Here is a 144,179-nt window from a genome sequence, read left to right as displayed (position 1 = left end):
CGGGCCGGATCCGGCCCGTTTGAAATGAATAAAACTATTGAAAAAAAAGACCGTACCCTTTTATGTAATGATGTTTACTTTGAATTTAGATTAGTTCACACAAACACTCCATCCATGCTTTTGTTCCGGCCCTCCGGTCCAGTTTAAGAGCCCAATGTGGCCCTCGAGTCAAAAAGTTTGCCCACCCCTGGTCTAGTTACTTGTTCAGTAACCTTGCAGAAGTCACCTAACTTCTCAAGGTCTCCTCCTCATACAGACCGTTAAGAATCTATATATATAAAAGCCTAAGTGGCTGAATGACTGAATGACCAAATGATCAGTCAACTGTTAGCTATGACGCGCACTGACCACCAGGGGCAAATGCTCAATGCAGGAGCTGCCCCCTGGTGGTCAGTGCGCTCCCCCAGCAGGAGCGCTGCTCAGCCAGAAGCTGGGCTCAAGGCTAGCGAGTGCAGCTGCAGCAGCACGAGAGGCTGCAGGGTCGGGATGAGTGAGAGCAGGCCCTGGCTCGGGCTCCTCTCCAGCCACCTGTGGCTTTGCACACTGCTACATCCCCCGAGGGGTCCCAGACTGTGAGAGGGCGCAGGCCAGGCTGAGGGACCCCACCACAGATCCACGCACCAGGCCTCTAGTAATGTCATAAGGATTACTGGAGTGCGAGTGCCAGGAAGGCAGGGACTGACTGTCCTATTCACCCCTGGGTCCCAGTGCCTACAAAGGTGCCTGGTACAGTGTAGCCACTTAATCTAAAATGACAGGATGACTGACACTTATTAAGCAGTACAATGTGCAAGGCTCAGTGCCCAGCCATTTGCACATATTATCTCCTCTCATCCTCCAGCATCCTCCTGGCTGATGGGTAATAAGTCCACATGTACACAGTGTTGAGATAATGTGTCAGCATAAGGCCTGGCACCAGTATTTGCTCAATAAGTTCTGTGACAGTGCACGCTGCTCCTGCCACCACCCCTTCTGTGCTACACAAATACATTGTTTTGACTCCAGATAATATGGACTCTGAAGCATTAGGGCCTTATTGGTAAATTTCTGCAGGATAGGATGTATCCGATGACCTCTCCACAGGGCACTACATTTACAGCCCAGAACACCATCAAGGCATGGAGCTAGGAAGTCTCACACCTCCGAATGTCACTCCTCCCTTACCTTCACCCCACCTTTTGGCTCCACTTCCAAAACCACAGAAACTAAACGTAGATGGAGTCAACTCAGCGAGAGTTTCTGGGGGGCCTTCCCTGCACCAGGCCCTTGGCTCGGAGCTCTCAGGCATTGTTTCCCTGAGCCTCCACTCCTCATTTAGAATCACAAAAACAAACTCAGAGCGCACGGCTGTTGCTCCAGATTGCACAGTCGGTCAGGAACTGGGCAGGCACAAATCCAGTCTCTTGACCTCCAGGACAGACCCTGGTACAGTCCTTCTGGCTTCAACACCGACCTGCTGTGTCACCCTCTCCCAACCTCACTCTTCTCACCTTTAAAGTGGGAGCAGTCATGCCATCCTCGGAGGCTGTTTAAAGGATTTGCTGGAGAATGATGTGAGACAGGTGCCTGGACCTCATTCTCGATCTTAATGGAAACTGTCATGCTATCACATGGAGAACGGTGCCTTCCGCTCCACAGTTTACAGGGGCATCTCAGCCACGGTGTCAGTTCTGTCCCATGACAATGACAGATGGGAACTGGGAGGTAGGGGCCCACTTAAGTGGTATCCCATGCACTCATCCCACGAACCTCTGCTGTAGGCCCTTTACCTTTTCTGAGTGTTTCTCTTTAGTGACGTGGTGATTTAATGCCTACCATCACCACTGTGGTTCCCGTCCACAGCCTGATGTGAAATACACTACAAGGAAGCCCGTTGCCAGAATGCCCTTGTGGTGGGCAGGCGTGGACAGGAGGAACCAACCAGTTGCTGGCACTAGGGGTGAGGACAAAGTTAGATATGTCACCTCTAGAGAATATGCAAGGGAGTCAGGTGAGAGGGGTCACAGGTACACAGGAAGTCTGTTTGCCCAAAATAAAACTACCTTCAGAGGGGCCCAGCCAGGGGAGCGTGCACTTGTACGTCTGTGCTTCCAAAGCACAGGTGAGCTCAGATACATGAACCTCCTCATGAATTGATGCATGCGTGTAATGCCAGGGAAACACCGTTGCCACACAAACATGCAGCCACTGTCTCATAGGAATATAGACAAATGTTATAGAATACATGGTTTTGCATGTAGACTCATATGTTCATTCTGTAAAACTGTTCCCTTCCTTACACAGGCATCATAAGTATTTGCATACATGCACACCCATGCATTCCTTGACATGTGTAAATGGTTAATATATGTACATACACACAATCATACATGGACACTTTGATGATGCAGCAGCCCTCAGACATGCACACAGTCAGTGTGTTCACCTAGTTCAGCCCATTTGCACACTGCCAGGCATGCTCCATCCTGCATGTTCAAGCTCACATGCATGTATGTGCACTGGTGTCTTCACACATAGGTGGCTGCACTCCTGAGCAGAAATCCACATGTGCTCAGACATGCCCATGCCCACAGATTCAGGTACATTTAGCCTAAGGACATACCTAAGCTCCCATGTATGTCCTCACATACACAGGCCACAATTGACCCAGGAAATGTCCCTCCGTGACCCAGGCACGTGTCTGAATCTGTCCTCCCAGAGGCCTGAGTTTAGGCTCAAGGAGGAAGACCTAATCCTCTCCCACAGTCTCTGCTATCTCTGCTTCTGAGCTATGACTGACAGGCCATCGCGGAGCAGGGGCGAGCAGAAGTCTCTGTTCCAGGACTGTCCATCCACTTAATCCTTCCTGACTGTGTTGGGGGCCGGGGGGAGTTCCACCCATCTGCTATGTCATCCTCTTGCCTGATGTCCTTGAAAGAGACAGACTGACACAGGCTGAAAGAGGCCCACCGAGGACGCCAGCCTCAGGCCGTCCTGGTGACCTTGCCATGGGGCTTCCACTAGCCAGTGCTTTGCCGGAAGCCTGGTAGGAAAGCCTAAGCCGGTGCCCTGGGCATGGAGCAGCCAAATCCCTGAAGCAGAAATAATGCATTAAACTCTTCACTCTCCTCTTACAGCCACACACTATGCTCAGCACCGCCACACACTGCAATGCCTGCCATCATCAGAACATTCTCCAGGGAGCTGTACGCTGGCCCATTCTCCAGAGAAAGAAACAGGGACACCCAGAGGAGAAGCCCCACGCCTGAGGGGCTTCTGTGGTTACTGAGGGGCAGGCGTGGAGAGCTGAAGGCAGGTCGGCTTGCCCCAAAGCACTTCCTAAACTCAGGTGACTCTGGAAGGAAGCTGGCCAGCCAGGTGTCACTGCCTGGTTTCTGGAATGTTCCTCATTTCAAAAGCATTTTTACGTGTTTCAGTCCAGAGATGACTACCCAGGGCAGAGGCATCTTCCCAGCCTGACCCAAAAGCAGGGGACTGGAGAAGGAGAAAAGGAAGGAGAGAATGTCTAGGTGAAAAAAGGAGGGAATGAGTAAAGGAGGAGAATGAAACAACGGTGGGAAGACGGAGAAGATAAAGAAGGAGATAGTTTTAAGATGCAGTAGAGCTCACCTTCCTTTTCTCTGAATAACATGCTCTGATCCCCTTCTCTGTGCTGTGCCTGGGAAGAGATGCTGACGGTGCTAAGGGGACAGGGCAGGGCTCCCATCAGGGAACTCCTAGACTCACGGGACTGATGTCTGTTTCATAGAGCACGTTAAATCTTGACCAGGTGCTTTTAAAGTGTTTGCACAATTAATTTCCAAATCAATGAGGAAAGATAGATGCAAAAATGACCTCCCACTTCCCCTGCCCCTGCTGCCAATAATGAGCATTAATGATCCAGCGAGCCTGTGGCACACATTTCCTCACATAATTCTCACCACTACCTTTCAAGACAGTTATCGTATCCTGTTATTTATTCATATACAGGTGTGTGCATGTATACATATGCACACACATACATACCTTCCTATTTGGCTCAGAGACATTAAGACACTAAGTGAAAATCACACAGGATTCCAGCAGCAGGGGCAGCATTCAGACCCATCCAGCCTAACTTAGGTCCCTGCCCTAAGGCATTCTTCTTACTGCCCCTCCTGCAGCTGCACCTCCTTCCTGTGGTGGCCCATTTCCCACAACAATGGTGATTTAGCACAGGATAGATAGCACAGCCGGAGGAGCCCTAAGAGATAATCCAGAGACAGCAGAAAGGAGGTTGGGAGAGGCTTGGCCAAGGTCACTGTACAATAAACGTCTGGGCTGAGACGAGGACCTGCCCTTGGGACCCCAAGCCTGACACTCTTTTGAGGGTGCTTTTCGGCCGGTTCTGGGTTTTCAAGAAGTCACTGACCTAGAAAGCAGGAGAGCAAGGCCATGCCTCAGAGCTCTCCTCGCCTAAGCTAAGAGGGCGAACTGCTGTCAGGAAGACAAGCCTTCCATCCCTGGGACCTCAGCGTCAGAACCTTTGTTTTATAGATGAGCCCACGGAAGCCTGGAGAGAGGAAGGGATTTACCTAAGAAAAAAACAGAGCAGCAGCCTTTTCAAACAAAATCCGGGCTCCTCTCCCAGGGACTCTTCCTCTGAAAACACCCACAGCCACCGAGTATCACGGATAAAAAGACGAGGCGAGACAGGCAGACCCATGGCTCCGGAGGGGCCATCAGCAGCTCTGAGATCTTGGACTGGGGCAGTGTCATGGGTGCGTGACTCTCGAAGTCACACAGGGACTCACATTTAGAAGGTCCTCGTGCTTACTTTAAGGCTCTGAAAATCTTAATATTTTTAACAAGAGGCCTCACATGTTCATTTTGCACTGGGCCCGGCCAGTTTTGTAGCCGGTGCTGTGTTTGACACTTCCCCTTTCTGAGCCTTCGTTCCCCCAAACTGAATGGGGTTCCTAATGGTTCTAACTCGGCACGGTGTGCAGCTGACCCTGCTGTGCTTTGCCCCCATCCTCCGTGGCACTCACCTTTCCACACAGGTCAACAGAGCGTCCTCCTGTGGATACCGGCACTCTGCCCAGGGCCGTCCTAACCCTCATTCAGGGCAGGCCAGAAAGAGCAGGGAGTTTCCCCCAACCCTCAGCCTAGAGTAACTCTCAGACAATGCCAGATGGGAGGTGAGGTGTAGGCTCCCTTCCCTGTCCCATCTCACTTGTCCTACTGGTGTTTCCTGGGACCACCTCCCAAATCAATTACTTGCACACATCTCCTCACCGCTGGGTCTGCTTCCGCAGAACCCAATTTCGGACAGAGATGCTACGAGCTCCATTGAGATAATGCATGCAAAGTGCCCAGTACGGCATCAGGCACAGAGGCGAGCCCTCAGTAAGTGGTAGGCTCATCCAAAAAAAAAAAGTCACTTTCCGAGAAGACAGGAGGAAGACAACAGAACGCTTCTAATTGATTTCTAAATTTACCCTCCTAATGAAATCATCCCTGGCAGACCCTGCTCATGACCATCAGAAATGATTTTCAGGGCCCCACTTCCCACCAGAGGCAGGTGCCAGTCATTCTGGCTTCCGAAACCCAGTCCAAGTGAAAAGCTCATGTGATCATCCTTCACAGCCTTCCCGGCCTCAGCAGCAAAAGGACGCACGAACCGGCCCTGCATCTCAGAGCCAGGAGAGCGGACATCTCATCTACCCCTTGGTCTCACAGATGCCAAAACTGAGGCACAGAAATATGCCCAGAGAAACTAACGTGTACAGAAGAATCAATCTGGTGGCACACCACTTAGTCTCCAAATGGATGACTTACCAATTTACTCTTTTTAATTGTCATGCACGCACATACATACTAGAAAGTAAGCTCCCAAGATGCAAGACATTTGCCTATTTTATTCAATGCGGTATCCCCCAGGAGCCTAGCACAGTGCCTGGCACAGAGTGTTCATTAATATTTATTAGGCGAACAAACGCTCACTTCATGAAGCTCTTCCTTGCCTACCTCCAGGAGAACAACAAATCCAAAGAGTCTCGGAGCCCCACCCCCATCATGATCAGAACAGCATGGTCAAGAAGGGGGGCTCTGGAGCCAGGCCACCAACGTAGAACTCAGCTCTCCCAACGAGTTCCTGTGGTCCCTAGGAGACCCTCAGTCTCCCCATCTTTAAACCAGGGCAGCTGCCAGTATGTATCAAAGGAGGTACAGTATGTAAAACAGCAACCCCTGGATAAGCACTCCTCCAGATGAGCCATGATTAATGGAAAAAGAAAAGCCCTCTGCCCCTGAGGCTTCTCTCTTGCTGCTAATACATTAGGGGAGAGTTCCCAACGTGGGAGCGAATGCGCTAATGCTGGTGCGGGCGTGATTGCACGCGGTCCGTGTTCATCAAACTAATGAGCAGAGACTCTCCATGGGAGAAAGTCACATCCTCTCCTGCCTCTTCCAGCCCTTGTGCTGACCTCAGGAGGAAGTGTCGCTGAGATGCTGCACCGCCTAAGGACCCCGAGGGGGCAGGCCCCAGGCTCCCAGCCCCTGGTGGCTCACACCAGCTGGCTAGAAGGGATAGCACTATTTGCTTTCATTGTATTTATTTTTACCGTGGCCTTCTAATTTTAGTAAGTGAAGCTGCTTTCCTATTTATCATTATGATGTTAAAGCTCCCATTTACAATACGTCCGTGGATTTAGAAAGAAGAAAAATAGGAAGTAAAAAAGAGAACACAGATGTCCGTCTACAGAATATCCAATAATCAGAAGGCGTCCTGCGATGACTGAGGTTCGGAATTCTGACCCCGTCTTGGCTTACGGAGCCCCTTAGGTCAGGGGCAGGGGGTCCACGGCCCCTACCAGCCCTGCCATTGACTTACCCTTTGACTTTAACAAGCCTGTCTTCCTCCCTGGGCCTCTGTCCTTCAATTTTTTAAAATGAAGGGATCAGAAGCCCAAGGCCTTTGAACATTTTTTAAATGCGTTGAGTCCTTTCAAGATTCCAGTAAGAACCACAACACACCACTGGAGAATGCATCAAGGCCCTGTGATCACCCTGCCTGTCTCCTTGACCGCTCACTCCCATACGGCAGCTTGCAAACTCCAGAGACTTGTTGGAACCCTTTCGTTGGTTAACACGGATTTGCTTTTTATGTCACTTCTCTCTCCCTGCCTAACTCCTGACTCAGGAAACAAAGCCAGCACTTACTAATCCATGTTTAGAACCTCACCCATTACAGCACCCGGCGCTCACGCACACATATAGCATCGTGTCCCTTTCAATCCTCTGCCCGCCCCCTTGTCAGCACGGATCTCCCCTGTGTGGTGTGTGACAGAAAAAGCCTTGGGGAGGGCACCTGTGTGGTTACATCAGGCGCTCAGGACAGTGGACACCTGGGCTTTGGTTCTGACGTGGCTGCTGTGTTCAGATTATTGCTTATTTACTGAGCTGCAGCTCCAAGGCAACCTGAGATAACAGGATGCTCGAGAGACAGGGAGGAATCAGACCAGGTCTCCCTCTGCCTCAGGGAGGCCTCAGATTTGGGGGGGCGCGGGGGGACACGACTCTCAGCTCATCAAATGCACCGGAATGCTGCTTGAGACGTGCAGCTCGGAAGCACGCACGGGCAGAGCCAAGCACCGAGGACACAGTGACTTAACTCTGCCTTAAGGGGCACACAGGAAGTTGTTGGGACAGATGATGTCTGCGTGCAGTCATGAAGGGAGGACAGATGTCTGCCAGATGAAGGCGGGGAAAGATTTCTGGGCACAAAAATGCAAAATCCTGTGTTGAAGATACACAAGTCCTGGGGTGCCCCTGGCTCACACAGCTGAGCCACTGTCTCCTGGGTGACCTTGCCAAATTGCCACACATGAGCATCAGTACTGCTCAGTCCCAGCAGGCACTGGACACTGGGGAGGGACTTGCGTGTGGACATGTAACCCACCTGTGAACAAAAGGGGCGCGGGCCCTAGCCGGTTTGGCTCAGTGGATAGAGCATCAGCTTGAGGACTGAAGGGTTAGTCCCAGGTTCGATCCTGGTCAAGGGCACAAGCCTGGATTGTGGGCTTGATCCCCACTAGGGGATGTGCAGGAGGCAGCCAATTAATGATTCTCTCTCATCACTGATGTTTCTATCTCTCTTTCCCTCTCCCCTCCTCTCTGAAATCAATAAAAGTATATCTTAAAAAAGGTGGGGGGGGGGGGAGGCTCGGGATACAGTGGTGGGTGAGCAGTGAGGGCCAGGACCTGCGTCGCCAGAACTTGGAAAAGGTCTGTATGGAGAGCCTGACAGCCAGACCCATGAGACCTACCTCCATCTTCTAAACTCCCTCTCAACATCTTCTCTCCTTTGTGATTTCATACTTCTGTCCTAGCTTCCAAGTTCTCCTCCCACCACTCCCTTCCTGCAAATCCCCTCCTTTTCAGGACAACACACACACACTGAGCATCACTTCCCTAGCAGCAGGCAGAGGCTTTTAGCAGGTTTTAATGCACCGCTAGACAACGCCTGAAGGCTTGGATCCCCAAGCACACCTCCCTGAAAAGGAGAGAATCCCTAGTCACTGGGGCCTCGGATTTTATTGGTTTCATAAAACACTGCTAACAATTGTCTGTTTCACTCACTGGGAGAGGCACACAGTCAGTCTACCCACCCGCACCCTAAATGTGTAAGTGGGGTGATACACGGATGGACACACAGCTTCCTAGGAGCACCAGGTCTGCACTGGCCGTGACCATAAAGGGTTCAGATGATGTGTCAGCAGCCAAACTAAAGGTCGCTTCCATGTCCCAAAACCTCATTGGGACCTGCATTTTCTCAACGTATCTCTATTTGCCCTAACCTGAGTAGGGTTATTTAATGACACATTCTCTCAGATCTTTTCTCTACTGGGCTCCAAAACCTGCCATTCCTGTGTCTTACCCTGTAACCTTTTTTCAGGTGATGATTCCCATTCCTAGTGATTAAAAACGTACTCAAGACTGTTTCCGGAGGCCATCTGTGTCAGCAACGAAAACTCTTGGGAAGTGTTCCCTGAAGGAAAGAACTCGGAATGATCTGAAGTTGAGATATGGTAACAACAGGTGGACCAGAATGCTCTCCTTGCTCAGACGGCCTCTGACTGACAGCTTCACCACCCTCCCCGCCCCCTGGGATCTATGCTCCTGTCCCCACAGAATGGCTGGACTCCGGCTCCCTAAAATCCGAACACTGCTGGGCCCCCTACTTTCAGGTGTCCTTGTGGGTGCCATGGAGAGAATAAACCACAAGCCAGACACACAGCTGGTAGAAACCTGGTACAAAGCGGACTCGGGCCTGGAGATGCTGTCCTGGGCCAGAGGCTGGCACAGAGTCCCTGAGGGTGGAGCGGAGCTGAGTGGGGGTCAGCAGGAGGCACCCTTTGGGTACCAGGGGCCCCAGGAGCACAAAAGGAGAGGCCCCTGGCTCTGTCAATTTTCTCTTCTCAACTCCCTTTAGTTACTTCTTTTTCTCCCTCTTCCTTCCCCTTTTCATTTCCCTCCCCTATCTGTCCCCCCATTCCTCCCTACATACACAGATTCTCTTCTTCCTCAGAATGCTGAAATGAGACAAATTTAGAGCCTTTTGTGCTATCGAGATAGCCTTGACCCTCTAGAGGAGATACTGGCCCCGTGTTCCAGTGGAGAAACTGAGGTACCAAGAGTGCTGAGACTCCAGCCCTGGGTCACATAGCAAGTTCATAGGAGAAACAAGATTCTAACTCACATCTCCTGACGACGGGCTCACTTACTCCCCGCACTACCAGGAGGGGGGCCCCAGGCCTGTTGGGGGAGGCACTGAAAGCAGCCTTGTGAGCTCCCCATTCTCCATCCACTGCCTCATGAGCCCCGCGGCAGGGACCTGCTTCTCAGCCGCCCTGGCTTGGGAAAACTGATGTCGGGATTCCCCAGAGCTGGGCCCTGGGGAGAGAAGCAGCACACGCCGGCCCCAGCCCTGGCAGGCCCCCTGACACGCCGAGAAGGCAGGCCACGAGCCAGCCCTTATCTATCCACTCCAGACCTGGGCTGTGAGCCAGGGCGGAGAGCTGGCAGGACTGAGTGTGGCTATGGTGGTCAAACCCCTGGTCAGAGGTGCTGGGCGCTCAGCAAGATGCCAGGTCCAAAGTGGCCGAGAATATCTCCCCTTTTCTTTGGGGCCCTGCTGGAGCCACAGGAGAATGTCAAGGGGTTATGACACTCATTGGCGAGGCAGCGTTGGCTCAGAAGTAAGGGTGTGGTCTCTCTCTGGGGCCACCCTGACTGGGTTCGAATCCCACCCCTGCTACTCCCTGGTTTGTATGCCTTTGAAAAGTCGCCCATGGTCTCGAGGCCTCGGTTTTCTCATCTGTAAAATGGGGATACTAATGGTGCCTCCATCTCTGAATTTTGTGAGGATCAGACACATTTGGAGCCTTTTGTGCTGTTGAAATCCTCTTGAACCCCTAGGTGAGATTTCAGAACCTGGGGAAGACTCCCTATGTCTATAATTAGATGCAGCACACTTTGCAATGTGCCTGGAAGGAGAATGCATATTTTATAAATGTTAGTTATTATCATTGTGCATCTGAACAACACAGCCATAGCAGTCTTACAGGTGAGTGACTCCAAACTCCCAGGTCTCCACTCCAGGCTCGGTCTACCTTAGACGTTCCTTCTCCCTGGCTGGCGGGGAAGGCGCCTGGGAGAGTCACCAGACTCGGAAGAGCCTGTGGGACAAGGAGGGCCAGCAGCCAATGTCTGGGCTACTTCAGCCTCCTGCCCTCTGGGGAATGAGTCACCCTTTTCAGTTTACCCAGCTTGGGGCTCTCTCAGTCAGGTTCCAGGCGTGAAGGAAGCTGCACGGCCTCTGGACATGATGCTGGTGGGGGAGAGGGAGGCTCTAGCACAGTGGTTCTCAACCTTCTGGCCCTTTAAATGCAGTTCCTCATGTTGTGCCCCAACCATAAAATTATTTTCATTGCTACCTCATAACTGTAATGTTGCTACTGGTATGAATCGTAATGTAAATACAGTGGGGCCTTGACTTACTGAGTGTCCCGACTAAGGAGTATTTCGAGATACGAGCCGTCTCTCGGCTGAATTTTTGCTTTTAGTTGCGAGCTAAAATTCGGGTTACGAGCCAGCTTCGGATACCCCACAGCTAGTGGGCGCAGCGAACGTCACAGTGAACGCCACAACAGCAGCCCAGCATCATGTGTCATTGTAATGGTGAAAATTGATTTGACATACGAGTAATTTAAGTTACGAGCTCCGTCACGGAACGAATTAAACTCGTAAGTCAAGGCCCCACTGTATCTGACATGCAGGATGGTCTTAGGCGACCCCTGTGAAAGGGTCGTTTGACTGCCAAAGGGGTCGCGACCCACAGGTTGAGAACCGCTGCTCTAGCACCAATGCATCCTGTGCCCTCGTTCTGCGAAGGAAAAGTGAGGCCCCCAGTGAGGAAGGCCCGTGTCTGTGCCCCCAGCGGTACCCACACCGGGTTATCACCTAAGTCCTGTGTGTCTCGGCCATGGGCGCTGCCCCTCCCCAAGGCCTCACTGTCACAACGCACTTGAGGGACTGAAGGACTCCAGGAGGACCTGGTCTGGCACCAGCTCTGCTGATCCTCTGTGGGGAGGGGACCCCACTCGTCACTATGGGAGGCAAACGAGGCCCATTTGTTTTATTCAGGGCACCACTTAGAAAACTGCTCCTCCCAAGGACTCATGGGAGAAATTCCCTCTCTTCCAAGGGAAGAGCCATTTGCTCCAAGAGAACCATTTCTTCTGATAAGATCCAAGTAGCGACGCAGGGTCGTGCGACCGTCTAGACATACGTGTTTGTTAAGTGTGGGGCAAGGCCCCGTCATGGGTGCTCTATGCAGATGTAGAGTCGCACCGTCCCTGGGAAAGTCTAACCTCCATCAGCTTCCACCCGTGGGTTAGTCCAATGCCTTCTCTCGGCAGGCATTTAGTACAGCGTGAAAACAACAAAAAACCTGGATTCTACCACTTCATAGCTGCTCGGCCTCAGACAAGTTACCTCACTGCGCTGTACAATGGGAATGCCGAACCTGGCCCGCTCTCGTGCGGGATGCTACCACGAGTGAACAAGGGGTCTGGATTCACTCTCTGTCAGCGGCCGCCCTTCACACATCAAGAAACTGAAATCAGCAGATCGGGACACGGAGACAGTGATGCCCAAGGCCCACGAGACCAGCAGTGGGAGAGAGACCCAGCTGCCCACCTCCCAGCCCCATCGCTTCTGGACGACACGGTGGGGCTGGGCTAGGAACACTGCCTCGATGCACTGGCAGCTGATTCAAACGTCGGCGTTGTTTTATTCGGGCCTGGACGATGCTCCCCTGCGGGGTTCCACTGTGCACTGTAGGGCACTGAGCAGCATCCCTGGCCATCTACCTACTAGTCAGTGATGGCGAACCTATGGCACATGTGTCAGAGGTGACACGCGAACTCATTTCCTTGGTTGATTTTTCTTTGTTAAATGGCATTTAACTATATAAAATAAATATCAAAAATATGTCTTTGTTTTTACTATGGTTGCAAATATCAAAAAAATTCTATATGTGACACGGCACCAGAGTTAAGTTAGGGTTTTTCAAAATGCTGACACGCCGAGCTCAAAAGGTTCGCCATCACTGTCCTAGATACTAGTAGCATCTACCCATCCACCCATCGTGACAACCCAAAACCTCCCCAAACATGGCCAAATGTCCCCTACCCGACGGAGGCACAACTGCTTCCCAGTGAGAATTATTTCTTTAGGGGAAAAATAATAAACAGAAATTGTTAATCTCATAATACAGAACTAATCCCATATCCTTCAACAGGCGCTGGTACCTCTTACCACCCATTCCTGCACATTCTGTTCCTCCATCTGGAATCTTTCCCCCTGCCCCATTCCCACCTCACCACCTGGCAAACCTCTACTGGTCTTCAACTCAGGGGTCACTTCCTCTGCAAAACCGCCCAGGGTCCCCTAAAACTGGGGTGGCAGAGAGACACTTCCCTTGTTTGAAAGCAAGCTGTGGTCCTCTCTCTCTATCACACTGTGGTTAGTTCTCTGTGCCCTTGAACTAAATGTGCATTCAGAATAAGGGTCTCTGCCTTATTCTGAGTTATACTCCTAGCTCCCAACACCATGGCCTAGGATTGCATAAGTAGATGCATGAGCAGCATGCTAACACTTAATCATCACGCCTCCCATCTCAGCCGGTCCTCACACGGATATGTCGATGCCCGCGTCACAGGCCATTATTACCATGTGTTTCTGGAGGGTAATTAACTCCCAGAGAGTAGCGATAACTCAGCCAGTGTCACGCAGCCCACAGATGCACCTCTGGACTTGGGAATGCCACTGGGAGGCCCCCACTCGGCCAGTCTGACCTTCTGTCCTACACCTCTGCTGCCTTGTGTCCTGCAGAAGCCCCCTGCAGAGCCCTCTGCCTCCGGTCCTGGGTCCTGAGAGCACCCGCCCCTGCCTCTCGCCAGAGCCCAGCACTGCTGGCTCAGGGCAGCAGAGCGGCAGTGGGTGGGTGTGAGTGATGATGTATGTGCCCACCTCTAGCACAGGCACATGTGGGCTCCGGCCATGCAGCCGGCTTCTCCCTGCAGCAGCAGGGACTAAACAAGGAGTGTGGGCATTTTCAACATACTTTCCTGTCTCCGGGGGTGTTATTACACTCCTTCCACCTACCCGGTAATGGGGACCTCCGGGGCTGGAATGGAAACAATGATTTTTTTTTCCCCTTCTTCTAGAGTCAAGGCCAGAATTTAATAAAGGTAGAAAAAATACTAAGGTATTCCAATTCCCCCTCTCTGCAGATTGTTTTTTAATGTAGTTTTAGCCATGATGTTAGATTGACAGTCCTGAGGGCTGAAGTTGATCCATTCCCATAACAGGTCTAGTGCAGACGTGGAGTGAGCCATGTTTATGTGTGTGTGTGCTCACACATACGCCCTGAACAAAGCAATTTATTTTACCAAAACAAAAGTCGTCTGCATTAAACTGCAGGGTCACAGTCTGTCTGCCCCACCTCTGACCCCTGACGCCACATCCTCAAATGTAACCTGACATTCCAGGCCAGGGGTGGGCAAACTTTTTGACTCGAGGGCCACAATGGGTTCTTAAACTGGACCAGAGGGCCGGAACAAAAGCATGGATGGAGTGTTTGTGTGAACTAATATAAATTCAAAGTAAGCATCATTACATAAAAGGGTACGGTCTTTTTTTGTTTTTTAGTTTTATTCATTTCAAACGGGCCGGATCCGGCCCGCGGGCCATAGTTTGCCCACAGCTGTTCCAGGCAGTCATTTCTCTGGCAGAACCCACCGCCATTGGACCCTATGTGTTTCTGCTCGGTGTCTGGGATCGATCTCGGCTTAGCTCTTCCCAGACAGAATCTCTTTGGTGGGCATGGCCCTCCACTTCCACGCTGTTTTATGACTTTTTCAACCTTGGGACCCCCCCCCCCCCAAACATCACCATCCCCCACCCGACTGGAAAGCATCTCACCCCCTTTCCTCCTAAATCACCAGCACTGGATTCATCAAAGAGGCTGAGAGGGCGGGGGAGGATGCAGCGACCATGGAGAAACCTTCAGCCTTGGAAGTCAGGCTCTCAGTGAGAACTACTTCTAGGACTGACTCATCCCCATATTAGTTATTTCCCTCGTAAGGAAGCATGTGGCAGGTGCTCTGTGCTTCTGACTTCACGCGCGTTTTTACTTTCTGTCCCCGGTGTAGGCGGTGGATATTACGGCACACACTTCGGACATGAGGAAATAACGACTCAGAGTTAAACTGAACAGACTCTACTTATAATTAAATCGATGCATGCAATCAATCAACAAACTGCCTGTCAGCTGATCCCCACGCTCGACTCGGGAGACACCAAGAGAAACTAGACAGACGTGGCCGTGTGCCCGCCTAACTGGGGAGAGACATGCACCAATCAGCCCATATAGTGCCCAGAGCCAAGCAGGAAGGACCTGATGGGGAGCAGGATGCCGCTATGGGAGCCAAGAGGAAGGACGGGCCCCAGCGGGGTCGTGCAGGCCTCCAGGATGACGTGGCATCTGCAGTGACAGCTACAGGGCAAGTAGGGTTTTCAAGGGGAAGAGGAAGAACAAATGTGCTCCGCCCAGAGGGAGCAGATGTGAACACCCAGGAAGAAACACTGAATATGGATCCTTCTAAAAACTGGGGGGAAAAGTCAGCATGGCTGGTACGTGGGCTTGAGGAAGCAGGGACAGGCCACAGCAAGCGATGAGGCTGGAGAGGTGGGCTGGGCTGGATCGTGCCAGGCCTCGCAGGCCATGCTCAGGATTTGGAGTTTTTCCTGACATCCAAGGGGAAGCACTGCAGCAATGTAAGCAGCTTAAGAAGAAACAGGCACGTACAGGCTGGCTCTCTGCTACTCTTCCTCCAAAAGGAAGAGATGGGCCCTGGAGGCCGCTGGAGGGAGGGGGGGACGGGACTTACGATAGAAGGCAGGACTCGGCCTGGGTGACCCTATGGCTGGAGAGGCAGGAATGGAGTGGGCCTCCAAGAAACAAGGCGTCTAAGAGACTCCATGCTGCGCTTCGGGAGCATTAAACTTGGGAAGACAGGAGTTAGATGCTGCGGAGCAGCCGGCTGGCCAGACTGTGGCATCATCCATGTAGCTTATTTAATAATAAAGCAGGCAGACAAGAGACGCCATCCAATGTGGAGATGCTTGGCCCTGGTCCCCGTGGGAGAGGCCGATGACAGGCCAGACTCCTGCAGGTCCAGACAGCACCAGACCATCCCAGATGAGCCACATGAGGATGTCGCGGCCCAAACCAGACACAGACAGCCAGTCCCTGCCCCCATCTCCTCCGCCGCCATGGGCTCTGCAGGCCCCCTCGCTGATGGTCATGAGAGCAGCCAGCTCAGGCAGACCTGAGTCTCAGCTGGGCCCACCCAGACTGACCATGTGACTGAGGAGCAGGGTACATGGGCCCAGAACCCCCTCTCCTTCCTGGAGCCGGAGTCTCCTGTCCCTGTCTCCCATTACCACCACCGACTCCTTAAGGATGAAGAGCATCTCATCCATTCTGCTGCTAATTACCTCTGCATGTCCTCATGCCCACTGATAAGAAAGCAATTAGGGGGACATGCAGGGAGTGCGGGGAGGGAATATGTTCCATTGTCAAGATAACGCCACTTTCCCACCAGCCCTTCCCTGACAGATGACTGAGCAGGGCTGGGGGATTTTGAAGAGACGGAAAAAGGAAAGGGGGCGTGAGAGAAATTGAGTGCGAGAAGGGGGTGGAACGGCACACGTGGGAGCTGCAGCAGCCCTTACCCATCCTCTGACTCAGGAGTTCCATCCTGACAGCCCGCCCTCCGACACCAGGCAGGAGTTAAGTGAATGGAGGCGAATGGATAGCAGAAAATCCGCAGCACGTGCATGATGATAAATGACAAGTGGCACTGGAGTCACCTACCATGGGGAGGGAGGGAGGGAGGGAGGGAGGGAGGGAGGGAGGGAGGGAGGGACGAGGAGGGCACACCTCTTTCAGAAGAGACAGCCAACTGCCCCCTCAGCACTGCCATGCAGGAAACAAGACCGGTTTTGGCCTCTCTCCCAATTTTTCCAGAGAAGCTGGAAATCCAGCTGACATGTGAAATTTCTCTCTTTATTTATTTTTATTTTTTTTTTCATTTTGGAAGCCTCTCCACTTCTTTAAAAACAAACTATTTTACGAGCCAAGCAAAACGGTATCTGCGTGCCAGATGTGGCCTGTGGGCAGGCGGTGTGCAGTGGCTAAATTTAGTCCAGCGCCAGCTTTACAGACATGGGAACTGAACGTGTGTAGCTACAGGGAGCCTGGTCCAAGGTCGCAGAGCAAGGAGATAGTGGAGCCAGGACTCAAGCTTTTTGCTTCCCAACCTCCCTCCTCTTACAATACTAAAACCTGGAGGCTGATCACAGATCACAGGCATGCAAATAATACGAAGGAGTGCAAATAGAATCATCCAATCGCACAAAGAAAAGTCTGCTGCGAGCAAGGAAGAGGTCGCTTCCAGGGGCACCTCTGGGGGGCGGAGGAAGGGCTGACGAAAAGCTTCACCCAGAAGGGGCTGAGCCATGTATTGCTTCAGTACCTGTAAGATCACCTTGGAGCATTAGGCGATTGGAGCTCGGGATATAGGCACAATCCCAACCCATCACGCAACTAGAAAACTAGAATATAGGGCGAGAAAGTGCTGCAAATGCCAAGAACGGGGATCGTCAGGAAATGGGGCTGATCCAAAGAGCATCAGTGCAGAATCCATGTGCAGCGATGGTGGCAAGCAGGTCCTCCAGGACAAGATGGCACGTGAGATAAAGTATGAGGGGTGAGCATTCTACCAGTGTATAGTTCGGGGCGGGGGCTATAAGACAGATCCTCAACGATATTAAGGACCTTGTGGATTCCAGACAGTGGGAACAGACGAGCCACAGGCCAGATGTGGAAATGCACAGGAGTGTATGTAATTGGGAAATGCAGGTCATTTTAGCTACAGTGCGGGTTCGAGAAGGGAGTCGTGCATGGAGGAAAGTGGAGGCCACATCTGACAAGGCCGAGTGTGCCCAGCAAAGAAGTAGGTACCTATTAAGTAGCAAACAGGCAGCTGCTAAAAGTCTGTGAGCAAAGAGCAGAGGTGGTGCCCCCTCACTGTTGTGTCTGGGTGAGGCTCCTCTGGCAGCATACAGGGAACTGTGGAAGCCCTCAGGAGGTGGCTAGCAGCTCACACATCCTCCCTCAATAAATATGTGCTGAACGACTACCAAGCTCCAGGCGCTGTGCTTGCAGCTGGGGATGCCATGAGGAATACTGCAGTCATTCAATAGTTATCGCACCCCTAGTGTGTACCACGCACCCTGTGAGAGCAGGGTTTCCGTCAGTCATTTGAGAGCCAAGCACCGAGCTTCCCACACACTCAGTGCTCGGTACCTGTTGGCTCCGTGTGGAGCGGGATGAAAGGGAAAGTTGAAGGAAGAGCTGGAGTCATCCCCGCAGGGCTCAGAGGCAGGGATGAGAGAGGAGACGCGTGGTGGATTAAAGACCTCTGGTTCTGCGATCAGGCTTCTGGGTTTGTCTTGAGTCTTTGCAATTGTTATATAAGCCTGAACAATTCCCGTCCCCAGCCTAGGGGTCAGTTTCCACGTCTGCAAAACCGAGGAGCTTCGGCCAGTTCTATGTCCCGAAGGTCATACATGAAACTGAAAGCATGATAAAATGGGGTAGACTGGGATGGAGGAAGGTAGTATGGAATATGCAGAATCTCTGAAGGGGCGCTGGGGGCGGGGGGGTGGTGGGGGGAATAGTGCCAAGAAGAAGAAGGGGAGGAAAGCCAGATTTGGGAACCTTGGGAGCTACTCAAGAGCCATGAAGCCGGATATCTGCCAACATCTGAAATCACCTCTCTACCTTGACCAGCCCCTGGAAAGACCTCAGGCTAAATGGCCACTGCGGCTTCCCGTCACTCGCATTACTATAATTACTGAGTTCCCTGGTGTTCTCCAGGCATTCTGTACGGGGTGGAAAACACTTTCCTGATGACTGTTAATTAATCTTGCGCCAGCCCGGCGCATGGCAGGGACTGCTAAGCAGCCTCATTTTTATTCCAGGGAAATGGGCACAGAAAGGGCTGAAGGTCACTGGGGCGAGGGCTGGCTCAGGACTGGAACTTGGTGTCTCTGCCCAGGCACTCATCACCTGCCTGGAGGCTGCCCGGCTAGAGGGCACAGAGAGAAAGAGCTAAGCAAGGAACTGCTTCTCCAAGATGCCTTGCTCCGGGGAAGGGGGAGTGGTAAGGAGGGGGAGACAGCAGACTTAGGGAGAAAACAGTAAGAGTGGATGCCCTCTGGAGACTAAAAGGGAATGGAGGGTAAATGGAAGGTTTGGGTGGCATCCGAAGAAGGCTGGACTCTATAGGAAAGGTCTAGATGTTTACTGGAGTCAGAGAAGGGAAAGGGGACAATCTGCTGTAGGAGCAGAGGAAGGTGAGCTCTGGTCACTGAAGGGTCAGGAAAGGGTGACCACAGGCAGGAAGAGCAGAGCAAGGTAACCCTCCACCTCAAGGACCCGAGAAGGGTGATTTCCAGCTGGAGGGGCAGGGATGGTGGCCTTCTACAGGAGGGCTGGTGAGACTTACAGGGCTGACTGCCCTTAAAGAAATGCAGATGAAAAAAGAAAAATAACAGCAGACATACCAAGCTGCTGTCAGGCTCTCAGCAAGAGGCCGCTGCCCTGCCTTCTTCAGACTAAGCTGTTAATTTGTCCACGCACTGGTTTTCTGGTTCCATTCAAGGTCCCGGTCACTGGTGGGCTAGGATGATTTAAGATTGGGTTTCGAAGGAAGGCAGAGAGAAAGAGAACCATCAAGAAAGGGGGAGAAGAAGCCCTGCTGGAAAGTGAAATAAGCCAGTCAGAGAAAGATGGGTATCACGTGACCTCACTCATACGTGGAATCTAATGAACAAAATAACCTGACAAATAAAACAGAACCAGAGGCATGGGAGCATGGAACAGACTGTGGAATCTCAGAGGGAAGGGGGATGGGGGGCGGGAAGAGATCAACCATAGATCTTACATGCATACATGCATAACCCATGGACACAGACAATAGTGTGGTCAGCCTGGGGAGTGGGGTGCGGGATGGAGGGGGTCAGTGGGAGAAAAAAGGGGGACATCTGTAATACTTTCAACAATAAAGATAAATTTAAAAAATAATAAAAGACAAAGCATGGAGGACAGGCGAAAAGAGGGGCTTTATACATTCACTTCCTTCACCAGGATCACATGGCAAAGGCACCAGCTCTCAAGATTCCATGTAGAGTGGCCTGCTCAGTTGCTGCTGGGGCCATGAATGAAAGCCCCTGTAGCTCAGTGGGTTGGAGCATCATCCTGATACACCAAGGCTGCGGGTTCGATCCCAGGTCAGGGCACACACCGGAAGCAACCAATGAAAGCAACCAATGACAAAGTGGAACAACAAATCGATGTTTCACTCTCTTTCTCTCTCTTAAATCAATCAATAACTTTAAATAATTAAATAAAATAAATGCATGGCCTGGAAAAGCCAGAAGCTTGTAATGCTGGCGCCACCATTTATTGGCGTTCCAGGAATTGGGCTCCAAACTAAAATATGAATGGGCCTGCCAAGCATGTTTAAGCACACACTGTCCTAGGAGCCTGTGCTTGGCACTTCCAATGCACCACCACTGTTCACTCTTAAACTGCCCTACGAGGTGTGAACTGCTACCGTTCTTATTTCTAAGTGAAGAAACTGGGACTCAGGATTAAGTACTTTCACCAAAATCACCAGTAACTGGCAGAGTATAGACTCAAGCTGAGGTCTGTGTGACTCCACAGCCCTTGCTCTTTTTATTTTATTTTATTTTTTATTTTTATTGATTTCAGAGAGGAAGGGCGAGAGAGAGAGAGAGAGAGAGAGAGAGAGAGAGAGAGAGAGACAGAAACATTGATGGTGAGAGAGAATCATTGATCAGTGCCTCCTGCAGGGTCAGGGATCAAGCCCCCAACCCGGGCATATGCCCCTACCGGGAATTGAACCTTGACCTCCTGGTTCATAGGTTGACGCTCAACCACTGAGCCAACGCTGCCTTGCACTTAACCACTGTGCATCCATGTGAGGACTCATTCTCTGTACCTACAGCTTTGCCACCACCAAGGGTATAAGCTGATGTGGCTGTAGGGTCCCTGAAGGAGAGACTGTCCAGGCGAGCCTGCCTGTTCCCATCGCGCATTCCCATGTAGTCACTCCAGCCAGTTCCCAAGAAGGGAGGATTCGGAGACGGAAGGGTGGTAAAGAATGCCTGTTGGTTGTGCACGCTCTGCCTAAGGCTGCAGGAAACCCAGCTGATGTGGTGAGAAATGTGCCCGGCCAACACACAGAGACAGGGAGCTTAGTCAAATGTCAGGGAGGAATGGAAACCCAGGGCAGAGCTTGGCACCCTGAGTCCCTCTCCCAATCCCTCTTGGTCGGTTCCGGGGGATTTCCTGAGGTTCGGGCAGTGATTTCCGCTGCAGAGAATGGAAGGGAAGAGGGGAAGGCAGGAAGCTTTGGACTCCGGGCTTGAACTCAGCCAAGAGCTCAGGTTCCCCCATGCTGACTTCAAACCTTCAGCTTGGCCTCTGGTGCAAGACCCTGCCTCCAGCCCACATGACCTTTTCTCTGCCCATTCCTCACAGCCTGCCCCTTCTCTGAGTCAGCCTCCTCGAATACAAGTAGAGAGAGCACATGGCAGAGAGGGCTCATGCCCCACCCCACCCCAGCAAAGACACCATCTTCCCCTTCAGCAGTAACAGGACCACCTACGTCTAGCTGGGCCATGGCCACCTTCCCCGGGAGCTAGCTGTGACTAAAAGCTGAGGCCTGGATACAGGGGATGTAAATGGAACTTAGCTGAACTTGCAGAAAATTCCCGAAGTGAGGGTACATGCCCTTCTCCCACACTTTTCTCCTTCGCATAGCTAGACTTTGGACACAACGGGTTTTGCTGGGGCAGTCAGGTTGGTCTGTGAGGTGAGTTGGGGAATGCAGGCCACGTACAACAGATATGCACATCACAGCAACAGGACGAAAGAACCCCAGGACCCCAATCAGTGTCCTACAGCATGAAACGCCTATGAGAGAAACAAGCATCTGTCTTGGGTGAGGCCCTGGAATGTTGGACTTTCTGTCACTCGTGAACAAATCAATACTAACACAGGGAGAAGGAATTAGATAGTGTGGACTGTAGGTGTCTTGGTAGCAGAATCACATTTCTGATGCCTTGTTTACCACCAAATAGTGTGGTTTAACAGAAAAAGGGGGGGTGGGCTTTGGAGACAAACAAGGAGTCCAATAGGGTTCTACCATTTACTAGACAGCTTAAACTTACTGAGTCTCCGTGTTCTCATCCATTAAGTGGGGCTGTGAGGATTAAGTGAGATAAGCAAGTGAGATACCCTCATGCAGGAAGGGGATGTGTGCAGACTGGCCTATCTACCCAGCAACATTAGCAAAAATTAATTTACACATAGGAAAATGCTTGGTAAGGAACTGGTGGATAATGAATAGTGTACGCTAAGCACATGGCCTATTGTGGGTGCACCTGGAACATTATTAATTACCAACACATTCCTGATCTGCCTTCCCCATTCGAACTTTTGAAGATTAAACCAAAAGCCTTTCAAAGAAGTAGGGGGGGTTGGGGGGGGGACACCTAGGTCTGTGAGGTAAAAGTCTGGGGTTTCTGCAAAAAACCACATAGGGTCTCCCTGCCCTTTTAAAGTTGAAAAGCAAAAAGATAATTACCTTCTTTCTACCGCCCTCCTAGTCCCTCTCTCCTTCACAGCCCTCTGTTCATGCTCCATTTAATTTTCACACATATTCTAAGATGCTAATTTCCTTTCAGACTTCACTGGGCAGGCTCCTCAGCTTCTATCTGAAACAGACCGAACCTCAAAAGCTGGGAAATATAAGGGCCATTAGGGGGGAGCAGCTCCCTGCCACCAAGGAGCCTCTAGATTTAACACAAAAAAGGGGAAGAAGAGGAAAGAGTGACTCTTTTTGTTTGTTTGTTTGTTTATTTGTTTGCTTTCCGGAACCTGCTTTGTCTCATGATAATAGCAAACAACTGCTTATCCGATATCTATTCCATGTCAGGCTCTATGCTGGATGCTTTACCATGTGTTTCCTTATAAACCTCACAGCTCAGCCTATTTCATAGATGGGGAAATAAGAGGTTCAGAGAGCTTAAGCCATTTGCCTAAGACAGAGCTGCTGCCTGCCTACACACAAACCTATACAGTGTACAATGCTTATAACAGCATCATCTGCAATAGCCAACAGGCTACCATACAAGAGAATTATCAGATGGTCTTAAAAAGGAATGAAGTTCTGGCACATGCTACAACATGGATGAACTTTGAAAACACGCTAAGTGAAAGAAGTCAGGGGTAAAATACTACACAGTATATGATTCTGTTCATATGACATGTCCAAGGAGCAGACTGGTGGTTGCTTAGGGAGGTGTTAGCTACAGGCATAGGGTTTCCTTTTGAGATGATGGAATGTTCTAAGACTGACGGGTGATGGCCGCACACATCTGTGAATACAATGGAATCCACTGAATTATACACTCTAAATGGGTGAATTACAGAGTCTGTGAATTACATCTCAATACAGCTGTTTTTTTTAAAAAAACAAAAATGTGTTGCCAGGACCCACGTGTGGAAAGCTCCCAACTCCTGTTTCTTCCATCTCATCACCTGGCCCTTGGCACATGCGCCTCACTGAGCTCTCGGGTGGTGCCAGGAGGGGCAGATGACTGTTCTTATTTCACAAGTGAGGCGACGGAGAGCCAGAGAGGAAATTTAATGTGTCCTCTTTCCAAAGAAGAATTTAATTTGCAGAGATGAAAACCGATTTTCTCAACATCTCTATGTATGAGCTACCCATCCAGAAAACGTGAGAGCCGGGGCAGACCCTAAAATGGCCTGATCTCATCATTTTCACAGTGCCCTCAAAGTGTCATACCCTGAGGATGCCCCCTGAGGATGCCCGTGAGGTGCTCAGGGGCCATTGCAGGGATCTTGGGAGGTTCAATGAGAGCATTTTAAAATTCTATTTTAGATACGGGGCGTCCACATAAGACTTGAATTGAAAATACTGCAAAGTTAGCTTGGAAGGCACCGATCTTGTCCAACCTTCCCACTATAAACATAAGATAATGTAAGAGAAGAAAAGGTCCCGTGCTGAGTGAGCATCAGTGCTGGGCAGGGAGCCGTTTTTCTTCCCTCTCCGTATCACCCGTGCCTCTTCGTCCAGATTAACGGCCTGATGCAAGATGGTGAGGTGGGGGGACTTGGTTCTGGTCACCAACTCACGCTCCACACCAGAGGTCAGCACACTTTTCCGTAAAGGGCCAGGTGGTCAACACTTCTGGCTTTGCAGGCCATATGGCCTCTTTGGCAATGAACTTGGCCACTGTGGTGGGATAGTAGCCACAGACAATACAGTAAAAAGGGGTATGGCCGCGTTCTAATAAAACGGGCGGGGCGCCATAGTTTGCTGTCTCCTGCCCCAAACAGATCCCTTACTGTCGCTCATTCCTCTCCCCAGGGATGAAAGGGGCAGGATGTGATGAGGAACGGGTGGTTGGTGGAAAGCACTCGGCGTCGGGCAGATCCGCTTCCAGGTTTGAGCTTCTACCCGTTTACCTCTGAGTCCAGGCACCGTGAGAAGTCCCTTCATTTGAAACATGGACAACACTCACACTTGGGGATACTGCGAGGATTACAAGAGAACTGTGTGCCAGGCTTCCGCTGACACTGGGGAGAACAATGATAATACACAACGCCAGCTCCACTCTCCACCCTCACTTCCCATCATTCTGCTTTTACCCACCTGACTCCCTTTACTCACCCAGCTCCGGCCACAGGGGCCTCCTTGCTGAAAGTCTCACACACGCCACGCTGGCCCCAACCTCGGTGGCTTCGCACTCACCACTGCCCCTCCTTGAGCTGTCTTCTCCCCAGACCTCCCCATGGCTCATTCTTCGCCTGCTTCCAGTCCCCACAGGGCCACTTCCTGGCAGATTTCCTGACCACACCGCCTAACAGCAACCCCCACCCTGCACTCCCGGCACTCTATCACACTGTCCTGCCGTATGTTCCTCATGGCCCTGCCTGCTATCTTAAGTGTCAATGCTGATGTATTCGCTTGCTTGTTTACTGTGTGTCTTTCTATGCTCCACAAGTATCCGACTGGCTCTTTCTGGCTTCCTAGAATCAAGAATGGTGGCTGAAATAGTAGGCACTCAGGAAATGTTTGTTGGAAGAAAAATAAGGGAATGATGATCTCCCGAATTGCTATACTTCTTTGAATTACCTTCTCCGCTTCAAGCCCCTGTGCTTGGGAAGTACTAGGCTTGAACACAACACAAACTCCCCCATGTTGGGGAGGAAAATCTAATGATATACCCCTCAGGTAGGTACAGATTTACCTAGAACATAGAAAGCCTGTGTCTGGAATGATCTGGGTCTCTACTGGCATTGACTGCCAAGAGCTGGCATTGCACCCAGACTGTAGGAAGGCCATCTCATTCACTTCCATCCTAAATTAGACCCGAAAGGGTCCCTTAGCCATCCCTGTGTAGGTTCTGCTGATGGGGAAATTGAGGCTCAAACAGGAGAATGGATGTTCTCATTCTCTTGTTCTTCATTGAATGAAGAAGCCTTTAAAGTTTAAACCAATCTTTGTAAAAAGCTAGAGCCATAGGTTTTTAAAAACATCACCCCATCTGATAATACAGACAAAGAATGCAGAGCAGTCGAGGAAAATGGCCTTGCCCGCGATCACACCACATGCTGGTGTCAGGAGGAAGACCGGAACCCATGTCTGCCTGTACCGCTCCCCCTCTGTGCTGCTCTTTGGACAGAAACAGAAAAGGAAGGAAAGGACAAGAAACTATTCCACGCACACATTTAGCAATGCTCATAAATCCTGACAATATTAACACACGACAGCTCCGTTGAACAAATTGGCAGCCAGTGTAGGCAGACAGCTTAAAGAGGCAGGAGGTCTTGAAAGGAATTAAAAAAAAAACAAAAAAAACAAAAAAAAAAAACACCAGGCACATAGAAATCTTCCCTGTCTACTCTTTTCCAAGTCGTTCCATAAGCCACGGGCTCAGACAGGAGATGCTGGGGTAGGGCAAGAGTTTGGAGAAGGTGCATACACGGCCTGTGAGAGTGTGTGTGTGTACACCTGTGCGTGTGTGTATTCATACAAAGCTCCCAAGAGACTGCATGGGGAATAATCCATCTGTAAGATGTCACTCACCTTTTATACAAATTAACCTCCACCCCCTCCTGCCTAGATTAATTTGCTCTTTGTTTCCTTGACACTCAGCTGGGGAGATCCCAGAAGAATGAAAGCAAGTTCTTCAAAAGGTGAAAAGGGGAGTCAGGGCTTCGGGGGCCGCAACCTGGGCAACCAGCACCTGCTTCTCCTCTTCCCCACGGGGACAAGGAGGAAGCCCGCCTTGGTCCTTATCTCCTCCTCTCACAGGGCAACCATCTCAGCCTCCAGATCCAGTCAATAGTATCTCCTATTGACTCTGTGCCTGGTCTGTGCTGAGTGCTGTGCGAGCATCATACCAACTCCCACCACCTCACTGCCAATCAGGTCCCAGCCAGCTTTTCACAACATTCCCGACCTCACCTCAGATGTTTGATTCCTACAGCAGGGAAACTCCAGCCCATTACTCTTCCCACTTTCAAGATGGCCTCTGTTCTCTACTCAGAAGTTACAGGACCATGCGGGTCTGTGCCCTGATGGGGCCACGTCATGTCACCTGCCACGAGCGCAAGCTCAGCCACTGTGACAGTTCTGCCATAAAGCGTGAGCATAAAGAGAAGTGCAAGACTCCATTCCACACAGACCTAACAGTAGGCACCTTGTGTTTCTCCCCTTCGCTGTGTATGGTGTTAGCCGTCACATTCTGCATGAATAAATAAGCCATCTAACATTATTTTTGGAAAGCGGAGCAATATAAAGAAAGAAACACATCAAATATGAATAAACAATGCTAATATCAAGTTAATGAAACTACGGTTTTAAAAATACATATATGCAAATCACATTTAATGTGAAGGATCCAAGAAATCAACATATCCCCAAGGCACCACTGCTGGACTCAACCAATTACCATGAAATGGGTAGTTTCCCTGCACAGATGGGTCCACAGAGGCCAATGGATGAACGGCAGCCATAAGCACAATGGCTTAGTCAAGGAATTGAAATTATTTAGTAGCAGGGCAATGACCTTGACTTCTGGGTTCAAGAGATCCAAATTCCTGCACCTTAGGTGCATCCTAACATTCTAACAGTGAGAAGTTTGAACAAAGAGCAGTGAAAAGAGAGGTCATTTTCATTTCTTTATCGTGTACCATATGTTGTCCAAGACCACAGGCTTGATCTTGCCTGAGACTAGATTAGGTGGTTTGTGAGAATTATTTCATTCAATTTTCTTAACAACCCCTGAATTAAAAGCAGTGCTCCCATTTTTCAGATGAGGGTATTGAAGAGAGAGAGAGAGGGGGAGAGAGAGAGAGAGAGAGAGAGAGAGAGAGAGAGAGAGAGAGAGAGAGAGGAAGAGAGAGAGAGAGAGAGAGAGAGAGAGAGAGAGAGAGAGACTGAGACTCTTTCTGGAAGTGGAACAGCTTATAGATGTAGTCTGACGTGAAACTTTCCTCTTAAGGACATGATATATAAGGTAAGGAGGCATCACAGGGAATAAAAGGCAGGAAACATCTCTGAAAATCTATAATAATAAAAACATAATATGCTAATTAGACCAGATAGCCAAACAACCTTCTGAATGTATTCCAGACATCCTTCCAGACAAAGCCACAGTGGCAAGGGCTGAGGCAGAGGTGGTTATGGGCAATCAAGCAGGCAGGCGTGTCGTTAGGGGCAATCAGGCAGGCAGGCGAGTGTTTAGGGGTGATCAGGCAGGCAGACAAGTGGTTAGGGGCAATCAGACAGGCAGGCAGAGTGGTTAGGGGTGATCAGGCAGGCAGGCAGGCCAGTGGTTAGGAGCCAGCGTGTCCCGGATTGTGAGAGGGTGCAGGCCAGGCTGAGGGAACCCCCCCACTTTGTGCACGAATTCTGTGCACTGGGCCTCTAGAATCCAATAAGTAGAGACACTGTTTTGAGTGACAAGGTGTAGGGCTCAGACTGAGCTCACAGTCAAGGGGAGAAGCGGGAGTCACACAGCTAACCTAATAGCCAAGGCATGGGGGAGGGCAGCAGGGTGAGCAGCATTTGGCTGAGCAGGTGGTGCTCATGAGCTTGGGCAGCCAAGCTAATGGATTTAATAAACTGGCTCATCTTCCCTCATAAAGTTGAAATGTTATCAAAAATCCATATTCTGCCCTGGCCAGTGTGGTTCAGTGGGTTGGGCAGCATCCCATGCACCCAGAGGTTGCTGTTCGATTCCCAGTCAGGACTCATGCCCGGGTAGGGGCCGTGCAGGAGGCAGCCAATCAATGTTACCCTCTCACATCAATGTTACTTCTCCCTTCTTCTCTCTCTAAAAATCAATAAGCTATTCTTTAAAAATAAAATACATATCCCATGGATTTATCTGAAACTAATTCTGTTCTAACTCATATGAAAAAATAAAACAAGGAACCAATGAAGATCTATCATCTAGCTATCATTTCATAATATTTAATGCTTCCCAATCATCCTCTCATCTTCAGAGACTACCTGGAGAGAATTGGAGGATTAGAAAATATTCCAACTTTGTAAAAGGAAAAATGAGGCGTCCAGTCATCTGTGTAATATTTGACCATTTTAAAAGAATTTTTATGTTATACTCAAATTACTCTTTAGGATACCTAATATCCTGGGCCATTTCCATGTTCAACATGACCTAAAGGGATGTGTCCCACAATGTTTTAATTCCCCAAATAAGATATGCCCACTGAGCCACTATTTCTTTTTAGATCTACAACTAAGAACTCCCTTTGCGAAGCATAGAAGCACTCTCCACTCCACAGCTCCTATCCATTTATCTGTTCACCCAACCATTCATGCATCCATCCACCCATCTGTAAATCTTTTTAAAAAACTTCTTCTGGTGGCCTATCTGGTGCTGGCCACACACAAGACAGGGTCTTTGCCCTAGAGGGCTTAGCAACTAATTGGAACAATAGATGATATCCACAAGACACTCAGAGACACCGCAGACAGTGGTGCATGCGCTGGTGGAAGAAGCAAGTGCAGAGAAAGGAGAGGGGTGATCAGGGTGGACCTTATAGCAGATGGGCGCTCTCCATTATTGCACAACCACTCTGTGCCCGGCATCACCCAAGCACGTCAACCCCGCCGGCCAAGAGTTTGACATGCTTACTTTTCTGCTTATCGCTGTACTTACTTTTAACAATTAGATAAATTATTCATATGGGATAACTATAGGTGAAGGATTTTCTACTCTCCCCCATCACGACCACTGTCCTACGGAAATTCAGCTCTTAAATGGCCTGGTGAGCCCGACAAAAATAATGGGATCACCTTCACCTTCAGACTAGGTCTCGAAACTGAAGAACGCACCTGTCCATAGGAACCCACTGGTCCACGTCTCTGCACCCCGCAGATGGGTTGGTAAACTCAGTCACCGGCTTTGGTGGCTCTCTCTCCTCAACCCTGTGAGCTCCTGCAGCGACCCAAGGACAGTCAGACCTCACAGTCTCCCCTGGCCGGACGCTGAGGCTGGAGGATGTGATGTGTCCACTCCACCCGGGCTGCTGCCTAAGCTGCTGGCTTCCTCCCAGCCTCAGCCACGCTCTGCGCGTACCTCTCCAGGTGGCCTCTTGGCCTCCGGAGATGGGCCGATAGTGGCCATGGCAGGGTACAGGCAGACTCGGTTCCTGGCTATAATACTGCCAAGCGCCTGCTTTTTCTCTTAGCACCTGGTAATAGTGTTTCCCATGCTGCCAATGAGGAAACCAAGGTTTGGAGAAAGGAAATGATTGTGTTCCAGTTCCCAGAACTTTTCAAGGTCAGATAGGATCTTTTTATTTTTAAAATATATTTGTATTGATTTCAAAGAGGAAGGGAGAGGGAGAGACACAAACATCAATGATGAGAGAGAATTATTGATTGGCTGCCTCCTGCACACCCTCGACTGGGGATCAAGCCTGAAACCCTGGCATGTGCCCCGAACCATGACCTCCTGGTTCATGGGTCAACACTCAATGACTGAGCCACACTGGCCGGGCAGTCAGGATAGGATCTTACATGAGGCTAACTACACAATGAGTGCTCTTTGCTCTGTGCCACGGGACATCAGAGCTCAGATCTGAAGGGTGCCAGGGTCTGTGTGCCGTATAGGCAGGAAGAGGCGAGTGAGCTGTCTCCCACCTGAGAGGTCACCCACACACCATGTGTTGGACGTCACCCCTGTCATCAGACCAGTAGAGGAACACCATGCTTTTTTTTTTCCTGGAGAAACTTCTTCTCTGTTGAGAAGCAAGAAACAACAGCTTCCCTGAGACCCATTTTTCATACAATTAATGGCAGGCCTCCCGTGTTTCCTAATGAAATCTGACACTAACAGAGAAAAATGAATACATTAATATTGAGTTCATTAGTAAATAGATTACCCGGCTGTTTGGGGTGAGTCGGGGAGGAAGGTGAAGGAAGAAGGAGAAAGGGGGGAGACGCGCACACGCCCACACAGCTATGCTGTCAAGAGCCTCTCCGAGGACCACACGCTCATCAAATATTTATGGATTTTAATGCACTGATCTGTTAAGTCTGGAAACAGTCTCTAATACCAAAAGTTATGTTTTAAACAGAGACAAGACCTCAGCTGATGCTACAGCATTTTACTGAGATGCAGAGCTCACAGAGGAATCTGTGTTCTTTGCCCCCTGCACAGTACATACAAATGACTACTCTCCTGAGACATCGCACCACCCATCCCACCCACACCTCTAGGCCAAGAGGAAGTGACGCGGAGAGGGCGAGGCATGGCATGGCCCTGTGCGGAGATATTAGGCTAGCAGGAACAGTGGCTGCAGAAGGAAAAATGCCTACATACCCTGCCAAGTTCTTCCTCCCCCTCTAAAGACTCGGTTAATTGCCCCAAGGTCACCAGTCTCTCCTGTGCTAATCCCTGTGTGGGGACTGACACCAGAACAGCAGCAGCAGAAGCAGAGGGCCCACAGCCCACAGAGCAGGAGTCTGGTTCCACCCTTTCCTTGGTGTGTTACCTTGGACAGCAATCCTCACTTCCTATCTCGGTAAATGCCTGGGTGGTGTGACTCAGCAGTTGTGCATCAACCCATGAGCCAGGAGGTCACGGTTCAATTCCTGGTCAGGGCACATGTCTGGGTTTCAGGCTCCATCCCCAGCAGGGGGCGTGCGGGAGGCAGCAGATCAATGATTCTCTCTCATCACTGATGTTTCTCTTTCTCCCTCTCTCCTCCTCTCTCTGAAATCTATACAAACTTTTTTTTTAAAGATGTTAATGGTAGTCTCCGTCTGTCTCACAGAATCACTGCCACCATGGTCAAATGAGTTCACGGGCAGGGGCGCTCTTAATATAAACTGTAAACTGCCATAAGCTGCACGATGTTACTGTTTGTACAAAACAGCCCCATCCCTTTATGTCTGCATGATGAGGTGGAAAGTGAAAGCAAGGCCCAGAACGGCCAGCTATTATGTGTGACCTTGGGCAGCCATTACACATGACTTTCATCCCCTGGGCCTCAGGCTGCCCATCAGCAACACAGCCAGGCTGGACCACAGATAGATAACCCCTCCGGGCCTTTGCACAGCCTGGTGCCTATGACAACCAGAAGAAGGTTTCAGGAGGAGGCCTGGCATGATGATGCTGGCTTCTCTAGAGACCAAGATGATCCTTGATTAAGGTCAGAGTGTGTGTGTGTGTGTGTGTGTGTGTGTGTGTGTGTGTAGGGGGGGGTGGAGAGAGAGAGAGAGAGAGAGAGAGAGAGAGAGAGAGAGAGAGAGAAAGAAAGAGAGAGAAAGAGAGAGAGAGAGAGAGAAATGATCTCTGGGAACCACTGTAGCTCTTGCATTGTATGAGATGGCACATTTTCTGTCTCTTAAAGTCCTTGAGCAAGGGAATCTCATGTCATGCTTTGAGGAGAAAACAGCTTAATAAAAGTGAGGGCAGAAAGAAAGAAGGAAACAGCCCAGGTAGAAATGGGCCCCAGAGAGAGTCCATGCTCACGAATCAAATAGTTTCTTTCCTGGTCGCTGCGTTTCACTCTGTCATGGGCACTGTATTCACTCAGATCGGAACGATCTGCCAAAACATTTTTACACAGAAGAGACGGAGATACACAGACAGATGGTGAGAGGCAGAGGCAGGCACGGCTCCGCGCTGCAGGCAGAAACTTTCCTGGTCTTCTGGAGCAAGAGGTTAAGAAAACACTAAGAGGAAGAAAAGGAAAGGAAATAAAACAAAATGACGGTAAAGTAGCAAACCATCGGGAAAGAGACAATGCCACATTCAGAGCGCGGACCTTGCATTCCAAACGGCAGTGAGATTTCCTTAAAAAGCAAGATGGGTTCTCTTATGTGGGCCTTTTCATATGGGCCTCTTGCTACCCAATTAATTAGGGGAAAGAGAAATGCATGGAAAAGAAGGCATGGGTGTATGGGAGGCTATGAAGCAGAAACCAAAAATGCATTTGTTCCCCAAATCTGCTAATGTAACTCTCTAGCTCTATTGCGACAAAGTGAGAGGTCTCTGAGTTCATTTCATGTCTCATCCATCCTCGGAGTAATGGGAAATCTCACCTTGTTTTTCAAAATACCAGCACACACTGCACCACCAACACTCAATTCCATTAGACGTAATGGAACACGATTGTCCCAAAGTTGTTTTCAATTGCTTCAGTGCATCCTTCATTTAGGGGAACGGAGATGTATGAGCTGTTTGACTCACACGGATGTGTGGACCCAGGATTGCAGCGAAAGTCATGCTACTTCCTATGGATGGCCTGATGGACACCGGGTCCACTCTCCCCTGTCCCCACGGATGAAGAGATAGATGACAGTTCACATCTCCATTTCCTGTCACATATCACAAAGCAGCACCCAGCTGCTCACTGACTGCTGCTAGTGGAACCCAGGTCCATGCGTGGTCCACGCCCACATAGGCCTTTGCATTCTGTGACCGTGACCATGGGGTGGAGATGAAAGCACACCTGAGCGACAGTGCCAGATGGTCGGGAGTGTGAAGCCCCCACTCCGCCGCGTCTCGCTGCTTGACTTTGGCCAGTCACTGCGCCCTGCCTACACTCAGTTTTACCAGGTGAAATATGAAACAAAGACGCTGCACGCTTGGTGGGACAATTCAATGTAATGTGGCAGGGATGGTGACAGGCCTGGGAAAGGCTAGTTATCAGTGAGCCCGAGAGAGTCCTAACTGGGAGCGACCCTCCCCTCTGTGTCAGTGGGGGGCTTGGAAGGGGGAGGAGGAGAGACCTCAGTGTAACTCCTGGTGCTGCGGCTCACTTACCAGGAACAGTTGGTCATTTGCCTCCCCTGACTCCCCGTTTCCTGACCTAGAGAGTGAATGGGGTGAACTTGATATGTCATTTAGTGGTTCCCAAACTGTGTTTTTAAGAACTGAATCATTGCTTCAAACACAGCTTTATGCAGAATTAGAGTATGCCAAAGAAATGAGAGCGGGTAGGAGCTGGGCACGGGGGCCAGAATCCCGATACACCTGTGCCCCTGCCCACCTTTAATAGCATCCCCCCTGGAGGACCCCAGGAGGGTGGGATTCAGTGAGAAAACCACGGTCTCCATGACGTAGCGGTCCTGCCTAAGGACATTCTGCGGGACCGCAGAGGAGAAGTGGCGAGGGAATTTCCTGAGCTTGGTTGGTTGGTTGGACAGGTCTTTCCTGACGTCAGCTTCCAACACTGGCTTCTGGTCACCATGGCTACAGGCAGGCTGCTCTTTGACCCTCACCGCAGAAAAACCAAGGCAGGGAGAGCACATAAGAGCGGTTAGGCTTCAAATGCTAGAGGCAGCCAACAGGAATCCTCACTGTCATTTCAGCCCCACTTGTGGACAGCCTACCACTAAGGGGCTCTCCCTGGGCTGGGCTGGCCGGACTGGAAACACGTGCACTTACTTATCCTTACTGTCTGTATTTGTTTCTTCTGGCTCTGTAACAAAGCACCACACACGCTGTGGCTTAAGTCAAAATAAATTGAACATGTCACATTTCTGGGGGCCAAAACATCCACATCAGATTCACTGGGCCAACATCAAGGTGTGAGGAGACCCACATGCCCTCTGGAGGGTCGACGGGAGAACCTGCGCCTGGCCTCTTCTAGCTCCTGGCGGTACTGGCAGTCCTCGGTTTATGGCTCTCTCCCTCCAAACTTGGCCTCTGTGACCAACCCGCCTTCTTCCCTCCCTTTGGTCTCAAGTCAAATCTCCTGCCTCCCTCTTTTCCTGAGGCTTGGGCATTCTTTGAGGACCCACCTGGATAATGCCTGGATGGAGACTCCCCCCAAACCGAAGTCATGGACGTAATTGCATCTGCAAAGACCTTTCTCCATGTCAGGCAACATGCACGAGTTCCAGGGATCAGGATGTGGCCATCTTTAGAAGGAGGAGCACTATTCAGCCCACCGCACTGCGTTCCTATTCATAGTCTCAGTGCAAACCTTAAGGATGCAGACAGGCGCACCTGGTAATTCACCCAGGGACGGTGTTTAAACTCCACAGACACAAAGGGAAATCTCCAGGGCCCCTTTGTCACACCGCTCAGCTGTTCCTTCCGTTAGAACTACACTCCGCTCTCACCCCAAGTGCACTCGTACGCAGCCTACTCACCCTTGAGGAGCAGTTTGAAAATAACTCATCCCAGAAGCCTTCTCAGATCACCCCGGTGCCTGAACTAGCTTCTTTCTCCGCGGGAGAAACTCACAGACATCATTAGCTGAACTGCCGCGCTGTCACTGAACCTGGTAACAATAGACCATGTTTGTGCAGCACTCGCTGGGACTCGGCACCATGCTTTACACCAAGAACATCGCTGCATCCTCACAAACACCTTAGGAACTAGATCCTACTATTCCACACATTGATAGACGGGCATACTGAGCTTTGGCAAGGTCCATAATTGCCCAAGACAGCTCAGCTAGTGAGGGTGGAAAGAGCATCCCTCACCCACTGGTATGATTCCAAGATCCCAGTTCTCAACAGCCTATATTGTCTGCTCTCCCACCCACTGCCTTCCTCCGAAGCCCATTCTACCCAGCATTGATTAGTTCTAGACCAACTTCATCTTTCCTCTTGGAATGCACTTTTCTTAAAGGCTGAGCTAGTGCTTTCTGTGTGTTTGTACCCCTCCCACACCTGGCCTAATCCCTGAGGTTTCATGAATGAATGAATGATTGAGTGGAAAAGAAATAGAGAAAAGTAAGGAAGAAGAGATCAAGGGAGGCAGAGAGGACAGGAGAAAGTAAAATCAGAAGGAGGGAAGAAGGAGAGAGGAGGAAGAAGGGCTGGAACTTCTCAGAAAACATCACCCAGAATGTCTCCCTCTTAGATGTTACTCCAAAAAAATCCAGAAGCAGGAAAAGCAACTCCCAAGGTGGCCCCATCAATTCCAGTAGACGGGAGGAAGAGGGAGGGTGGGAGGGGGGGGAGGGGAGGGAAAAGGGGAGAAAGGGAGAAAGAGAGAGAGAGATCTTCAGCATGCCAACATGGCATGACTGATAAAAGCAGCCAGCAAAACTTAACAACTATCCACACCAACGTGAAGGAAAAACTCACCCCTAAAAGCAACATAACAGGAGAAAGTGAAACCCATGGCACCGCTAGTAAGACTTGGAAGCCCTCTACATCCATCGGGAAAAGAATCCTGCAGGAAGGTTGGGGAGCTAGGACGCCAGGCATCAAGGCTGACGAAAACAGGCAGGACCCCAGAGAGCCACCCTCCCAGCTTCCAGCATCCCCAGGCCTGGGGAGTCCCAGGAGGAAAAGGGCTGTGTTCGCTCTCAGTACTGCAAACACCTGCGGAAGGGATCCAGGCTCTGGAAGACAGCAGCGTGCAGGGTGGCTGTGTTAATGGGTGTGTACACACACCACCCCTGTCCACACCCCCCCCCCCCAGAGTGGCACGGAATCACAGCCTGTCTCCCTGTACAGAAAGCTATGTTCACTTCATGCAATCCCCACCACCACCACCTCCTTGATGATTTATTTTGTTTTCATTTCTTCGTCCCTGAGCCGCAAGCTAAGGCAAGAGGAAAGAATAAACATGGGTTTCAACTCTAGACCTAAGAGTAATGAAAAGGGTGAGGAGAGAGGCGCGCCGGGGAGGAAAACAGCCTGGGGGAGGGCCTGTGAGCAATACTAATGCGAGCACCGCCCTCCCATCGCTCATTTCTCCTGAGGGCCCAGTGTACTCTCCATCCAAACGTAACTTAGCTGTGCTCTTTTGTTTATTTGCTTTCCTGCCAGAGCGTGGATAGCAACACGGACACAAGCAGCCTGCACCAGCGTGGGGGGCATTTTCTTCCTGAGGCACAGACAGATTGTAGCTGCGTGAAGCAACCCAGGATCCTCACACAGCCAGGCCTACAGTGGGGAGGGTCCGTCAGAATAAAAGAGGCCACCCCACTGCTTTTCCTCGGAGCTGTGTCTGCTGCAGGGAGTGGCTGCCTGGAGCCCAGGCTGGCGTCTACTGAATCCTGCAGCCTGCACAGCTCATATGTGATGGCCATTCTTTGTCTGTATTGTTTGTTTGCTTTTTCTCAATTATTTTTTACATCCGTTCTCTTATTCACATAAACGATGTATGTTGAGTACCTCATGTGGATCAGACAGGCACTAGGTCCTAGATGTTTAGATAAACAGATAACATCCTTGCCCTTATGGATATACAACGCACAGGAGGGCACAGGCCGGCAGGTAGGAATCAAGAGCACAGCTGCTTTTTGAGAGCTCTCCATGGACGCTGCACAGTTCCCAGTGCACAAGATGCACTGAGAATTTAATCGTCACAGAATCCGTAGATGATAGATGAGGAAACTGTGACCATGAATGTGCCCACACAGGTGGTAAGTGACAGAGCTGGGTTGTCAAACCCAGGCAGTCTGTCCTTAACCCAAAACTAAAACAAAGCCAAAATTTACGCCTGGTCACAATTGGTAGGTGACACAGAGGAAATGAACAGGATGCAGTGAGAGAAGAACTGAGGTCAGGGTTCCCGTGGACACGGTGGTCAGGGAGGGCTCCTTTGAGGACGTGACGGATGAGAAGAATGGCAGCCGTGCGAAAGCAAGAGAAAAGACTGTTCCTAGATAACACGTGTGCTCCCTTAGGCCATTCTCTTACCGTCATTCTCTCTTACACCCCATCCTTTCATCCTCGCTTCCTCCATCACAGCATCCTCAATTCGGCAATTTTTCTCTTTTTCTTCTTTTACCTTCATATTCCCATTTTCCCTGTGAAATCTGTCCAGGTATTAGAGTCAAGATCAAACCCAAGTGCACTAATTCTTGTCCAGGGCAGCATACTATTCCATTACAGTTTGGGTGACTTTTAAAAAGACTTGCAGATATCAAATCCAGGTAAGGCATAGAACATAGAAAGAGTATGACCAATACAGCATTTCTTCATTTCTCAAGAAGAACTCAGATCTGTATGTCCTACTAATCCTTGAACTTGACCACCTATCCTGACAGTATTTGTCCAGCCAACCAACTCCTAACATGTTTCCCTACACTCATTCTCTAGAATTCTATTATCTTACTTTTTTATTTTTATTGTTGACATTATTGCAGATGTTCCCTTTCTTCCTCCTGTGCCGCCTCCCCCCCACCCCCAATCAAGGGAACCTTAGGATTTTATTATCTTATTGCAGGAAGGGTTGCCCAATCCTTTCATTTTGTCGGAAAAAAAAAAAAATTGACCTAGCCAAGAACAGAAGTGATGTTTACGGATAAATCATTAAGAAGAAATTAGCAGTTAAATATGGGAGAAAACACACTCTGCCCTCACAGGTGAAAGAGTAAGATGGGTGCCCTACACTTTCTCTGCAATCCCCTTCTCCTCCCAGTGGCGGGAGTGAATCTGCCCTGAGCCATCTCTGTTTTCTGATGTGATGGACATCGTACCTGGGTATTGAAATTACACAGACTCTGGCTCAAACCCTGCCACTGCCACTGCCAACCCAGACCAATGTACCTAAATTCTCTGAGCTTCACTTTCATTGTCGGTAAAACGGGGACACAGACACCTACATGTGTATTTGTTATGAGGATTCAATGGGAATGCATGTGAAGAACTGAACATTTGCTGACAAATAGTCTGTGCTCAATACACGCCCATTCCCTTTGACTAGCAGTTCTCAACCTGTGGGTCGCCAACCTGTGGGTCACAACCCCTTTGGGGGTCGAACGACCCTTTCACAGGGGTTGCCTAAGATCATCGGAAAACACATAAATAATTACATATTGTTTTTGTGATTAATCACTATGCTTTAATTATGTTCAATTTGTAACAATGAAAATACATCCTGCATATCAGATATTTACATTACGATTCATAACAGTAGCAAAATTAGTTATGAAGTAGCAACGAAAATAATTTTATGGTTGGGGGTCACCACAACATGAGGAACTGTATTAAAGGGTCACAGCATTAGGAAGGTTGAGAACCACTGCCTTTGACTCTTGGGGAAAAGGAAATGCAAAGTAACTGACCAGAGTCGAGATGCAGTTAATTGTCATTGACTTGGTCAGAGCTTATTGGTCTACCGCCACCTGCACCCTGAAGGGCATCTTAGCACGACCTGCTTGCTATATCTGGTACCCATGGGCTTCCAAGGAGAGGGCTCTGGAGGGAAAACTGTGGTAAATGTAATGGAGGTGAGGACAAGGAGCAAAGGAGCATGCAACATTTCTCCAAACTCATCAAAGGGTTGACTGTTGGGCAGCATTCTCTGTAATGACTCAGAGGCTTCATGGAGAGGTGTGTTATTTGAGTGAGACACTTTAGAAATTGCTACATAAATTCATTATTATAATGCTAGCTCCCACGTAGATGGCTCTTCAGTGATAAGACGCGCTTCATAGTTCAGCATTTCATTTGCTGCCCCCAACACCCTGGGTGGTGGTCCCATTACTCCAGAGTCAGCTCTGTACTGTGTATATTGTATGGCGGGAGGACTCCTTCCATTTTCCCAACAATCCGTGTGTGCAGCCTACCAGTCCCACTGTACTGTGAGAAAACCCTGGTTCAGAGAGGTTGACAATTGGCTCAGAATCATCCTCTGCCTCATGGAGTATAATTCCCTTTTCCATTATACTCAACTCTTATTACTTTATGGAGAAATACATATGTGTCTCTAGAAATCAGAAATAGGTCATAAATAAAAAGTGAGAAGACAGTGGCTATCACCACACAAAGATAGAAGTGGCTCTCGAGGGCAGAGAAGGTGTGAATTGCTAAAAGGGAATCAAAGATGCACCAGACCTCACATCTCCGGCAAAGCCCTTGGCACCCATGACAAGGGCACGTGTGCTAACGGGCAGCGAAGGCCCAGGGACCTGGGTGTTACATGCCCAGCCTCCTGAAGATGAAAACAGCGAATTCACTTCAATTCCAAAGTCTTATGCCTGCTGCTTAGCTGGATTCTGGAGGGGGAAAAAATGCACATCTGAGAGTCTAGTCCCGGATCAGAAGATTGCAATTAACTTACGTTCTTATTATTTTTAATGTTTTCAAGCAACACAACACTAAGCTTAAACTCAAAGAGGAGTGTAATCTACTCACTAGTCAGTAAGTAGGTAATTAGGGAGGCCTGCTCAATGTCCGGCCGGGGCCTGAAAGTCAAGTCGCCCTGGCTACCAGGGAGGGGAGGATAAAGCAACCTGGACAAAGGTAAAATGAAGTCGGAACTCAAGGCAACTTTCCAGGTATATCAATCCAAAATTTACTCCCCTAATGGAAGAAGCAAGGCAACTGAGGCCAAAACCAAAAGACTGGCGGTATCTCCCTTATTCGCTTAAAACTTTTCTCTTGCTGATTTACAGTGAGAATCTCTAATGCATCGGTATATGTGCTTGTTTCGGTAAAGATCGCCACTTTTCCACACTTATTCTGGACCAGAGCTTGAAAAATTCTGGATTAGGTGGTTCCAGCTTTACTTTACTATGGGAAAGAGAGAGGCGAGGAAAGATATCTCCGCCGTTATTTCACAAGCGCCGAACACTTCGCATAAAGCCCAGGGCTCCGTGGCTGTGAAATTAGGCGCAGTGTCTCATTAATAACGGATCTCTTTAATTCATGGTTTATGACCCTGTCAGTTCATTGAGGCATTTGTCTTTTGCCCAAAAAGAAAGTCTATGTAACTTCTAATTGCGTGCCTCCCCTCCCTCTGCCCCATTAACTTGGAAGAGAAGAATCGCTGGAAAAGGTGGACAAAAGTCAAAACAATTGAGTTGTCTCTTTATGGATTTATCGAGTGGCAACTGGTGCCACAGCGCGAGGTAGGCGGGGGCGGCGAAGCATGCCGGGAAGCCCATTGATCATCAGGCGCCAGGTCAGAAAGGATTTCATCTGCCCTCAACCCTAAGTGGCAAGCTCCACTGCAGACTGAGGGGCTGACGGGACTCGGTGCTCCCCTCCCAGCCCCTCCACGGGAAGATCTCCAAGATCACCGGAGGGTAAAAGAACCCTAGTTGGGAAGGGGTTGCATCAAGCTTATGACTGAAAGTCTAGCATGCAATGCATTCTGAGAAGGCAGACAAATTAGACATGGTCCCTGCCTTTGGGAGCCCACCGTTTAGTGGGGAATGGGAGGGGGAGGACAGACAAGTGGATACAAAATTATCAACTTAAACATTAGCCCGCTGTATGTGGTCAACCATTGAATGAACTCACCCCTAATGCCTTGGCAGGGCCAGACCAAAGGATTTCACGGGCCTTCTACGGCCCTCGGGACGGGTGTTCCCCCACCCTTGCAAAGGATGAGAAACCTCACTTCCCCAGACTCCACGGCATATAGAGGTGAGCATGTCACTCACTCTTGGCTCATGAGTCATAATATAAAATCTTTGGAGCCACTTCTGGAAAAGACCTTTCTTCTAATAAAGGAAAAAGCTCCCAGGAGAGTTCTTTTTTCTGCCTGCCCCCCTTCATCCCTGCTTTAGATGCTGTGGTAGCTCATGAATCATGGGGTGCCAAAGCCCCCTTGGAACCTGAAGGAGAAGGCCAAGACAACCAGAGCTATGCCAACCCCGGGCACTGACATCTTGAGCTGAAAGGTCCTCTACCTCCCCACTTTTTGTCACATGAGGTCATTAAATGTCTTCATGGTCTAGGCCTCCAGGATACAGGTAAACGTACTGAAGTAAGACATTGCTTAATATCTCTTTAATTGAGTAGAACGTGAGGATTTCCTACCACTGGAGGCCATTTGGAGAAGCTGCCTGGCCTTCTCAATGTCCCTCTATTGAGAGAAGCCATCCCGGGGAACTCAGAGTCTAAGCCTCCAGCCTTGGACTGGGGAGAACAAGGCTCTGACCCTGCAAATTACACTCTCATGTGGTTTTCCAATCTGGCCCAAGAAACGTTATTCAAGGCCAAGTCATCAGCTCCCTATGACTTCATCTACCTTTAAATGTCAAGTGCTGATGTTCACCGCACTTCCCCTGGGAGGAACGATTACTTTAATGAGGAGCACGGGTTGGTCACCTGCATCCCAGGACTTGTGACACTTGAGTGGTATTATCTCCATCCAACTGGAACTGCCCACACATTAAACACGCCGAGGTCAAATTACATATTCTCCTCACAGTCTACAGCCCATGATTCAGAGCAGAGCTAATGGGCCCCCAGCGAGAATCAACAACTGGCAAACAGGCACTGAGCTTCTAATACACAGGATGCAGGCACCAAGGGGGTGACAGAGAAGGACTGGACAAAAAGAAGGAGGAAAACTAACAACTGCCAACTGGAAACTTTATCCCAAGAGCTTTATGTTTGGTGTGTCTTCTAATCCTCACAATAACCCTAGAGTTAAGGATTAATATACCCATTTCATTGAAATGGAGCTTGAGGTCATGACAGTAAGTAGATTATTCAAAATTGTATCATTAAACCAAATATCCATCAACAGGTGAATGGAGCCCTCGCTGGTTTGGCTCAGTGGATGGGGCTTCGGCCTACTGACTGAAGGGCCCCAGGTTCAATTCCTGTCAAGGGCACTTGCCTGGGTTGTGGGCTCGATCCCCAGTAGGGGATGTGCAGGAGGCAGTCAAGCAATAATTCTCTCTCATCATTGATGTTTCTATCTCTCTATCCCTCTCTCACTCTGAATTCAATAAAACTATATTTTTATAAAAGAGGTGAATGGATCTATAGATTTTGGTGTATCCATGCAATGGAATAGCATTCTGCCATAAAAAAAAATGAGTAACTTCTTATACATGATAGAACATGGATGAAGTTTGAAGATATGCTAAATTAAAGAAGCTAGATACAAAGAGATAGATATTAAATGATTTTACTTATATGAAATATCTAGAATAGGCAAATTCAGAGAGACAGAAAGTAGATTGAGAATACCAGGGGTCATCAGGGTGTGTGTGTATGGAACGGGCTGCTATTGTTGGGGTGATGAAAGGTTCTGGAAATACAAAGTGGTAAAGGTTGTACAACAATGTGAATGCAATTAATGCCACTGAAGCTTACACTGAAAAATGGTTAAAATGGCAAATGCTATGTTATAGATCTATATTACCACAATTAAAAAATCACATCATGTCAACCTCGCCATTGGAAGGTAAGTCTTTGAAGTTAAGACTTTAGGATTAAAAAATGTGGACCCCAAGCTCCAAAGATGACCTGTCTCCTTGATTTTGTTTCAGCACTGCCTCTATCTGTCTATCAGGAAGAGCCACCTTGTCAATGGCAGATCTGATCATGTCATCCGCTTTACAAAACCTCCACTAAGCAGGAACCCTAAGTGCATATACTCAGTGAAGGTGGCCAATCTGAAAGGGCTAGATAGTAGATGATTCCAACTATGGGACATTTTGAAAAGGGAAAAACTATGGAGATGATAAAAAGATCAGTGATTGCCAGGAGTTGGGGGAGGGAGGGATAAATAGACGAAACATAGAGGATTTTTAGGGCAGTGAAACTATTCCCTAAGAGTAATAATGGTAGATACATGTCACTACGTATTTGTCAAAACCCACAGAATCTACATCACCAAGAGTGACTTCTCATAGACATTGGGGACTCTGGGTGATAGCGCTGTGTCAGTGTAGGTTCACCTGCTGTGAATGTGCCTCTCTGGTGGGGGATGTTGATAGCGGGAAAGCCTGCGGGTGAGGAGCAGCGGGTATATGGAAACTTCTACTTTCTGCTCAATTTTGCTGTGAACCTAAAACTGGCCTAAAAAATAAAGCCAATTAAACACACATACACATGCACACACCCCACGGTCAACCCCATGAGACATCTCCTGGCTCCTGCCTCTCCTCCGGTCCCCTTTCTCGTGGCTCCCTTGCCCCATGCATGCCATGCACAGCCCCCTAAATGCACCAGCAATGTCTCACCACAGACCCCGCACATGTGGTGGCCTGAGGTGAGTGCTCCTCACCTCCCTACTAGAGCTGCTTGGCAGACTCCCTCACATTTTTCACAACCAAGACTCCCTTTCTGAATACTTTCTTAAGCCACAAAAAAAACTGAAATAACAACTCCCTCCTTTGTATGCCCATGCATTGAGTAAAAATGGCAGCTTTTATCCTTGTTTTGTGACTGACCTCTCTCCTCTAACCACCTCTGGTTGCTCCAGGGTAGGTCTTATTCCTCCCCACCAGATGGGTCATGATCTGGCCTCAGGCACTCTCTCAGGGACCCATCACCCCTCCCCTCCAGCCACACAGGCCTCGCCATCCTGGAGCTCATACAGAGCTCCTCCCTGCTGCAGGCCTCTGGCCTCTCTTTCCTGCCAGAGACCACTCCCCAAGGAACTCAAACAGCCCTCGGCTCAAGCTCCACCTCTTGCTTGTGGGAGGCGTCCTTGAATTCCCAGAGTAAAATAAATGCCTCCATTCTAATTTCTCAAAATATTCGATGTTTTTCCCTTTAAGGCATTTATTAAAAATGTGTCTAAATAATTATTTATGAAATTTGTTTAATTTGTATCTCCTCCTTTAGGCTTTAAGCTCCTTCTCCTGTTTTTAGTTTTTTCCCCCTGGCAGTTCTATCTCTGTTTCCTTCCATATCTGAAGTCCCCAATATATACTTGTGGATAAATGGATTAATTACTCTCTCCTCCGGGGCACAGGTGGGTGTTCAATAATTATTAAGTAAAGGGACTGTGTTCTTTTATCTCCAGAGTCTAGGACAGTTCCTGACATAGAATGAGAGGTCCACAAATTCGGTATTTCTGAATGAGTGAGTGAAGGAATGAGAAATTAAAGCATTTTTACACAAATGAACCGCTCCACCTCTTCATGGTAGAAACTAGTTAGCACCATGCACAGAGCTTCAGGCTGGAGAAGTTGTTGCAAGGCATCCCTATATGATCCTTGAGAGGATGATGACATCAGTCCACTTATCGATCTTTCAAGCTTGCTCTCTTACCTATTTTTCATCCATGTTCATACTGAGAACTACAAACCCCTATACGGGCAATGGGGTTCAGAGAGAGAACTTGGCCTGCCACATGGGCCACAGTGAACCAGGGGCCAACCAGATGCCAGGCCTCCTGGCTCCTAGGAAAGGCACAGTGTGGCAGCTGAGGCCAGGAAAAGGAGAAGCCTTCCGATTCTGGAGGACCGGAGAGGATGGGAAGAAAGAATGGATGCTGATTACAATCTGAGGGGGACTCTCCCCCTGAAAGAGAGTTGATTGAATTGTGCTGTGATGCTCGAGTCTGTTGGCAATCAAACTTCCTCTGGTTACACCTCCGAGGAGCTGAAATTAGAAATTGGGGGCAGAGGCTGGCCTGCTGCTGAGGGGCAGGGTGCAGGGCACAGGAGCAGTTCAGCACCCGGCTGCAGCTGCAGTGGGAGGTGCCAGTACTGCTGATGGGAAACGCTGCCCCAGAGAAGCCAGAGAAGGATGCAGCGTGCCCCGGGGACAGGGGACAGAAGAGTAAGGGGAATAACCCCTTCTAACTGCAGACTGCGCAAATGCTTACAAAGTGTTATGACTTGTAGTCTCACTGGATCCTCCTGCAATCCCTACTGTAGTCAGGGTTATAACCCCCATTCTCCAGAGGCAAACATCCAGGTTTGGTAGAAAGGAAGTGTCAAGCTCAAAGTTCTAAGGTATAAAGTTGGAGCCGAGATAAGAATCCCAAAACCGCCTGACTCTAAGTACACTGGAACCCAAAGCATGCATCTCCAAGATAAAGTCAAAATCTCAAAATACTGTAGTGGGTTAGATGTTCCCACGAAGATGCTCCCAGTTCTTCTCATACACCTACTAGTAGGATAGGAGGGCCTCCACATGGGCCATTGTGTGTGTGTGTGTGTGTGTGTGTGTGTGTGTGTAAAATCCTGTGGCCCATGCTTGATATGATGAAACTGATTCACATTCTGAGAGGTGAAACCATTTACTACAAGTGGCAGGGCCAGCTGTTAAAATCAGACCAAGTTCTAGTCCCGGTGATATAAGTTCTGGTAAAGTACAGCAGAGGACACATAGTCAATAATACTGTCATAACTATGCACGGTGCCAGGTGGGTACTGGAAACATTAGGTCAGGGGTCTTCAAACTACGGCCCGCGGGCCACATGCGGCCCACCGAAAACATTTATCCGGCCCGCCGGGTGTTTTTGCCACCACTGTGTGCATAGAAACTTGTTCATAGTTTTGTTTTTTTTTTAAACTATACTCCGGCCCTCCAATGGTCTGAGGGACAGTGAACTGGCCCCCTGTTTAAAAAGTTTGAGGACCCCTGCATTAGGTGAACACTTTATGAAGTATATGATTGTCTAACCACGCTCAGAGCTCAGGGCAGGGCTAAGGTTTATAGGGTTACCAAGAGTGCCGGGAGCCAAGTCCAGCATGTCAGCAAGGGCTGAATCTTCTGGAGTGGTGAGGGCATTTCCTCAAACTTGAAAAGGATGCATTAAATTGATTGTTTGCTGCCAGACAGCTCAGGGCATCTTGATCTACAGGCTATTGCCTCCTACTGGCCAAACACCTGAACAGCCGTAGGCTAGTTCTTCCGATCTGACAATGGACTCTATAGGAAACCCTGACCCTTTGAAGTGTTTATCTCTGCCTCACCTCAGGACAATCTGTGTTAATAAAAAGCACGGGGTCCTGAGACAAGGAGATTTTGGTTGCTTAAGCTAGGCTCTCTGACCCCCAAATGCCTTTCAAAAGTATGCTTCGTCTCTGGACTCCTCTTTAAGTTACACACAGCCCCTTCTCCAGATTGCTGAACCCTTCTTAATGCCGGAACAAGAACCCCGGCACAAGAGAACTGGAAACGTGCCCCTGGGTGCGTGGGGCCTTTTGCCCTTTGGATATGCCCAGCAGACAAGGCTCAATTAAAGTCACCTTTAACTTAACATTTTCTCCTTCTCAAAAATCACACTTATGATGGGGCGTGGGACATAACATACCCTGGAGATGGCAACCGATGTCTAATCTCTGGGTAGGCAGGCCTCTTATGCCTAACCCCAATCCTGCCTATTGCAGCTCCAGTCTTTAAATTTGCATTCTACGAGTGGAAGTGTGTAAATATTGTTGTGAGGGTTCCTTGCGATGAGGTCCATGTGGGAGTGTGGGCGCCTGACCTCCTGAGGGATGCACACACACCTGGATGGCAGTGAGAAGCTGTAGACTACTGTAACCACTGAGCCACAGGACCTGGGACTGCCACTCGCGCTCTCTGGCCTTGGTTTCCTATATTTAAAAAAGGGGAAGTCAATGGCATCTGTAAACATGAAGGACTCTTTGATACTGAACATTTAGAATAATACGGATGGTCCTATCAAAAATCCTCTTAGAGTTAAATCAGTGTTACAATGAGGGTCTATCATGTTTGGTGTTTAAGAAGCCTTCCTCCTGTCTGGCCCGTGTTGCTCGGTGGGTTGAGCATCATCCCATGCACCAAGAGGTCACTGGTTCAGTTCCCAGTCAGTCAGGGCATATGCCCCAGTTGCAGTTTCAATCCCCAGTAGGGAACGTGCAGGAGGCAGACGATCAATGTTTCTCTCTCATCTATGTTTCTATCTCTCCCTCTCCCTTCCTCTCTCTCTAAAAAATCAATAAAAACATATTAAAAAACAACAACAAAAAGAAGCCTTCTTCTAATTTGCCTCCAAACCGGGATATACCTATTTTCTTCCTCACTTGCAGCACCATTTCTACAAATTTGCAGAGCAAAAGTAAAAGTCAGATAGGTTTGGTAATACACACACACACACACACACACACGCATACACACACACACACACAGCCACAGAGCAAATTAGGGGATTAGAAAGGGGCAGGGGTGTGGCTATGTCCCCTGCAGGAACTGTCACATCACAAATACCTCAGTCCTGGAGTTGCACACTCTGATTCTGGGCATGGCAGCCCAATGAGAAAGCCCATTTCCGACCCAATTATTTGAATGACAAAGGGGCCAGCATTAAAGTGGGAGCAATTGTCTTTACATCACCCTGGGCACCACTTCCAACCACAAATTTGCGGACACCAGCCTCTTGTGGCACCGATATGGGGGTATGGAAATTGTCATGTAATTTACAGCAGGCAGTGCCTGGAAGTGACTTCCTCGGCATCTGCTCTCTAGTAGTCCCAAGAGCAGGGGATGCAGAAAGCTCTGGGGCTTGCTTGGAGAAATGTAATCTCCTCAGTTGCATCCAACAGAGTGCAACAGCTTCTCCCTAAACCAGGAGAGCTCTTCCCTCTGCTCCCCTCACCCTGCCATGCCTCTCCTTATTGATGCTGTTGAAGTCCCACCCAAAAATCCAACCTTTCTCCAAGTACCTGCCCATCCCAACTCAGCTCCCACCCCCCACTCCTGGAAAGTGAGTAGGAGGCAAGTTCAGTATGGTCTGCATATGACCCAAAGAAGAATTTGCAAAGAGAAAGGAAAAGTCTATGAGTAACCCTGGTTGGACCCTGATGTCTCTCAGAGCCCTTTTTTCTGTGCAACAGAGAACACAGATTAATAGCAAACACTGGCTAATATAAGAGGGTCAATCTCATATCCTGCACCCCTTCCTTATCATTCCCCTTCCTAATGCTGTGCCCCATAGGCATGTCCTTTCACACCTCTGAACCTCAGATTTCCCATTTTCAAAATGGGAAGAAGGTGCTTAAATCTTAATGTTGCATTTTGAGGATCAAGGAAAGCAAAGAAATGATTGCAAATAGTGACATGCAATACACAAGCAAGAAATGATTGTTGTCACTCCAGTGAGAATAACTGACCTATTAAGAAAAGTTAAGAAACTGGATAGTCCCCCTTTTGTGGCTCAAGAACAGCAAACACCTTCTTCAAGATTTATCTATTGAATCCTGGGACAAGAGCTTAATCATTCAAGTAGGAATCAAAAGACATTGTTAATCACCTTCTATGTACCCATCTGGATATATATATATATATATATATATATATATATATATAGAGAGAGAGAGAGAGAGAGAGAGAGAGAGAGAGAGAGAGAGACATCAATACACCATGCAAAGCATTAGCCTCAGTGCCTTAACTCTGTGGAGTCACATGGGTCCCTGTCTGGAGTAAGGGCGTCTGTGAGTCAGCAGCCAGCACAGTGTCAGTATGCAGCCCGCATTTGTGAAGTTATTGCTTGGATATTTTATAGAAACGTCCACTATCACCATACAGATTTGGGCTGTATTCTCCGATGATAACAGAAGTTGAAGAAAGAATACAGGAATTTAGATCCTGCCATCTGAGGCGGGGGGAAAGGGTAAAGTTGGGGTTATAGACCCAATTCTGACCTGGCCACTCTGTCTTGGTGGAGCCTGCAAAAGTGACTTTATTTCTCTGATCCTCAGTTTCCCTGGAAGTCAGGAAGGAGAGGAGACTATATGAACCAAAACCAACTCCATGAAGAACGAAGTAAAGAGGCAGGAGGTAAGGAAGGGCGGGACAGCAGCTCTTCTCGGCAGGAATAAACCACAGAATGAAAAAAAGGGGAAGCAAAACCCATCGGCGGTGAATGCTAAACATGAAGTAGCAGAAATCGATGAATGTCTTTATGACTCTGACTCCCAGGGCACGTGGGCAGCTGTCCAGCAATCAGAGATCCTTGGACTGTACTCGGGACCATGTCGGTTTCACTTCTTCGTGTATTCATCAAACATTTACTGAGTCTGTTTGGCCCTGGGCTAAGCATACTTATGAGGGGAAAAAGAGTAACGAGAAAACGATGACCACTGCTCTCACAGAGCTCACGATCCAGATGATCAGACAGACAAGCAGGCAATGAGATTAAAGTGTAATGTGGAAACCAGCAAAGAAGCCAGCGCGTATGAGACTATACGACAGGGGGTGCCTGACCTGCATGATAGTTCAGAGAAGGCCTCACATTTGAAATATTATGTCGTGTTAGAATTTAAGGATGGATAGAAGAAGACAGGCAGGCAAGGAAGAGTGGAAACTATGCCAGAGTAAGGAAACAGCAAGGCATCTAGAGATACATAAGCCATAAGGGCTGCCAGTCTATTAGATAGAGACTTGAGCAAGCAGTCATTCCAACATAGTGTTATATGAACTACACAGATTAAGCAGAATCACTCGGAGTTCCTCTCCACTTCCATGACTCTGCATCCACCGTGGCCGTGTGCAGGGGACACTGGGCTGAGCAGCCAACGTGACTTTAAGGCATGGCTGTTAGAGGGTCCTCATGTGACCCCTCTTCCCATTTGTGGCCTCCCCCTCCCCCTCTGTCAAATGAGGAGGTTACATTAGATCTCCAGGTGCATACATTCTAATCGGAGAAGTCGATGCTCCAGGATGACTTAGCAATTTTCAGGATTTATTCCTCACTTCTAATATAATCACAGTTTTTATTTTTTTTCTTCCACATTATACCCCTTTCTGTGGAATGGTTGACGTTATTTATTTCTCATATCCCCGGGACCTAAATCCTTGAATTATTCTAAATCTTGCCCAGGCCTGACATCACAAATAAATTCTCCATCCCAGGGGGATGGAGATAAATGGGGGCTGCCACGCCTGTGACCTCCATCAGGGATTTGGCTCCGATGCTCAACCCAAGGAAAACGTTGTACCAAGTCAGGCTGGAGGAGGCAGGGAGACATTAAAAAAAAAAGAAAAGACATACAGCTGGGCATTCGTGAAAAGGCAAAAGCAGCAGCTTCTCTCTGGATGCACCGTAGTGACACCCAGGAGATGGAGGGGACTTCATTTTGGATCTTGCCTTTGAAAAAAAAATGTTTTTATGGATTTCAGAGAGGAAGGGCGAGAAAGAGAGAGAGAGAAACACCAATGATGAGAGAGAATCATTGATGGGCTGCCTCCTGCATGCCCCCCACTGAGGATGCAGCCTGCAACCCAGGCATGTGGCCCTGACCAGGAATTGAACTGTGACCTCTGGGTTCATGGGTGGACACTCAACCACTGAGCCACATCAGCTGGGCGGGTCTTTCATTCTTGTTCTCAGAAAGAAAAGGAGCTACGGGGGAGACAGCCAAGCACAGCAGGCAACTCCCAAGCTTGGGGGCCTGTGGACTGTGTTGGAGCTCTTCCACCGCGCCCGCCCCCCGCCCCCATTAGAATCAGCAAGCCAGTCCTTTCATTCATTCTGGGCCTTGGTTTCCTCAGCTGTAAAGATGATGCCGGCATTTCCTCAGAAATTACCAAGAAAATAAAACAAAATGCGCCCTATGCAGGCCCGTGGCACAGAAAGCATGGAATGAAGAGGAGCCAGAACTAAACCAGGGTGGGAGCTGGGTGGGAAACTGGCAGGAAACGTCTATGGCCCTCAGCTGGCCAGCTCCAGGTGCTCCAGCTCGCAAGCATGGGTAGGCTTTGAACATGTGGACATAAGGGGGAGCAAAACAGGGACAGTGGGGACATAACATGGAGATGTGGGACAGACAGGTTGAATCCAGGCCTGAAAGACCTTCCATGTCGTCAGCCATCAGTCCTTACTCAATGCAGCCATGCCTCATCCATGTTTATCAATATACCTTTCCCCCTGCCCCTCTAGGATTGTATAGTACTTATTGCTTCTTTATAGAAGCTCCGTTTCCTTGTCTAAAAAAGTGGGCTGTATGTTTTCACTCACTTAAACATGGCTAAAAGCCATTAGCAGCATTCCATTGTGTAATGGACCCTAAGAGTTAACACTTTCTGACTCCTATTCATAGTAATGGGTGTCTCGTCTTACCCACCGACATCCACTAGCCTAGGAACCGTGTGACTGAAGGCACCACCCATCTATGTCTCCCCCATAAGCCTCCATATTACCTACTGCAGGTCCGACATCCAACACTCATTCTCAGAAGAGAAAGTGAGTGTGGGCCAGCCCTCCTCTGATAACTTAGAACATCGAGGACCAGGGAGGTAATGACTTGCCCAAGGTCCCAAGCAGATGCATGGCTCCCTCACGGAACCAACCCAATAAAGACACCCACCCCCCCTTACAACTCATCCTCAGGGCTTGTCTGCAGACCACGGCCCACCGTGTGCTGACTCCCATTTGGCATCCCAGATGGGAGGTTAAACCGAAGCAGACCAGGTGGGTCTCTCTGTGAGCAGAGAAGAACACAAGCCTTTGGAACTTGCCTGAGTCATCTGATACGTTCATCAAGTTTGGAATAAAGGGCAGGCATGATTTTCTTAGTTTTGCCAAACCCTGTTGATGGGGAACCTCAAGAAAGGCTATGGACAAAGATAAACAGCTGGGGGGATGGGGTGCAAAACATGGCTGCCGAACAGGAGGCAGTCCAGCCTCAGGGAGGGAAAGTCTGGTCGCTTAGGAGAAGAAAAGATGCTGGTTGAGTAAGCCCAAGGAAAGCAGCCCAGACAGCGAGAGGTCCCTGGGCTCAAGCCTGGGTCCCAAGGGATGGTCAGGAACTCTGAGCCCTGCACTGCACCACTGAGAACCCCATCAGGAGGCACAATGACGAGCGAACAGGCATCTCTCTGCTCTGTGCACACCTGTCGCAGCGCTGCCCCCCCACCAGTCAGCCGCAGAGTGGGCTCAGCAACAACCCTAACCCGCAGGCCTGCAGGGCAATGGCTTATGCGTCCCTCGTGCTCTGTGCTCAGCCTAGGCTGGGAGAGGCCGCTGCTCACTACAGTCTTTCAGTGACCCCGGCAGACGGGGCTGCCACCTCCTGAACTGCTGCCAGTCTCCACGTGAGAGGGGAAGAGAGCTCTGGGAAGTCTTCCCCTGGCAGGTACTGCTCGGGCCCACCAGGAGCACACAGCATTCTCTTCCTGATGAGAAGCCGCCCCAGCAGGTACCCAGAAAGGAGGGAAATCAGAAATCAGACCCTTGCAGGAAAGCCTGGAGACCCTGATGATGTGGGAGCCCGAGTGTCTGCTTTCAGCAAAGGATGCAGGCAGCTTGGACTCATCCGTGGAAAGGCACTGGCCTGGGAGGAGTGGGTGTCCCGGGCAGGGCGCCCCCTCCCTGCTGCGTGTGGGTGACGCTCTGGGAGCGCCAGCCCGGCGCTGGGAGGCAGCGGATTCACCTCGGCAGAAGGTGACAAGTGAACATGGCATCTGTCTGCTCTGCGCTCTGACACGTTACACAACCCAGCCTTCTTCACAGTCAGCCCTCCAAGGCCACTGCTCGTTTTCTTTGTAAACTCCTTGAGGGCAGAGGCCTTGTCTTACTCATCTGACGGTGCTTACTGCATGTTTATCTAATAAAAGAACACATTACATTTTCCGAAAACGATGACTTCCAGCCCAGCTAATTCCGTGGGTGTTTCCATGAACACACACAATGATACTACTGATGATTCAAGGATCAGCTGATAAACAGCGATGATATTAATAATGAAAAGTAACATGGATGGAGCACTTGCCAATGTACAGGTCCTTCTCAGTTTTGTTCTCTCTTTTGAAGCCCTCGTTAGCCGGGTGTGGGAAGCAGAGCAGAGACTCTTGTCCCCATTTTAAAGATGAGAAAACTGAGGTCCCAAGAGGTAATGGGACTTCCCCAAGGTCACCCAGGTAGTTCAGGTAGAGCCGGGATAAAGATTTTAGGACCTTGCCCATGATCATCCAGGATAATTTTTCTCCTCTCCCTGTCTCTTCCCATAACACTGGAATAAGCCCGTATTATAATATGGACAGGATTTCCCCCTGCATCTTGCAGATTAGAATCCTCATGACATTGGTCTTGGTGTCTGAGCTCCCTATACCCACCGCAGCCACCAGCTTGCTTCCCTGCGTCTTCTTCCATGAGATCTTTAACCATCAAGGATGTTTTCAGAGCAGAAGGGAGGCTCCTTCTTATGTGGGCTGCACTACTTCTCTGTTTTGGGTGCTGTTTTACAGGAACGATAAACACAAACAAACCACAATAAAAACAAGTCACCTTATAGTGCAAGTGTCTCTCAGCAATTTCCTGTAGCAGAGCTTCGATGGAGCTGTGCCACCCATTTCACAGATGAGGAGCCTGAGGTTTACTGATGCTGTGATGGAAAAGGCAGGACGGTGACTGGGTCTGACTGAGCATGATGGTCAGCAGGTCTTAGGGCTAGTGTTGGCTCTGCGACTTATGAGCTCTGAAACCAGCTGCTGCTCCCAGCACCTCTAAGGTGCAAATGCATTCTCCGCAAGGTAGGCACGTGTTGCTGACCCTTGAGGGTTGTCGTAAAGATCCATGGGAGGAGGTATACGAGGCTCTGGCAGAGGGACCTGCCCATGATGAGCACTGAGCACATGAACTACCTCCCTTGTGTCTGCCTTCCCTCCAGATGGAAGCTCCTGAAGGCTGAGGTCTTCTCCGCTTGCTCACAGCTGATTCCCCGAGTCTGGCACATGCCTCAGCCATGGTCAATGCTTCATAACTCTTCCAGGTGTCCCGAGACCTGATTGAGTTCACCTGGATATCTAACTTGTTTATAAAATCACTGGGGCTCTTCTTAGACATATACCACTAGGTTAGCTTTCACCCAGTGCTATTTGTAGGTTCCGTTAGAATCACAGAACTTTGAGGAAAGAGGAACCTGAAGCCAGCCCCATCCATCTGCAAGGCGAATCTCCGCAATGTCCTGTCTTATTTCCATGCGGTGAGTTCTGAACCTATTCCCCTACACAGCGTGCGGCATGTGCTCTTTCAACAACTCCGCTTGGCATTCTTCAGTTCCTCACTTGTAAAACAGGATAGCGATCCCAGATCCCAGGTCTTAGCCAGACCACAGAAAAGTGAGGGTGAATCACAAAGGGCTTTCCTATAGCTCAGGATAGGAGGGAGGAGGAGGAAGTGGGTGTGGCTTAAGCAGCAATTAAAGATCCAGACTCACAAAACTAGAGCAATATTTATGTAGCTATTCTTTTCTTCCTTTTTTTTAAATTGATTTCAGAGAGGAAGGGAGAGGGAGAGAGAGATCGAAACATCGATGAGAGATAATCACTGATTGCTGCCTCCTGCATGCCCCCCTTTGGGGATCAAGCCTGCAACCTGGGCATGTGCCTATGACTGGAACTGAACCTGGGACCCTTCAATCTGCAGGCCTACACTCTATCCACTGAGCCAAACGGGCTAGGGCTATGTAGCTATTCTTCATCGATCCTGGAAAATTATGATATATGACAATAGCAGCTTTGAGAGATCTAGAATTCTTGTGAAACAGGGGTTCTGAGAATCACTCAAAAAGCACATGCTTGTGTGAACAGACACACACACACACACTTTCACAGTTTTGAATCTCACACTCAATACAAACTAAAGAGGAATCCACTGAAACATAAAAAAGTCATAGGAACTTAAAAAAGAACTCGTAGAAGTAGCCAATATACTAAACAATGACCTCCTTCCCTTGTTCAGGGAACACTGCCATGGGGGGGGGGGGGGGACTGCCAGAAAATACTGTCATATATGGTTTCCATTACAGAGCTGGTACCTCCTTCTAAGGGTTTTAGAAAAAACGAATCCCATGTGTCTGGGGAGGGTAAGCATCTGACTGTGTGCTCCAGCTCCCATCTTCATGTTCCCCATGTATGAATATGTGTAATAGATACGTCTTTAAAATTATCCCTGGGTTAAGGACACAAGCGGTGGGAGAGAACATCCTAACCCTAGATTAAAAGGCAACAGTAAACAGCTCTCTTTGTCGATACTAATCCATAGAACTACTTTGGTTTCCCAGGCACCAGAATAATGATTGACAAGAGCTGTTTAAGAGTTCGGATCTGAACAACTTACATATAAAAATAACACACATGTTGGTTTATAAATATAAAATCCCATTATCACCAAGCCGCAGTGGGCCAAGTCTCCAGGATTAGTGTGCATTTAACACAGTGGGAAGGATAATCATTTGTAGGCTTAAGAAATGCCCTGAACCTTGATTGCAGGCGCCGGCACAGGAGAGTCCTGCCCGCACTTAGGTCACCTGAAATGGGGCAAATCCGTCCACATCATCATTTACTCAGAGGAAACTAAAGTGCTGTTAATGAAGGCAGAAAATCCACAGGCAACACAGGATAATACTTGCCAACAAAAGTTCCGTCCAGCCCAGATGAATACGTCCTCTAAAGTGCTCTTCCCTGCCGTGGCTATTTGTTAGAACCGAAAGAGTGCTATTCAAATGTGAAGTTCTTCTTGTTAATAATATTATTTTGTTTTTCCAGGCACCAGCAATCCTGATTGCTCTTGGAATCTCTTGGGAAATGAGTCTCTATGTAACGTGATTATAATGATTCATTATATTTGTGTAGGGCTTCGTAGCTTAAAAAGCACTTTTCCATCCATTATTAATATTATCATTATTAATAATAATAGCTACCATTTATTGTGTGCTTTTTAGGGGCCGGGCACTGTTCAGTGAACAGTAAACACACTATCTGTAATCTTTACAATAAAAGATGCCGTGAGGGGTAACACCCGTTCTGTTCAGGAGGAAACGGAGGCGCTCGGAGATCAAATAACCTGCCCAGGACAACACAGCTTGTGAGTGGTGGAGATGGGCTAGAACTCCTGCCGGCTGAGCCCAAGATCCAAGCCATTCTCACCCTATCATGCTGCATGCGATCCTTAAAATTACCTGTTTGCTACCCATTATCTGCCATCCTTTTGGACTCAACACTCTTTGAAGGCAAGAAATGTAGGCTGTTCAGAGGCGAGTCGGAACACCACTACCTACCAAGGAGCCTCCATTCTGCTCTGTTCCAAGTAGTACTTGGAACACAGTAGGCACTTGATGGATATTTGGTAAAAGAATCTATGAGCCAATAAGACAGTGAGTAAGCAAATTCTTACATCTCTTGTGAGGCAAGATTACTTGGTAACTAAGAAACAGAGATGGGGAGGCTCTAAGACAGTGGTTCTCAACCATCTGGCCTTTAAATACAGTTCCTCATGTTGTGACCCAACCATAAAATTATTTTCGTTGCTACTTCATAACTGTAATGTTGCTACTGTTATGAATCATAATGTAAATATCTGATATGCAGGATGGTCTTAGGCGACCCCTGTGAAAGGGTTGTTGGACCACCAAAGGGGTCGCGACCCACAGGTTGAGAACCGCTGTTCTAAGAGGTGAAGCGACTTCCCCAAGGGCACACAGCTGTTAGGTGCGAGGGACTGGACCCCATCCAACGTCCTATGACTCTCGGGCTGCCTCCTTCTTGCATGGAAAGCATGTACAGTTGCTGTGTCATCATGTGTTGCCTAAGAAGCGGAAGGTAAGAGCTGCAAGCCAGCCCTGAGCTGGGGTATATGACCCACCCCCCTTCACATCCCCTCCCCTCTATCAGCCCAGTCTGGAAGCCCATGGACTGGACTATAACGCGGAGGCTCCAGCGTGCAGATGGATGAGGTTGGGGAGAGCGATAGATGGAGAGCTGACAATTCAGGCAGCCAAATTCAATTTGAGGGAATCTGGTTCAGTGCTTTCCATTAACAACACTCTAAGAAAAATATAATTCCAGGACTAAGTCAGGAGAGGAAGAAAAAAACGAAAAGAAACAACTTTTCATTGAGCACAGTCAGTGCTAAGCAAATCAATCACACTGTTTCTCCCAGGGCACAGCCTCTGAGTTGAGGGCCGGCCCTCAGGCCATGGGAGACAGAAGCGTCGGATGAGAGACAGCAAACCCACGAAAGGTTCCCCACATCCGGGGCCACATGTGATCATCCAGAGGAACCCCAGCGCCGTTCACAAAGCACTTCACCTACATTCATTTGTTTCTCACAAAAACTATGGAAGCAGGTATTAGTCAAATCCATATTTTATAAAGGAGAAATTACATGGGAGTAATTAAATAACGTGATCTATTGATCTACTGCAGTGGTTCTCAACCTTCTGGCCCTTTAAATACAGTTCCTCATGTTGTGACCCAACCATAAGATTATTTTCGTTGCTACTTCATAACTGTAATGTTGCTACTGTTATGAATCATAATGTAAATATCTGATATGCAGCATGGTCTTAGGCGACCCCTGTGAAAGGGTCATTCGACCGCCCAAAGGGGTCGCGACCCACAGGTTGAGAACCACTGATCTGTTGGCAACTAGTAAGTGGTCCCTTTAACCCCTTAGACAGAATTCTTGAACTCTGAACTATCCAATGGCTCCGGCCACCCGAATCCAGCTGGACGTTCTGCACACACAACTGGGAGTCTTCTATTCCAATCCGAGCTCAGCCCGGCCCAGGAATTAAAAGGGCCTATGCATTTCTTATCTGGTAACATCACTCCCTGCCTCGCCTCCTTCATCAAAGCAAAACTTGAACGAAAATAGCAAAGCTTCAATTTCCCCGAGTGCTGTTCCTGTGGGAGTCCTCTCACCTGCCAGCGTGTGTTCGGGAGCAGTGTTTCCAAGGAAGCCTTACTGAAAGGTGGGGAAGCACAGTGAACTCAGGAGCCGGATGACCTGGATTTAAATCCCTACTTCACCTTTAATAGCTGTATGACCTTGAGCAAGACTTGTAACCTCGCCCAGTTAGTGTGGCTCAGTGCTTGAGCGCTGATGTATGAACAAGAGCAGAGTTGAGTTCGATTCCCAGTCAGGGCACATGCCAGGGTTGTAGGCACGATCCCCAGTGTAGGAGGTGCAAGAGGCAGCCTATCAATGATTCTCTCTCATCATTGATGTTTCTGTCTCTCTCCCCCACTCTGAAATCAATTTAAAAAAAAAGACTTGCAACCTCCTTGAGCCCCAATGTCTTGATCTATAAAGTCAGTATCTCACCTCATCGGCTTGTTGTGAGGGTTAATGATATCATACCTGAAGCACTTTGACAGTGTCTGAAAGATGGAAAGAATTTCATGACGATGCTCAGCCAACTGAGCCACACCAGCCAGGGCTAATGTTCTTATTCTTCAAGGGAGAAAACTCAGGCTAAGAGAAAAGAAGCCCCACCTTCACCCCCTGCACCATAACACTCAGCCAATGACTAGTCTCCTATGCCCAGATTGGGGGCGGGGGGGAGGAAGGGGTCTTTACTGCATGTACACACCTTCCTCAAAGTCTCCTATCTCCATAGGACGGCTCCTCTGAAAAGAGCTTCCCTTCTCTCCCATGTGAGAGGTGATGATGTGGGCTTGGCTGAGCAGGGTGTTCAGGGAATCCTTAATACCACTTGGCAAGGCAGCCACTGAGATTTGTTGAGCAGCCTCACTCCAGAAGCTGCAGAAGGCCAGGCTGCAGTCCCCAGGGCCAGTGTGGGCACATTAAAGTGCAGCCGGCACAATGACTCAAGGGCTGATTACGTCCTTGGTGGATTAGCTGTGCGCCGGGCTTCTCCTCCCTCAATCAGATAGATGCCCCTTAGTTGCTTCATGACTCATTGACTTCCCTCAGAGGGTGAGATGGGAAGAGGAGAGCCTTGGAGTCTCACTGGTACTAATTAGCAAGGCTTACCAAGGTTTCCCCTGCAATGGCTCTATCTGCCAGCACAGACCCCATTCGGGTGGACATTTGAGAGCTGAAGATCATTTTCATAGTAACCTAGGATCCTGGATTTGAAACGCGCAAATCCTAGGACCGCCACTTATTAGCTAGGTGCATTTAGGCAACTCACCTTCAACTCTGTGAGCCTCAGTCTTGGCATCTATAAACCAGGAAGAATAATAGTATCTACTTCTAAAGGTTGCAAAAATAAAATGAGATGATAAGTATGAAGCATACAGCACAATGCCTGACAAACAGAAGTTGCTGAACAAATTTTACCTACCATTAAAAACAGTTTTTAAAATGTTCTGGCTAATATGTGCTCCAACTCCTGAGGTTTTGCAGCTCACGTCGTCTTCCCTGCTAACTCCCGGCTGATGCTGATTGCATGGAGGAATGCTTCGCAAATTCATCAAACAGGTTCTTGTTTGCAGACACATTGGAAGAAAGAAGCATAAAGCGAAAATTTGGACTGGGACCCAGAAGATTTCCACTCAATTCCCAGGGTCCTAGCATCTCTAAGTCATGGCATTATGTCTGGTGAATTGCTGGAGCTCTCTGAAACTCCGCTTCCTCATGTCTACATCAGGAATGCTGGGACTTCCTAACCTGCCACCTGAAAGTTGCTGTCGCTGGCATCATCACTATCATTATCATCAGCGAAGAGCATGTTTATAACTATTGAGTGCTAACTACAAGCCATACAGGAAAACATTTACCTCACGTCCAAACTAAACAGAGTTAATCATTCCATTTGGCAGATGCAGAAGTTGTGGCTCATAAAGAAACTTGGGAAAGCCTCGCTTCTACAGCTTTCTCTGATTTCAAGCCTGGCTTGCATTCTCTCAGCTGATAATGTGACCTTTCACATTTTATTACTTTTGGCTTGAAGACATGTTTATCTATGTGAGGTGCTCAAACCAGGGGCACATCTTCATTTCTGCAGCCCTGGGATCTCACAGGGTGCCTTGCGTTTAATGAACATCAATGAATTACTGTCCATTGCGGTGAAAAATGTTTAGGTCCAAATAAGAGACATGAACCAGTGAAGATGTGCTCCTCCGGGGTTAGGAGCATCCCTTCAGAAAGACACTGAGATTATCAAGAGACAGTAGGATCTCAGAGGTCAGGCAGAGGTGGGTGGGTGGTGGGAAGAAATCAACCAATGAACTTGTATGCATAACCCATGGACAAGGACATTAGGGTGATGAAGGCCTGGGGCGGGGGGCGGGAGCAGGCTAGAAGGGGTCAATGGTGGGAAAAAGGAGACATATGTAATACTTTCAACAATAAAGGTTTTTTTTAATTGTAAAAAAAAAAAAAGAACAGTTCTTAAAAACAATCCAAGTGGGAAATAAGAGAGCAAACTGGAACACATCCCTGCCCTCTTAATGAGGGAGAACCGAAATTAATGATGACTCTAAAGTGGCAAAGATCCCGAACCCATCTTTGATAATCTGTCTTTTGCCAGAAAAGAAAGAAAAGAGAAGACGTGAACAATTAGGAAGTAATTAAGACCTCACAGACACAGCTCTGGCAGAAAGCGGTGAAGGGAATACATAGCGATTTGGGGAAAACACAAACCAGTGGTCGGACAGCAGGTACCTCAGGTGCACGGAAAAGAGCGGATACCGTTACCAAAGCTGTGACCGTTATTTCTGAAAAATCGTGGCGGAACAGCTGCATAATATACACTTAAATATTTTACAACATCAAATGTCAGATTGATCTTTTAGACAGAAAGGAAAAATGCAAGAAGTAGGAGCTTTAAGAACTTTGAGAGAAGGGGGAAATACTGCCAACAAGTACGTGACAGGCATTTTCAGATACACCTCCCCCGTCAATTGCCCACCTGCACACCAGGCCTGCGTTCCTCCCATTTCCCAGACCAGGAGGCCAGGTCTCCAATGAGGCAGCGACTTGTCTAAAGGGAGCCGCCAATCACTGCCTGAGCTGGGAGTCAACACAGCCTCTGCCTAGCTCTGGCAGGGCTCGAGACTTACCATTTCATTGCTCTCCTACAACAAGGATTAACAAATTGGACACAACCCAGGAAAACAAAGGAATTATGAGGCTGTGTACGGCCAGGGTTATTAAGAAAAAAAAAAAAGGCCCTAATCACAGCCCACAAACATGATAGCTTTTCAATAGAATCACAGAGACAGTGGATGAAAAGATCACAAGATGACTTAATCTGGACCACAGCAAGTCAAAAACGCTTCTTGCAAAATTAATTCAAATGGACTTGGAGAGGCTGCATGACTGGAAGTCTCAAAATTAGCTCAAAGGCATTACACACCAAATAAGGGTGGAAATAATTCCAATATAAGGGCAGGCACCAGGTCCGATGGAGCTCACAGCCCCTTGCAATGGCATTTTATGAGCCCTCCCGCTAGTCAGTAGTCTGTGGCAGGCCTGAGCGAAGGTACTGGGTGAGGGACAGCCTTGTTCAGGGAAGCCTCATTCTGGCCTGGGGTTAACGGAAATAAGGCCCAGAAAAGGGCTAGTTTCATTTCTCACCATTAGCACCTACAGAAGAGGAGCTGTGGGCATTGCATAAAGAAGCAATGAGCCAGGCCAGTGTGGCTCAGTGATTGAGTGTCAATCCATGAACCAAGAGGTCACCCATAGCACATGCCGGGGTTGTGAGCTCGATCCTCAGTAGGGGGCATGCAGGAGGCAGCTGATCAATGAGGTCTCTCTCTCTTATCAATGTTTCTATCTCTCCCTCTCTCCCCTTTCCTTTTTCTCTAAATAAAGAGCAGTGAGTCAGGCCAGACAGAAGCCTAACTATCTGGATGAACCAAATCCCATCATCCCAGCCTTGTACATCCAGTATGTCAGATTCTACCTAACCACTGTGGTCTCCATCCTGCCCTTGGCAATGGACCAAACTTTTGAACGAATTCTCCCTCCTGATGGACCTCCCCAATCCCTCTTCCTACTGTCCCCTGAGGTCTGGGGCTTACTCTGATAATACCAGACCAAACTCCCTTCCATCACAGTTCAGTCTGTGCAACAAACATCTCCATGCACAACTATGTGCGCTCACTGTGTTAGGTCATAAGGATAGAGAGATGGACAAGGCGGGCATCCTTGCCCTGCCCTATAGCTCAAGCTAGAGGGGGATGTGTGAGCCAGGTTTGCACAGTGTATTCATTCACCTTGCCTAAATGCATGTTCACCTTCCTTCATAGAGATTTGGGTCACAGAATTAGCAAATACCAGAGGAGGCATTCAAAGCTGTGTCTCTGTCATAAGAACCCATGTTTTCTCCACTCTACTCCACAGGCTCACTGAAGCCATCCACACCCAATATCCTTTCATGGCTACAGGTAAACAGTAAAAAATTCATGACTGAGCATCTATTTTGTGCCAGGCATTATCTTAACACGATTGCATGCCATCTTCACAAGCCCTTTTACAGAATCAAAGAGGCACAAGGGCACACACAGCTTGTAAGTAAAGAAGCAGGAGATTCAAGTTCAAGTCTGTCCGCCTCACAGATTTTAAGAAGACCACCACTGGGTGAGGAAGTGTATCCGTTCCCTATTGCTGTTGTAACAAATGACCACAAACTCAGTGACATTAAACAACACAGATTTATGACCTTACAGTTCTGGAGGTCAGAAGTCAAAAGCAAGTTTCACTGAGTCAAAGTCAAGGTGTCAGCAGGGCTGTGTCCCTTTCTGGCGGCTCCAGAAAAGAACCCATTTCCTTTTCCTTTCCAGATACTAGAGCTGATTCCTTGGCCTGGGCCCCTTTCTCCCTCTTCAAAGGAGGCAACATAGCATTTTGAAGTGTCTCTACTAGTATGCCTCTCTCTTTACATCTCTTTCTCTGACTAGAGTTAGTGCTTATTTTGGGCCCATCGGATAATCCAGAATGACCTTCCCACCCAAGGATCCTTAACTTAATCATGTCTGCACAGTCCCTTTTGCCATATGCCAGAGCACCATAGCGTATTCACGGATTAGGAGATTAGGACATGGACATCTTGGGGGGGAGGGGGATTAGCAAAAGCATAATCAACTACAGTGGAAACCAGGAATAACAGTCCCACTGCCCTAAAAAGACTCTGATGTTCACAGAGGTAAAACGACACTTGGGGGCGTGTGTGCAGTGGGCAAGGGAAGAATCGGAACCCAAACTGGTCTAAGTTGAGAGCCCACTTTTCCCCCTGACCACAGCACACAGCCCCCAGGAAACTGTCACAGCCAGAGAAGCCACTCACATGGATAAACTGTCAAATCCAAATGAATAATCATCAGAAGGTTCTAAGACCGACTTGGTGATGATGCTCTGAGTTGGTAGGAAATGGTTGTGGATGACCTGGCGCTTGAATCTTTGCAAGTTCCAAAAGTACATGTTTTGGGGGTTAGTAGAGCGCTCATGGGTATGACTAAAGATATAAAAAAAATTTCTCCTTCTCAGCAGCTGGCGGGGGAGAGGCGCTGAACCTCAACAAGGGCTTTAGACAGATGTGGACTCAGGTCCCAGGTCTCCCGACTCTAGTCATGAGCAGGTTATGTCACTTCTCTGGGCTCAGCTTCCTCATTTGAAAACAGGGGCAGCGATGTCTTCCTGGGAAGAGCCAATGAGGTAATGCCTGTATGGTACCCAACACTGCATCCAGCACACAGTAGGAGCTCAATACATGTGGGCACTTTCATTTTCTCGCCTTCTCCGTCCTGCTTCAAGAGTGAGAAACAAAAACATCTGGGCTTGGTTTGAAGAAAAACACAGCTAGCTGTGCAACTAATCTTCACAAAACCAACCGCCCCCTCTGCTTACTGTGCTCAAGGCTTGGCTGAAGGCTTAGAGACTGTAGGCAAGACAAAGGAGCAAACACAGGCAGGTGGAGGGGAAAACACAGGCCTCCGTCAGCCAAAGAGAGGATAAATACAATGCATTATTCAGGGCATTCGGTGGTGGGCCCCTGTCAGGAACGGGTGAGGGAGCCAGAGGTCTTTTGAACTCTTTGGGACTTGGCCGCTCTCCGAGCAAGGCCAGATGCAGCAGCCCCTATTAGTCAGCTGTTTGCCAGCCCTTGGCGATCCACTGGGACCTTCGCAGGAAACCCAGAGCTCTGAGCAGGGCGGGAGGTTAATCATGCCATCTCCCCGTTCTGGAAAGCCTTTTCTAAAACCCTGTTCTGGAAGCCATGTGAGCTGAACTGCAGTAAACCAGATGCGGAAGGCACGGGGCAGACCTGCCTCACCTGTACACAATCACCCGTGGCACACAGAGGGTCATGTGAAGGGTGATAGGCAGTGTACCGAACCCACAGAGATGCCCTTACCATTCCTGCCAATCTAACATCCTGCCTGGACTCTCTCTGAGTGTAACTGGCATAGCTATTCTGCAGGGCAATTCGGCAGTCTCTACGCAAGTTGACAATGGCCATTGTCTTGGACCTGGTATCAAACCTATAGAAATACACACACACAGTAGAAAGTTATATATACAAAAAAGGTTCGCTGTCATATCTTCTATATATATAAAAGGCTAATATGCAAAGTGTCCCCTTGGGAGTTCGGCTGGGAGTCCGGGAATTCGATGGCTTGCTCTGACATGCGCTGTAAGCCCTGATGGCTGGCCAGGCCTAGGTACCCTACCCATGCAAGAATTTTGTGCACCGGGCCTCTAGTATTTTTAATAATAAAAGATTAGAAAAAACATAAATGTTCATCAATAGGCAAATGGTTTGGATAAGTTATAGTGTATCCATACTACAGAATGAGGTCATTAGAAACAATGAGGTAGATCCAAATGTTCTGATGTTGAAAGATTTCCAATCATGTTTAAATGGAAAACATTCACATGCAAGACTCAGAACAGCGATGGTCCTACGTACGGGGAAAATGCAGGTGCATATCTGGATTGACACCTACATGTGGGTGTACCTAAAGAGAAAAATAATTGCAAGGCTACACATCAAACAGTGAACAGTGACTGTCTCTGGGAAGGTATGTGAGGTGTGGGCGCTGAGGACAGACTGCCTCTTTTTACGCCATGTAATTATATTGTGTTTATATTCTTCAGAAAGAATGGGTTTGTATATTACTCATGTAATTTATAAAAGCATAAATTTAAAAAAAAAAATAAAGGCCATTTCTAAAGACAAGGAGAAGAGGATGAGGCTTGGCAGGTGGACTCGTGTCCTTTATTTCTCAGGTGAGGAGAACAGGAGAGGCTGGCCGTGATCTGTCCAAGGTCACTTGGTGGGTTTGGAGAGTTGAGCTCCTGGCACCCAGTCGAGAGCTATTTCCAACACCTTCGAGAAGGTGTGCGGTCCTTGGGTGCCCATGTTATGAAGCCAAATTCCCGCTAGATAGCAGGGGAACTTTAATTACTACCAGACTCCCTGGTGTCAGCGTGCCTCAGAGGCCTGCAGCAGGATTCTACTTCTGGTGTTGACTGGCCTGGGGCCTCAGCCAAGTCACTTGTTCCTTCTAAGCTTCTGATTTCTCACCTGCAATGTGGGGACCACCACCACCGTCCTCATGGAGATGCTATGTGCACCAACATTAATTCCCCACCCTCCTGTCTAAGAGATACTTTATTCCCTGTCCTTCTTTTCTGAGAGGGATGCCAGTCCTGGAAAAGTTGAGAGACAACATGTTGAGTGTGTCCCAAAGCTAGGGGTGCAAATTTCTGTCTACCCTAGACCTACCTGGTAGCATCTGAGAAACTCTGAGAACATTCTCCCCTCTTCATTGTCATCCCCATCCCCTCCAATTTTGTGAATGCCTTTGCGCCCTTCCTACGTATCAGGAGGAACAATAAATATGTCTTTGGATCAAAATGCTCTCATCTCTGGGGTCTGGAGCCAGGTCATCTGCAGGAAAGGGGGCAGGATGCCCCTTGGAGGAAAAAGGCACCTGGTGTTCTGAATCTGGCAAGAAGGAGAGTCACTAAACTGCCTCCAACTGATCCAAGAAGAACCAGCCCAAGTTCATGCAGAGGAGGCAGCCCTGACAAGGTGAGATGATGGGGATTGGCCGGCTCCAAGAATACCCCCCAACCAGGCTGCTGCAGATGCCTGGAATCCCACCATTAATCTTTCCAGTTAAGTCTTTATAGGCTTCTGTTAGCATGTAAATGTGTCTCCTGGGAGGAATAATAAAACTTAATCCAAGTGAATAAACATCTACAGACAGTTGCTTTGCATCAGACACTTTGTAAGGGACAGTGGGATGTCCTAAGATGAACATGGCACTGTCCTGCCCTCCAGGAACTTTTGAAAGCAGTACATTGTGCACCAAACACTCAAAATGGGTGGGGGTGGGGGGGAGGGATTAAAAAACCAGGTAAAGCCCTAACCGGTTTGGCTCAGTGGATGGAGCGTCGGCCTGCGGACTGAAGGGTCCCAAGTTCGATTCCGGTCAAGGGCATGTACCTTGGTTGCGGGCACATCCCCAGTAGGGGGTGTGCAGGAAGCAGCTGATCAATGTTTCTCTCATCGATGTTTTTAGCTCTCTATCCCTCTCCTTTCCTCTTTGTACAAAATCAATAAAATATATCTTTAAAAAAAAAACAGGTAAAATAGAAAAGGTTTCATGATTGTTCTCCCTTCCGTGTACTTTATTAAGAGCTCAGCTATAGTCCACATGACCTTGATGGGCTTCATCCAAATGGCTCAAAACTGTGTGCTTTATTTGGACTATCATAGTCAGCCATGGATATTTTCTGAGGATCCTGATTTTTTTTTTTTTTAAGTAGTTAAACCCGGATCTATTAGCAGTGCCTGCCTGGAGCGCTGGGTTAAGACAAATTCTGAGCCCAAGCCCAGGCCCAGCAGGAAAATAGACCATGATTGATCAGGAAGGCAAGGCACAGCTCAGAAAGAGGCAGTGCTGGGGGACGCACACACACCCTATTTCCTGCTCTAGGAGTTCAGAGAGGGAAACACAACATCTGCCTGACGGGATTAAAAAGAGCCACTTATGAACTACTGATGCACTCAACAATAGAGGAACCTCAGAAACACACGGAGCGAAGGCATCGGCAACGAGAGCACGCGCCATATGAAGGCCAAGAAACTTGTCCTGAGAAAGGTCAGCTAATGAATGTTAGTTTCGGGGACAGGTGCGTGTTTGTGTGTGTGTGTGTGTGTGTGTGTGTGTGTGCAGGCAATCCCTAACACAACCACTCAACTCTGTGGCCGTGGCATGAAAGCAGCTATAGACAATACATAAACCTATGAGTACGGCTCTTTGCCAAGAAAACTATTTATGAACACTGAAATTGGAATTTCATATACTTTTTATGAGTCATAAAATATCATTCTCCTTTTTTATTTTCCTTCCAACTATTTAAAAACGTAAGAACCATTCTTCATTCACAAGTCACACAAAAAGAGACGACGGGCCAGATTTGGCCCAAAGGCCATCGTTTTCTGTCCCCTACACAGAGGTCAAGAATAGACAAAAATTAATGAACAGTGACACATATCAGCCCAGTAGCTGCCTATGGATAGATGTGGGTTGACTGAAAGGGATCACCAGGAAACTGTTCTGGAATGATGGAAATGGCCTTAAGCGTATATACATGTATACAAAACCCATTGAAATAAGCACTTAAGAGCTGTGCATTTCATTGTATGTCATTTTAACTATCGTTTAACACTGTTGCTTTGAACTGAAACCCTGGGGTGGAGTGGGGAGAATGGCTGCCTGGAGGAGGTGCCATTTGAATGAGACTTAAGGAATGGATTTGGCCTCTAAGAACGGGAAGGAGATGCTGAAGGGGAGGAGGCCTAAGGTTCAATTAGGGCTTAAGACACTAACAAAAAATGAGGGGGAAATTCTCTTTGGCAGGAAGCAATGAAAGTATGGCTTTATTTTCCAGCTCAGAAATAATTGCCTTGTACAATAATTGGGAGCTGATGCAAGTGGAGCTGGGTGCAATTTGGGGAGATTTGTTACGCTCAGCTCCCTCCAATCAATTCTGGCGGCTCAGATGTTCCTGACCTGTTGCTTGGCATATTGTGAAAACAGCTTTCATTTAGTGTACTTCCATTAAAAGATGAAATCCATGGACAGGAGCTCACAGGCCAGAAAATCACCATTTACGCCCCCACTTATCTCCCGTCAGCAGCCAAGAACCTGGTCTCTGCGGCGCCTGGGCTCTGGCCTAGGCTGCTAGCTTCAGAGCTGCCTGGGAATGTCTGCAGGAACCCAAATCTGGGCGGCGACATGGGGCTGCGCGGAAAGGCTGGACCGCTGAAAACGAGAGTCCTCCTGAAGGTAAGCAGACAGCAGGGCCACACGGGATTATACAGGGTTGCGGGGAGGTTTCAGGCAGAGCTCAAGGTGTCTTGGGAAGTCTGACTGAGAACCATGGTTGGTTGGGGAAAATATTGGAATGTTGATTCAAGACAAAAGTGAAACCTAAGAGAACCTTGACATGAGCAAGTCGCTAATCCTTTTCCCGCATGACACATGTCTGAGCCTAACCAAGAGGGATGTCTGCTGAAATGTCAGTTTTGCTGCCAGATGCATGACTAGACCTGGGGTACTAGTCCCTTCCACCTCTGGGCCTCACTGTTCCAGCTGTGAAAAGGGAGGAGAAAGCTGAGCCCTCTATTTCAGCCCCTGCCGTTCTGTGTGCCCAACCTTGGTTGTCCTGCTACCTTGATGAGTACCTTTGAGCAAGTCATTTCCTTGGGGGCCCCGGATGCCACATGACACATGGTGAGGGCTGAAGGGGACAATCTCTAAAGACCCTCCCAGACTCAGCGTCCTCTGTTGGTGGCTTCTTGGGAGACCGAGGGCATTTTTCTCACTGCTCTTGGCAGATGGTGCCTTGGGTTACGGTTGAGTGCTCCTCCTTCCTCCCATGCCCACTTCTCCTAGCCTGACAATGTTCCTTCAGGGTACTGGTCCCTGAATTCTTCACAAAGAGGGTGGGTGGATGGATGGTTGGATGGATGAATAGATGGATGTATAGATGGATGGATGGATGGATGAATGGATGGATGGATGGATGGAAAGGCAGAGGGTGGATAGCCTATGAATTAATCAGTGGTGTGAATAAATGTGCCGGGGTCCAACCCCAGCAGGTCCAGGGGTCCCCAAAGGTGTGGACGGAGTCGGCGAAGAAGGAATGACACGGAGACAGTGTTCAGTTGATCAGCAGCCTAGCCAGGATCTCCAGCCAAGTTCTGGTCTGGATCTCCAGCGAAGTTCTGTTTAGGATCTCCAGCCAGGTTCTGTGTCCATGGTCTCTTGCTAGGTTCTCCAGCCAGGTTCTCCAGGTTCTCCAGCCAGGTTCTGTAGCCATGTTCCCTCGCTAGGTTCTCCAGCCAGGTTCTGTCCAGGTTCTCCAGCCAGGTTCAGTCACCAGGTTCTAGTCAGGTTCTCTTGCCAATTTCTGTAGTCAGGTTCAGTCCAGGATCTTTTTGCCATGTTCTCTCGCTAGGTTCTGTCTCTAGGTTCTGAGGCCAGTTTCTGTCCAGGATCTTTTGCCATGTTCTCTCCAGCGAAGTTCTTCTGTCTCTAGAGAACGTTCTGTGTAGGTTCTGTGCCAATTTCTGTCTCTCTCTCTGTCTCCTGCTGTCTTGTTACATCTGTATTTATACCAGTTGATTCAATCCTATCAATCTCTATTTCAAAGGTTAGGGCGTTTCTTATCTCCATTCCAGGGAGTAAAGATTATATAGCTTAAGCATGATTGTTCTTAGTTAAAGTGATTAATTACCCACCTGGTACTTAGTTAAGAGGTTTTATTCCCTCCCTAACTTCAGGGGAAAATCCCTACCTGGGGAAACAACCTTTCTCAGAGACCTTGGTTAAAACACATAGTGCCTAGAAGGTGAGCAAACATATTAAGAACAGTATGCCATATATGCCAGGTCCCTTGAAACAGCAAGCATGGACCAGCTCCCGGCATAAATGGATGAAAGCGAGTTTGGGAATCCTGGAGAACAGAGAAATGGGAGGAAAGACATCCACAGGTATCACCTCGACACCCTTTTACCACCATAGCTCAAGCCCCAGTGGACTGAGTGCCCACTGTGATAAAGCCCGCGATATATATTCTCATCATTTCTGAAGCTTTCTGATGCCCTCACTTCAGCAAAGAGACCATAACACTGCTTTTATTTCAGAGCAAGCACATGAATTCTAAGCACACATCACGCTTATTAACATGCTCACCGTGAAAGCAACATAAGGGAGCGTGTGACCCTTCTCCTGTTGGGAAGCATAACTCAGACCCAGAAAGCCATGCAGTGTAAAAAGTCAAAGAATTAAAACTTTTTACAAACTGTTTCTAAATGGCAATAAGAATGAATAAGAAGTTTCAGGCCAACATGAATGTGTGTGGACAGGGAGGGCGGGGAGTGGGGGTGCACTAGATGGGTGAGGTTTCCCAGGGGAGAGCTTTGAGCAAGGAGTGAGGCAGGGATGAGCATAGGGAAGTGGGGTTCAGGGGATGCAGAGGAGGGAGCATAGGGGATACTGACAACTGCGTCATCAAGACCAAGGGGGCTGGAGTGTCCAGGTGGGCTGGAGGTGGCTCTGTGAGACACATGCTAAGCATGAGTCCACAAACCTCCAGTTGTCTGCCTATCTTAGGAAGACAGGGGGGAGCAGAGAAAGAAAAGAGAGAACAGAAGATGGGTGAAGAGGGAGAGAGGGGTTAAAGGAGAGGTAAATGGAGAAAGCGCAGAGATGCAGGGCATTCTCGCACCCAGGGGTGTGAATGCTTGATTGAGAAGAGAAGAGGATGCCCAGGAGCTTTGGAGCTGCCCCAGCGGGGCGGGGGCGGGGGTTGCTCATGTCTGAAGGGGGCAATGGTGCCTGGCCCAAAATGCCCACTGCTCAGGCAAGGGGTGCACCTGGAACCCGGTCTCCTCCTCCACTGCCAGCGCCAAGTTGCTAAGGTTACCTTACCTCCTCAACTGCCTAATTAGAGAAGCTGTCACTCTGACCAAGATCAGGAGGGAAGGGGGAAAGAAATGAACGCAGACACTTCAGACACTTGGGCAAGAAGAAAATAGTAAAGCTGGTTCTGCCATCATAGGAACCTAGCCTGCAGTCAAAGACGACTGTGTCTTCATCGGGACCATGCTCTGTCCCCAGCGCGGAGAGAGCTGGGAAAGAGCAGCTCTTCCCCTGACACAGGGAGCTGCGGCAGCCGGCAGCAAGGTTAAATGAGGTGTCAGATAGGCGAGTCGGAAGGAAGGAGCCCCCTTTGCTGCCGTGGTCTGGTTAAGTCTCAACGACCCAGAAACACAGCACCCTTCTTAGCCGGCAGAGCTAAGCTGAGCTGATGCAGCCTCTGCACTGTGGGGACCCACCACTGGGGGGTCTACGTTCATGGGACCAGGATGGAGCATGTCTGTTCTCAGGAGGAGTGAGGCAGGGATGAGCACAGAGAAGTGAGGTTCAGGGGAGGGAGCTGAGAACGATGGGAAGTCGGGTAGAGCAGGAAGGGATCAGGGACACAGAGAGAAGGCAAGCTCGGTGAGGTCACAAAGGCAAGCTCCCAAGTGACTGTCTCCCTCCCTGACAGCAGGGGGCAGGCCACTCTCAGATGCCAGCTCAGTTCCTCCGCAGCCTGGGGCACCCCCTGGAGCATCCTGGACTGGGGAGACCCATGTGTTTATTAGCACTTCCTTTGCTAAGCACCCCCCTTATGTTTCTTCTTCTGCACCCACACACCTCATCCTTCCCTAGCCAAGACTCTTTCTTCTCTAGGGGAAAGATGGGCAGGACTTGTGTCATGTGTGAGGAAATCCACGTTCACTAATTACACTTCATTATTCTCGGCAGGAATGGGAGAAGCAGAGGAGCGCTGAGCCAGGAGTCAGGTTTTAATCCCGGCATAGCCACCGAGTCACTGTGTGATCCTGGTCAGATCCCTTGACCTCTCTGGGCCTCAGAGCTTACACTCTGCACTAAGTTGGGAATTGAATGGGAGAACAGGAAAAAATTTCTCCTGCCCAAGAAAAGGAGCAACTCAAGGGCTGGATCTATGTCCTATTCAGAGACCCAGCCCAGGCCCTAGGAGAGGACCTGGTATACAGAAGGTGTTCAATAAATGCTCACTGAACTGAATCAACACTTTGAGGATGGTAGGCTCCATATGTATTTCTTCAGTCCACATCCACCTTTTAGCAATTAACAGAGATCTGACTCATACCTGCGCTGGGCTTACAGGACGGTGGAAAAGATGAACATCAAAAGGAAATAAATAGCCAAAACCGGTTTGGCTTGGTGGATAGAGCATTGGCCTGCAGACTGAAAGGTCCTGGGTTCGATTCCGGTCAGGGGCATGTACCTGGGTTGCGGGCACATCCCCAGTAGGAGATGTGCAGGAGGCAGCTGATCGATGTTTCTCTCATCATCGATGTTTCTAACTCTCTATCTCTCTCCCTTCCTCTCTGTAAAAAATCAATAAAATATATTTTAAAAAAAGGAAATAAATATATCATGAAAATCTGTAACTAAGTGCTACTACAGAACCTTCTATACAAAACAGCGAGACCAGCTCTACCCTGAGAAGTCAGGAAAGGCTCACCTAAAGCACTGATATTGAGAATCTGAAAGTAGTAGCAGCAGTCAGTCAGACAGGAGGCGGAGGTGAGACCCTTCCAGGCAAGGGAAGCAGCGCGTGCAAAGGCCCAGAGGCACAACGGAGATTGTTACATTAAAGGAACTGACCGACGCCCAGCAGAAATGGAAAAGCACAGAAAACAAGGAGAACGGGGAGGGGTGGGGGGATGTGGGGCTGGAGATGGAAACAGGGTTCAAACCAGGAATTCAACACGATTCTTAGCATCATTTCCCCAGGCAAAGGCTTACTTTCTGGGGACAGTGGCTGGGCCCAAAGTCTTCTGGGCATGGGTGGGGCATGAGTGAGCAGTCCTCATAAAGGTCACGATCTCTGCCAGGCACGCCAGGAGTCACTCAGCCCCGTAACTACTCCCATGAATCACCTTCCCCTCGGCACACGGCTTCATAGAGCCCTGACTTCCATGCCCTGTTTTGCTGCAAAGGCCAGAGCGGAAAAAGACCCCACAGATCACCTAGCCCCCTGGTGTCCAACTGCACTTCACGGAGCTCTAGGTTCTAAAGAGACATCTCGAGGACTGCTTGGGGAGTGAGGGAGTGGCGGCTGGAGGGATGGCTTGGGCCTCGTGGCCAGAGCCGTTTTCCTCTCAGGTTTCTACAGTGGGCTGCCCAAGACTCCACCTGAAGCTCCTGTTGCTGAAAGAGGATTTTGGAAACCACAATTCCCTTACAGGTGAGAATGCCACTGCCCTGATGAAGACGTGTGGCATTTGCTACTAGGCAATCTTTATTAAACATGATTTTAGAGAGAGAGGAAGCAGGGGTGGGGAGAGAGAGAGAGAGAAAGAGAGAAGGAGAGAAACATCAATGTGAGAGAGAAACATCAATGTGAGAGAGACACATCAATTGACTGCTTCCTGTATGCACCCTGACCATGGATCACACCTGCAACCCAGGTATGTACCCTGACAGGGGAACTGAACCCACGACCTTCCAGTGCATGGGATGACACTGCAACTGAGCCCCACCAGCCAGGGCTTGGCAACCATTTTATTAGCTCCTAGGCTCGCCTTTAGAAATATCAGTCTCCTTTCCACCATGCCTGGAGGGAATGGCAATCCAGGTGTCCTCTTTTTCCCTACGTGAGAGGTAAACAGGTAGCCACTTTGAGCCAATGGAGGCAGAAGGGAGGGAGGAAAGAATGGAGCCCCCCTACATGGTGGGGGTGCTCGGCTCCCCAGTGCTGCCCTTTTTGAGTCTGCTTCTTCCCTCCTGCTATGAGCCATCCCAAATCCTTCCCATAAAGGCCCTTTGCCTAAGTGAACAGGGTTCATTTCTGTTGCAGCAACCCCACTGATACAGCTCTAGAACGCATGGGTGACTTGCTCAAGCCACTCAGGAGTCAGGAGTATAGCCAAGAAGAGAAATCGGAGCTCTTCTACCACGTGTGGGCCGCCTGGGCTGGGGACCATCTGCAGCTCCATGTTAACTGAGCCCTCCATCCGGTCTTCTGCCTTGTCTCTGCAGCCGAAGTCTCACAGGTACCGAAATATAGTCCTCCACCTGCTTCTCCACATCCTCCAACAGAACCGACAGGCTCTCCTGCCCACGGGGCCTTCGCCGGAAATCTGACATCAGCCCCTCCTCATCGCCATGAAGAGTCACCGAATGTGCAGAGAAACAAGTACAGATATTCTACCAGGAGCCGGAACTCGAGCCACACAAACACAAGCTAATTTCTTAACTGCTACCTCAATGTGTGTGTATGTGTGTCTCTCTCTCCTACCTGAGCAAAGATTAAAGGAATCTTTTGCAATTTTCTCTGTTCCAGAAAGCACCTGCACATATGCTGTTTCTACATGTCTTTTAACTTGTCTCTCCGTCTAAAGGCAATTTAATTTCTTATATGAAAGAAGCGGCAAAGGGGCTGGCGTTGGGGGCTGGGTGGAAGGGCTATCGGTCTTTCGTCTTTCAGCTTCATCTCTGGCTACAGAGCTGTTTCCAACAGTGGCAGAACTCACTTCCAAGGCACGTGCAGGAGATAGGAAGACATGAGCCTAACTGCATTATGCTGCAGTTTGACCAAGCAATCGCTAATTTTATGGCAGAGCAAGAAAATAGAAATGACAGAGACACATTTAACTCCTCCATTCCCCAACTTATCTTGGGACTTGGGCCACCAACCGGCGGGGGATGCTCATGGGTCCTGAAGGGAATATGTTCTCCATGTTCTCCATCTTCTGCAGCTCCTCTAAGCATGCCCACTTCCTCTAATCTAGCTCCAGCCAGAGCCACCCACCACGCTTCCCCATGGTCTGCCTTTACTTGCTATGATGCTGGCGAGAGGAAGGAATCTATTAAATTGCAGGACCCATTCATTCCTTTGTTCATTCGCTCAGTAAACACGTACTGAGTACTAATTATGAAGCAAATGCTTTGAGAAGCACGTTGTTTGAACACAGTGCCTTTCCTCAAAGAGTGTGTAGTCTAGACACAATAAACATGGAATACAGATCTCCAGGTACAATTTAGGTCAAGGAGGGCTTCCGTGGGGCCTCTGACAAGCTAGAGAAAAACCACAGGGGTGAGGTGGAGCAGGCCAGGGCACCTCTGAGCAGGGGCCCTGGAGCTCAGCTATGGATTACAATCCCTAAGTCACCCTGAGTGGTTGAAAACAAAACAGAACAGTCAGGCTTAGTTATTCTGATTTCACTGGCTTAGCACAGGTCCCTGGCATTTTAAGAGCTGTTTTAGGTTTACAGAAATATTGATGGGGAAGCAGAGATAGTTCCCGCATACCACCCCTACACACACACACACACACACACACACACACACACACACACAGTTTCCCCCATTGCTTACATCTCGTCTTAGCATGACACATTTGTTACAATCGATGGGCCAATATAAATACATGTGATGAATTGATTACATGCCCTCATCCAGACGTATCACGGGTTATCTACCCATTCATCAACTGAGGGGCATCTTGTTTGCATCCAAGTTTTGCAAATTTTAAATTAGGCTGTGGCAAACATTCAGGTGCAAGTTTTTGCATGGGACATAAGTTTTCAACGCATTGTTGTAAATACCAAGAGATACGATTGCTGGATCATAGGGTTAAGAGTTATGTGGAATTTTACAAGAAACTGGCTAACGGTCGAACTCCCATTAATACTTACTTAATTTGCCTAGGGTCCATTCTAGGTCCTGACATTTTTTTAAAGCTTCCTGGTATCCCAACGAGCAGCTAAGGTTGACCATCTTGCAGGCCTGCGTTGGGGACAAAGTCCCTCATGATAAGCACAATGGGAAGTCATTGTGAATGTAAGCAGAGGAGAGGCAGGGTTTGATGCTCAAGTTGACACAGTTATGCAGACAGCATGTGAGGACTGGAAGGGCCTGGGCAGAGATGAAAAGGAAAAGGGAATCTGAACGACGCTAGGAGTCCACTGAATAGCCTGTCAGAGACGAGAGGAACATGCACCAGGGTAAAGACGTAAAGAAATGGGTGGATTCAAAGGATAGGCTGGGAGGAAAGTAATAAGCTTTGCTTATAGGTTAAATACTGAAACTGTGGAAAACAAAGTAATAAATCCAAGGATTACAAGAGATACTCCCAATCCTGCTCCAGAAGTGAATTTCAGTCTACCCTGCAGACAGGCACACAGGTTACTAGCCCGTCTTCATCTTCCTCTCCCCCTCCTCCTCCTGCCCTTCCTCCTCCCCCTTCTTCATTTTGCTCTTTTGTTTCTTTTGAAACAAGAAATCCCCTTGACTCAAGACCAATTGCTGCTTGTAAAGTACTGCTGACCCTTGCAAGCTAAATGGAGCATATGCCCTCAAGGTCAGTCTCAAGAAGGGACACGTATTTCATATTTCGGGGAGACGGTAACTGGGCTCAGGTGCCTTTCCTTGTCACTTCCAGCCAAGTGCTGACATTCTAGAAGGCATGATCTCTGAAGAAGGTTTATCATTCTCGAAACTTTTCTTCTGAAACTATTCAGCAGATGTTTCCAATGCCCTGAGGGGGAAAAGCTTTAAAATAGGGCTGACAGACTAAATAGGGCAAGAGGAGCAGAGGAGGCTGAGAAAGAGGGGCCCACCAGGGCTTCCAATATTTAGCAAATCAGGAATAAGCCCCCAGGTCCTTCCCACCAGCTGCTCTCAGTATCACCCCTCACACTGAACCTCGGGATGATGGCCTGATTTTTGCAAGATGCATCAAGGGCCTCAGGGGCCTCTGAAGTCCTCCAGGGACATCTGGAGTCACATGGGACAACAGGAGCAGCGAGGGAGGAAGCCGGGTCAGGGCCCCGCCCCTGTCTTCTCTCCTTTGCCCTGAGCTGTGCATGGGGCCAACAAGGGGCTTGGGCTGGCTTCTGTGGTCAGGTCAGCAGACAGGAGTGACTTGTCCTCAGGGATGCTGAACAGACTACAAGGCTGTGGAGAGCGGACAGACAGAGGGAGATGAGGAGAGACATGGAGAAAGACAGACAGGTACATAGGGCAAGGGAGGGAGCAAGCAAAAAGGAAACATTAAAGAGGAAAAAAGGAGAGAAAGACACGGAGGAAAACAGAGAGAAAGAAGAGATGACGGAGAAAGTAGGAACGGAGAGGAGAAGAATGAGGGACAGAAGGGTGGGGGAGGAGAAGGGGAGCGAGTCTTGCATTCCATTCCCATCCATCACTCACAGGGGAGAGTTTTGTTCTCTCTCGAAGAAACACTCATAAATCTTCCATGAAACATCCAGGGAAGCTCAAACCTGTGCGTTCATGTCAGACAGCTCCGTCGGCACCTGCCTCCCAGCAGTTGAGAATGAGAACCTCTGGGCCCCCCTTTCTAAGGCCGTGCTGTGGGGTGGAGCTGCTCTGGGCAGGGAGGGAGGAGGCTGAGATGAAAGGAACCGGCTGGGCTGAGAAATGACCCATCGGGGCCCAGGAGTTCCTACCAGTGTCATTAGTGGATTAATCTAAGAAACCCGGACTGTAGGATGCACCAGACTTTGCAGAAGAAAGCTTATGAGGCAATACCTTTATTAGCAAACCTTGGTGTGTTTTATAAGTAAATGGCTGTGAATGTCCCCCTGACAACTGGATCGCTCAGCCTTGCCCGCAGGTCAGCTCTATCAACACTGATTGACACCCATCAAGAAGGGCTAGGAACAGGTGCAGAAAACACCAAACTCCATCCTTCACCGTACGGACCTCCTAAGCACTGTTGTTCAACAGAATTCTCTGCGTGGTGGGCGTGCTCTCTACCCGTGCTGGGCGATGTGGTAGCCATTACCCACAGTGGCTATTATTTATGTTTAAATTCACTAAAATTAAGTGGAATTTAAAATTAAGCCCCTTGGTCTTGCTGGTCACATTTCAGTGCTCAATAGCCACCTATGGGCATTGTCTACTGTACTGGACTACGCAGACAGGGACTGAGATAAGACCCAGACACACACATCTTAGTGGAAAACTGGTGGCCTGAGAGGGACCTAAATAAGGTTTTCCGAATAAAGTTAGTTAAATCTGAACTAGGGGAGGAAGGAAAGAGAAAACGGCAATAAAAATGGAAGTTTCCATCCAAAAAGTAGCTTATGAGGGAGACAGGGTTCCACCGGCAGAGACGGAGGGGAAGGGGACATCCTTGATAGAGGACTGACCGCTGAGTCAAGTCACAGGAATGGGGACGCAGAGCTTGATTTCTGGGAGCAGTGAAAACCCAGTCTGGCTGAGGTGTGGGCAGGGATACAGTGAGAGAGAAGGGTGAGGTCCTTGGGTGGCGGGCTCAGACGCCGAGGAGTCTGCTATTCACCCTGCACATAGTGAGGAGCCACGGAGGATGTAGGCCAGGGAAGAGAGACCTTGGGAGCGGTGCTTCTGGCAGCATAGGAAGGCATGAAGGAAGAGACTGGAGCAGTACCGCAGACAGACTGGGAGAGAAATGCAACCTGGTGGAGGGTGGGGGGCAGGAGGCAGGAGCAGCTGCTGTTGCATTACAAGATGGAGGGCTACACGGGAGCCTGTTTGGCCTAAAGAATGGCATCTGTAAGTCCAGCTATAAGAGTGGCAGGCAAACCCATGAAGTCATTTCCTGAGCCGATGTCTTTGCAAAGGAAGAATCAGTCAAGACAGGTGAGCTTTTGCACAACTACTTGCAGCCCAAGAACCTATGCAGCAGGATCCCTGCCCCCAGAACCTCTCCCAGGGTGTCCCCTCATAAGCTCCCAGGAGCATACCGTCCAAAGAATTAGGTAGGAAAAAAGGAAGCATAAAATAAGAGGAAAACAAGATGGAAAGAAGAGGTATTTTTAAAAATGTGCTGGAGGCGTCCAAACAAACTCCCAGCCATTCTTGCCGGAGATTTTATGGGGCAAGACGTCCCCAAAATGGATTCTGAATTATACTCTGCGCCTCGTAAAGCTCGGGCACTCCTGGCAGCCAGCTCACAACCCTGCCCTATCGTTAACTGCCCACCCTCCCCAGCTAGCGAGCAATCTGGGAGACCCAGGGCTACACAGGCCACTGGGTGGGGGTAAATAACACGGGCTGGGTGCACTGAACTCTGCATCCATAGCGATCTCAGCCCCTGCACTTCACGCAGGTGTTTGCCTTTTCTGGGCCTTGGCCTCCCTCTGTGCAACGAGAGGGCTGCTGTGGACGGGCCTGGGGGTCCTGACCGGTCTAAGCTGGGATGGCCTGGAGAACTGGCACATGGACGGTCCCAGAGAGACCCTGCAAACCACGTGTGTATGGGAAAAGGGTATGTGGTGACAGCAAAGAGGAATTAATGGGGAAATCCTACTCTCATTCCCTCCCTCATAAGATGATGCAAAGATCAAGCGTGGTCACAGATGAAAATCCAATTTTTGATAAGGTTTAGTTACTTTAAAAAAAAACAACTGAGTAAAGAAAAATTTGGAATGGCCCTGAAAGGAAGTCAACGTGATCTAAGAATTAAACAGCAGCTCCGCTCTGCTCAGCATCCTGTACTCGATGGCTTCATTATTTGAGCCACAGTTTTCTCCTCTGAAAAACAAGAAAAGTGTTGGGGTGTCTCCTTTAAGAGGTCCCCCCAAAAAAGGAGCATCAGTGGCCATCACTGTGGAGTCCCAAGAGGGGCCAGGAACTCTGAGAAGCCAATGACTTGAGTTCCTGACTCTGCAATTCAGTTTCTTTCTCTTGATTTTTCTTTTTTTTTTTTCTTGCTATTTTTAATGTGTCCTCAACCCCCCCTTTAACCCCCAACCTCCCCCCCACACACAAACTCATGCTCCCATCCCCCCGTTGTCCATGTCCATTGGTTTGGCTTATATACATGTATACAAGTCCTTCTGTTGATCTCTTCCCCTTACCCCCGCCCTCCCCTACTTTCCTTCTGGGGATTGATAGCCTGATCGCTGTTTCTCAGTCTTTGGGTCTGTCCCTTTTCATCAGTCTATGTTGTTCTCTATAATCCACAAATGAGTGAGATCATGTGGTATTTATCTTTCTCTGACTGGCTTATTTCACTTAGCATAATGCTCTCCAGTTTCATCCACGCTGTTGCAAATGGTAAGAGTTCCTTTTTTTTTACCGCAGCATAGTATTCCATTGTGTATATGTACCACAGTTTTCTAATCCACTCATCTGCTGATGGGCACTTAGGCTGTTTCCAAATCTTAGCTATGGTGAATTGTGCTGCTATGAACATAGGGGTGCATATATCCTTTCTAATTGGCGTTTCTGGTTTCTTGGGATATATTCCTAGGAGTGGGATCACAGGGTCAAATGGGAGTTGCATTTTTAGTCTTCTGAGGTAGCTCCATACTGTTCTCCACAGTGGCTGCACCAGTCTGCATTCCCACCAGCAGTGCAGAAGGGTTCCTTTTTCTCCACATCCTCTCCAACACTTGTTGTTTGTTGATTTGTTGATGATAGCCATTCTGACAGGTGTGAGATGATAACGCATTGTCGTTTTGATTTGCATCTCTCGTATAATTAGTGACTTTGAGCAGGTTTTCATATGTCTTTCTGCCTCCTGTATGTCCTCTTTCGAAAAGTGTCTATCTAGGTCCGTTGCCCATTTTTTTATTGGATTGTTTATCTTCCTTTTGTTAAGTTTCATGAGATCCCTGTAAATGTTGGAAATTAAACCCTTATCGGTGGTATCATTGGTAAATACGTTCTCCCATGTAGTGGGTCTTCTTGTTGTTTTTTTGATGGTTTCCTTTGCTGTGCAAAAGCTTTTTATTTTGATGTAGTCCCATTTGTTTATTTTCTCTTTAGTTTCCATTGCCCTAGGAGCATTATCAGAGAAGAAATTTCTTCGGCATATGTTTGCGATTTCGCTGCCTGTGGATTCCTCTAGTATTTTTATGGTTTCCCGTCTTACGTTTAAGTCTTTTATCCATTTTTAGTTTATTTTTGTGTATGGTGTGAGTTGGTGATCTAGTTTCATCCTTTTGCATGTATCTGTCCAATTTTTCCAACACCATTTAATGAAAAGACTGTCTTGACTCCATTGTACGCTCTTGCCTCCTTTGTCGAATATTAATTGGGCATAGTGGTTTGGGTCGATTTCTGGGGTCTCTATTCTATTCCATTGATCTATATGTCTGTTCTTGTGCCAGTACCAAGCTGTTTTAAGAACAGTGGCTTTGTAATACAGTTTGATATCTGGTATTGAGATCCCACCTACTTTGTTCTTTCTCAGGATTGCTGTTGATTTTTCATTGAGTAAATTTAAAGTGTGCAGTGGGTTGATTTGATACACTTACACACTGCAAAATGAGTACCACCATAGCCTTTGCTAACACTTCCATCATGGTACATAATTACCATTTCGTTTTTGTGGTGCTGACTTTTAAATCTATCCGAGCAACTCCCAAGTATGAAATACAGTATAGCTCACTACAGTCACCATGCTGCACACTTAGACCCCTAGGACTTACTCACTGTATAACTGGAAGTTTGTACTCTCTCACCAACATCTTCCCCATTCCCCCGCATCCCCCAGTAACTGACATTCCAGTGTCTGTTTCTGTGAGTTCGGCTTTTTCAGATTATACATTTAAGTGATATCATACAGCATCCATTTTTCTCTGTCTGATTTATTTCACTTAGCATGATGCCCTCGAGGTCCACGCACACTGTCGCAAGCGACAGAGCTTCCTTTTTCCTCATGGCTGAGTCACATTCCATTGTAGGCTTACAGCACATCTTCTCCATTCATCCGTTGACTGGCTCAGATCTGTTTCCACATCTTGGCTATGATAGAGAATGCTTCAGCGAACATGGCGGTGGGGGGAGACGCATATACCTCTTCAAGATCCTGTTTTCATTTCCTTTGGATACAGACTCCGGAGTGGACTTGCTGGATCATTTGGTACTAGTAGTTCTGTTTTTAATTCTTGGGGGAAGCTCCATACTGTCGTCATAGTGGCTGCAACAACTTATACTCCCATCAAGGGTGCAAATGGATTCCCTTTTTCTCTCCTTTAAATCAGAGTTTTAGGCATCATGTTCTCTAAAGGCTCAACCACTAAAATTCCTGTGACTTTATGCCTCTGTCAATCTGAACCAGGTACTTATTTCAAAAGCTTTTAGCTGGTTTTCTTTGCACTGACCACCGCTTCGTCCTGCAGCTCACGGGCACCGAGGGCTCACACTCACAGGCGACATCCTCTCCAGCATTCTTAGGACAGGGCTGTCACTTGAGTTGTGTTTGTACAGAGAGTTACGTTGTTTCCCAAACCTGTTTACGCTGTGTGCTTCTTATCATTATAAAATGTAATCAAATATTGTGCAAATTAAAATTTTATTAGCATCAAAAGAAAGCAGTTCCTATGAGGACGAATGTGATTTTACTGTAAAAATAAAGTCACTTCATATTGCTATGGAGTTAGGTAAGGTGCGACAACGATAAAAATGTAGCAAGGCGTCATAAAACTCTGGAAGGATTACTTGGCAAGCACCTTTAGGTTCTCAGTCCCCTTTAATGAAACGTTGGAGATCATATTTGGTGCATTATGAGAATGGTTTACACAGGAACAATGTCATGGAACTCTCATCAGCTGACCCAGAACAAGAAGAGAGGCCCTGGACTCCATCAAATAATTGGCAAATGTATACACAGTTATGTGTGTTAAGCTACAATATAATGTTTGAGGTGCATTACAACTTTTTATGGTTTCCTGCTTTAATAGACTTTTCTATTAACTGACCAACTGCCAATCCACCTGGCCTTATAGAGGAGGGTTTTAAGGTAAGCAACTCAATCTACACCCAGGCAACCCTCTCCGGAATATTCTGTCTCCCCAGAGTGGGAAAACAGTTTAAGGAAGAAGGAGAGCTGCTGTGTAGACCTTGACAGGAAGAAAGAGACAGCTGCCTCTGACTCCTTGTGATAACAGTTCCCTGCTGGCCCTGCCCTTGCTGGGTTCAGCTTCTTCTTTTAGTTCTCCAGACAGAAAAATGTGCATATTCTCTCTCATATGTATCTGTATGTATGTGTATGTGCATATACGTAATGTATCTATTCTTATATGTTATATGTATACGGTACATATATACACATTTACATATGTACCTACACCGTGTGTGTGTGTGTGTGTGTGTGCATGTATATGTACAGGGATAGGTGTATGTGTGTATGTATATATGTATGTGTATGTATGAGTAGAGGTATATGTATGTGTGTGTTATGTATATACATGTGTGTATATGTATGTGTGCATGTGCATGTGCATGTGCATGTGTATGTATATGTACAGGGATAGGTGTATGTGTGTATGTATATATGTATGAGTAGATGTATATGTATGTGTGTGTTATGTATATGCATGTGTGTGTGTGTGCATGTGTATGTATATGCATATTCAGTAAAGGGTCAGCCAACAAAGGCCTCCCTGCCTGAACCCTGGAGAAAACCTGAGGCAGATTGCGGGCCTGACCATGTGGAGTGGGTCAGTAAAGTGGGCTTACTACTGACCAGGAGGTGGTCAGTGGCCTTGCGCAATCATGGCGCCTCCATACAATATTGTGGCAGGAACATTACCCATCTCCTTCCCAATGTATTGTGCATCGGGCATGGAGGATGCTGCTGCAGTCCAGACATCGCACCTTGCTTGGAGGACATTATTTTAAAGCTGTGGAATCTTTTGCTCAAATGAAACTGGAGCTCCGGGGTTACAAACAGATGAAAGTGGAGCATCTCTTCAGCTGAATCCCAGGGTAACGCATACTCCCCTGACCTTTCATGGAACCCAGACTGAAACACCAGTGCCTTCCCCGGCCGGCCGGGGTGGCTCCACGGTTGAGCAGCGGCCTATAAATCGGGAGGTCTGGGTTCGATTCTGGGCAAGGGCACATGTCCAGGTTGCCGGCTTGATCCCCAGTAGGGGGCGTGCAGGTGGCAGCTGATCAATTAGTCTCTCACTATTGCTGTTTCTATCTCTCTCTCCCTTTCTATTCCTTTCTGAAATCAATAAAAATATATTTTCAAAAAGAAACACCAGTGCCCTCCTGAAAAGACATTTTCATTAAAACCCCTGAGCTGCCTGCAGAAAACCTGCAGAGTGACATTGGGCAAATCACTCTGGGTGGCATCACCGCAGGGGGCTGGTTGGGCACACGCATTCCATTTCCACAAGGAGGCCGGCACACTCCTCCTCACGCTCACGCCTGGGGAATGAGGCTGGGGAGGGGAAAGGCTTTCCCTTCTCCCCTTCATAATGCTCCTGAATGGTCTGAATTCATTACAACCAGCTTGTATTCTTTAAACCGTTTTGTGAAAATTTAAAATGAAGGTTAAGACTTCAGTAAGCATGCAGGCACTAGCTGCTGGAATTAAGCATATTAAAGAGGCACGATGTTTGACTTAGGAAGCTTACAGACTAGCAAGAGGAGCAGGCAATTAAACAATCACAATATTTCCATGAAAACACAAGTTGCAGTGAACATTCAAAGTGCTTGGTTTGAGCAAGGAAAGGCATCGTGGAAGCTACGAAGGCATATATTCTAGTTGGGTCTTAAAAGACGGGTAGTAGTTATGAGGTGGGAAAGATACTTTTAATGTATATATTGCAGGGAAGTCTGACAGCTAAGAGGGGAAAATTTAGATTTTAAACAAAAACAGTACCTTTGTGTGAGTGGTTGGGCTAGGGCAATGTTTCCCAAGGTGAGAGATAAATTTAGGAGGCCCGTGAAAATATATGTATATATAACTTCAATAGTTGCATTCCTTTTACAGGCTATCTTCCATCTATCGCCACTTATTCTGGTGTTCCATTCATGATTGTGATATAAAGCTTCCTTTGAAAAATAAGCACAGCTAATCCCATGTACTATCTGACCTTGTGCAATTGACTCGATGTCCCCGAATGGCTGTGCCTTCATCCATTATGTGCAGACACTAAAAGTACCCATGAGAAGGAGTTTTCTAAATTGAAAACTGCAAATGTGATTATCCCAACAGACTGCCGCCTCCTTGCATTTCGGTGCCCCCAGGGTCTGGGATGGAAACAGCGCTGCAAATGACTGAGGGGGCTCAGCTCCAGGCAAGGGGAGTTTAAGGAGAACTGGGGGTTTTAGGTGAGGTGGTCCAGGCTAGGGAGCGAGAATAGAATCCATCTCCCAGGCACTTCCCAGTTGATCGTAGTGACTGATGAGGGCGCTGCATTCAGAAGGAATCTGAAGCTGCGGGGAGGTTATTGCCTAGCAATGTCTAATCTCACATATTTTCCATCTATTCACTCCTTCTTTCAGCAAATATTGACTGAGCGCCTACTATGTGATGGGCCCAGCTCTGGGCACCTGGGATTCTGAGAAAAGATAAGACCAGAAGGTCTCTCCTCTCTCATGAAGGATTCTATGCAGCCCAACCTTGCCCGGTTTCCTGGGGGGAGGGGCGGGGGTGTACTGGCTCTGACCCCCCTCACGTAGGCCCAGGAGGAACTGTCACTCATTTCATGTCACATAGCAAGTGAATGGCAGGAACAGGACTGGGACCCAAGGCATTTGCTTCCCAATCCAGCACAGTTTAGTCGTTAGCAGACTTTGCAAAAGCGGCTTCGTGTTCGAAGGTGTGCAGCTGTCCTTCCTCGGCCACCTGCTTGCCTTCCCACCTACTGTCCCTCTGGGGCGGGGGGCGGGGGTGGGGGGTGGGGGAGGGGGGGTGGCCTTCTGTTGCACGGTTGGGAGCAGGGGACCAGGCGAAGGGGCCCTTTCCCTAGAGGCCTCTGCAGTTTGGAGAGGTGGCATAGAGAGGCTGGAAAATACAGTGAAGAGAGAAATAAAAGGAAGGGGAGACGGTAGGAGTCCTGCTATTGGCAGACAGGGAATCGGTTACTTTGGGTGGTCAGCTTCTTGCATCTCCCTCCCAGGGGGAGGATGGAGGGAAAGTAATTAATTGAAGAAAGTTGTCTAACAAATTAGTGTGAGACGGGGCTTGAAAAAGGCAAACTGCACCAGGGTTCAGAGCTGAGGGCTTCATCCTCAGAGGCCCCGGGAAGGATGCAGAGAGCGCGGAAGCGAGAGAGGGAGGGTGTCATCTTTACCCTTCTGCGGCAGCATCCAACCTCAGGTGGTCCCTGAGAAGTGGTTTTCTCTCCTTCCTGCCCTTGGGGACTAAGGGGGCGCAGAAGAACCTCACAGATGGCAAGGGACCAACCCGATGAGGTGGTACTCTCTGAGGTGCTGTTCACCAAACTGCCCATGTTTCATTCACTTGGCCGAGAAACATCCACTCAGCACCCCCTCTGAGCTATGTCCTGCAGTATATAATCTGGAGAGCAAAAAAGATGAACGAGACATATCCCCCACCTTCAATGAGCTGTCAGATAAAAGTTTTAAAAAATAAATGGAATAGCTCGGCCAGTGTGGCTCAGTCGGTTGAGCATCGTCCTCTACACCAGGGGGTCGCTGGTTTGATTCCCAGTCAGGGCACATTGCCCGGGTTGCAGGCTCAATCCCTGTTATAGGGTGTGCAGGAGGCAGCCAATGTTTCTCTCTCATTGATATTTTTCTCTCTCCCTTCCTCTCTATGAAATAAATTTTTAAAAAATTAAAAATAAATAGAATAAGAAAGCTATGGGGGAAGATGTACCAGGGTGCTAGTGTGGTAGGGAAGACTTCTGCAAGAAGGTGATATTCGAGTTTTGTGAGCAAGGAAGAAACTGGAAGATGAACTCAAAGAAGAAGGAAAATCTTTTAGGATTTTCTAGACTCTTAACATGAATTAGGATTTAATTCTTAAAAGCAATGACAAATAATTAAAGGTTTTCAACAAGAACGTAAAGAGATCTGATTTGCTTTTTAGAAAAGATCGCTCTGGCTGCTGTACACAGCAGGGTTGGCGAAGTTTTTCTGTAAGGGGACAGTTAGTAAATATTTTAAGCTTTTCGAACCAGATAGCCCATGTTCCCACTACTCAACTCAGCTGCTACAGCATGAAAGCAAACACAGAAAATACATACATGAATATATGAGTTGGCATGCATCCGATAAACCTTATTTATGGGCCCTGATATTCAAACTTCACATCATTGTCATGAATCATGAGACATTAGTCTTGCTTTGATTTTTTTTTCAACTATTTAAATAAGCGAATCAGCTTACAGGCCATACAAAGGTGGCAGAGGCTGGGTGTGGCCCATGAGCTATATCCTGTATGATATCAAGGAAGGATGGGGCAGAGAGGCAGCAGTGAGACCAGTAAGAAGATGAATATCACAGCCCTAGGGGAAAAGGACGATGGCTTGGACAAAGGAGATGGCAGTCAGAAATCAGGAGAAGCAAATAATCTTGAGAGTCCGTTTAGAAGCAAAACCAACAGGGCTGGCTGACTGGAAGAATGGGATTAGTTAGCGATGCCTCCCTTCCCTTGAGTAACGGGGCGAATGGCGGCGTGATTTCCTGAGATGGGGAGATGTGGGGAGCACAGGTTTAGGGGACAAATCACACGTCAGCAGTGTGACCCTTGACAGGGAGAAAGAAACCGGAGTCCCTGTGAGTTGCCATATAAGAAACAGGGTGGCTTGTTAAATTTGAATTTCTGATCATCGAAGAGTCACTTCTAGTAAAACTATGCTGCAAATACTGCACATGATGTTATTTTACCCATTCCTACCAAGCAAGTTTTCATTGGCTGAAATTCAAGTTTAGCTGGGCATCCTGTATTTTATTTTTTTAATTTATTTTTTATTAATGAAATTTGTGAATCCTACCAAATTTAATATGAACATTTGGGGGGGCAGGGGGACACCACCACCTCTATCTAAGCCTGGGAGGAAAAAGAGAAGGCTCCGCAGAGGAGGTAACAGTAAGCGAAGGCTAGGAGATGGCCAGGGGTATTGGGGATGGGGAAAGTATGCCAACCAGAGAGAACAGCATTTCTGTGCGGAGTCAGATGGGGGGATTGTGCCTGGTACCCTCAGAATCTGCAAAAGTGGTCAGCGAGGCTACAGGGTCAAGTGCGAAGGGGGATGTCAGGAGGCGAGGCTGAAGGGGTGCACAGGGTCCTCCAAGGAGCTGGTACAGGTATTCAAGCACAGGTTCCCAGGTCCCTCCCTGGTGCCTCAGTGGGACTGGGAGAACCTGGGTTAAGGCGATTCTGCGAGGCAGCTGGGCTACAAAATCTGGGAGCTTCCCCACCTACAATCCAGGAGCCTAGGACATTGCTACTGGCTCTGACGTCTTAAAAACAGTAACCCAGGGAATGAGAGCAAGGGCAGCATGGGATGAGTGGGCGGCTCCCACCAGGACCGCTGAGAACAGGGCTCCATCCATTTGGAGGGAGGGGGAGGTCCAGCACGTCTGCCCAAAGACCAGCAGCCCTGGAACAGGCAGGCGCTGTGCGTCTGGCACCTGGCTCCCACTGGCTGCTGGCTGCGGTCTCCAGCTCCCTGCAAGCAGACCAGAAGTCTCCTGTGCCTTTCCCTGCCGCCCCCCCTCCCCCTTCCCTCCTCTGCCCACAGCCTCCACGGAAATGATTCCCCCAAATGCAGCTATTACTGTGACTGGAAATCTCTTTACTGCTGATTCTGCTAATGGAAATGCTCCTTCCCTTTTCGCTGCTTGCAACGCCACTCGTGACTTCCCCGGGCGGCTGAGAGCAGGGCCTTTTCAGCCTGCTGCCACCACGAGGGAGAGGACTCTGCCCCGCCCGCCTCCCCAACACCCACCTGCCTCGGGCTCAGCCTCTGAGAGCGTCTCTGTCCAAGCTGTCCTCAGATGACCCCGGGGTTCCTGGCTTCCCCAGCTCCCCGGGAACAGCAGACATCAATGGTCAATTGCATCCAGTTCTGCCTTGCTGGGGGGAGGTGGGGGGACAGGGGGTGCCTAAGCCAAGCCTGCTGCAAGGGAAAGCCGGGGGAAGGGAAAGGACGTCTGCAGTCTGCATACACTATTTATTCATACCTCCATCTCCTTTCAAAACAAGGGTTCCAGGTGGCTCTGAGGCACAGAGCACACACTGTGTGCCAGACGCTGGGCTAGGTGCTTGGCACACAACTCCCTCCGTGAGGATCATATGGCCGAGTGCAACTAAAAAGGAGCACAGTGCTGGGCGCTGCCTGAAGTTCCCTTTATGGAGGGGGCTCCAAAAACAATGACCACGGAAACCGGAGCAGTGATTGTTAGGTCACTTTCACTTTACTGTCAGGCAAACAGAGCCTCAGATCGGTGGCATTCGGAAGTTTGCATTTAGCAAGCTATGCATCAGGATTCGAACCCAGGATTTCTGATTGTCTGAGCTACACGTGGTCCACCCCAGCACACTGCCCAGAGATGGTTGCTGTGAATTACCTGAGCGACCTTCAAAATGTCCTTCTCTTAGCTGGGTGAATGACGGAGCTGGGCTAGATCTCAGAGGCGTTATTTTACCCAGTTCTGATACTATATTTTATTTTTATATATTTTTATTGACTTCAGAGCGGAAGGGAGAGGGAGAGGGAGAGAGAGAAACATCAATGATGAGAGAGAATCATTGATCGGCTGCCTCCTGCACGCCCTCTACTGGGGATCAAGCCTGCAAGCACCCGGGCATGTGCCCTTGACTGGAATCGAACCCAGAACCCTTCAGTCCTCAGACTGATGCCCCATCCACTGAGCCAAGCCGGCTAGGGCGAGTTCTGATACTATAGAAGTACACACTATTTATTTACTTTTACAGCATTATAATGTAGATGTAAACATTACATATTATTATATATATCCCATATGCATAGGTAATGTAATATAAATCCCATTTTCAAAATGGGAAATAAAATCTGCATAATGCTGCTAAGAAGCACTGGGTGGGCAAAACTCACCTTGAGGTGGACCAGAGGAGTGACAGAAACTTACAAACAAGGGCCTGATCTCCAATAACCGATGCCTTGACCATTTCTAGAAAGACTATAAAGACTGGATCACAGGTCTCCCAGTATGACACTATGCCTAGCCAAGGTGGGACCTCCATAAGCACTGGGGAGAGAGGGAACTGGGAAGGGAGAGCGAGGGTGTGAGGAAGAAAAGGAGGAAGAGAATCAAAAAGGCGCAGAAACCCAGACTGCCAGCGTCAAGTAGCCCAGGGATAATGAGTGGCACCGAGAATAAAATGAGAAGAGGCCTGGTGCGCTCTTGGCAAATGAGCGAGGAGCGACAGGGCCTGGGGGATGCTGAGTCAGCTCCTGGCAGCAGACACAAGGCGTGCAGTCCCTCGGGCCTGTGAGGCTGTCACACCTGAGGTCCCTATAGAAGAGACGTCTCCTACTTCCTGGTAATGAGCAGAGGAAGAGAGAAAAAGGGAAAGCGGGTGTCAAAGAGATGAAAACCCAAGAACATGCCTGGTTCTGTGCAGCAGGGGAGGTGGAGAGAGCAACGGGTTCGGAACCAGGCAGGACTGAGCTTGGGCCCAGCTCGCCTGGATACCAGCTGTGTGATCGTGGGTATGCTCCTTTACTCCTCTGAGCCACCATGCTCGCCTATAACATGGGGCAGATCTACCCTGCCTTTTAGCACTGTGGGGAGGATGGAGTGAGAGAACAGGTACCAGCTCTGCATCTGGGGCATGGTAAATATGCAATCCATAGTTGTGGTTTCCACAGCCTACGCCATGCCAGAATGATACCGTCTGGGAATTTCGGCTCCCCTCCTCCGCTCCTCCCCTCGGGAATATGGACTCCCTGGTGGCCTGGCTGCCCTTCCCTAAGGCGGGAGGCAGACACACGGGAGTAGGACTCGAGCAGATCGGAATCTGGTGCCCTGCTCCACCACTGACTCACTCTGGCGACCTCAATTCCCCAGCTTTGATAGAAGGGTTTCTTCAGAGAATGTCCTAATTCTCACCACCAGTGACATTTGATGATCCCACCACCATGGTATCATCTCCTTCAACATATCCAATGCCTCTGTTTGCCACCATGCACAGGTTCTAATCCCTCATCTGCCTTCCATGATTTTCAAGGTAAGGTCTTTCCTCTAAACAAAGGGGTCCAATCACTTAGCTGATAAACACCCCAGAATAATGAGGTGGGGAAAGGTGGAAGAAATGGCTACAGGATCCTGGAAGAGGAGGAACTCCAGCTCAGACTTCAGATGAAGGGGATGCCCATGCCACTCTGGTTTTACTCAGTGTGGGTTCTGGGATAATAACTTGGCAAGCCCAGGGTTCTAGTCATGGAAGATGCTCTGAGCAACTAGGATGTGCCAGGCGCACGGTGAGTCATCACAGCCCCAGGAAGGAAGCATGTTCTCTGCATGTGGATCCATTGGCAAGACAGACAAAGAAGCACAGAAGCTCTGCTCTCCTGCTCCAAGCCACCAGCATCTCACCTGAAGAGACTGCCAGGCCTCGCTGCCTCTCGACAGAGCAGCCCGAGTAATTCCTTTGAAACAGAAGTCAGACATGGACACTCTTTTGCTCATAATCCTGCAGGGCTTCTCCATTTCACTCTGAGGAAAAGCCCGGATAGGGACAGAAATCTGGATGGCCCCACGTGACCCCCTGGTCCTCTCCCGTCCTCCATCCTGCCCTGCCCACCCCTGCTCACTTCAGCGGCAGCACCGGCCTCACTGGCTCTTGGGCACGCCACGTGTGCTGCGGAGTCAGGTGTGCTGAAGCCCTTCTCCACCCGGAAGGCTCTTCCCCTAGCTCCTATTTGGCGAACTCCTCCATCGCCTCCCAGTCTCCGTGCCAACCCTACATTCTCCATAAGCTCCTCTCAGTCTCCCTACTTAACATGAAAACCGATGTCTCATCGAAAAACTTCCCGTTTTATTTTTTGCCCTTTTTCATACAATTCATCACCTCCTGTACTGCGTTATTTCTTATTTAACATTATAGGCCCAGTGCATGAAATTCGTGCACAGGTAGGGTCCCTAGCAGCTGCTGGCTGCTGGCTGGGGCCTCCCTTCCCCCAGCTGCCGACTGCTGCTACCAGGGGCGGGGCCAGTCAGGGGGAGGGGCTGCGGGCGGTTGGCCCATGGGCAGTTGGCCGGCCGGCTCCGCCCTCTGGTCGAACTCCAGGTAGAGAGAACAATTTGCAAATTAGGCTTTTATTATATAGGATGATTACTGTTATTATTCTCTCCCCACCACACACACACACACACACACACACACACTCCTAAGCACCTGAATAGTGCCTAGCACAGTGATGGTGAACCTATGACATGCGTGTCAGAGGTGACACGCGAACTCATTTTTTTGGTTGATTTTTCTTTGTTAAATGGCATTTAAATATATAAAATAAATATCAAAAATATAAGTCTTTGTTTTACTATGGTTGCAAATATCAAAAAATTTCTATATGTGACACAGCACCAGAGTTAAGTTAGGGTTTTTCAAAATGCTGACACACCGAGCTCAAAAGGTTCACCATCACTGGCCTAGCACATTGTAGGGGCACAATGTTCTTAAGAGACCAGCATTGCTATCTCAATCTTTATATTGACAGTGGGTGCCAAGGCTCAGAATGTTCAACGTCAGTGTGAAGAGGTCAGGAAAGCCTTCAAAGATAAATCGACATTTGAGTTCAGTCTTGAAAGGTAAGAAGGAATTTTCCCGGGTTGGTGGGGCAGAGTTAGAGGAACAGAAGGAAGGATTCTCAGGGTAGGAAGTCTGAGCAGATCCGATCATGGACCTTGTACCACAGTGAGGAGCCTGGACTTCATACTAAGAACTATGGGGAACCAGTGAGGTGTGTTAGGAGAGGACAGACATCATCATATTTGGGCTTTAAATGAAATACTCTGCCTGCACGTACAGACAGGAATTGGGGAGGACCAGACAAGAGGCACAGACCAGTGAGGCGACTGTGGGAAATCTTAGTGGAGAGAACTGTTGAGGTCGGATGTGCCCAGGGCTGTGACACACAAAGAAATTTCTCCTCTTTGTGGTTAAAACCCTCACCATTTATAAGATGCACCATCCTTGTCAATGTCTGATTCACAGACAGTGCTGCCTGCGTGTTCTCATGCGCCAGAAAGGAAGCTACACATATTTCTGTAAGTCACCAACACTCCCCTCCCAACCCCACGGGAAATCTCAGTGGGGGCTGTTGTGCAAAAGAACTCCTCCAGACACCAGCGAAGAGCCAGTGAAAGGAGAGTGTCAGCGATGGGGAACAGAGCCAGTCCAGACAAGCACTGCTGCCTGCCTCCCTCTGGGCCAGAAGGGCTGCCTGCTCTGCTGAAGGAGGGAAAACCCAGCTCGCCTGCGATAGCTAATCTTCGGTTGCCACTAGCTGGTCAGTGTGAGAACTTGGAAAAGTATCTGCTCTGTAAAGGAAGCATCCCTGTGATGCTGCTCTGCCTCCAGGTTAAATCCGACTCTTCCCTCCCTCCCCTGGCAAATAGCAGGCTCTCTCTGCTCAGCACCTAAGGCGGCTGTGAAAGGCAATGAGGCTTCCTCCTCCCCCCAGAGCAAAACCCAGCAGCTCAGGTTCGCAGGAGGGATTGGCGCCAACCAACTGGATATCTGGGCAGGAGAACAAAGTCAGTTTCCCTAGGGATATGGCTCCTTAGATTTGGGAGTTTTTATATTTTTGGTTTTTGCAGGGGGACCAGGAGAGGGTGGTGCATTTTATGACGTCCCACCGAGTTACAGAGATGTGTTTAAATGCAGAGCCACCTGTTGGAGGCCCAGTGTTGTGATGGAAAGAAGCATAGGATGCGATTCAAGGCCACTGGGTTGAACTCTGAACTGCTGAACCTGAAGTAGCTTTCTTCCTTTGTCTGACCACAATGTTGCCATATAACATGCCCAGTGGATTCAATGAGCTCTAGGAATCTGTGATACTGTGAGTCCCCCCGTGTCGATGGTTGTGGCAATGGTTTGCAAGACTTCACCCAAAGAAGTCATTGCACGTCCTTTCTCTCCCTCCATCACGTGTGGTCAGCCAACGACCAGTTTACACAGCAAAGCAAGGGGGTGAGAACAGGAGCCTTTGCCGGCCAGAGGTCTAGTCAAGACCTCCTGCCGGACCTGCCATCAATGAAAATTACAGCATGATCTTATGGCCTGAGGGCCCAGTTCAGGAGAACTGTCCGGCTCCGGGTCAGTTTGCAGAGCTGTGCCGTCTCGGCTGCTGAAAATGACCCCCAGCAACAGCAAACCTGGTTGGCCTTGACCAAGCGTGAGCCCCTCTAACACAGTAAAGCAGGTCCTCCTCTCTCCCACCCATTACCCTCTCAGGAACAGAGTAATTTCTGAGGGCAGACAGCAACCCTCTCTCTGCCCTGTCAGCGTCTTCATAGTCATCAGATTGGAGCTGGAAAGGGGGTTGGGATGGAGTGAGGGAAGTGAATGAAGAGGAGAAAAAGATGCAGCTCAGAGACCACAGAACACCATGCACTCCCAGGACTCTTATTCGCAGCGTCCCAGAAGCCTGGGGCATCCGAACAGGGGAGGACCTAGACCTTCCAGTGCTACCCAAACACACTGGGGACTCAGCTTACAATCCGGGCACGTGCCCTGACTGGGAATCAAAACCAAGATCTCCTGGTGCATAGGTGGATGCTCAACCCTAAGCCATGCTGGCCGGGCCCCAAACACTTCATTTAGTAAAAGGCACCTACTGCCCAAATGAGGAAATAATGTATTTTTTTCAAAAAATCTAGCTTTGTTTGAAAACATCAATTCTCCCTCTTATCTACCCCCAAATCTTTCTCCTCTTCTCCTCTCCTCTCTCTCTCTCTCTCTCTCTCTCTCTCTCTCTCTCTCACAGTAAAAACAGTGGCACTGATTTTAACAAATATTCTGTGGTCAGAAGTCTCTTCAAAAACCCCAGCTTACTACTATCTATCTGTATCTGTTCTCCCTCCCTTTCACAACGGGCATCAACCTGCAGGAACCAACCAGAACCCAAAAAGGGCAGATAGCCCAACTGTCTCCCAGGGCTGAGGTCCTTTCTCCAAATGCCTGCCCAAAGCTGCTAGTCTCGGCTTGAAGGCGTCCCCGTCCCCCTCCCCCCGCCCCCCCTCCCACCCCCCATGGTTCTTCCCTCGCCAGGGTCAGAATGCTGGGCTGCTGGACAGCTCCCAGGGATACATCCTTCTGGGGGTTGAACTTCCTCTACCCTCCCCATCTGCACCTTTTGAAGATTCCTTAGTGCCAGGCAGGGAAAATAAGCACATTCCTCCTTCCCTGCTGGCATTTGAAGGAAGCTCCGCCTTTTGTGGACTGTTCTTAGGCTACCCTCCCAGTGTCTAACAACCCATCTGACCTCTTCCTGGCCCCTCCCTCCTTGCAGAGGCCTTTCTCTTTGGGAACCATTTCTGCCTGTACCTTAAGGAATCTTTGCAGACCTGACCAAGTTGGCATTTCAAACAATATCTTCCTCTTCCACGCAGGCCATTCACCTTCCTGCAAAGAGCATTCTGTTGGCACAGATCCTCAGGGAGGCGCATTTAAAGACACCTGACTGGATGGCTCTTCCCTCCTCACCAGCCCCCCTGCCCCCAAATGCAAACACATGCCTCCCCTGTCTGATTTATGTGACAAAGCAAATTAGTAAGAAATTTTGACAGCAAACAGTTGGTTATTCAATCTTATCTCTTTTTCCCTCTTTTGCTGAATCAAGGCTGGTGGTAAACAGCCCGGCCTCGCCACTGTCACGCACAGGAAGAAGGATGTCACTTCCCTACCTGCAGACATGAAAGCTGAATCCACAAGCAAACTCCAGGGCTGCCCAGGGGCAGAGAAGGACTGAGTGATGTGCAGGGTTACCTCAGAAGCCCTGCCCTGGCAGTGGCTCCTGATCAAATTCTTCCTCTCAGTCAGTGCTTCCCAGCACTCCCATGCTGCCGGCAAAGGAAAGGAGCCGGTGAAAGCCAGGGGAGCTAGTCGAGAGTGACAGACAAGGTCAGGGCACTTCAAGTTCACAGAATCTTTACACCCGAGGATTATTTTAGGGCTCATCTACCCACTCCTATTACAGCACAAAGAACTGAAGCTCTGGGGGATAAATGACATGTTCAAGGTCACTGCAGGCCAGATCCTAACCGAGCTCTACGGGAGCGTTCAACTTCTCCAGCGTATCCTCCAAGGCCTCGCCTGGGGCTTTTCCTGTCCAGGAAGTGACCCCAGCCTTCTACTCTATAGAGATGTCTTCCACCCTGATGTCACTGAATGTGGTGTCACCTCCATCACTCATGGGCGCCATTAAATGCAATGCCCTTTGACATCCCATGAGTCACAAAACTTTGTGCTGGCGGGGCCACCAGAGGTCATTTAACTCATGCCCCACATTGAAATGCTCAGATTTCAGCTCACTCCTGCAGCTGAAGTTCTAGAGAAATGTTGCCATGTTGATGGCTGTTCTGTTTCTCTCCAGAACCAGGCACCTGACCCTGCACGCATGTATAACCAGCACCTCCATGCATATTTGGCTCAGGATGCAGACTTAGCAATTACCTGCCCTCCCTCAAATGCAGAGCGCACGCCTCTCCTGTCTGATTTATGTGACAAAGCAAATTATTAAGAATTCTCTTATGTCGGCAGGTAGGCACATGGTGAACTAAGATTCCAGGCCCTGGTCTGCCATTGAGTCACAGTCTGACCTCTCTATGAATGTTTCCTAACCTGTAAAGTGGCAATAACAGCAGTGCCCATGCCATATATTTTATGTGGATTTACAATAACAGGCAAGAAGAAAGCTCTCAGACACCCACGTTGCTATTCCTTGATCAGTTTTTGGAAAATTCACTTTGTCAACACCACTGACTTATAATCGGATTCTAGAGCAGAGGCCCAAACAGAAACTTGGGGGCTCTTTCATCTCTGAGGGGAACTTACATCTACAGAAAGCAGGCTGGAGCATGATGGGGTGTGTAGACGCATGGAGAGGAAGAGACCTTGAGAAAAGTCATTTAAGTGTGGGCATGACCAATAAATAACACAGCCAATAACTCGAACCACAGGGGCACAGTGTATGTAGGTGACTTTGGTGACAGATGATGGTAGGCAGGGTGGGAAAAATTACCTTGAGTTCCCCCAGCTGGACTTGAGTAAAATGGGAATTCTACCCTGTATTTGTTCAATCACCCACTCCCTTTTAATGCCAGGAACATTTTACCAACAACTCATTTTACCCACAAAGCTTCGCCAGAGGGCTCTGGCAGTCACCATCACCCCCTAGTGGTGGCTCCACATACCCCACTATTGGCAGGCCTTGGCATTCACTGATGGCTTGCCTAGAAGCCGCATGTGCCATCTCCAAAGCCCTTGAACTGGCGAGTTAGTAGTGAAAGATTCGCCCAACCCAGCAGACACGATTACTCAGCTTTTAAACAAAGGATGTTTAAACAGTCTCGGGATGGGACGGGGCTACCTCAGGACCCTGGGAAAGATATGTCCATAAAAGGCTCCTAGTCCCCTCCTCCCCAAGCAGCAGCCCTCATTTCCAGCCAGCCTGGCCCTCCCTGAGCTCGCTGTGCACTCCGTGTTTACACGCAAACAGTGGAAGACCAACACAAATAAAAATCCCACGCCTCCCTACACAGCTCCTGCTATACTTGGCCATCTGGTGACTACCTCGCTAGCCAAATCCGGGGGGAGGGAGCGCCTTGAGCTGCCAGTCCAGGGCACAGAGTGGGGGTGGGGAGGAGGAAGAGGAGGAGGAGGAGGAGGAGGAGGAGGAGGAGGAGGAGGAGGAGGAGAGAACCCAATCCCCTACATACATCCAGAAGGGCTCAGAGCTGACAAGGAGGACAGCAGCACCGGGCCACTCCCTGGCAGGCTGTCCCCAGGCTCCAGGCTCAGTCACCTGTGTCAGAGAAGGCAGAAGGCTCCAAATGGAGGGTGCCAGGAGACTCTGGAGCTCACTCCCCAGTCTTGGGGGAATCGAGATTTCCAGCTCCCAACACCCATTCCCTCTTGAAAGCCAAAGTTTAAAATGGCAGAGACTGACAGCTCCAGGAATTTGGGGGTGACTCATCTTCATGGACCGAACTGGGTCCTTAAACATCCTTGAGGAATTGTAATGCTCTGGGGTCCTCGCTGCCAAGTAACACCACATCCAAGAAAGTTCCCCTTCCCGCTCATGTGACCAGGCATCGAGGGAGACATGCACTCCTGACCTCCAGGGCACCCCACTGTAGAGAGACTGCCAGGGCCATGAGAGGAGGCTGAGACTGGAAGTGACCAAATGTGTCCCCCTGGGGGGAGTAGTACGAGTTGGCCCTGAGTCCAAGGTTAGCTGTTCACCTAAAGCAGCGGTTTTCAACCTGTGGGTCGCGACCCCTTTGGCGGTCGAATGAACCCTTTCACAGGGGTCGCCTAAGACCATCCTGCATATCAGATATTTACATGACGATTCATAACAGTAGCAACATTACAGTTATGAAGTAGCAACGAAAATAATTTTATGGTTGGGGCACAACATGCGGAACTGTATTTAAAGGCCAGAAGGTTGAGAACAACTGGAAAGCAATCCGGTCTCCTCCCTCAATCCCTTCCTTAGGAATGAGCAGCCCCACAGGTGCGTGCATGCGTGTGTGTGTGTATGTGTGTGTGTCTCACATGACAGACAAGGGAAGTCCCCCGGGGATCCTGCAGGCGCCCTCCCTCTGGGCCTCCCAGAAAGCTCAGCATGCTCGGGTTACAGCGGGATGGGGAGAGCCCAAGGGCCAGAAACCCCAGGCTCCAGCTAAGAACAGGAGAGGGCCTGGCACCGGCTCAGATCTCCAGGGCAGCCAGGAAGACAGGGCAGGGGCAGGGGTCACAGAAAACACACTGACAAATAGGATGGCTCCCAGGAGAGAGGCGCCTGCTCTGATGATTCCTCTCCGGGGCTTCTCGGGCCAGCAAGGAGTTACCCTCACACACAGGTCCAAGCCAAGCGTCCGCAGGTGCTGACCACGAAGGCTCCTCACCCGGGATGACTGAGCTGAACTGGATTCGAGAAGGCAGGGATCCCGGGAAGCCGAGCTCGGGAGGCTCCGGGCGGCGAGCCCCCGCGCCTACTAGGCAACTCAGTTGTTGACCCGACTCGCACACCCAATGGAGCCCCGAGCCCAGGGAGGGGAGGGGAGAGCGAGCGGCCGGCGAACGCCGGAGAGCGAGGGGGAGCAGCGTTTTTGCAAACGCTCTCGGAGATAATTAAGCTATCAATTACTCGGGTGGGAAATCAGCCGCGCTTCCCACGGCTCCTCCGAAGGCCGACTCCTCTGGGATTCGCGCTGGGAACCAGCAGGCAGCCAGCTGCTGGCGAACTTTCCGATTAACTTTTCCGTGGGAGCCCCCACCCTACCCCCACCCGACCCTCTCCCCCTCCACGGTCCTGACTTTAAGTTATTCTTATTAGCCCAGCGGCTGTCGGCGGTGATGAGGGGTGCAGAAAGGCGAATGCGACAGCCCGGGGCGTAGGGTGAGGGCGGCGATTCTGAAAGTGGAGACTTGGGCTCGGAATCCCAGTCCCAGACATCACTCAGCCCTCGCCCGCCGCACTCACAGATGGCCAGCGCCGAGGCCTCGAGGGAAGCGACTCGGCCAAGGTCACCCAACCCACTCGGGAACTCGGTTTGCGAGGGAGGGGCAACGCTACTGGACCTTCTCCGCTCAGATTCTGGATAAAACCTACCCCTTAGAGCAAAGACCACAACTCCGACCCGAGGGCCGAGGGGCCCGTGCCCCCGGGAGCAGTGGGCGCCCGACCGCCCCTGGCCTGGAGCCGAGGTTGCGCCCGGGGTCCCCCAGCTCCAGCACTCAGCGCCGGGGGTCCTGGGTGTCGGGACGCACCCGGCAGAGCTCCGCGTCTGGGCTGAGCCTGAGGCGCAGGTCCCCGCCGCAGGAAGGCTGGCGCGCCCCGGGCTCCCGCCGCGCACTCTCCGGGACCTCCCGCCCCAGACTCCTCTCCAACCACCTGTACGCCCTCCGGGCCCGTCCGCCGCCCTCTCCCAACCCCGCTCCGCGCCGCCCGGGCCGGGGATCCCCCAGGCGCCCCCGCCCGTCCGACTGCACTTAGGGCTCCCGGTTCCTGAGGACGCCGCGTGCGCCGGCGCCAGCCTTACCCAGAGTGAAGAAGGGCAGCTCGGTGTTGTCCAGGTCGTCCTGCACCGCGATGCGCCCCGGCAGCTCGTTCCGCACAAAGAGCAGGAGGCGCGCCTCGGCGGGGGCGCCCGCGGAGCTGGCGGAGCCGGCGGAGCCCGAGGACGCGGCGGCGGCAGCGGCGGCGGCGGCTCCGGCCGCGGTCCCCGTCCCGGTCCCGGCGCGGGCGCCGCTCCAGCCGATGTCGCTCTCCCGCAGCGCGGGCAGCGTGGACACCGTGACCGTCTTGAGCCGGCACGGGCTGTCGGGCTCCCGCGAGGCGGCGGTGGCGCCGGCCAGCAGCGGCGGCGGCGGCAGCAGGAGCAGGAGCAGGAGCAGCGGCGGCGGCGGCGCCGGGTGGAAGCCGAGCCTCAGCCGCCCCCGGAGCGCCGAGCTGGGGCCGGGGCTGCGCCGGGCGCCGGCGGCGGCGGCCATGGCGGGAGGGGCTGCGGTGCGGCGAGCGGCGGCCGCGGCGGCGGCGGAGGAGGAGGAACGAGCGGCGGCGACGGCGGAGGGAAGCGGGGAGCCGGAGCAAAGGAGCCGAGGAGCCGCTCGCCAGCAGCCCCCAGCTCCCGGCTCCGCCTCCCGCTCGGCCCGGCCCGCCCTCCCGCCCCGCCTCCTCGGCCCGCCGCCCGGCCCTCCTCTGCTCCCCGGCAGACCCCGAGCGTTTCGGAGGCTCCGCCCGGCCTCGGGCAAATCCCAGGCGCCCCCTCTCCTTTCCCAGGATCCCCTAATGTCGCTCTCGCAGTGTCCTTAGCCGCACCGCCCGCTCCAAATTCCCAAGACTTAGGGACCCGCTCACGCCTCCCCCCGAAACCCCCAAGCTCAGCCCGGCCGAACCACCTTCACCCCACCCCTGGCGCAACCCAGCGTCTGCACCTGGGGGCGCGCCTCAGTCCAACATCGCTCCAGGCCCCGCCTTCTTCAGGGGAGAGGGCGCCTCTGGATGGCGGACACTTAACTTTGTCTCCCCGCAAGCCCAATAGCAAGTCCTGTGCCCTTTTCTAGTTCCTGAAATAATTCCTCGTGGCCTCAGGACCCCTCCCCACCCACTTGCCAGCAACTCCTGCCATCCTCCTCCCACCACCCGGACCCCTCCTGTGCCCTCCACCCCGGGCTGCACCTGGTCGCACTAAGTTCTAACTGGCAGAGGGGAGGGGTGCCCAGCTCCACCCTCTAACTCCCACCCTCCCAATCGACCCGGGCCTGGAGGCTCTGGGCCCCCAGCTGCCGCCCGGCAATCCCGCCCCCTCACGCGCTTTTATTTTGGATCCCTACTCCTAGCTTGGAGCTGCTCTACTTGGCTGCTTCTGCTCTCTGCGTGAAATTCCTGAAAAGGGTGAGCGAGAGAAAGGGGGGGCGGGGCGGAGGAGAGGGGAAGGGAGAAGAGATAGGACGAGAAAGGGGAGAGAAAAGAGAAAAAAGAGGAGGGAGAGAGAGAGAGAGAGAGAGAGAAGAGAGACCTAGGAGTCTGTCTGCCTGGGGCTCCCCAGGGCTTCTCCAGCCTCTGCCCCATTCCCAGAGGAGAAGTCAGCTTGCAACCTCCTCGCCGCCAGTCCTTCTTCCTCTACAATTTGAACTGTAAACCTAGGTCCTCAGACACAGGGCAGGCAGCCTTTGGCCTTCAGCTAATTCTGCCTGGGACCCACATACCTTGGGTCCTCCAGGGAGCCCTCACCTCTGCCGGGACCCAGTGCTAGAGCAGCCCCCTTCTCCTCTCCCTCCTTTCCCTCATCTTCCTTCTCTCGGGCTCTCTTTCATCTCTCCACTCATTTCCTTCTTCCTTATCTTGACTTTAATCTTAGAAATGCTTTCCCTCTATAATTTGTGAGCCATTTCCCATCTCTCCACATTGCTTGCCCAGCTGAACCTTGTGTGTGGTCTCTGCATTAGCTTCTCTCTTCTCTTCCCTCCTCTGCCTCTTCTTTCTTTCTTTAACCCTTACATGACTAGCCTTTTCCCCCTCTCCCTTCACATTTTAGCTACTTTTTTTTTTATGACTTTGGATAAAGACTGAGGACTGAAAAGGAGGAAACATCAGAACCTGTTTTGTGACCTTGGACTTAATGTTTATGAAGCTTTTTCTAACTGTTACAGCGCACATGTCCTAGTGTTTATGCATAATCATAATCCAATGAGATGGATATTATGATTCCCATTTTCCAGATGAGAAAACTGAGATCAGAAGGTTAGGGAGATGAAGGGACATCCCAAGGTCACACAGGTAATGAGCAGAAGTGCTGTGATTTGCACCTCAGGCTCCCAATTCTTGGCTGTTTCCATTAAATCACACTGTCCCCAGTGACCTTGGAGAAGCCCACCAATCAAAGATGTGAAATGCACATCAGCAGGCGTGGATTGGGGCCTGTTTCAGCTCTGAGGTTTGTAACCAGCGCTTCTCGTGTCTGAGTTTACAAATCTGTGAACCTGGGGGCGGGGGAGGATCCGGCCTTTCAAGTCCTCTGATTCTAAACCCTCTCCTGCCACTCTGATGCCTGCTTCAGTTCGTTTACTCCTCCAAAATGTGTCACTCTGCCTCCCTCAGTCTCCCCTTTGTACCCTTACAAACCGCCACTACCCTCTGCAATGGGGCTTTCTGATTTTTCTATGCCCCTTTCTTCAAATATGCTGACACAGTCCATTTATAGAAGTGCGCACCAGGAAAACAGGGCTCCCTTATGTAAGGCAGCGTCTGTGTGAGTCCTTCATGGACCTCTGCTACAAAGGCCTGTCAAATGTGACCAACACTTCCATTCATTCATTCACAACCAGATATCCAGGGATCCTACCAGGTACTCTATGGGGATGAACACAGCTCCTGCCCTCGAAGAACTTATAATGATGGGGTGTTAGGGGGTGGGTGAGGCAGGCACAGAGCTATCTGAGATACCAGGCAGACAGGCAGCAAACAGGCAGTTGCTTTTATGAGGTGCTTTGAAACTTATGCTTGGAGAAATCCAAGAAAGCTTCCCAGAGGAGGTGGCATTGGAGTTGAGCCAGGAAGAATTAGTGGCACGGGGGTGGACAATCCAGGCCACAGCTGGCATTTGGGATCTTTGCTCAGCATCCAAGTGAATCCCTTTCCTTCACTCTCAAAAACGAAGTGAAGGAAACTTCCCCTCCCTCGCAAAGTACTTCACTCTCTGAGGCACAGTCCACCTCCCACAAAGAAGCCAAAATTCCCAGATACTTTCTCAGCCTCCATTGCAGCTGGGACTTGGGCACATGGCTCAGAATTCACCAATCAGATCCACCCACCCCAGATGCTGGGAAGGAAGCTGGAATCAGGCAGAATGCACTTGGGGACCTCAGTGGCAACTGTTGGAGCAGGTACATGCGGGTCTCCTTGTTAGTGAATGTGGTTCTAACAGCACTGCTCAGACCCGAGGGTCACTGGGGTCAAGAGTGTGAATTGCCCTCTGCATGCCTGGCTGCAATAATGTCTCCATCAGCCGGTTCTGTGCTGTGGCTTGGAGGGAGGCTCTAGACTCCATGGACTCTAAGCCCAGATCCCACGCCATCCTGGAGATTCTAAGTAATCTGCCATCCCGTTACTGACTTCTGTTTCTGTTTTAATGATCCAGAATTGGTACCCGTTGCTTGCAACTAAGACACCTGCCTGAGAACACAGAATGTGGAACAAATGGAGGGCAGAGAGGGCAAAGCATGTGAAGAGAAGCGGAAGACGTTCAGTGAGGGGGAGAGGGAGGGATCAAAGACAAGGCGGAGAAGGCAGGCAAGAAATGTGCCCTTCACTTTGAAGAGGACACACTGGACTGTCGAATCGGGGATGACCACAGGAAAAGAACTCTTATTTCCGAATGCATATTTTACTACTTCAAAACTTTGTACCGGATGTCAGTGACGGATGAGAATGCCTGCCTTCTGGTGGCAGCGAGGCTTCAGAAATCATTACGCAAAGAACTTAACACAGTAGGTGGTCCATAATTTATAAGTGCTGCTGAGAAGCATCCTCCCAGCAACATCTGGAGGAAGGCTTGTTACCCCCATTTGATGGATGTGCAATTTGAGGTTCGGGGAAGCGAAGGAAGTTGACTTTGATCGTGTAATTATCAAGTTCTGGAACACAAGGCTGTCTGATTCCTGAATCCTGGCTCCAGCTTCCACAGCATGCCACCTCCCTGCACCCACCCTTCCTCCACACACAGGACTTCCTACTCTAATGTCCTGTCCCTCGGCCAGTGGCACACTCTTCTCCCCACCCCCTCAGCTTCTCTCTTTCCCTTCTCCTTTCCTCCTAAGTCAGTCACTTTTCAGTATTGATTAAATTAGTTATATTTTATTATCAATGTAATTTATTCCCCTTTAGGGTCCCCTTAGGCTCCCATCTCTGACTCCACTGATCTGAAATTCCTTTTCATTCTTTCTAACGCCTTCCCAGTCCTCCCAGCAAATGCTTCCTCTTGCTTCATCTTTCATATTTCTCTTTATAGGGGTTTTGCAACAGTTTTTCTCTCCCCTTTCCCTCCCCCTTCCTTCTTACTCGATTCTGTTTGTGTGGGGTGTTTTTTTAAGTCCTTCTACTCATACTGCCTGACTGAGGCAGCCTTGTGTAGTTGGAAAAGTGGTAAGGATTAGGGAGGCTCACGACTTTCTTTTAGGTATCATCTTTGCTGGTTCCCTACTGGTTCAAGTCGCTTAGTCATTGCCGGGAGCCGGTCCATGCTTGCTGTTTCAAGGGACCTGGCATATATAGCATACTGTTCTTAATATGTCTGCTCCCCTTAGCGCTGTGTGTTTTAACCAAGGCCACCTCTCTGAGAAAGGTTGTTTCCCCAGGTAGGGATTTTCCCCTGAAGTTAGGGAGGGAATAAAACCTCTTAACTAAGTGCCAGGTGGGAAATTAATCACTTTAACTACGAATAATCATGCTTAAGCTACATAATCTTTACTCCCTGGAATGGAGATAAGAAACGCCCTAACCTTTGGAATAGAGATTGATAGGATTGGAATCAACTGGTATAAATACAGTTGAAACAAGACAACAGCAGACAGAACTTAGGAGACAGAAAGAAGACAGCACCTACACAGAACCTACAGACAGAAGAACTTCGCTGGAGAGAACATGGCAAAAGATCCTGGACTGAACCTGACTACAGAAATTGGCAAGAGAACCTGACTAGAACCTGGTGACTGAACCTGGCTGGAGAACCTGGACAGAACCTGGCTGGAGAACCTAGCAAGAGACCATGGACACAGAACCTGACTAGAGATCCTAACCAGAACTTCGCTGGAGATCCTGACCAGAACTTGGCTAGAGATCCTGGCTAGGCTGCTGATCAACTGAACGCTGTCTCCGTGTCATTCCTTCTTCGCTGACTCCGTCCACACCTTTGGGGACCCCTGGACCTGCTGGGGTTGGACCCCAGCAAGTCATGCCCCTACTAAACCTTTCGTGTTCTCACTTGTGAAATGGGGAAAGTAGTATCTGCTTTTCCCAATTATTACAGGAATTAAATGAGATCACATGTAGGGACATCTAGAGCTCATATTAGGTTCTCATTGATGTTATAAGTAAACCCAAACATGTTTTGGTGTCTCACTCTCTATTTTCCCATCCAGCCTCATGTAACAAGACCCTCACCACCATGACACTCTGTTCCAGCCACTAGCATCTCTTTTTCAATTTTGAATGTTTTAAGCTCTTGTTCTGTCTTTCTTTTCTTGGTGGGCCAGATTGGGGAGGGAGGGAGGGAGGGAGGGAGGGTGGGTGAGAGAGAGAGAGAGAAAAGAGAAACATTAATTGGTTTCACATCTTGACCAGGGATCCAACCCACAACCCAGATATGCGGCCCCTCTGGGAATCAAACCTGCAACCCTTTGGTACAGGGGACATCACTCCAATCCACTGAGCCAACTGGCCAGGGTGACAGTCTTTGTTGCCCTCCAGATGACCTCTAGAACCCAGAGGAGAGTTGCTATCTTCTGCTTTGTCTCTACCCTGTCTAAGTTCCATCTTCCATCAGCCTTTTCATACCCACAAATCCACCATTTGTTTTCTTCCTGTCAATCGCTGATTGCCCTCTCTGTACCTCACACCGTCCTTTTAATTCTGCTTGTCTCCCTGCAGCATGGTGACTGATTCATCACCAGGCCTATCGTTGCCTTCCCTTCTCTCGGCCACCTTCCCCCAGGTACTCTTTGTCTTAGTGCTGCCACCCTCTCAGCATCTTGGCCTATGTAGATCCCAGCTCCATCAGTTGGTAGAGGATCAATTATAAAATTGAGGTCAACTTTAGAGCTTGTCATTTCACTGTTGATGTCTCCAAAATAGATCACTGCAAACATATCTGTTACTGCTATCTGTTTCTTTGCCTCAGAAACCTCTCTGGTGTAAGTTCAGATTGTTTTTCTCTACCACGTACAAGTTGGCTAATTTTGAGTAACAACCTCTCTGAGCCGTAATTTTTTTTCCTCTAAATGGGGGAATGGGAAGGGGGAATGAGCCAGCAGATGTAGATGGGAGCACCTGGTGTTCTCTGGCACATAGTCAGTCCTCAGTAACAGAAGTTTGATTCTACCTCCAAATGTCTGTTTATTCGGTCCTTCTGTGACCTCCGTGTCTCTTTGCCTTCATCTCTCCATTTCTCATTTCCTTTTCAGAACATTGCCACTCTGTCTCATTTAGAGCCAACTTTCACCATTGTCTCTAACTTCTCTTTCGTGAAAAATGAAAGAATATTTTAATCACCGTTGTCTTTCCTCATTTGTACTTGCATCTGTTTGACTGATTTCTGTTTCAACCCAGTACTTCTCTGACTCTTTCCCTTAACAATTCTCAAATTTATTATCTTTCATCTCCAGCTCATACCTCTCACTACCTTCCGCTCTCCCTGTTCCCGGCCCCCTAAATCAACCCCTTCTTGTTCAGTGATTTACTGCAGTCATTCATATCCTTCTTACGCCATCCACTCAAATTCCTCCCGCTACTCCTTGAAAGTCTCTCTCTCTCTTCCTCATTCGTTCTGTTGCATTTTCTTTTTTAAGCCCACTCATCTTTAATTCATCCCCATCATTCATTCGCTTGTGCCCAAATCTCGGTACCTCTTTGCCTAGTTAATCATCTGACCTATTCCTGTTTCCTTCCTCCTTCATTATACTCATCTTCTTTCACCATTAGCAACTATTAGCAAGAGGTGTTTCCTGGGATCTATATTTCTTACAAATCCTACTACTGCTGTATTTTTAGGATCCTCTTTGTGGCTCCCATTAGCTCTTACTGGATGGAATCCTTTCTCCCTGGGACCCTGCTTTAGGTAAAAAGTAGAAGCCTTGCTGCATCTGCTCCATGTTTACTCAAACTGAACTGCTAACCCGGTGCATGGGGATAGTGTAATAAAAAATGTAAGCTTTATTCTCTGCTATAGAGTACTAGGTCATTTTTCTTTCTGTATCACATTATTTGTATTATTCTATTTCAAAATGGAGAAGGCAGTGTCAGCATAGAGTGACTATTTTCACATTTTCTGGATGCCTGCTATGAGTTAGGCAAGGAGCACAGTTTCTTATTTAATTTTTAGAACTACCTCAATCTCTGCTTTACATGGGAAGCACTGGGAACAACCAGGAAATGCAATATTCTGGGCAATTTACGTCTAAGTTCTCCTGGCCACACATGAGGGCAAGGAGAGAATGAAGAAAGAGGTGGACTGCTCCAGATGGGTAGGGGGCATGTTTAACCAGCAGGGGAACTTACCTATAGGGCTTATCTTGGGCCACCAAGGCCTTAACAGGGTTCATTCACGTTATACTGTCCAGGTGGTCTCAACCACACATTGCTCCCTCAAGGTTGCCTCCTTGAAATGGTTCAGGCTATGGGAACAGTGGGTAGAATACACATTTCAAGCACAGGTGATGGGTTAGGGGCCTCTGATTGCCCATTGTTTGGGTCCAGCTCGTGGGTCCACCATCAGTCACATCCTCCAACAAGACCATACAGTGTCAGAGTTAAGAGTTTCCATACTTTTGCCATAACCAGTTTGGCTCAGTGGATAGAGCATCGGCCTGCGGACTGAAGGGTCCCAGGTTCGATTCCGGTCAAGGGCATGTACCTTGGTTGCGGGCACATCCCTGGCGGGAGGTGTGCAGGAGGCAGCTAATCGGTGTTTCTCTCTCATCGATGTTTCTAACTCTCTATCTCTCTCCCTTCCTCTCTGTAAAAAATCAATAAAATATATTTTTTTTAAAAAAGAGTTTCCATACTTTTGTAACAGGGATGATACGATTACTTGGCTAAAAGCACAACCTCTTGCATAAGACAACACTGGTCTTGAATTTCATCTCTTCCGTTTAAACCTGTGTGACCTTGGACAGAGTAGAGAGAGAGCAGGCATCTTCTCACGGTCTGTGTCTTTACGTTTGTGGATGCCTGCTATTGTAATGCCTGCTGTTTTGCATTTTTAAGTAATACTATTTAGCAACCTTAAGAGCCAGGGCTCAAATCCCAGCTTTCCCAGTTGCTAACTTTATGTATTTGGTGGCATGGGCAGGCTATTTATCTCTTCTGGCATCACTTCTTCATCTATAAAATGGGAATGGTGCAACCTCTCTATTAAACTGAGGGACAGGTGCTGGTGTGGCTGATGAGCTGTGAAACCTCAAGACTGCCTGCTTTCAAGTTTCCTGCACATTTTATGACAGCATAGGTCGCATTGCCCGGACTCCCAACTCCATGCCTCCTTTCTCGGTTTGTCTCGCTGTCTGAAAGAGCTCTACAGAGACATCGCTCCCAGGGCCATGTCCATGGACCTCAGAGAGGCAGAGGACGTCCCCACTCCTGACCCACTTACCGAGCTATATTTGATGACTATTGTACGAGAATCTGCACACTCAGCAACTGGGCTCCGCAGCCTCCCTGTGTCTCCTGAAGGTCCAGCTGCACTCCATCTCATTCTAGAGACACTTTCAGCGGGACATACTGGGAGTCCCTCTTCCTAGCTCTGGGCACTATATATAATATAGATGTAAATTTTAGGCTGGTGGTGGTGTGTGTGTTTTTAACTGAGGTTCTAGTCTACAGAGGGAAAAAGAAAAAAATCTATATTTAAATTCAAAAGAGCCCTTCTTCTTCCTCCATCCCTGCCTCTCTTTTCCCCTCCTTTTCTTCCTCTCATCCCTCCTGCATGGATCCAATGGAAGATGATCCTCCAGGAACAGGGATACAAGGATGAACAAGACTAAAAGGGTCCCTGCACTCATGGAGCTCACAGACTGGTCAAGAGATAGACAAAAACTAATAATCAAAAATGAATATATGGGAGGAGGAAATGGCGAGCAGCTAGTCAACGGGGATAACGTTATAGTTACGCAAGATGACTAAGTTCCCGAGACTTGCTGTCCAACATTGTACCCGTAGTTAGCGATAGTATATTTGAAAGAGGGTAGGTCACGTTAACTGTCCTTACCACAATCAAAAGAGAATATAATGGAACATTCTGTGATGGGAAAAAGATTGTTCTACAAAGTAGAATACTGAGAGGGGTATGAATTTCCATTTGAGGACCGAGTGATGCACTCTGAAAATGTGGCAATTAATTAGAAACAAGGAAGGATGAATAGGAGTTGTTATGATGGATGGGGGGGGGGGGGGGAGACGGACGGGGGACTCAGGAGGCAATTGCAGGCAGAGGGAGCAGGAAGAACAAAGACTCTGAGAGAGAATTTGGCAAAATCTAGGGGCCAAGCATTGGAAGACAGTATGGCTAGAGAGCTGAGAGGGAAGACTAAGAAAGGATGGAATGAGTCTTGGAAAGTTAGTATGTCTTCAATGATGCAGATCTATGTAGGCCATGGTAAGAAGTTTGGATTTAACTCTAATTTTAAATGGAAAGCCAGGGGCAATTTTACATAAGGCGATGGCATAATCATCATATATTTATAGTTTTAAAATGCTACTTCGGCTTCAGGTGGGGAATGGACCTGAGGAGCACAAGCGGGGACAGCAGGGTGCGGCATGGCACCTGTCAGAGCTGTGCAGGTATACACCTCTCCAGCACGCAGATTTCCCCGTGACAAGGCCCTATCGCTTGCACACACTGATGATGGGAAACCCATTATCTCCATTGAAAACTGGGTCTGTCTTTGGTCGGCTCTGACCAATAGAATGTACTGATTTATCTTTTCCATGTTGACTCTACCACTTACTGATTCAAATTCCCCATGTGGGGAAAACCACATGCAGTAAGCTTCACGATGATTCTCCAAGTATCTGGAAGACAGCTGTATTTGTCTCCCTATTGGATAATGCCTGTCCATGTTGGCCACCTCCACCATGATCTGCCTGGGCATTAAAATAAAAATAAAAAAATAAGAATAATTTCCACTTACATTGAATGTGTCTATACTCATCAACATAACATTTGCCTTCCACAACCTTGTGAGCCATTAGGGATTTCTAGCCTCATTTACAAGTGACAAAAATAAATTCAAAGATGTCATTTATCCAAGGTTGGGCAGATAACAAGTGAAGAATTGGGTCCTGAATCAAGTCCTACAACTAATCCAAGCTTCTTTCACCCTAAAGTGAAAGACAGCATAGATGGCAAATAAACTCATGGGTTCTAGTATCAGATTGTCTAAATTCAAATCCTGACTCTAATACTTGCTGTACAACCTTAGAAAAATTACTTAACCTCTCTGAACTCTGTTTATTATGTTGTTTTTAATCTGACAACAATTAACATACATACTTTGTGAAAGGCATGAAGTCTATATTAATAATCATTAAATGTTAACTATTTTAGTACCTTAGACTTTCTTGGTCAAAAGCAACGGTGGTGAAATAAAAGTTTCTGTTGGGTTAGTACAAAGTATCTTGGTTTAGAATATTAACTCTGCCATAATGTCATGGGTAAGATACATGAACAGTGATATAATTCTTCATCTTGGCATAATCATACCTAGCTCACAAAGTTGCTGAGAATAGTATATTCTACAAATAATAGCATCAAGAACTATGTACTTAACACATGTGATTTCCCTCCTCTCTGCTTCGATTTAGCATCATTCCCCGAGGAAGACATCTCTGACGGCCCAGGCTGGGGTAGGCACCCTCCTTTCTTTGCTCTTAGCACCTTGCACCTACCAGGAGCAGAGCATGAAGAGCATCCTCTTGTCTGTCTCCACTTTTAGACTAAAATTGCTTGATGCGCCAGGTACTGTTCTAAGCGCGTTGCAAATAATAACGTGTTTAAGCTCCCTACGAATCCTAGGAAGAAGGTGGTGCTCTATCACCCTCTTCTTACCAATTAGAAAGTGGAGGCAAGCGGGGGTTTGAGTCACGCATGCCAAGTCACACGCATCCCCTGGCTGGGATAGAGGGGTGAATCCCTTGTTCCTTGCTCTTGTTTGACCCTCCGTGTGGGTCTTCCCTCAGAAAGAGGACTTCCATGACTCCCTACTCCAAAGAGCTCACTGATTCACCGTCATTTCCATGCCAACGTTTCTCCACTACAGCTGATCCTGGGACTGGTTGATGGATTGTCTCCATCACTCAAATGAGAGCTTTACGGGAAAATGACTTACGCTTCTCTTGCTCACTGCTGTGTACCCAGCCGTTAGCAGACTCTCTGGCAGCCAGGAGGTGCTCAATAAGTACTTGTTGAAACACATGCATGCATCTATTAACTAGTGAATATACTTTGTAACTTAAAAACAATGGCCTGTGGACATGATGCCTTGTGTCCTTATGAATGTCAGTCACATTTTAAATTGGGGGATGAAGGAGACTGCACAGACAGAAGCAGCACTGCCTTCTACTGCCCCGGAGCTTCCGGACCCTCACAGCATCCCTTCTCTCTGAGCCAACAGCTGGTGAGACACCCTCCCCGTGGAAGGCAGGAGGGCTCTCTGCTCCAGGTGACAGGATGGGAACCGGGAGGAAACTGCCCTGGGGAGAGACATACTGCAGTCATGGCATTAAGCCTGAGGTTTGAGACGCCCACTAAGATTCACGGGGGAAAGATAATACTTGAAAAAGTATAATGTCTACTATTTATCACCTTGGCCTACCGGTAGTTCATTCTCCCTGACAACTATGGAGATTCTTAGGAACTAATATATTGTCTAACACCTACCTTGCCAAGACACAATGTGCTTTCTTATGGTTGTTAGCTTTAATTCTCACTTGTTATTCTCGAATTAATTTTTGTTGCTCTAGGTCTTATGTAAGCCATTAGTGAGATGTTTAAGTTCCCAAACAACCTTTCTGATCTACTGTCTCAGATTTTTTTCCCCTGTGACTTTTGCTCTCATCAAAATAAATCTCCTTACTATTTCTGGTACACAGTCCAAGTTCCCTGCTACCTCGGTCTAGGTTATTTTTCTCTAATTAGTGCTCTGCATCCACCTATGGATCCATCCTTCAGGGCCATTTCTGGTTCTCATCATATCCTTTATATGCAATCCTTTCCTTTTACAGGTCCTTATTTCTTCTTTTACAATATATTTGTATTGATTACAGTGAGGAAGAGAGAGAGGGAGAGAGAGAGAGAGAGATAGAAACATCAACAATGAGAGAGACTCATTGATCAGCTGCCTCCTGAACTCCCCGCACTGGGGATCAAGCCCACAACCCCAGCATGTGCCCTTGACTGGAATCTAACCTGGGACCCTTTAATACGCGGGCTGATGCTCTATCCACTGAGCCAAACCAGCTAGGGCTGTCCTTATTTCTTCTGTAGCTTACTTATAACATTTAATACTTTATCTCATGTGCTACTGGAGTGTAGAGCTATGATGCTTTAGATTATTACCCAGCAAATATTCATTCTCTTCCTCCTCTCACTGTGAGGGGAGAGAACTTGCTGATGTTGAACTTGGCTGTGTGACCTGCATTGGCTAGTGAGATATTGGCAATCCTAATGGGGGCCAACGCTTTTGTAGTGGGGCTGCCTCTTTGTGCTTCTGCGTTGTCATGGTCACCAGACAAAGCAGGGTGACAGATATGAGAACAGACCTGGACCTGACCCACGGTTTGGAGAAAAGCCTAGCCAAACCAGCCTAAATCAGCAGGTTCCCTGAGTCAACCTTCAGATGCTTCAGTGAGGACAAATGATGGCCCTTTTCAGCCACTGACTTTTAGAGTGGTTTTCTATCACACGGCATTTTTGCAGGAGTAACTGACTGACACAAAGTCTCATCGCCTTTCCTATACTCTGAGTTTCTTGAAGCTAAAGATGGTCTGATTCATCTTTTGTCACATATGCAAAAACCCAAAGCCAAGCCAAGTCCTAGTACAGATGTGTTGAACACATAAATAGATGAATAAATGAGTGGTAAAGGAGCTCTGGAGAGAGATTCAAGAATCAGGAAGACTGGTGCACTCATTAGTTCAACAAGAATTTATTAACCCTGCTGGTGTAGCCCAGTGGCTGAGCATCAAGCCGGGAACCAAGCGGCCACTGGATGATTCCAGTCAGGACACGTGCCCAGGTTGTGGGCTTGATCCCCATTGGGAGCATGCAATCGATGATGTTGCCCTTTCATAAATGTTTCTCTATACCCCTCTTTCTTCCTCTCTCTCTAAAAAGTCAATAAAAACATATTATTTATAAAAGAATATATTAAATACTTATTTTGTGTCCGTGCTAAACAAGCCTGGCAGACTAGGTTTCCAAGGCTCTTTGGTGACCTGGGAAAGCTTGAGGATCAGGGATTCACAATGCAGTCAACGTACACACTCTGATTATCCTTGAATTGCATGCGAGGGCACCAAAATAATCAGAGGCGCGATAATGGATGGAAAAGAGCGAAAGATCCCTCTTTCGCTGCTGATTCCCATTATCTTGGGTTAAGAGCAAATCCCCAGATAAATGGGAGGAATTTGCATCAATTTGAAGCAAATGAGTAGAAGGAGCTGACCCGGGGGGTAATGCCGAAATCTATAGAGATGAGTATTGGTTGGTCATGTTCTGATTGCTGAGTGACACCTCTGTCCCTTTCCACTGTTACAAAGAAGCTGTCAGCATGCTGAGCCTCAAAGTCGTTACCATCTGTAAATCAAAAACCTGGATGCGTGACACCCGGATCGGACAGTCTAACCTCCATGCCCTTTTCTGGGAGCTTTTTTCCTGATTATTAAGTGTTTCTGTCACACTTTCAGGCCTCCCTCCCACCCCCATGCACTCCAAAGGTAGCTTGTGGCCAATGACTTCCATTTCCCAACAGGAGGACCTCCAGGAATGAGGGTCATCATGCCGAAATTTGTAACTCATGGAAGGCATCAACAGAGCCAAGAGAGCCCATCTTCCCTTGCCTTGGACACAGCCACTGGGGAGCAGAATTCACCCAGCATGTGCTTTAGTTATCGCCTAAGGTGTTTTTGTTTGTGTCTATGTTTTTGGAAGAGCAGGTGGCTGGTACAGATGGACTGTGAGACAGAAAAGTCAACGTTTGCAGGGTTCAAAGGAAGGCACTCCTAAAGAAATGCACGTCTAGTCTGTTGGGGTTTTTCACTGCCTTCCATAAGTGATATTTTGATATGCTAGGAGACCCTAATGGGGACGTGAGCCGCAAGAAAATAAACTTTTAGGTCAGGGAGGCAAAATTCAATAGAAACCTCTTTACGAATAATTGTGCAATTTGAATGTGATAATGCAGGTACAGCATTTAGGACACTATTTACATATGGCAGCAACAACCAAAATAATGATAGTAACATTTATGGAGTCCCTACGACGTACCCAGGCAGCATGCTGAATGCTGTGAAGGTCTCATCGCAGTGGTCCCTTTCAACAATTCTAAGAGTGGGGAACTGTACTGTCGTTTGACATAGAAGGAAACTAAAGCCCAGAGAAGTGAAATTCCATATCCAGAGTCACACAGCTAGTAAGTGACGGGGCCAGGATTCCATCTCAGGCCGTCTTATCTGAATTCCTGGTTACCACCACTGCTTCCTGCTCCCTCCAAAAATCAAGATCAGACATATCATCAATGAAAGCTAACATCGTCATTGCCATCATTGTTTCCTTTCTCATAATCCTCATTATTCGATGCTGTAACAAGACAAGTCCCTGCATGAGGGTATGTGGTGTTTTGTTGTGTGTTTTTTTTTTTTTGCAATGTTCCCACTGAAAAACAACTTAATCAAAAAGTGAGGTGGCAAGTTTAAGTGTGGCCTTTGGGGCCAGCCCAGCTGGTGGAGACAGAGGCAAAAGAAGGGAAAGGTCTTTAAAGTCCAAAGTACTTGGTTCTGACTTCACCATACAGTAGCCTGGGCAAGGCTCCCTGAGTCATTAGGAACGAGGAATGCAGTGGCTTACCGTCTGGCCCCATCCTCGCCTCTCCCGGTGTCTGCAACCTTTGCAGGTATCTGTGCAGTTCCTCTTGCTACAGAGGCAGACCCTGTCTCCTCACCCACTGAGTCAGGGCTGGGCCATGTGACTTTTTTTGACCCACAGAACCAGGCAGAGGGGAGGTGGGCCAGTTTTGAGCCTGTGTGCTTCGGCTTCCTGTCTTGTACTTGTGCATACCCTCGGACAAGCACAGGCCAAGACGAGCCTACTGTCTCAGAAGAAGGATGAAAAGCATGTGCAGCAGAGATTGCCCAGCTAGGTGCTACAACCAAGCTAAGCTCAGAGCTGAACCCCAGCCGACTCCTAGATCCATTCATGAGCCTAGACTAGAGTGTTGGCCTCCACCAAACTACAGACATGTAGCTATAATCCTATATAATAAAAGCATAGTATGCACATTGTCCCCTCAACCGACCTGGAGTTTTTCCCGGAGTTTGGCCAGGAGGCGGGGCCAGCCTGGGAAAGGGAGGGAGTACCTGGCTGGCCACAGCCAGCTGCTAGGGACCCCCTACCAGTGCCAAAGTTTGTGAAATGGGCCTCTAGTCCTATTAAAAAAAGCCTATGTGGTCATCATGCCCTGATGCTGTGATGCCCTGATGCAGCAACAAGCAATCACCAGGAGGCTGGATGTGCAGTGGGTGCACGGGGGTGGGGGGGGGGGGGGCGAGGACTCCATGCGCCCGCGGGTGGGCGGGGGCTTAATGCTGCGTGCACGGTGAGGCCTGGGGGGTCCCACTGCTCCAGCCTACCTCTTTGGGGCAATCCATCAAGGAGCCCTGGGCTGGGGGACCCCCCCCCAAGTGCACAAATTTCATGCACTGGGCCTCTAGCAATAAATACTCGTTTTCAGCCACTGAATTTGGGGGTGGTTTGTTATGCAAGAGCAGGTAACCTGCAGAGAGAACAATCATACACACCTATGCCCAGTGCCTGGCATAGAGCAGCTGTTGGATACAGGGTAGTTCCCTGGCATATCACTTCAGTCAATCAGAAAAGCCTTAGTTCCTGGCAGTTAAACTCCCCAAAGTATATTAAGATAGCCAGTCACACAGTAGAGGAGGCCAGCTCAGGGATACCAGGTATCAAAGCGTCCACTTTGGCTCCTTGCTGAGGTGTGGAAATGGAGCTACAGACACCATGTGAGCCTCCTGCGTCAGAAATGTGCAGCACCCCCGCCCCCCCGGCCCCCATCAATGCCCCATGGCCTGCCAGCCCAGATCAAGTTCTCTGGAGTAATCGCTTCCACTGCCTCGCCCGGGTATTTCTATGTCAAAGTCAGTTCCCCTCTTTCCTCCTGAATTTCATGTCTGTAAAAATGAGTGCCTGATTTAGCTCTTGGAGCAGGACATGGAGTTTAGGGAGGGATGGGGGCATGGAGGAGAAAGGCAAGGGAGGAAAGGAACAAAATTCTCTCTAAAATGGGCTGCACAAATCTAAAGCACTAATGAAATTTGAAATAGCAACAATAATTATGCTTTCCAGGACAAAGCCTCACGTTTCTCACCATGAATATTCATCTCCATGTTGTCTCTCGAAGGAATAAGAATTGGGTGAAACAGCAAAGAGCATATATACTTAAATTTTTTAAAACTTCTGTTCTATTGTTACCTGGACTAAGGCAGGTGCCTGGCTGGCTTCATATTGTCCCTATTCTAATATACTTTGTATCTGTGATTTGTGTCTGACTAAGTCCAGGTGTAGACATGTTAAATGAAAGATGTTTAAAATGTCAAAATGGAAGCTAGAAGTTGGGGGAGAACATTGGAACCTACTCCCTTTCTGGCTGCTAAATGGTCGCAGGTGCAATATCACTTGATTGTGCGCTTGGTCGCCAGGAATCTGACAAGGAAACAAAGTTCATCTTTTATTCACTGGCAAGAAGACTAGGAGGGTATTGCTAAGCTATCAACAGAGGGGTGCATCCTGCTATCTCAAGTGGCCTTCAGTGGCTCCCAAGCTCAGAAGAACATCTGTGCAGCAACAGCCATTACAACACCCAGCAAATGTAGACACAGTGTATTAGTCAGCTCCGGCTGCCATAACACCATACCACAGGCTGAGGGGCTTACACAACAGGAATTTATTTTCTCACAGTGCTAGAGAGTGGAAGTTCAAGATCAAAGTGCCAACCAGATGGGTGTCTGGTAAGAGCTCTCTCTTTGGGGTGCAGATGGCTGCCTTCTGGCTATATCATCACGTGGCCTTTCCTTGGTGTGTGTGTGTGCAGGCATGGGAAAGAGAGAGAGAGAGAGAGAGAGAGAGAGAGAAAGAGAGAGAAAGAGAGAGAGAGAGGGGGAGAGAGAGAGAGAGAGAGAGAGAGAGAGAGAGAGAGAGAGAGAGAATAGAGAAGGAGATCTCTTTCTCTTCCTAAAAGGCCACCAAGTCTATCAGATTAGAGCCCCATGTTCATTTAACCTAATTACCTTCTAAAGGTAGGTAAACAGCAGCACACTGGGGGTTAGGACTTCAAAATATAAATTGTGGGGAGTCAGACTTCAGTCAATAGCACACAGTATGGTCAACTGTCCCTGCAGACACTTGCGAAGGAGGCATGGTTTTGGCTGTCACTGTGGAGGAAGAAATGGTTCAGATTACCCAGCTATGATGTAATCACTGGCCTGTATTTCAGGGCTGAGAGTCAGAATGTCAGCATGGATAACACCACTCCCCGGGGGGTGAGGGCCGGGGAAGTGAAGGAGTGAGACAGGAATCACACCCAGTAGCAAATCCCAGGGGAGCAGCAGGCCCAGGAGCTGTGAGCCAGTGGGCTTCCTTTCCAGGGTCCTGAGAAGCAGCGAGGTGTGCACACCTCAGCCATCAGGCCCAGAGCCCCAGGTGCAGGAGAAGGGCCTTGGCAATTGCTGAGTGAGCGAGGTGTGCCCTGGGAGGAGGAGGCCTGCAGGTCAGTAGGCTGATGGGGTGAGGGTGCGAGACGAAGCATAATGCCATGGTAAATGTTGACACATTAAGACTGCCCCGAAAATAGCTCTCACTGTGGCACCCACAGCTTTGCTTAGGAACCTTCTGCAGCTGCTTGGTGCCTTTCTAATAATGGCCTGAGGTTCTCAACTTGGCATCCGCGGCTCTGTGTGCCGTGGTTTCAGAGAACTCTTCTAGCTTCTCGAGATGACAGTCACAGCTATCCTTTAGGGCAGGGGTCCTCAAACTACGGCCCGCGGGCCACATGCAAATACAAATATTGTATTTGTTCCCGTTTCGTTTTTTTACTTCAAAATAAGATATGTGCAGTGTGCATAGGAATTTGTTCATAGCTTTTTTTTTTAAACTATAGTCCGGCCCTCCAACGGTCTGAGGGACAGTGAACTGGTCCCGTTTAAAAAGTTTGAGGACCCCTGATTTAGGGAGTGCATGTTTCAGACAGCTGCTGCTCTGAAAAATACACACACAGACTTACTTAATTCTGACAACAGCTTGGGAAGGTAGGAGTTACTCTTCTCATTTTATTACACACACACACACACACACACACAAAAGGAGCCCATGGGAGTTAGAGGGTCAGCCAAGATCACGCGTAGCCAGTACAAAGTGGAGAGGAAACCACATCCAGGGCATGTAACTCCACAGCCCATGCTCATCACCATCACAGACACGCTTCCCCTATGCACTTCACGCAGCAGAATGTCTGCCCTCCTCCCACACACGCCCTCTAGTTTTTGTTTCTTGGGTGGTCACCCTCATCTCAGCCTTGGTTGCTCCTAATTCTCCTTAATACACCAGGCTAAATTTAAGGATGTCTCCTAGGTGAAAATGTCCATGGTCCTGCCCACTGTAAGCGGTATCTCCCGATTCATATCCCACTGAGCATTTTCTCATCTTCTCTTGTGGTGATTACCATTTGGGGACTGAAATAAAATTAATACAACTGGACTGTAGTGTGTCAAATAATCATCAGTTTCGGATGTATCAAAGCCCTCCTGCAAGCCGCGAGCTCCTCGCAGGCACGGGATAGGTAGGCCAGCGTGCCTCACTGTCCCTAGAGCAGTGCTCTGCACTTAGTAGTTACATCAGCTGGGATTGGGTTTGATGGCAATGGACAGAAAAACTAAAACAATACATTTAATAATATAGAAATCAAGTACCTCGCACATAAAACAAGTCTGGAAATAGTGCGGAAATATGCTAGCATTTCCATGGTCATCAGGAACCCAGCTGCCATTTCTCTGCTTCTTAAGCCCTGGGTGTAGCTCTGATTTTCATGGTCTGAAATGGGTGCTGGAGCTCCAGCCATCACATACATGCATGGTCTCAGTAGTAGGGAGAGAAGACTAGTTACACAGTCACTCCTAATTGCACAGCAGCTGGAGATGTCTTCTTTAGTTACTCCGTTGGAGGCAATGCCTCCTGGTTATGAATGAAATTGTTATTAAGGAAGAAGAGAGATGTAGGTGTAGGAAGCAACCAGCATGTCATCATAGTAGATCCCCAGTAAATATTCAATTTAACAACTATTTCTCAAAATCCATTCTGTGCCAGTCCCCATGTGAAACACTGAGGATATAGAATTCAATAAAGAAAGGCAAGGTCCCTGCTGGCTCAGTATTTATACTTTAGATGGGAAGATGAATAAAACAAAAAATAATAAACAAGAATTGTGATAGGGGCTAAGTTGGGGTGATAATTAAGGGTGCTATAGCAGCCCTGAGTGGATGAGACTTTGACTACCTATGGAATGAATAAGTTATCTGCATACAAAAATAAAATAAGCCCTTCTTTTGTTCCATTCTAGTAAGTGTAGGTAAGCAGGGGCACACAGTGGTGCGTGGATTGGGGGTGGGGGTGGGGGATGTAGGTTTGGAGGAAAGAATATCATCAGATCCACCATATTCTAAAAGTGGCTGGCCAACTTGTTAGATTTTAGACAAATTCCTTAGCGTCTCCAAAACTTATTTCTTCTATCTGTGAAATGAAATAATATTGACTCTTTCATAGAGACGGTGGGAGAGCTGATACAGCACACAGTAGGTGCTCAATGAATGTTAGCTTTTTTATTGGAAGTCAAAGGGATGCAGCCACATCGCACGCCCTCTCCCCCTCTTGCTCCTTTCCGCCCTCTAACACCGGGCGACGCCCTCCAGTTTCAGCACAAGTCAGTTTTGGATGAAGCTGAGACTAAATTTTGATTTTTTTCTTCTCTTGAGTGGACATAAAGGGGGTCTGTCCCTTAATTACTAGTCATTGCCCTTTACACACAAGAAACGGTAACCCGCCCAGCTCATCAAAGCATGCCCTTTGCAACGCTGAACTAGACAGGGAACAGAAAGTACCTGCCAAGAGGCATCTTTTCTTCTAGTGATGAAAGCAACTGGAAATGCATGTATGTCCTGCGCCCTTGTTAATTAATCAGGATGCCTACGAACAGCTTCAACGTCTTTGATGCGGAAGCGCGGGGAGCCTGAACCTTTTTTTCTCTCCCGTAGAAGGGGGATGGGTAGACAGGGCCGCGCAAAGGGGTGTGTGGGGGGGAGGAGAAGGAAGCACAGATAATCTGCTGCCCACGGGACAGATGTCAGAGGCAGGGAGGGGACCAGCTCCAAAGTGAGAAGACCACCAAGCTCCTGTGGCTCCACCCAACCTGTCAGAGAAGCACAGGGCTCTGAACACCAATGCTTCTGACACGGCTTTCTTCCCAGCATTCATTCATCCATCCATTCATTCCTTCCTTCCTTCACTCAGTAGGAGTTGCAGGAGGACCTTCATTCATTCATGCAGCACGGGGCTAACGCCTTCTACTACAGGCCAGGTGGGGCATGGAGTGGTGAGGAAGACGCACTCTCTACCTCCTGCACAGTCTGGTGCGGTGGTTCTCTAACGAGGGTGCTCTCGTCCCCCAGGGGACATGTGGTGATGTCGAGAGGCAGTCTTGGTTGTCATCACTGGGGAAGCGATACTGCCTTGTACTGAGTGCGGGCCAGGCATGCTGCTAAGCATCCTCCCATGCACAGGGCAGCCGCCACAAGGGAGATATCCAGTCCAAAACGTCAGCAGTGCCAAGGCTGACATGGTGGGATGGAGAAACATTTCAACAAGCACTTTCCATAAAGCATAATAAGTGCCATGTTCGAACAGAAACAGGAGGCGGGTGTCAGGGAAAATCTCTCTGCAGAAATGGTGCATAAACTGAGACATTAGCAAAGAGTAAGAGTTAAGGGGTGGGGCAGGCATGGGGAGGGCAAGCAGGGGGCAGGTGTGAGGGCTCAGAGGCAAGGAGAGCGAGCGAGGAATGGAGAAACTGAAAGGCCAGTGGAAGTGGAAGGGACAGGAAAGGGACAGAGGTGAGGCTGAAGGTTCATGGGGGCTGGGATTGAGAGCCCTGCTTCAGGGTAGAGATTTGTCTGAAGATTAACACGGAGTCGCTGAGGTTTTTTAAACCAAAAAGTGACAGGACAGAAATCGATGATAGGAACAATATTGCTAGGCACTGTTCTAAGTACTTGGGAGGAAATAACAAATCAGAGAGCTTTGATACAAATTACACGTGAAAGAAGATTGGAGACAGATCATTTCCACTCCCACACCAGGGGAACCCAGCCCTGTCTCAGGCAGGGCAGCCACAATACGCCACCACGGAAGGGGAGACGCCAACCACAACACTCACTGCTCACAGTCTGGGAGGACACACGTGTTTCCGCCATAACGAGTCTCTTTGGGGAACAAAGGGAAGAAGGGATCCACCTGTTGGGCAAAACTGGGGAGCTGATTGATAGGCTGTGGGGGAGGGAGTTGGAGCAAAAGTTTCAATTGCAACCAAAATGGCAGAGCTTAACACCAAGTGTGAAGCTGCCAACAGCAGGTGAAGCTGGAAATGGAGAGATAAGTAAAGCAGTTGTCTTTTGTTCCCTGCTCAACTCTGTTCAGAATAGACATCTGGTTCGGGGTCTTCCATGCAGCAGGTCCTCCCTGGCCTCCCAGATGTGCTACTTGGAATACCTGCCTTGTCTTCCTCTCAAACCATTTACCAGCGTATCTTCACCCGATGAACACCTTCTCGGCCTGCAGGTCTCAGACCGAACACCGCCTCTCCTGGAAACTTCTCCAAAGACTCCCCAACCGGACGCTCGGAATTGCTTAATTGCCTATGGCCCTATTCAGTCATAACCTCCATGAGGACAAGGCACCTCAGTGTTGCCCATGGCTGTACTCCATTACTTGGCACAGTTCTAATATTTAGTGACTTGAAGATGGAAAGCAAGAGACTACAAACAGGATGGAATCTAATCTGGGTCAGGGTCAGGGTCAGGGGTGGAGTTTTAGAACACAGGCTACCAACTTAGAGAGGGCTGGGGATGCTATTAATTTGGTGCCTGCTGAAAGCTGTGGGGTTGGCTTGGGTGCTTACAGTTCAGGGTGACACCAATAAAGTCAAGCAAGTGCATAGATCCGGGAGAAATTAGATTTTTTGCAGGGGGAAGAGGAGCCCTGGAAAGCTGTGTGGATATTTCAGCTTGGCCTTGAGGGGCAGGCTTGGTGCTGCTATTAGATGGCGGTGTCCTCTCTGCCTTGGCATGTGCGGACCTGCCAAATCCTTCTCCGCACACCACCGTCTGCCTGAGCGCAGGTGCAGCTCAATGTGCAGAATGTCACCGAGGTTGCATCCCACCGAGGACACCGCTTATGTGCTGTCACAGACTGGCATCTCCAGGTGCACGCATGCCAAGCACAAAACACCTACAGCGTCTTCAACGCAGAGCACGTTATGTATTTATGATTATGAATAGTGCATGTGTGCGCGGATCCGTAAAACACACATTTCATTCAGAGGCTTCACTTGTCAAAGGGCTTCCACCACTAGCGCCTTCTTTCTTCAAGCAATGATGTGCTTACAGACACTGGGGCTCCCTTTGCAGAGGAGGAAGCAAGCGCTCAGAGAGGTTAAGTGACTTGCCCAAGGCCACACGGCTACTGTTATGCATTTGGGGATGGGACCCAGGCCTCTTAGTTGCCTATTAATCAAGCCCTTCCGATCCAGTGGCGGTAACTCTCTAGATTGTGAGCAAACATGTTTGAATGTGTTCAGAAAAACAACTGCCTTTAACTCAGCTGGCTGTGAACTGTGTGGGGGAATCTTAATTTGATTGTTTGATATGTGAATGATCTTTAATTAAGAAGTTGTATCTTTCTGATTTGAGCAAAGACATTAATTTCTTCAATGATAAAATTCGTCCTCTTGTGTTTTAGTATGTATGACGGTGAATTTTAAAATAAATGAATAATTGGCGACAGCATAAACTCGTATCCATCTAAAGTTCAAAGCATTTGTTGCTGTTCCAGCCTATCTCGAAATCAACCAAAGTAAATCACTAAGGATCAAAATCCTCCGGGAAAATCGTCTCTTTCCTGAATATGAACATTAGGCCAAATAACCAGAGAGTTGATGTTGAAATGATGCGGCTAGTGGCAAGGCATTTATAACTATGCAACTGCATCCGGTTACACTGAAGTACAGGGTCCCCAGGAACCCTTTCAACTCAAACTTGAAGCAAGTGATTCTCTTTGTCCCATACCTGGTTCTCCTCCCATCACTTTTATTTTTTCCTTTTTATTCTTTTCTCCCACCCATTTCTCTCCAATATTGTTTCCTTTCTGTGAAGGCTGGCATAATAAAACCAATGATAATGCAGGCTCACTAGTTCTGAAGAAGAAAGAGGAGGCTATGTTGAATTAGGCACAAATTCATACATGTGGTCTGAAGTCTTTCAGCATCCTATGTTTCCCAGCATTCACATAAAGAAGTGCCCTTTCATAGTATCATGGTATTCACATCGTCTTTACTTTTCACTCTTGCTCCTTTACACACACACACACACACACACACACACACACACACACACGTGTGCATACAGACACAGAGGCTGTTCCTACAATAACTCTGCCAAAACAGCATTCTCCCACAGGTATATCACTTCCTTCCCACGGGAGCAACGCCTTTGCTCCATGCCTGGAATGGGTGGGAGGACTGTTTGTCCTGAAATACTCACCTGTCAGTCATTTAGCACATGAGCAAGGGGAGCCATTCTGAACGCTGAGCAGTCAGGAGTGCTGCCCACACTGGACATCCGAATCGAGGCCCTTTCCTCAAGGTGACCCCAGGGAGCGGCTCAGGGATGGTCTAAAGGACCCTGTGTCAAGGGAGGATCGGATTAGTGGAGGAGCCTTCCAAGATGACTATCATGAGCTGACTGGAGAGCAAAGCATGTGTGAGCTTCCCAGAGCTAATGTCAAAGCCAGGCGGAAGCCCTGGACAGATGAATTGTGGCTCAGAGATCCTGTGAAGGACACCTCACTCCTCCCATGTTACTCAAAGGAGGGGGGCGTGGGGATCAAACACAACATACGGGTAGGCTGCAAATCTAGGAATGTTGCTAATGTGCTTCCCCTGTTGCACAAAGGAAGAAAACACGTAAGTGGGTTCATTAGCTCCGATGCAGAATTTAATTAGAGCATCTTTGTTCCCTCTGCTTCAGCCAGAATCCCAAGTACCGATCCCTACTTCCAGGGGTTCGGAGCGTGGATGCACATTTTCACTTGGGGCTCCCCACCTGACGCATGGGGTCTCGCTGTCTTCCGCATGGCAGTGGCAGCCTATTGCAACGTGGAATTTTGATTCCTCTAGGTCATCCCATTATCACAGGGAACAATGACTCTTTTCAGCACGCCAAAGGCACACTGCCCTCTGTATGTGTGTAACGATGAACAGTTTTTTGAAAAGTCCAGATGGGAGCCAGGGCTGGGGACACGGTGACTTATTTTTCCATAAGATGAAGCAATGATCAGTGACCTTGATCATATCATAACTCTCTGAATTCTCACAGCTATCTTCTAACGTACTATGATTATTAATAATCTTCAGCATTTGCTAGACAGAGTCACAGGGAGGTTAGGAGTTTTGTCCAAGGACTTGAAGCCAGGTGGCCTTCATCCTGGGTCCACGCTCTTAACCCTCCTCCTCCTCCTCCTCCTCCTCTTGTTTCTCCTCCTCCTCCTCTTAATAATACAATAGCCTCTTGCTGTAAAGATGCCAACATCAAAGCTCCTGGAATCATAAACTGAAACAACTCTTTCGCTTACAGGAACAACACTATTTTGAGCTATTTGGATTCTGAATGACAGAAACCAGACCTTTACCTAACTTCTGCAAAAGGGGGAATTTACTGTAGAGGAGGGAGGGGATGTCTCGCGAGGAAGCCAAGGGCAGGGATACAGCCGGCCAAGAGAAAGGACTGGGACGGCCCAGGACCCTCTCCTTGCCTCTCTCCCTTATTTCGTCCTGCTGTCTGTCACCTGCACCTGCTTTCCTCACCCTGCCGTCTGCAGAGTCGCATCCTGCAAGTCCCCGTTCCACAGAGAAGCACATGCCCACAGCTTCGGAGCTTCGCTTCTCACACTCTTGGACCCAAAGAGAGGCTCGTGCAATATTTGCCCCGGATATGTCCACAGAGGCCACAGTGAAAGTGGTTGCTATTAGTGCTGCTATCACGGAGGCCCCTGTGGCGGACAACGCTATTGATTTCTGGGCCTGGTGCTGGGAGCAGCCCCTTCACCCTGCCCCAGCCAGAGGCCTGAAGGAGAGGCAGCTGCATGACAAAGCACAAGCATTGCAAGGGCCCAATCCTCACTGGGCCAGCCAGGAGCTTCCTTGGACTTTAAAACATCTATAACAGCTTTCCAGAATTTAAAACTGGAAACAGCATCAGGAAGTAGGCAATGTGGTTACTATTCTTGTCCTTTTTTTTCACAGATGAGGAAACAGAGGCTCCGAGAGATGACAATTCGTATCCAATTCCCCACTGCTAACGAGTGGCAAAGTTCTTTGTTAATGACTCTTCGTACAACTCAACCAGAATTCTAAATCCAGGCTTTCGTCCTGGCCCACCCTACCCTGGAGAAGCCGAGCGCAGTGCCCCTGACTCAGGACAAGAAGCCAGGTCTCTGGACTTCCGGTCTTCCCACAAAATACTTCTGCATGCATCAGGGGTTTAAAGCACACATTATTTTGTCAGCCCAGAGTTCAGATTTTAACCTTTTTTCCTAGAATCACTCCTTGTTGGCACTGAGCACATACAAGTCTCTTTTATTATTTTCTACTTAGTTCCTTGTTTTGCTGCCAACTCCGGATTCTGAGAAAGTGGCCAACTTGTAGATGTCAAAGCTACTGAGTGTTACGATTCCCCACACAGAAGCCACATGTTTCCTTGCTCTTCCCCTCTCTTCTTTTAAGAGTATTCCCTCCATTAAACAACCTTCAGTTGTTGTCATCGGTTGATACATATGGGTCCCCACTCCTCAGAGCTTCACACTGAGAACCCAGACAGATTCTCTGCAGGAGCCGGCAACAGTTCCAAGGAAATGAGAACCAATCTCTTGCGTGAATGGTGTCCTACGAATCAGGAATACAGCATCCCTCACTTGGTGGCACAAGCAGTTGGTTTTCATGCTGAATTTAAAACAAGAAAGATACAAGTTGTATCTAAAACAGAGCTTCCTCTTCCTTTTCCTCTTCTTTTTTTGTTAATCCTCACCTGGGGATATTTTTCCCATTAATTTTTAGAGAGAGTGGAAGGGAGGGAAGATGGGAGGGAAAGGTGGGGAAAGAGAGAGAAAGAGAGAAACATTGATGTGAGAGAGGCACATCAATTGGTTGCCTGCCACACGAGCCCCTTCTGGGCCTGGGGGTCAAACCTGTAACCCAGGTATGTGCCCTTGATTAGGAATGGAATCCAGGACCCTTCCATGCTCGGGCCAACACTGTAACCACTGAGCTACTGACCAGGGCAACAGAACTTTTTTTTAAAAGGTTTTAAATTTTTTCAGTTACAGTTTACACTCAATATTATTTTGTATTAGTTTCAGCATAGTGGTTAAACAATCATGTATTTTACAGTGTTCCCCCTGACAGTTCCAGTCCTCACTGGCACCTTCATAGTTATTACAATACTACTGACTATATTTCCTATGCTGTACTTTACATACCCTAACTATTTGGTAACTACCATTCTCTACTTCCCAATCCCTTCACCTTTTCACCCAGTCCCTCATGCCCCCTCCCCTCTGGCAACCATCAATCAAAACAGAGTTTCCTGATGGCCCAGGGGAAAACACTGGCTCAAGTCACTCGATGAAGATGTACCTTTGTCCCTAGAAACCTGTGCAAATGCAGTCGCCCAGCATCCAAGGTGATCCTCACCACCTGGTACTCATGCCATGGCACAGTGCCCTCCCACCATGAATAGGGCTGACCCGTGTACCCAACAGGATGATGCAGAAGGGACAGTGTGCTACTTCAGAGGGTAGGTCTTATAAGACATTGTTGCTTCTGCAAAGTCTGTCTTGGGTTGCCTGCTCCAGGGAAAGCCAGTTGCTATGCCACCATTCACACAAGCAGCTCATGATAGGCCCATATGGGGAAACTGAGGCCTCCTGGAAAAAGCCACCATGTGAGTGCACCTCTAGCCCCTCACCTCTTCAGATGACTACAGCCCCAGCTGGCATCTTGACTGAGAACGCATGAGATTTTTTGAGCTAGAACCACTCTGCTAAGCTGCTACCAAATTCCTCAGCCACAGAGGCTGTGAGATAGCAAACATTGATTATGTTAAGCCACAAGGTTTGGGGGAAAATATTATACAGCAACAGGTGGCTAATACAGTGTTAGGATCCTGCTCTGCCCATCTTCCACCTCCCTGGATGAATGAGCACAGCGTGCTATGTGCCCAGTGATGCCCTGTGCCCCACGACAGCGGGCTGGAGCGGGCAGCCAGGAACAGACATAATCAGATGCCTCATGAGGAGAATGAGTTTGGGTCCAGGAAGGACTGAGTCAGTAACTGGTGGGCACTGCTTTTGAAAAAGGCATCGAGAGTTCAGGGTTGTGGCAGCCACCCTGAGCCAGGGAAGTCAGAGGTGATACTTGTGACTGAGGGAAGACCAGAGGCAAGAGAGAAGCAGAGAAGAGAAACACAAGTTGTTACAAATGAGAAAGTAGCTGTGGAGCCTGGCAGCCTCTCAGTGCCCCTTTGAAGGGGACAGGAAGCCACGCTGAATTGCTGGGTCCCCGTGAAACGCCAGACCCTTGGTTAAGCCAGTCTACAATGCACCCCAAAGGGTCCTGACACAGAAGTGCTTTCAAAAGTTACTAGGTGACCGCCTTGCCAGATGTTGGGATATTTATTTATTTATTTATTATTTATTTTTTAATTTATTGCTTAAAGTATTACAAAGGGTATTACATATGTGTCCATTTTATCCCCCTGCCCTAGACAGTCCCCTAGCCTCCCCTATCCCCCAATGTCTTATGTCCACTGGTTATGCTTATATGCATGCATACAGGTCCTTTAGTTGATCTCTTACCCCCCTACCTCCTGCCCCCCAACCCTCCCTGGCCTTCCCGCTGCAGTTTGACAATCTGTTTGAGGCAGCTCTGCCTCTGTATCTATTATTGTTCAAAAGTGTATAATGGTCTCTATTATCCATGAATGAGTGAGATCATGTGGTATTTTTCCTTCATTGACTGGCTTATTTCACTTAGCATAATGCTCTCCAGTTCCATCCATGACGTTGCAAATGGTAAGAGTTCCTTCCTTTTTAGAGCAGCATAGTATTCCATCGTGTAGATGTACCACAGTTTTCTAATCCATTCATCTACTGATGGGCACTTAGGCTGTTTCCAGATCTTAGCTATGGTGAATTGTGCTGCTATGAACATAGGGGTGCATATATCCTTTCTGATTGGTGTTGGGATATTTACCTAGAAGGGAGGAATGGTTCGGGACCCGAGGCCTTAAGAAGCTGTACTCGATGGGGGAAAGAACATATTTTCCTTGCCGTATCTTCATTTTAAAGGCAAAGAAATGACTTAGAGCAGTGGTTCTCAACCTTCTGGTCCTTTAAATACAGTTCCTCATGTTGTGACCCAACCATAAAATTACTTTCGTTGCTACTTCATAACTGTAATGTTGCTACTGTTATGAATCGTAATGTAAGTATCTGATATGCAGGATGGTCTTAGGGGACGCCTGTGAAAGGGTCGTTCGACCGCCAAAGGGGTCGCGACCCACAGGTTGAGAACCACTGACTTAGAGACTGTGGTTTGCACATAGTCCTATTGTGCTTTAAAGAGATAATTCATTCTCTCTCTCTCTCTCTCTCTCTCTCTCTCTCTCTCGCCTCAAATAGGGACATAACCAAGAAAACCACACTTTCTGTAGCTGTCTGTTCACTCCTTTCTACTAAGCCCAGCTTCAAGACCGAGGAGAGTCACGTGGCTTCAGAACAAGATCTTCCCTCTGAATCCCATGAGTGGCCACGGTGGTAGCTGGAGCAGCAGGTCCCTGGAGAGATGTCCCATCCTGCACTGCGCCTTGGTGTGGACCTTGGCGCAGGGAGAGCACACTCCCGTGAGGGGCCCTGAAGTGGCTCACACACCAAGTTGGCATTGAGACTGAGCCTTCTGTGTGCAAAGCAGTGCTGGTTAGGATCGTTCACTTTCCATAAACCAGGAACGCTAGGTACGCAGCTCCCGCCCCTGGAGGGATCTCACGGAAAGGGACCCTCACAGGTGAAAGGTGTCCAGAGCTCGCTTTGTTGCTCATTGTAATAACGGACTGTATATTTGCACCTGAGAACATGAGGTGTGTGAGGGAGTCAAGCCAGAAAGAGTCAGACCAGGAAGGTGTAGGTGGGGAAGTCTGTGCGCAGGAGGTGGGGCAGGAGGTGCACCTTGCACGGACGAGAAGGGCGAGGTGAGCCCTGCAGACCAGAGAGGCCGTGGAGTACAGCTCTGGTGCTCATTTTCAAAGGGAGTCTGGTGATACTTCCATCACGAATACAAAATGACATCTTCTGCAAGGAATGTTCATGCTTCCATAAACGGCCCACGCCCGTGTGATTTTATGGGTGAAATTCTGCATAATGGTGAGGGATTTCTACTTGCAGGGAGTTGTTAAGTGAGCTGCAATGATGTGTCTTCAGTAAAAGAAGAAACAAAACGTCAGCTGCACAGGGATGGCATTGGAACGTGTCACTGTCTGTCTACTCTCGGGGGTCTCTCTGGGGAACACTGGCCGCTTTGCTTCTGCTTCTGCTTCTGTCCTGAGTCCTACTCACCTCTCTACCTCAACTGTGACCATCCCCTTCCAGATCTGTTCCAGCCACACAGACCTATTGCTGCTTCCCATCTCCAAGCTACACGCCTGCTCTTCCCTGTCTCGACCACTCCCCTGGGCTCGTTTACCTGGCCAACTTCGCCCCTTGTTTCCGAGCTCAGCAGAGACACCATCACTTCTGAGAAGCTCGTCACGTCCCCTTCCACTCTCCCTCCCTTGTAGTCTCCACTGGGGTCTGTTAGGCATACTTGTCTTGCTTTTCCAGCTACCCAGCAACTTTCTCTCTCTCTCTCTCTCTCTCTCTCTCTCTCTCTCTCTCTCTCTCTCTCTCTCTCTCTCTCCCATTAGGCAATGCCCTGCTTTATTCCAATTCAATTAGTTACAGCTCCAGCCTGACAATGGGATATACCCATGTTAGCCCTTTATCAGACAGTCAGGGACACAGGAAGGAGACATGCACAGAATCTCTTCCCTGGAGAGACCAGCAGTAGAGGCGCCTGGCATTCAGCCCACAGGAGGGGGAGGTTCTGGTGTCCAGCATGCGGCCAGTGGAATGTGCTGCCACCTTCAGTCAGGGGGCAGCAGGATACGGTTTGTGGCACATGCCCACCCCATGGTTTGGGTCTTGTATGGTGTACAGACAGGTCTGGATCTCTTTAACCATTATTTTCGACAATTCCTCTTCTGGTCTGATGACCTTGGAATTGTTTCAGTGAAGAGCCCTGACTGAGGTAGCGCCCCGCCTCTTTGTCCCTGAACTTCCCCTGCACTCTGCGTTGCGAAGTCTTCTACCTGGACCCGTCTTCCTATTGTCCCATCACGACCCCCACTGAGGTCTGGGGCCAGTATGCCTTTTTCTTAATGATACCCATGTTCCCATCGGGATGGCTGGCGGAATAAATATTTACTCGTTAAGAAATGCATACTAGTAAATGAAGATTTTTCTAAGGGCCTTTGCCCCTTCTCTGACTCAGGAGGACCCTCGTCAGCTATGTTTTCACCCAGAATGTGTCAATCCCGGAACATACGTTTATGGGCACCAGGGTGGCCTGAAAGCACGGGTGAGGACCAGGATGGGGTGGAGAGCTGCCCAGAACAGCCAGAAGGAAAACAGGGATGGCCGGACTTGAAGAAATAGACAAGTTCATTCTCAGGCAAGCTCACTATCGGGGACTTCTGTTAAATTCCAGCAGTGAGTGCAAGTTCATGGGCAGGGATTCCAGGCACAGGAGCGGAGGACAGAAAGTGGCCTCCGTGTCAGGTGGGAGGGGAAAGGAGCTGGGCTTCCCTGGGGATGAGTGGGGGCTGGCAGAGGAAAAGCAGCTGTGCAATGACCTGGAGGTGGAAGGGCTGGGCATGCGGCAGAAATGGAAAGAGAGTTAGTGGGGCTGGGAGTTGTGCTGGGTCCAGAGCAACTGAAAGTACAGCTCAGAGAGGTAAAGTGACTAGCCCAAGGCTGCACAGCCAGTGAGTAGCAGAGGGAAGATACGAACTCAACTCTGCCTGATTCCAGAGCCTGTCCTTGCACATCAGGTTACGGTGACTTAGGCCGTGTCTCGGCTGAGTAGACAAGAGCTAGTTTTCTTACCCCTTTTAAAGTTGAAGAGGCCAAATGAAGCTCCAGGAGTGAGAAAGGGAAAGAAACTGTCCGGTGGACACAGACCTTGATTGGCAGAGCTGGACGGTGGCTCTCTCAGCTCGCCCCGGATGGGCATCTTGCTCTGGGGGAACATGGAGGAAGGTGAGGCTGCCCACGGAGAGGGGTTGGAGGGGGGAGGAGGAAGAGGATACCAGCCACTGGCTCTTCGGGTGTGCCAGCTACTAGTGCTCAGAGACAATGGCGTTTTGCACCGAGAGTTTGCAAGGCTGGTAATGAATGTCTTGTGTCTGGACGAGCTGCTGCCACCCAAAGGCAACAGAGCCTGCACAGTCTTGCTGCTCTCTTACCTGACAGATCCAGACATTAGTTGCTTCGAGGGGAAAATGCTTCTGATCTGCATTGGCCTCAGTCCCAAAACTCTGAGATTTATGGGCAGGCCCGTGGGGGGAGGACTGAGACTGGCTCCGGGCCCTCGTCCAGCTGTCTCCACGGGGGCCCACCCCTCTCCTTACCTCTCAGCTGACAGCTAAAGGACACTATAGCTGTGAAACCCTAGACCTGGCCATGCCTCTGGGATCCCCTTACATGAGGCCCTTGCTGGGCCCCGCGGTTACCCAGGGCACCGTGAAAAACACATTGTGAGTCTCACTGAGCCCCTGAGGCCCAAGAATCGCACTTTTCAGTAGCACCTTGAGGGCGGCCGATGATCGGCCAGGTGGAGGAATCTCTGATATAATCGCACAGAATGACAGTCACATTTTATAGACAGGAAAACAGAAGCTTAGGAGGGGAGGGGAGGGGAGCAGGCAGTATAAGAAAGTAGTTAAAACCTGAACCCTGCCTCAGTGAGCCTTCCTTAGCTCCAGTGATCGCACATGTGAAAACAGACATAACAGCCCTGGCCGGTAGCTCAGTTAGTTAGAGAGTTGCCCTAAAATACCAAGGTTGTCGGTTCAATCTCTGGTCAAGGCACAAAGAAGAAGCAGCCAATGAATGAATAGATAAGTGGAACAACAGATCGATGTCTCTCCCTGTCCTTTCTTCTCTGTTTCTCTAAAATCAATAATTTTTTTAAAAAAATAGACATAGCAGGGCTTATTTCATAGTACTGTTGTGAGATCCTATATAATAAAAACCTAATATGCAAATTGATCCCTGAGATGGTCTTTTGACCAGGAGTTTGACTACTCGTTATGATGTGCACTGACCACCGGGGGGGGGGGGGGGCGCAGAACATGGCGGGCATTGGCTACAGGCGCTGGCATAGGGTTGCAGTGGAGGCACTGCAGGCCCAGATGGGCCCCAAGGAGAGCGGGACTGCAGCGGGATGGTGGAGCAGATGAGCAGGCTGCACAAGGTCAAGGCAGGTGCGACCAGGGGCCCAATTGCCCCACCGATCGCCCAGAAGAAGGCGACCAAGGGCTGAGGGAGCCCGGCAGGGGCCCGGCCCGATCTATCGCCCTGAAGGCCGGATGGTGGAGCAGGTGAGGGGGCAATGCCAGGCCAAGGCAGGGTACCAGGCGGGGCTGCAAGGCTGCAAGGCTGGGGGTGTGAGCTGGGGCTTGATCTCCAAAGGCCACCCTGAAGGACCCCACCTGTGCATGAATTCGCACACAGGGCCTCTAGTTGAAGCGTAAAGATCCTAGCTCAGTGCCTGATAAGGACGCTGGAAGTTATTTATCCTACCAGGCTATAATTATTTATGTTATTTGTCTACTCCCCACATACTGGTTAATACGCTTTTGCATATTATCAGCTAATTTTTCTTTTAAAACTTTTTATGGGATTCAAGACTGCTTACTGGTCTTTCCTTGGTACCTGCTAGAGGGAATTATTCCCTAGACCACAAGATGATCCCCTGTTCATGGGTCTCCTTTCGTTCTTTGAGTGTTTCTCCTTCACCAGGTCAGCCTGCAAACACCTGAAAGGACCCTATAGTCTGACCTTCCATCAAAGTCCCTCTGAACTGGCGTGTCTGAGAGAACTGGCCTGTCCTACGGTCAAAGACGCAGTGGCAAGGACATGGACAATTCCTAAAGACACTGGCCCAAGGCCTGGCCACAGGGCATCTCAGCTCAGACTCCCTGGAGCCCTCTGTAGAAAGACACCAGATACATGGAGCTGGCCAGTGTGACTGTCCGACCCTGGATGCAGTAGCGTGTCTATGTGTTAACTAGGTGCTTTGTGTTTCTATGTGCATGGACATATGTGCACTAGTTGCAGGCACAGAACAGACACATCCACTGCACTGAGACTGGGTGGAAAGGAGAGGCACCGGGGCTTACATGTCATCTCGGGTGACAGGCATACAAGCGTGTTTGCTAAATGGAAGGACGAGTAGAAGATAGAAGGTGCAAATCATGACTAAACAAAGGAACAGAAGCAGGAGTGTCTCACATGGAAGCCAAGGGAACTGTCTGTGACTCTGAGGCTGAAGCCAGGGCGGTGTATCTCCACATGAGGGGCACCGTTTTGGAAGTCCCACAGATTTTAGAGTTGGACAGACTTGGATGAGAACCCTAGTATATGCAACTTAGCCTCTCTAAGCAGCAATTTCTTTGTCTGCAAAACAGGAATGCCAATTTCTAGTTAATAAGATTGTACTGAAGATTAAATAAAATACCATATGCAAGTTAAATGCTAAGTACAATGCCTGTTACAGGAGAATGCAATATGTCCTCCCTCCCTCTCTTTCTGTTTTCCTTCCTCCCCTCCCTTCCCCTCCCTTCCTTCCTCTCTCCCTTTCTTTCCTTCTTTTTCTCCTTGCATCCTTTTTGCCTCCCATCCTCCCTCCCTCCCTCCCTCCCTCCTACACTCCTTCCTTCATGGATACAGTAGCGCATGCATTACCTTCCAAAGCATTCCACTGGGCATGTTCGCAGAAATTGCCTAGGCCTGGGATGGTGCCTAGGATGACAGCCTTGGAGACAGGAGAACATTCTACATGGGGCCTAAGATTGTTTCCAAATTTGAAGCCCTGTTAGGAGTTCACTAATGCAATCCACTTTTTTTTTTTTTTAACAGTCAGTATAATGCAATGGGAATCAGAAATATGCAAAATAGACTTATTGCATATTAAGGGTGTCCCAAAATTCACGCAAGAAGTAATTTTGATAGAAGACATAGGTTTATAATTAAACAATGTAAATTTTTTATTGATTCATAAAGTACACAGTATAGGGTTTTGTACGGAATATCATATCAGGTAAATGGATTATCATATTGGGATAGCGAGTACCATTAGCTGGTATTGCCTGATCAGCCTCATTTTCGAAGAAGAATGGTCCGATGATGCCTCCAGCCCAAAATCCGCACCAAACAGTGACACGCTGTGGATGCGTTTGTTTCTCAACAATCACTCGTGGATTTTCTGAACCCCAAATGCGACAATTTTGTCGATTAACCAAGCCATCAAGATGAAAATGAGCCTCATCGAAATTCAGCCACATTTATGCAAAACGGTCATGGAAAATTTCAACAAAGGAGTGCATATGTGCCAGCAAAGCCATGGAGGCCATTTACCCGATATGCTATTCCTTACATAACCCTATACTGTATACTTTATGAATCAATAAAAAATTTACAATTTTTTATTATAAACCTGTGTTTTCTATCAAAATTACTTCTTGCATGAATTTTGGGACATCCTTTATTTTGTTCAGGACCTGCCAATATGGCAGACCAGTGACCTTAGAGCAATCCTTTCCTCAGTTGTCCAGTCATCAGGGGACTGAGTGATAGGATGACCCTTACAACTCTGCAGTGCTGCCTGGGGTGCTGGAGGGGAGGGGTTTACCATGTCCAGTGTGTAGGCCCAGACCTTATGTGCTAAGGCAGCTCAGGAAAAGGAGGGGTCTTTGGGAGTCATGGTCATTTGAAAGGCTCTCCAGACATGAGGTATTAGAACACCCTTCAGTAATGCCACCTCTCATTAGGAAGAAAAGATCATTATAACAATGATAACTACCATTTATTAAGCCTCCACTCAAGTCCAGGACCTGCACTAAGTGTTTTCTATGCAACACCTGGCGACACAGAGGATTAATATTACTACCACTATCCCCGTTGTATAGGTTGTCAGTGGCCTGCAAGGCGAACGGCAAGGTGGGATGTGCACTGAGACCACGTGATTCCACAGCTCGTGCTCTTACTGTCCCAGCAACCACACCAGCATCTCCAAGCGCGGCAACAACCCCGCAGACACAGCCAAAGCCACTGCCCCCAGCAGCGGAACTCCTGTAAGGACTACAGGTGCTGATGAGGGCCCACCCTTTCTGCAGACATTTCAGACTTTTTCATGCACCCTCCCCATTGCTTCTCAACACATCCGAAAAGGAAGGTGTGATGGGATTATTCCCATTTTGCAGATTAAGACATTGAGGCTTTGGGAATGCGTTTCTTGCGGCAGAACATACTTAGAAAGCAACAGCGATCACACCACGACACTTGGCTCTACATGCAGCACTTTTCCTCCAGGTGATGTTGGCACGCCCCAATGTGAACATCAAATGCAGTAAAGTGCAATTGTGCCTCTAGCAAGAGGGTAAACCGAGGCGCAGAGCAGTTCAGCTCTGTTCCACATCCCTTTAGGAAGTCCTGAGTGCACTGGGTGTAGGACTGGGCTCCCTGCTCACCACCCTCCGGGCTTTGGCTGCCCCCATCTGAACCCTGCTGGAAGCTTTCTTGGTGTCGTTTCAGACGTGGGGGTAGATCGGTTTCTCTAACCTGCATGCCACAGTTCAGCACGCAGCAGAGAGAACTCAGGTGTCAGGAATCACTATTAATAATCACCGTTCTGTTTCCATAAGTGCCGTCATCCCCCATCCCAGGCTGAGGCAGACATCCCTAAGGGGGGAAGTCTGGAAACAGGAGCCGAGGCAGGCACCCAGTGCCAGACGGGGAGGAGGGGGCTGAGGCGGGTGCAGTGTCAGAAGAGGGTGAGGAGGAGGGTGAGGAGGAGGGTGAAATCTTCGTGAGCTCAGCGGGCAAGGAGCTTTGCTGAGAGAGCAGTCAGACCACTAGAACCTCAGCCTCGAGGAGCTACTCACCCAGAATTAAATCCTGATGCCCTCTGTTGGTGTTTTCCAGTACTGGTTGGATTTTGGAGATTCAGAAAGGAAGCAAAAATTTGTGGGGCACAGACATAAGCCCCAGACTGAAACATACACACGAACCCACGTGCACCGTGTAGGTACTCTCAGTGTTTGCAAAACTGAATCATAGACAGTCGACCGGGAAGGACTTTGTAAACTTCAGTCTCAGTCCTTTCTCCCCGCCCCCCCAATTTTTTTTTTTTTCTGAGACAAAATATGATACTGTGATGGCATACTTTATGAGCAGTTACTATATGCCAGCAGAGGGCCGAGGTCTTTACACACGCTATCGCACCAAAGCCTTCCTTCAGCCTCACGTGGGAGGCATTACTCGCTCACATTTACAGAAGGGGAATAGCGGGTGCAGGGAAGTATGGGATGTGCCCAACGTTAATAAAGCTACTAATTGGCAGGTCTAGGATGCTGATCCAGACAGATTTGGCTCCAGAATCCATCCGGCCTCTCAACTTAGCCCTTCAACTTAACCTGGATCTCCTAACCTTCAATCTTGTGACCTTTACATAAATGGGCACAATATAGAAATATTCCATTTTCCCCAGTCCACATAGAGCCACGGTGAGACAGTTTTAAGTTCATGTCCCAGTTTATACCACCATGGGACATAATGTCTGTTTCAATACATAATGCCTTATTTTTCCACCTGTACTGAGAACCAATTCAGACACACACACACACACACACACACACACACACACACACGACCCAAAAAGAGAATCAGGTTATTGTCGTCGTTTCTTTTAAAGCTCTTGGAGTATGTGGCTTTGGGTCTACTGCCCAAGGGGGCCTGGCAGTACCTCATGGGTGAATAAGGTGAGCTCACCTGCACAGCTGCTGTTATGTTGGATGAACACAGGCCTCCACCTCAGAGAGAGAAACTGCACAACTGAGCTTAGCAAGTGGCCGCGAGCAGTGGAGAATGCACCTTCCCTACAGGCAGAAATACCTGAAAAAGCAAACAAAAGATACATACTGTGTGCATGTCTGTTTCTTTCCACAGAATCCACCAATGCGATGACCTCCCCTGGGGTCGTCGAGAGGCCAGGAACATTAGGCTGATGCAAGGTCCTCCACAGGGAAACATAAGAAGCTGAGCCTCGGCCATTCCACCTAACACTGTTGTTTTGGGCATCCACTAAATCCGAGTACATTCACTTCTTCATATTATCTGCAAAGCTCGCCAAGCAAGTTACAGCTGTCCTACAGAGTGCACAGAACAGCTGGACTCAAAACAGCAGCTCTCAAGCACTGCACTATAACTAACGAGATATACTAGTTCCCAAGGACTGTCTTTCTGTTTCCACCAGCATGTCCCCCACAGGGACTTGAATGAAATTCTACAACATGCTCATCTGGAGTTCAGACCAGCTTTCCCTTAACTGTACAAAGGACAGGTCTGGCTCTAGGTAGATGAGTCACCGTTCACTCATGTGGGGTACATCGCAGCACAAAGGACAGGTTTCATTATCAGCCCAACGTTCACCTGCTTGAAATTCTCCGAAAAGTCTCCTTTTGGGTCACAACTTGTCAGACCCATTTCTTGTCATATGTCTGAATAAAATCAATCCCACTCTTCGGGAACTGGACCCTGTCTGAGAGCAATAGGCTTGTCACATTTAATTATTTCACACTCCACTCACCAAGCCATGGAAGTGTCAATTTCACCGGAGGGGAAATGGGGTCCAGGGAAGAAAAGTCTGCTCAAGGCTGGGAAAACAATAAGTTATGGCTAACAACAAGCGCAGCCTTTGGAAGTTAGAAAAAAGTTTCCCCAGTGAGGAACTAGAGGAGGGGGGTCAAAAGGTAAATTTGCAGATTGATTTTCTCCTAATTTTTTCTCATAAGAAATTAGAATTCTAGAGCGTATGTTGGGAAAGGAACCTCATAAGTTTTCAAATCAAATTGCTTTCGTTTATCGATACAGTGACAACCAAACAACAACAATGGCCACTGTTATTTATTCATCATTGATTATGTGTCAGTTACTTCCAAGTTCCCCAGCCCGTCCGTGGGAGAACATAGGCCAGGAACTAGGTTTTGCAATGGCTACTATCTTTATAGTAAACTAGAGGCCCGTTGCACAAAGAGATTAGTGCAATAGGCCTTCCCTTCCCCTGGCTGCCGGCACCGGTTTCCCTCTGGCACCTGGGACCCGGGCCTGTGCTCCTCCGGCCGGAGCCTTCAGTCTTCACTCCGCCGCTTCGCGCCTACGTATGCAAATTAACTGCCATCTTTGTTGGGTCAATTTGCATACTCTCCTGATTGGCTGGTGAGCATAGCGGAGGGACAGTCAATTTACATGTTTGTCTATTGTTAGGTAAGATACTAAAAGGAGTGAGCACCATATAGAGAGCCTGATCATTTTGAGTTTCATTCCCCTTATATGCAAATGCCCTAATGAATACATTCAAATAATATTTGTTTAATGCTCTGGCACAGACCAGAGCATTAAAATCTCCCCCTGCAGACTCAGGACTAATAGACTTTTTAAAGAAAAAGACAAACATTGAAAATTGAAAGGTCATGACATGGTACAATGTCTTTGTTCCTGGAGGCTATGATTATGATATGAATAAAAACAAATCCAAACCTTGTTGTTTTCAATAGTTGGTGGGATGAAGGAGTCAGGGTTAAGATTCTTAAAGGGCAGGAGACAATATTATGGAAAACTAGAGGCCCGGTGCATGGATTCGTGCACCAGTGGAGTCCCTCGGCCTGGCCTGTGGGTATGGGGCCGAAACCAGCTCTCCAACATCCCCTGAGGGGTCCTGGATGGCGAGTGGGCAGTTCTTGGGTGATGCACCATGGAATCAAGCTCCCTTCTCTCTGGTTCCAGGTGCGTCACCAGAGAACTGCAGCTGCCAAGTCACCGCAGCTTGGCAGCTCTTGCATTGAGCGTCTGCCCCCTGGTGGTCAGTGTGCGTCATAGCTACTGGTCGGACGGTTGAACAGTCGGCCAGTCAGCCAGTGTTTAGGCTTTTATATATATATACTAGAGGCCCAGTGCACAAAATTCGTGCACTCGGGAGGGTCCCTTAGCCTGGCCTGCACCCTCTTACAGTCCAGGAGCCATCAGGGGATGTCCAACTGCTGCAAAGGTGAGAGAGGCTCTGCCACTGCCACTGCACTCGCCAGCCATGAGCCCGGCTTCTGGCTGAGTGATGCTCCCCCTGTGGGAGCACACTGACCACCAGGGGGCAGCTCCTGCTTTGAGCATTGGCCCCGTGGTGGTCATTGTGCGTCATATGACTGGTCATTCCACCGTTTGGTTAATTTGCATATTAGCCTTTTATTATATAGGATAGATGATGCTTTGTTCCAAGTTGCTGGATGCAGGAGACACAGATGCAAGAGTTAAAGAGATCTTTTCTACACAAAATAAAGAAATTAATGTCAGAATATGTCTTCATTTCAATCTGCAACCCCCCCACCCCCCTCCCCACGTAGAAAGGTAAAGCAATCTGGTACTTAAAGGAGCTGATTTAGACAGATGTGGCTTTGCCACTCACTTCTGATACTCACTGGGGGTGTGGTGAGTAACACAATCTCTTATTAAAATATTGTAGCAATATATAAAAATCTGCCATTTTAACCATGCTAAATGTATAATTCATTGGCAATTATATTTACAGTATTGTGCACTCATCACTACTATTTTTAAAATATGTTTAAAATGTTTTTTATCCCCAAAACAGAAACTCTCTATCCATGAAACATAACACCCTCTTAACTCTCTCCCCAGCCCCTTTTACTCTTTGTCTCTATGAATTTGTCTTATTCCATACAAGAGAAATCATACAATAATTTGTCCTTTTGTGTCTGACTTACTTCGCTTAGTATTATGTTCTTAAGGTTCATACATGTTGTAGCATGTATGAGAATTTCATTGCCTTTTAAGACTGAAAAATAGTTCAGTGTATGAACACACACCACATTGTGTCTGTCCATTCATCTGCTGATGGGCACTTGGGTTGTTTCCACCTCCTGGTGATTGTGAATAATGCTTTCTGGTTCGAAACCTCTGGAGCCGCGCAGGTGAAATCTGATTCTGGCTTCTTCATATGGGGCCACAATAGTAGGTGGCAGTTTTAATAAACAAGGGAGCTCACATAGGAGTCTTGGCTTGGCCACAAGATGAGATGGTCTCTGCCCCCATCCTCTCTCTGTAAAGGTCCTGATGCGTTCCGTGCAGGTGGTCTCAACAACGCATTGCTCTCTCAAAGCTGCACCCTTGAAAGTAGTTCCCACTGTGGAAATGGTGGGCAGAAGGTGCATCCCAAGAACAGGGGAGGGGGCAAGGAGATGCTGACTGCCCAGGTCCAGCTTGCAGGTGGGCCCATGGGCAGTCCTGCCTTCTTCCTGACCTCTCCAACATGCTGCAAGGAACACCAGTGTATGTACAAGCATCTGTTTCAGCCCTATTTCCAATTATTTTGGGTATAATCCTGGAAAGTAGAATTGCTGGGTCATATGGTAATTCTATGTTTAGCTCCTTGAGGAAACACCAAACTGTTTTCCACAGCAGCTGTGCCATTTCCATCAGCAATGCACAAGGGTTCCAATGTCTCCACATACTTGCCAACACTTGTTGTTTTGTGTTTTTTAAATTACTTTTAAAAAAATGATAGCCATCCTAGTAGATATAAGGTGGATGACAATGATTTGTGTTTCCTTAATGAAGTAACTCTGCATCTTTGAATTCAGAATCACCATTTACAAAATGGTTAAAGTGAAGCTTACCTTGTAGGTTCTTTGTGTAGAATAAATAACCTATTTTTAAATATATTTTTATTGATTTCAAAGAGGAAGAGAAAGGGAGATAGAAACATCAATGATGAGAGAGAATCATCAATCAGCTGCCTAATGCATGTCCCCTCCTGGGGATTGAGCCCGCAACCCGGGCATGTGCCCTGATCAGGAATCTAACCATGACCTCCTGATTCATAGATCGATGCTCAACCACTGAGCAACACCGGCCAGGCAATAATATTTAAATGTCAGAAACATAGTAAAATCCAGTCAAGTGTAGATAAGGGAACTGAGGCTGTTGGGGGTGATGATGCCTTTGTTCATCTAAATTGTCTCCTCCTTTTTAATATCCTCTCACATTTCCAGGTTTTCAAATTGTACCCATCCTCCTGCCTATTCACACGAGGGGGGGGGGGGGCGGGGGAGGGGCGGAGGAGGATCCTAAGGAATACACATTCAGCATTACAGGAGTGCTACTGGGGTCCATGCTTTGCTGGCAAGTATCTAGGAAAAGTCAGCCTCAGCTAATATGTATTCCCCTCATCTTTAGTCACCAGAAACAGGAAGAAGTTGTTCAGGCTTCTAACATTTTTCATTTAATGTATTTATTAAACAGGGACACTTGTTGAGAAACCATCCCCTCACTTTTCTTTTCTTAGAACATTTTGCTTTGTCTACTAGATGACATGTAGGATTTAGGCATTTTTATTGTGTTTCTAATCTATTGAGGCAAGATACGATCAAGGACCAGATGTCTACATTTGCAGCACGATCGTGGGAATATTACTTCATTGCCACATAGATAACTGCGCCTTGAACACAAAATCTATGCAGTAAGTGAGTGCTGAATTAACTGGAGGGTAGACTAAGGGGTTAGCAACTTAAAGAGTTCCTCTTTACAGAGGTTTTTTTTAAAAAAAAAATTTGAAGAGATGTTTAGGAATGAGCAGGGAGAGACATAAAACGTGACTGATTGAGTGTCTCCCATACATGCCTGGAATTTCTTTACCAGAGCCTACCGGGTCATTTACACAAGAGGAAACCGAGGCTCAGAGAGTAAATTCTTGCTCACAGTCAAGGAGCTTATAAGTGGCAGAACCAGGCTTCACACCTGGTTGTTTCTATTTTAAAATCCATGATCTTTTCATTCCTCCTTCCACCCACTCCCCAGGTACAGGGCTTAGATACCGAGTCCAGAAACCCCTGCCAGTGGTATTCAGAGATAAAGTTAACCTATGTATGCCTTAATTTAATATCTGCAAACTAAGGGTGCAGATACTTAATTAAGTAGGGTATATTATGAGAATTAATCAGTGAAGGTTTTGAATGGGAGGTGAAAATATAAAAGTAGCATCTAATCATGCCATCATTATTTTGAATAATAACATCATCAACATTGGGTTCATAATTTAATCCATGAAGCATTTGACACACCAGCTCTGATTATTATTGATAATTAATAAGCATAAGACATGGAGTTAATGAGGGTTCTTTGCCCCTTCATACATTTACTGGGAAGGAAGAGAGGAAAATTAATCCTTTTCTTTCTACCAAATGTAACTGAATTTGGATTTGTTGTCTATTTTTGTGTTTCTTTATCTCTCCCTTAAAATTCCAAGAGGCCCACTTAGAATAGTGGAGTAAATGTGTCTGTAAAAATGCATTTTATTTTATTTTAAATATATTTTTTTGATTTCAGAGAGGAAGGGAGAGGGAGAGAGAATCATTGATCTGCTGCCTCCTGCACACCCGCTACAGGGGGTTGAGCTCACAATCCGGGCATCTGTCCTGGACCAGAATAGAACCTAGGACCCTTCAGTCTGCAGGCTGATGCTCTATCCATTGAGCAAAATCAGCCAGGTCTATAAAAATACATTTTACAGCCCACAGGGGTGGTAGTTGAGACAGTGGGCCATCAGGGAAGTGTTCAAACCCAAACATGCTTATTTTCTGGAATTCAGAGGGAAGTTCTTGAGAGGAAGATAACCCACGATACATGTGAACCCAGGAGTGAGGAAACCTCTGAGAGGGCTCTGCCTCCAGGGTGGTTAGCTAAGTTGTGGACCTCCATGATCCGATCTGCAAAATTGGCGTGACAGTCGTTCAATTTGCAAGGCTGTTTTTAGAAACAGAGGATGTGATGTACACTGAGTGGCCAGATTATTATGACCACCTGACGTTTGTAGGCAAATTAGCTTTAATTACACGCTGAAGTTGCTAGAGGGCCGGACCATTATAAGTAGGGAAGCAGGTTGTTTACCACAGAAGTGATTTTCTTCTGAAGATATGGGTAAACAATACAATTTAACAGCCTTTGAAGTGGGATGATTGATTGTTGGTGCTCGGAGCCATGGAGCGAGTATCAGCAAAACAGCCGAAGGCCTGTGTGAACACCTTTGCTGTCTGTAGTTACCAAGATAAAACGTCTCCAATTCGCACAGGAACACAAGGATTGGACAGTTGAGCATTGGAAAACAGTCATGTGGTCCGATGAATCACGTTTCCAGTTGCATCATGCAGATGGCAGAGTGAGAATTTGGCGGAAACAGCATGAAAGCATGCATCCCACATGCATGAGTACAACCCTTTAAGCTGGTGCGGCAGTGTTATGGTTTGGGGC

Source organism: Myotis nattereri (genome assembly GCF_964212035.1).
Source record: "Myotis nattereri genome assembly, chromosome: 12".
In the NCBI taxonomy this organism is placed as follows: Eukaryota; Metazoa; Chordata; class Mammalia; order Chiroptera; family Vespertilionidae; genus Myotis; species Myotis nattereri.
Note: the sequence above shows the minus strand (reverse complement) of the source record.